General features: G+C 35.1%; 13 protein-coding genes and 1 pseudogene across 22 annotated transcripts; 6 read left to right on the top strand and 8 right to left on the bottom strand.

Annotated features, from left to right (window-relative positions):
• Positions 1 to 6,457: 6,457 nt before the first annotated feature.
• LOC133875271 (serine/threonine-protein phosphatase PP-X isozyme 2) lies at positions 6,458 to 14,458 on the top strand. The gene is made up of 8 exons (XM_062313344.1): positions 6,458 to 6,728; positions 9,967 to 10,119; positions 11,262 to 11,324; positions 11,431 to 11,516; positions 12,752 to 12,827; positions 12,899 to 13,167; positions 13,247 to 13,325; positions 13,905 to 14,458. The coding sequence occupies exons 1-8, from the start codon at positions 6,588 to 6,590 to the stop codon at positions 13,953 to 13,955; spliced, it is 918 nt and encodes a 305-aa protein (XP_062169328.1). The 5' UTR covers positions 6,458 to 6,587; the 3' UTR covers positions 13,956 to 14,458.
• A 917-nt stretch (positions 14,459 to 15,375) lies between these two features.
• Positions 15,376 to 20,002, top strand: LOC133874672 (putative BPI/LBP family protein At1g04970). 3 transcript variants are annotated; one of them, XM_062312547.1, is made up of 6 exons: positions 15,378 to 16,111; positions 16,528 to 16,667; positions 17,460 to 17,811; positions 18,144 to 18,392; positions 18,703 to 18,828; positions 19,659 to 19,846. In XM_062312547.1, the coding sequence occupies exons 1-6, from the start codon at positions 15,704 to 15,706 to the stop codon at positions 19,698 to 19,700; spliced, it is 1,317 nt and encodes a 438-aa protein (XP_062168531.1). In that variant the 5' UTR covers positions 15,378 to 15,703; the 3' UTR covers positions 19,701 to 19,846. The 3 variants fall into 3 exon arrangements, with proteins under 3 accessions (XP_062168532.1, XP_062168531.1, XP_062168530.1); XM_062312546.1 differs by having other exon boundaries at positions 15,380 to 16,111; positions 19,655 to 20,002; XM_062312548.1 differs by lacking the exon at positions 19,659 to 19,846 and having other exon boundaries at positions 15,376 to 16,111; positions 18,144 to 18,426.
• A 2,204-nt stretch (positions 20,003 to 22,206) lies between these two features.
• On the top strand, positions 22,207 to 30,345 carry LOC133875096 (uncharacterized). Of its 5 annotated transcripts, XM_062313097.1 has the most exons (9): positions 22,207 to 22,360; positions 22,499 to 22,964; positions 24,371 to 24,752; positions 25,271 to 26,715; positions 26,954 to 27,067; positions 27,374 to 27,528; positions 28,521 to 28,659; positions 28,747 to 28,877; positions 30,137 to 30,345. In XM_062313097.1, exons 2-8 carry the CDS (start codon positions 22,563 to 22,565, stop codon positions 28,768 to 28,770), a joined length of 2,661 nt encoding a protein of 886 aa, XP_062169081.1. In that variant the 5' UTR covers positions 22,207 to 22,360; positions 22,499 to 22,562; the 3' UTR covers positions 28,771 to 28,877; positions 30,137 to 30,345. The 5 variants fall into 5 exon arrangements, with proteins under 5 accessions (XP_062169081.1, XP_062169080.1, XP_062169082.1 ...); XM_062313096.1 differs by having other exon boundaries at positions 22,248 to 22,964; XM_062313098.1 differs by lacking the exon at positions 28,521 to 28,659 and having other exon boundaries at positions 22,250 to 22,964.
• Positions 30,346 to 37,386: 7,041 nt separating this feature from the next.
• Positions 37,387 to 41,873, top strand: LOC133876462 (indole-3-acetate O-methyltransferase 1). Its single transcript, XM_062314739.1, has 4 exons — positions 37,387 to 37,538; positions 37,855 to 38,271; positions 39,509 to 39,784; positions 41,233 to 41,873. Exons 1-4 carry the CDS (start codon positions 37,428 to 37,430, stop codon positions 41,584 to 41,586), a joined length of 1,158 nt encoding a protein of 385 aa, XP_062170723.1. The 5' UTR covers positions 37,387 to 37,427; the 3' UTR covers positions 41,587 to 41,873.
• A 2,575-nt stretch (positions 41,874 to 44,448) lies between these two features.
• LOC133875273 (protein HOMOLOG OF MAMMALIAN LYST-INTERACTING PROTEIN 5) lies at positions 44,449 to 49,222 on the bottom strand. The gene is made up of 6 exons (XM_062313346.1): positions 49,004 to 49,222; positions 48,807 to 48,907; positions 47,686 to 47,795; positions 46,783 to 46,858; positions 46,463 to 46,603; positions 44,449 to 45,518 (listed from the first exon to the last, which is right to left on the bottom strand). Exons 1-6 carry the CDS (start codon positions 49,095 to 49,097, stop codon positions 44,649 to 44,651), a joined length of 1,392 nt encoding a protein of 463 aa, XP_062169330.1. The 5' UTR covers positions 49,098 to 49,222; the 3' UTR covers positions 44,449 to 44,648.
• Positions 49,223 to 51,269: 2,047 nt separating this feature from the next.
• LOC133875264 (65-kDa microtubule-associated protein 1-like) lies at positions 51,270 to 57,176 on the bottom strand. The gene is made up of 11 exons (XM_062313334.1): positions 57,020 to 57,176; positions 55,977 to 56,032; positions 55,766 to 55,860; positions 55,463 to 55,666; positions 55,059 to 55,316; positions 54,732 to 54,947; positions 53,878 to 54,033; positions 53,477 to 53,788; positions 52,641 to 52,728; positions 51,921 to 52,069; positions 51,270 to 51,787 (listed from the first exon to the last, which is right to left on the bottom strand). Exons 3-11 carry the CDS (start codon positions 55,835 to 55,837, stop codon positions 51,485 to 51,487), a joined length of 1,758 nt encoding a protein of 585 aa, XP_062169318.1. The 5' UTR covers positions 55,838 to 55,860; positions 55,977 to 56,032; positions 57,020 to 57,176; the 3' UTR covers positions 51,270 to 51,484.
• Positions 57,177 to 67,968: 10,792 nt separating this feature from the next.
• On the top strand, positions 67,969 to 71,224 carry LOC133875223 (uncharacterized). 2 transcript variants are annotated; one of them, XM_062313269.1, is made up of 3 exons: positions 67,969 to 68,355; positions 68,978 to 69,113; positions 70,830 to 71,224. In XM_062313269.1, exons 1-3 carry the CDS (start codon positions 68,089 to 68,091, stop codon positions 70,880 to 70,882), a joined length of 456 nt encoding a protein of 151 aa, XP_062169253.1. In that variant the 5' UTR covers positions 67,969 to 68,088; the 3' UTR covers positions 70,883 to 71,224. The 2 variants fall into 2 exon arrangements, with proteins under 2 accessions (XP_062169253.1, XP_062169252.1); XM_062313268.1 differs by having other exon boundaries at positions 67,977 to 68,355; positions 68,978 to 69,100.
• Positions 71,225 to 71,924: 700 nt separating this feature from the next.
• On the bottom strand, positions 71,925 to 75,325 carry LOC133875222 (grpE protein homolog 2, mitochondrial). 2 transcript variants are annotated; one of them, XM_062313267.1, is made up of 6 exons: positions 75,002 to 75,323; positions 73,607 to 73,823; positions 73,326 to 73,513; positions 73,017 to 73,184; positions 72,536 to 72,664; positions 71,925 to 72,217 (listed from the first exon to the last, which is right to left on the bottom strand). In XM_062313267.1, exons 1-6 carry the CDS (start codon positions 75,143 to 75,145, stop codon positions 72,128 to 72,130), a joined length of 936 nt encoding a protein of 311 aa, XP_062169251.1. In that variant the 5' UTR covers positions 75,146 to 75,323; the 3' UTR covers positions 71,925 to 72,127. The 2 variants fall into 2 exon arrangements, with proteins under 2 accessions (XP_062169251.1, XP_062169250.1); XM_062313266.1 differs by having other exon boundaries at positions 73,326 to 73,823; positions 75,002 to 75,325.
• A 1,380-nt stretch (positions 75,326 to 76,705) lies between these two features.
• LOC133875329 (mitochondrial pyruvate carrier 4-like) lies at positions 76,706 to 79,120 on the bottom strand. Of its 2 annotated transcripts, none has more exons than XM_062313430.1 (5): positions 78,963 to 79,120; positions 78,364 to 78,462; positions 78,201 to 78,253; positions 77,198 to 77,277; positions 76,706 to 76,968 (listed from the first exon to the last, which is right to left on the bottom strand). In XM_062313430.1, the coding sequence occupies exons 1-5, from the start codon at positions 79,015 to 79,017 to the stop codon at positions 76,920 to 76,922; spliced, it is 336 nt and encodes a 111-aa protein (XP_062169414.1). In that variant the 5' UTR covers positions 79,018 to 79,120; the 3' UTR covers positions 76,706 to 76,919. The 2 variants fall into 2 exon arrangements, with proteins under 2 accessions (XP_062169414.1, XP_062169413.1); XM_062313429.1 differs by having other exon boundaries at positions 77,232 to 77,277.
• A 255-nt stretch (positions 79,121 to 79,375) lies between these two features.
• LOC133875330 (mitochondrial pyruvate carrier 4-like) lies at positions 79,376 to 82,431 on the bottom strand (annotated as a pseudogene).
• A 3,167-nt stretch (positions 82,432 to 85,598) lies between these two features.
• LOC133875472 (GDSL esterase/lipase At4g26790) lies at positions 85,599 to 87,966 on the top strand. Its single transcript, XM_062313618.1, has 3 exons — positions 85,599 to 86,021; positions 86,254 to 86,740; positions 87,713 to 87,966. Exons 1-3 carry the CDS (start codon positions 85,614 to 85,616, stop codon positions 87,910 to 87,912), a joined length of 1,095 nt encoding a protein of 364 aa, XP_062169602.1. The 5' UTR covers positions 85,599 to 85,613; the 3' UTR covers positions 87,913 to 87,966.
• A 432-nt stretch (positions 87,967 to 88,398) lies between these two features.
• On the bottom strand, positions 88,399 to 91,018 carry LOC133875859 (upstream activation factor subunit UAF30). The gene is made up of 3 exons (XM_062314110.1): positions 90,887 to 91,018; positions 89,483 to 89,677; positions 88,399 to 88,768 (listed from the first exon to the last, which is right to left on the bottom strand). The coding sequence occupies exons 2-3, from the start codon at positions 89,654 to 89,656 to the stop codon at positions 88,640 to 88,642; spliced, it is 303 nt and encodes a 100-aa protein (XP_062170094.1). The 5' UTR covers positions 89,657 to 89,677; positions 90,887 to 91,018; the 3' UTR covers positions 88,399 to 88,639.
• Positions 91,019 to 95,756: 4,738 nt separating this feature from the next.
• LOC133875716 (EH domain-containing protein 1) lies at positions 95,757 to 103,352 on the bottom strand. The gene is made up of 16 exons (XM_062313926.1): positions 103,111 to 103,352; positions 102,852 to 102,931; positions 101,738 to 101,806; positions 101,595 to 101,652; positions 101,376 to 101,431; positions 101,246 to 101,288; positions 101,102 to 101,163; positions 100,367 to 100,480; positions 100,080 to 100,182; positions 99,932 to 99,981; positions 97,420 to 97,548; positions 97,083 to 97,334; positions 96,894 to 96,973; positions 96,649 to 96,775; positions 96,289 to 96,432; positions 95,757 to 96,197 (listed from the first exon to the last, which is right to left on the bottom strand). Exons 1-16 carry the CDS (start codon positions 103,193 to 103,195, stop codon positions 96,012 to 96,014), a joined length of 1,638 nt encoding a protein of 545 aa, XP_062169910.1. The 5' UTR covers positions 103,196 to 103,352; the 3' UTR covers positions 95,757 to 96,011.
• A 1,783-nt stretch (positions 103,353 to 105,135) lies between these two features.
• On the bottom strand, positions 105,136 to 107,737 carry LOC133875777 (uncharacterized). Its single transcript, XM_062314010.1, has 4 exons — positions 107,188 to 107,737; positions 105,975 to 106,424; positions 105,559 to 105,877; positions 105,136 to 105,440 (listed from the first exon to the last, which is right to left on the bottom strand). Exons 1-4 carry the CDS (start codon positions 107,587 to 107,589, stop codon positions 105,304 to 105,306), a joined length of 1,308 nt encoding a protein of 435 aa, XP_062169994.1. The 5' UTR covers positions 107,590 to 107,737; the 3' UTR covers positions 105,136 to 105,303.
• Positions 107,738 to 121,790: the final 14,053 nt, after the last annotated feature.

Genomic DNA, 121,790 nt, shown 5'->3' with positions numbered 1-121,790 from the left:
GTGATGATATCATATTTCGTATGTTTACGTTCATTCTGGCTTGCATATTACTTCAAAAATAAGAAGAAAATTATTTGAATAGCATCAGCCCATAGTTAACAAGGAAACATTTGACAGTCAAGTCAATATTTTTGTCTCAATGATTAAAAAAAAAAATTGTTTTATTTGAAATTAGACCAAAACCAAATCCTTAAAATACTACCATACTTGTATAGGATTGAGAAGAAATGGCTAGCACTATGACTTGTTTAAACAAAATACAATTTGAGCAAATAGTCACTAGTGATGACATAATGGGCTCATAAGATCTGTTCTTATTGTGGACCATCCAAATAAATGGAAACGCATATACAATGATAAATCACTAGCTGTTAAAATAATGCGTGCTCATTGCTTGAGTGGCGAGTATTAGCTGCTTTTTAATCACTATATATTTAGCTTTAGAAAAATGATATATTTATATCTTCTATATATTTTTTGTACAATTACATACAATCAAGTTTCAAATATATTATTGAATTTGTGAGGTTCATGGAGTCCCATAAATCTAAAAGCAGATTTAAAAATGAGAAGTACAAAAAATGTATAGGAAATGTAAAAATATCACTTCTCTTAGTTTTAGGTGTAGACGTATAGTCTTGTAAATTAGTCTGCGAGAAAACTTTCATTTGTCACTTTTGATTTTTCATATTATTGTAATTATAATTATAAACTTTTAAAAAAATAAATTTAGTTTATCTATCTTTTTTTTTTTTTCTTTTTTTTCTTTTTTTCTCAATTTCACATGTATGTTATAATTTTTCGTTAAATCATGTTAAAATTCACAAAATATTCATTTTTTTTTATATAAAAAAAAGGTCGAAGATTCGGACATATGTATTTTTACAAATTTCGTTAAATTCTGACTAACGCTTAAATCATTGTAATTTTTTTTACTTTTTATTTTTCTATTTTTACCTAAAAAGAGGAGGGGTTTTTTAGGATTTTTGACACCATCCGATATGATTTATCAGAAAATTATATCATAGAATGATTTTTTTTTTTTAAAAAATGAATACACTAAATTAATAATTAAAATTTATGAGTATATAAAAATGATGAAAGATCGTATATAATAAGTGAAAGTTTTTCCTTAATCTATTAATAGCATCATATTTACAGTTCATGTTGCACTATCATCCGCGTAATTAGCTGAAAGAAAATAAATAATTTGTAGGTTTTAATTATCGATCCTTTTTTTTTTTTTGGTAAACAGTAATTAAGATGTGAATATGCGGTGTGAATCTCCTCATCGGTTAATAAATTTGTCAACCACATATGATCACCTTCCTAATTATGCTTTAAATTCGTCCATTAAGTATGTGGTGTACTCATTTTATATTTTTTCTGGATCTGTTTATTAAGAGATATGTTATTTGTACAACGATGCTGATATGTCCAGTATTATTTTTTTTTTTAATTTGAAAATATTGAACACATCAACGTTGTTGCGTAATTGTTGTGCAAAATTGTTGCGTAGCTAACATATCTCGTTTGTTAATGTGTCTGAAAGATGTTTTTTGTTTTTGGTTTGAAGAAATTTTCTAATATGACATAAATGTGAAAAAAAAATTCGTGTTTTTATGAGTATTTAATGTTTTTATTTTCAACATATAAAACAAAGGGAATCTTCATAAAATTCCCTTGAATTTCTACTTTTTTTGAAATGATCTTCTTAAAATTCAAAAACTTTCAATTTCACTAATTGAACTTCTAATTTGATGCAATTAATGCGCCCCTCCTTTCGTTAAAAAAGGTTTAGCATTAAATCGAACAGCAAAAGATGTGAAATGACCTTTATTTCCATGAAACTTTTATAAAATTCACCCTTAATTTCAAATTATTATTATTATTATTTTTTTTAAAAAAAAAAGTTTTATATATATATAAAGGGGTAAATTTGTGACCCACGAGTACCCAACTTCTTTTAAAAAAAAATGAGGGTATTTTCGTCATTTTAAAGGGTTCCTTTAGGATTAAACGCCAAATATTAACGGAGAGGGAAACATTGTATCAAATTAAAAATTTGATGAGTAAAATTGAGAGTTTTTTTTTTAAAATTATAAGGAGTCATTTCCAAATAAGAGAAATGTATGACAAGAACTGCTTTCTTTTTTCGCTCATTGTTTAGTTTTAGTGTAAAATCTTTGATCAATAATAGTAATTAATATTAATATTAATGCTCTACCGACAAAGTCGATCTTTGATGAATAAATGTTAAAACCAAAAGTGAATTGAATGGTTAAGTGTTGGAGGCAACATTGATATGATCCTGCCACCACCAACTCAACCGGCCACCTCTCCTCTTCTCTTCCATCCCATCCCATCTAATTACTTCCTTTACTTGAAATGAGACGGAGGAGAGCCAAAAGCATTTTGGTTCGAATGGATTCACCCCACTCTGGAATAGGCGGTTTTGGGAATAGATTCACACCACAGTTCAATGTCTAATAATAGAAATAATATCATAGATTCCCCTCTAATAATATCACAGAGAAAACCCAGAAGCTATTTCTACCCCCAACATCTAAAATTACTGATTCGTAAATTAGAGCATGAGAACAACCATGATTAAACACTACAAATTGCATAATTCTCAACCAATCAGTGCAATGACATTGAACGGCCAATCTCGATCGAAACCCTAAAAATTTGAAACAGAATCACATGTACAATACTACAAAAACGACAAATTTTAGGCTAACGCAGCTCGTGAGTGAGTAAATCATGCGGGAAATACATGATGGTGACGGAATGAGGTTTGGGATCAAATGGAATTGAAAGGGAATTAGAATAATAGAAATACCAGTTGGGGAAAACGAATCCAAGGTGAGAGATAATTGAATTTGATGGTGATCACTGATTGAAACGAAGTACTCGGAAGGTGTTGAATTTGGAATGGGATGCGACGTACGGCTCCACAACCGCCTCCGTTGTCCTCTACAAACTATATAATATAAAACCAAGTTGGAACAATTCTTTAACACGATGTTGTTTTCTAATCCCTTCTCTAGTGGTGGTACTATATTTTTGTCGGCACGGAGCCACAATAAATCTTTCAATTTTCTTTTTAACCAATTTCTCGATTATATCCGGTGGAATAAATCTCTTATCTTGAATTTCAACTATATCATGATCTATTGAGCTGTCGTATTAACATTTTTTATAATAGTTATAAGATAAAAAATATAATTTTTAATATTACAATACTATATACCACATTAATATCTCACGAGTGTAGAGAAAATAGTAATTGTAATTTTCTTAGAGCATCTCCTGTTAAAATCAAAAATCAAAAATAATAATTTTCAAACCCATTTCACATTAGTGGACCTGACGTATTTTAAGGTTTTTTTTTTAAGTGACTTACATGAAAAACTACTTTTAAAACACGTAATATCAATCAATTAGTATAAAATAGGTGTGTGTGTCTATATATATATATATATATATATATATATATATATATATATATATATATATATATATATATATATATATATATATATATATATCTCCAATGAGGGTTAAACCCTACCACATCAACATAATAGATAAATGTAGAAAAGATGTGTGGTATATATAGCATTACTTTTCTTTTTAATCTCTTTATTATTTTAACAATTTTTTTTTTTTTAAGTAATGCTAGAAAGTATAAATCATAAACTATGTTTACGTGACAATGCCAATGTGCCTTTGATTTTTTTTGTTTTTAAGAAAAAAAAAACAAACAATGACCGACATAGGGGCTAATTATTACTACCAAATTGAAAGAGTGAGATAAAAAAAAAATAAAAAAGAAGAAAGAGGAGGTAAAAGTCTACTGTTATTTTTTCCCAGAGAAAAAAAGCTAGCATTATTAAATTATGATCCTCTCAAATTATTTGTCCGAATTCGAGAAAATTCGAGCAGATAATTGTAAAAGACCACTTATGAGACCCATTGATCAAATAAAAATGAGAAAAATATTATTGCACAACAATATTCAATAACTTGTGCACAACACAAGACACATGAGGTATGATTCATGTGAGTGAGACTCACCACATGGGTCTTACCCCATAGAGAAATAATCCCTACACTTATTTTTCACAACAGCCCCACAACAAGCTGATGTGACTGGTAATATTTTATTATTTTTTTACAAAAAGAAAAGAAAATAAAACAAAAAAAATAATAAAATATTACCAACCACGTCAGCTTGTTGTGGGGCTGTTGTGAAAAATGAGTGTAGGGATCTCTGTTTGTTTATTTTCTTGAAAATATGTTTGGTAATTAACCTGGAAATTAAATTTAAAAATAAAAAAACTAGGAACCAGGGTTAGGTATATGTGGTTTTAAAATTAAAAAAGAAAAAAGTACTTATTTAGTCATTGGGATTTGCAGTCGTATCAATCCCTTGGATATATATTTGTCTGAAATGGTCCCTGTTGTTGGCTGATTTTGAAGGCTGTCAAAAATTTCGGTTTAAAAGGCTATTCGTACTTTTCGGTAAATACATAGGTAATTTGCATCTTTTTTCTTCTTCTTCTTATTATTATTTTATTTATTTTATTATTTTTCTAAGCAAAAAGGTAATGGGCACCAATCAAGACAGGCTTAGAGGGCCTGAAAAAAATGGAGTTTCAATCTCTCTAACCCCACCAAAGGCATAATTAATCAAGAAACTTGTGACTCGAATTGACAATGTCAAGTGCTAATTAGTCCTTAATTTTTTTTGCATTATCTCGTCGGCTTAGCGAAATAAAAGTAGGATAAAAATGTAATTTTAGCAATTACTCAGTATGTAATATACCCTATAATAATATGTCAAGAAACTTTGTCAATTAGATTATATTATAAATTCCATAGCTTTCATCATCTCATACAAACGGTGTCTAGAGTAGACAACATATTTTACTCTAATAAAAATCAAATTCAATATGCATATTAATCATATGTGAGTTTTGGGTGTTGAAGAATATGCAAAATACATGGACTTTAAATAGTTTAGGCTAACAGCCCAACACCATATCAAACATTAAACTTACAAATATATTTTTAATTGATAAATTATAAATGCACTCAACTTGTTTTAAGCCTACTTCAATCATATAATTTGTGCACGCCAATTATGTCTGGCTTTTACCGATTTGATCTCTCTCTCTCTCTCTGGCCTCCATTAGGGGCAGAACTGCGTTGCTTTGGAGGGCTCATGTCCCTCCAAAAATTTAAAATTGCCCATAAATTTTATTTATTTATTTAAAAATTTTGTTCCCCGCCCTTAAATGTATGGTTCCGCCCTCATCTTCATGATATTATTTTTTATATTTTCTTTCTCGATTGCAAATCAAGTAAAATTATTGGAAAGGATCATTCTGAACTTATGAACTTCCCTAGAAACTTGAATTATATTTAAAAATCATATCAGAAACATGTCACACCTTCAATAGTTAAAGGAATATAAACTCAATCTTGTTTTTGCCATCTCAACCACATATCTCATGCAGTAGCCATCATCATCGTTCTTACTTCGTAGTCATCCATCATCACTATTATTGTTATTGTCAACTATTGTTATTCATGGAGATAGGAGAAACCAGACAATTTTGTAGGGGCTCGAAGTTCAAACTATTAGAAACCTCTTATCTTGTTTAATATTTTTGTTCTTTTTAAGAAAATGTTAATATTACTATATATATATAAATATTTTAACAATCTCTATCTCTCCATGCAAAAGATAGCCTCTTTGAAGCTTGCCGCCACGCTTATTGCTCGTTGTCATCTCAACAATATTATGCTCGCCGCTCACCAAGTTTGCCACCGGAGAGAAAAGAGGGCGGGTATTATGTGAATAAAACAATATTTAGAGAAGCCCATTTTTTTTTTTTTTTTTTTACCCTGAGGATAAATAACTTGATGTTAGGTAATTTTGGGGGTCCTATCAAAATTTTAGATAAAAATGACAAATGAATTAGCTGAATACAAATGCTGTTTAACTCTTTTTCTTTAGGACCCCACTATTTTAGCCCTCATTCCATGAAAGAATAGGGCAACATAAAAAGACAAATGAAAGCAATGATGCTCATTTGATTGGTGCAACAAAAGTGCTTATGTGTAGTATAACAAGACAATGGAGTAAGAAAAAATCTCTCTCACTCACTTCGTAGACCAATCCTCTTTTTCCTTTTTTTTTTTATTTTTTATTTTATTTATTCATATTATTTTGTATTTGAATTTGTGTTTGCATACAGCCCGCCAGCCCGGCATGCTTATGAAAGCAAAGAATAATTAGCATTATAAAACGCCAAAACGGGCTAGAAACCAAAAGGCACTATAATAAAAAATGTTAAAATGAAATTATACAAAAATAAAGGGGCACCATTGCAAAAACTCCGAGAACACAATCGAGGCCACATAAAGGAAGCGAACCACAGTAGTATATTACTAAAAAAGTTGCAGATTCAGGGAGAGAGAGAGAGAGAGAGAGAGAGAGAGAGGGCCAAAGGCCAAACCGGCGTGCTCTCTAGGTCTGAGGAAGAAGAGGGTTCAGCGTGTGTGAGAGAGAGATGTCAGACCTAGACAGGCAAATAGAGCAGCTGAAGAAGTGCGAGCCTCTCAAGGAGTCGGAGGTGAAGGCCCTCTGCCTCAAAGCCATGGAAATCCTCGTCGAAGAGAGTAACGTTCAAAGGGTAGACGCCCCCGTCACAGTAAGTCCTCTCTCTCTCCATATATATGTATAGATAGAGCTTGTGTTGTTTTGATTTAGTGAGAATGCTAAGGATTATGGGGTTGGATTTCTGGGTTTGTATGATTTTTGAGTTGTGGTTTTGATTTGGCTGTGGATTCCAATGTTGGATTTGGTTTTGGCAAGTGGGTTGTCTCTACTTTTTTCATGTTGCTGAAATGTGACCTAAAATTGAAGGAAGATTCTTGTTGTAGTGTTAGATTTTGAAAAGTTGCTAAAATAGTTGGATTTAATCCATGTAATTGTTATTTATTGGAGAAATCAACTTGGTTGGAGATACTTGTAGGGTTTAGGATTTTGAGCAAAAATTTGAACATATGGCAATAATTTTGTGCATGTAAGCTTTGTTAGAGAGGCTTATGATTGGGAGGTAGATGTCTCCGCCTCTTTTTTTTCTTTTTTTAATTTGTTGTACTCAGTTAGAGCAAGACGGGAAGGTGAAGACAAGCTTTGGTGAATTCCTTCTAAAAAAGGGTTGCTCTTATTCTATAAGATTCTTGTTTGTAATGTTGGCATTTCTTTTCCTTGGAAGAGTTTTGACAGACCATGGTTCCATTTAGAGCGAATTTTTTTGCTTAGTTGGCGGCCCTAGGAAAGATTCTTACTATGGACAACCTTAGAGCATTAACAGTTGACACTATAAATTTAGGGAAAATCTCAAAAAAATTACAAAAACTCACCTACAGCAGCTTCCCTACATATTCCCATAGATTATTATAATCCTAAAAAAACACTCACACGCTCTCTCCTTTATCCTCTCACGTCTCCCAAATCCCAATCCCTTTCTTCTTCCTCCCTCAGAACTCCCATCTCCCTCTTCCCTTCACCATTCTCACCTCCTGCAAGGCTGCAACATTCCATCAAATGCAACCACCGAAGAAACACAAACCCATCTACAACACCTCCAATATCTTTCTACCAGCTGGCCATCAATCCAAAATCACCAAACAAATTCTCAACTTTCATTGCCAGCCTCAACTTTCAATTTCTGGCCATCCAGCCAACCAATTTCCACAACAGCCAAATACCCATAAATCAACCTAGTAAATCTAGAGATTACCTCATCGAAGGAGACCCAGGGCTTAGAAGCCATCAGAGGTGGCTTAGACCCGGAGCAATCTCTTTGATCACAAAAAATGTGTTAAAGCTCTTTGATTAAGGGGCTCACTAAACTATCGAGAAATGGCTTTTGGCCTAGGATCTCTTTCACCAACACCCACAGTGTCGGTCAACCCACCGACGTCCTCTCCCCCTCTTTGTCAGTTCTCTGCATCTCTCTCTCTCTCTCTCTCTCTCCCTCCCCCTCAGACTCTCCCGAGCTCTCTCTGAAAGAAAAAATTAAAAATAATATTTTAATGTTATAGGAAAAGATAATGGGTAGCTATTGTGGAGTGTATTTGTTCAAAGAAACAAAAAGTAGTTTTGTTCCATATATTTAAGGGAAATTGTTGGGTAGCTCCTGGGAATGCTTTTAGGAAGAGGCATATCATTGTGGTTGATTGGTGTTGTGTGTGCAAGAGGGATGAGGAGTCCCTGGACCATCTTCCTCTTCATTGTGAGGTAGCTTGTGCATTATGCGTGCATTTTTTAGTTGTTTTGGGCTTTCTTGGGTTATGCCTAGAAGAGTAGCTGATTCGTATGCTTGTTGGTGGACGGGTGGTAGCTCTCAAAGTGTTGTTGTGTGAAAAATGGTGCCTTATTGTCTTTTGTGGTGTATCTGGAGGGAACGGAGTGTTAGACGAACGCAATGTTAGATGTTTCGAGGACTGTGAGAGGACATTGGTGGAGCTTGTCCTTATTTTTTAATACTCTGTATGCTTGGATTGATGCGTTTTTAGCTCATTTTGTGCTTAGCTTTCATTATTTCCTTAATTCTCTTTTCTTCTTCTAGTTAAGCGTTTCTATTGTATACTTCTCATGTACCCGAGTTGCGCCTTTCGCTTTTTAATGATATTTCGATTACTTATCAAAAAATATTTTGGGCATGAATGGTATTTTTTTTTTTTTTTGAATTCATGTCATAATGACAAGAGTATTTTGTTTCTGTTTTTGTGGTCTTTCAAGTTTTTAATGTTCGGTTAAACTGAGCTTTATAGGAATGGAAGGTCTAAACTTGCTTTGGTAATTACTCTACCCAGTTTTAAGTTTTTCTTTGTGAATTAGGCAGTCTGTTTTGTTAGATTCCTGGTCGGTGATGGATTCCAGTTTAATCAACATAAGAGAGCTTTGCAGGATTCATTGCTGCATCAAGTGTTAGTCTTTGACTTACCAAAGAATGAAGCTCCTTTTACAGGGTCATAATAACATGACAAAATGTAAGAAATTTGTAAGGCCTTTGTGTGTGTGGTGGGGGGGGGGGGGGGGGGGGGTGCTGGGGGCTGTTAGAAGGCTCTTTTGGTTGTGAGGTGCTGAAACTGACCATACAGGTTAGCCTTTCCATTTATCTGGTTGGGATTCAGGTCTAACCTAATTAAAATTTTATTACCTCAAAACTTTGCCCAACCATTTATTTGCAATAAATTTTGAATTGCATAATTTGGGTGCTGCTCTTTATGAGATCTTGTAGATCTCCTAGATGTGGCAAATTAAGAGACAGCTCTTCTGCGGTGATTGTGACACTGATGAGAACCTGGAAGTTCCTATTCTTTTATGGAACCAAAACAGGCACAGTAGATGATATCATAGAAGGTGGGAATCTATATGTTAGTGCTCCTGCATCATTCTTGCTCTTTATAAATTAAGCAATGTCTGGTGGCTAAGCCCCCTAATCAGATTCCACTATGAGGATAAGTTTCTGTTGTCATGACGCATTGATTTGGCAGACTACTGCACTATCGGCTATATCTTGCTCATCTGAAATGGGAGGCAAGGAAAGAGTACAGTGCCAAAGTGTCTAGTATTTAAGCCTCGTTGATGTTGCTTTTGTAGTTTGTTAGTAATGCAAATCTGTATCACTTGCAAATGCTGTTTTTCTTTAACCATCATTTGATTCCCCCTTTTACTTATTTCTTCTATATTTAGATGTACTAGGAAGGGGTAGGGAGGATGAGCAAATCTGGAGTGGAAGTAGGGAATCCAGAATTTATCGTATATGTTTAAATATATTCCATTGGTCAATATACATTTAGACATATTCCATTGGTTAAAATCATGATTGTGATTCAGGCTGACTGATGTCAGTTGAATATCTTTTTTGATAGATATGTGGCGACATCCATGGGCAATTCTATGACATGAAAGAGCTTTTCAAAGTAGGAGGTGATTGCCCAAAGACCAACTACTTGTTTCTTGGAGATTTTGTTGACAGAGGATTTTATTCTGTGGAGACATTTCTGCTCCTATTGGCCCTGAAGGTAATAATTTTTCAATATCCTATTTTTGAAATTAAGTGAGAGCTTGTGTCAAACGTAGTCAGCCTTTGCAGGTTGTTGCATTTTCTATTTATATTCCTCAGATTTTCTTTTTCCTTTCCTTAGACCTTGTCTTCCATCCATTTCATTAGGAGGTTCTCATAGAAATGACACTTCTGTGGCTTCTAAAACATAGTCCTCTCTGTGAAAAGTCCTTAGTGGAATGTTTATTTTCAGTAGATTGTCATTCATCTCAAGATTTACTTTGGACCACCACATTGCATAATTGAACCAATAAGGTGTTTTAAGGCCTATCTTTGTCCGTCGACCTTTGTGATCGCAGGTATGTGCTACCACTGTAAGGCTTTGCGTTTAACTGATGGGAAGTTGGCTTGGTGTTAACTCCCGAAAATGTGCTTGATGTTTTAAGAAAACTACCCCGAATTTTAAACAATCTGACTCTTGAGAAAATGTATGACATAAAACGGAGGAAGAGGAGCAGCAGCAGGTGAAGAAACACTCCTCGTGAACTTGGAAGGGTCAAACAGATGTTCTAAAATACTGGAATGCTTGCTAAACCAGCAGTCATAAAGCTTTGGGTACAGAAGTTTTCAAACAAAATCCTATATAAGAATAAACTCACTGTTGTGTCACAAATTAACTTCAGAGTCATTTCTAATTAAAGGCACTTTGTTGACTCAAAGTTGACCTTAAAAATAATATTAACTGCTCAAAGAGAACCCTCCCCATATGAAATTCCTATCTACTGTTCCTAGTAGGTCCCAGATATAGCAATACAGCAGGGTACCAAAACTAACCAATAGAGGCTCTTTGTGAAATATCAAAGATTTATATCATCATTTGAATATTCTCACATCAAGTAAATGTTCACAATTGCATTTTCTTTGTGGGACCTGTTGAACTGGTTGTGCAGTCAAAGTGACCGTCTGTCATCAAACTTTTTCTTGAATTCGTTGAGTGTGGAATGTGCATCTTGATTTGCAAATTGCCAACGTCAGATTGCAAATATCAATAGACTACACAATTATAATCTTTTCACCTAGTCTTTTGATGTATTGTTGATATATATATATATATTTTGTCATTTCTAATTATTAAGTTTTTCATCTAATAAATTCAATCAGGTGAGGTATCCAGATCGGATAACTCTCATTAGAGGGAACCATGAGAGCCGTCAGATCACACAGGTTAAGTCTCTTTAAGTGGTATATCTGTTTCAACTTTCTATGCTCTTAGAATATTTCTTTTCTGTTTATGTGATCAGAGCATTTACCATTTATCTGTTCTATTCAGGTATATGGATTCTACGACGAGTGTCTACGTAAATATGGCTCTGTGAATGTTTGGAGATATTGCACTGATATATTTGATTACTTAAGGTTTGGCCATATCCTTTAAAACCACAATACACTTGTCTCTTGGAATGTAAGAATGATGTAGTGATAGGCAGGGGATGTTAGGATAGAGATTGGGATTTACTACAATTAGGCTGCCTGAATTTTAATGAAATTTGGGCCACTCAAGTGGAGATTGTGGGGCTCATTTGCGTCGGACAGGTGGGTTCTGCACCCTAGGCTGCCCAGAGCAGATGGGCTCCACAACCTTCTGTAAAATTCAGGCAGCGCAAGTGTAGTGGGGTCCCTATCCTTAGGACAAGGTGCAAAGTTAAGATTCTTGTGGTAGTTGCCCTAATCATCCTTCCCTTTTTTGGATGGTCAGAAATTATGTATAAATTTCATATAGTTTGATGGTTGGGATCATCAGATCAATTATGTATAAAGTTCATATAGCTGTGCGGCCATCTCTCTATTATTATTATTATTATTATTATTATTATTATTATTACTATTATTATTATTATTTTTATATTTTAATAAATAACAATTTAGCCTTCATACTTGAAAAAATAAGTATGTACTTCCTCAAAATATTTCTGTTAAATTTTCTAAAAAAATGTTTTGTGTTTTATTTTTTGAAAAGTGTTTTTTGTTTTTGTGGGCTAGCTGGGTTGTTCCTCGGTATACTTCATGTGTACTTAGGGCGTTTTACGCTTTTTTTAATAAAATCTTCTTACTTTATCAAAAAAAAAAAGTGTTTTGTTGATTAAACATTGTTTTGTGTTTTGTTGTTTGAAAAGTGTTTCATTTGGTAACTTGTTTACAAAAAGTGTATTTTTATGTTTGAAAAGAAAAAGACTTTTCAAACACGCTGCCAAACTAGCCCTTATTACCCAACTTGCAGGTGCCCTGGATTTTAATTTTGCTATATTAGGGTGCATTTGGAAGCAAGTACCAAAGTTTCATTGTTTCCTTTTGATTGCCATTTTCCACTTTCACAAGTTCAAGATACTGTATAGTTGACGCAATTCTTAAGATAAGCAGATATGACCCACTTTACTGTGTGAAAGTAAGCAGAGCCTTTTAGGTGACATGCAGTAACAGTATTATACTTGTGCCTTAATTTATTTTTTAAAGTTGAATTGACCATCAAATATTACCCTAGGGGCCAAATAAAGTCTTTCTCCAATTCAGTTGCTTCCAACACAGCCTAGATTTAGGTACTTTTGTTATGTCTTTCCATTGCTGCTTCTAAATTTTGACTGTGTTTGTTACAGTCTATCAGCTCTCATTGAGAACAGAATTTTCAGTGTCCATGGAGGCCTCTCTCCTGCCATATCAACATTGGATCAGGTCAGAGAACCCATCCTGAATATGTATATATTCTTTGAAGATTTATATACTAATAATGTTCTATTTGCCAGATACGAACAATCGATCGGAAGCAAGAAGTACCTCATGATGGTGCTATGTGTGACCTCCTGTGGTCTGATCCTGAAGATATTGTTGATGGTTGGGGTTTGAGTCCCCGTGGTGCTGGCTTTCTATTTGGTGGCAGTGTTGTTACTACTTTTAACCATACAAACAACATTGACTACATATGTCGTGCCCATCAGTTGGTAATGGAAGGATATAAATGGATGTTCAATCACCAGATAGTTACGGTGTGGTCAGCACCAAATTACTGTTACAGGTAAATTAGAAATTTAGGTTTGTCTCCTTTGCTTAGTTCTTGTATTTATGGTTGGTTTCATTCTTGGATGTGTTTGCAGATGCGGTAATGTAGCTGCAATCCTTGAGCTAGATGAGAATCTGAATAAGCAGTTTCGTGTGTTTGATGCTGCTCCACAGGTTTGTACATATAATACACTTGCAATTCATTACCAGATAAAAATAGGTGTTTTTTCTTGTCTAGTACAAATGGCTGCGTACACTTTTATTTAAGTTTATCACATTGCTAGTCTGAGTTATACCCTCTTGATGATGGACATTGAGCCAGTGTAAATATATGGCTTTATTTACTAAAAGAACTTATTTGATCTTTTAGTTTTAATTTATTACTTTGTTTGGTAAGGTTTGTACCTGATATATGTAATCCCTTACCATCTGAGCCATGAGCAATGAACAAGAGGCATAGTACCAATATATGACTAGAATGGTTCTAGTCTCCCCAAGGATGGGGATGCACTTCTAGTTGATCTGGTTTCTGCAATCCTGTGATTCAGACTATAGGTTATATGACCTGCCATCAGTGCGTACTCCATGTGAACTGTTTTCAGTTTTATACAAACAGATGACTGAAAGGCATGATCTCTGTGTATGGCCCACGGGAAGAGATGTTTCATGCTGTACTTCAACATTATAAAATACTTCTTGATTGAATTCACTCTTGTATTCTGTGCTACACTGAAAGATTAAAATGATACGCAGGAATCAAGAGCGGCGCCGGCCAAGAAACCTGCACCAGATTACTTTTTATGAGACCAATTTGGTAAAGTTATACTATTTATCATCCAATATGCTTGCATTGATAAACAAGAAGATATACAGTCGAATGGAGGAGATGATCTTATGTAATACCAAAGGAAACTGCACATTGGCTGCTTAATGATCGGTTTCCCCAAATGACGAGCGAGCGGTCTACTTTTCTGTTCGTGATTGGTTTGGATTATTGGGTTTCCATTTCTTGTTAGCCTGCTTTTCTTTCATCTTCGATGTTTGCTTGTAACTGTAGTGTCCATTACATAGTCTATGCGAATCATCAAATATAGAAGCCCTATCCACCTTGTTCATTTGGTAGCAGAGGGGCAGGGGGTCTTGAAAAGGGATGAAGCTTTGGTTCCATCTACAGGAGTATGAAAAGTAGTGGATTAGGAACAATGGGTAGGTAACTGTTCAGAACAACATCATGGAAAAAGACATTCATGTTGGGTTTTGTTTGTCCTCTTGACAATAAACATTCTTTACTATTATCTTCTCTCATATGATCCACTTGTAGAACCCTGTGCTTTCTCTCATGTTGTATTATATATACTGGTAATCAGGATCTCAAACCATAACCGAAGGATCATCAGGTGAAGGTGACAGTGTATCTGAATGATTGTCTTCACCATGGTCCATATCCTCTCTATAATATATATATATTTTTTTAATCAGCGAAGAAAATCAGGTCGGGTTGTCTTTTGCAAGTAGCACATCATTTACTCCAGTAATGAAAATAACAAAGGAAAAAGAAAATAGAAAGAAAGGAGGGTTATGTGAAATGTTTATAAATATAGTCTTTGATGTTATAGACCTGATTGGCCATGGCACCTTCTACATTGACAATTTCCTTGGAGCTATCATGCATATATAGACTCCTAGAGTTCGTTGTTTTAGATTATGTTTGGCTTCGTGATTTTGTAGGCCTTGTTTGGGAGTACGTTCAAAAAAGTAGTAATTTAAAAATGTAAAAAAAAAAAAAAAAATTTACTTTTGCACTGCAGACAATGGGGCGTGTTTAAAAAAATAAAAAATAAACACAATTTTAAATGTCGAATTGTAATTTTATTAAACGTGTAACTACATTTTTAAAAATTACGTTATTTTTTCAAACCGTTAAACCAAGTAAACGTCCAAGATGGTCTTTCGTCGCGAAAGAAAACTATGAAAAAATAATTTAAAAGCCCACCATCCAATAAAAATAATTAGAAATTTATCATCCTAGCCTTGAATCGTAAAATTTCCAATAATTCCCATCAAAACATAATAATAAAATGTAAGAGGTACAAGTTAAAACAATCCGAGAATATTTTCAAATATATGTATCTACTATTGAAAATTCTCCTTTTTATGCGAATCGTAGGCATGGATGCTTGTCTTTGGCAACTAGGAGAGACCACGCGCCCCTTAAGAACCTGAGGTGGATACGCGTGGGCCTTGTTCTTAGTCGCCAAGATATCTTTTACAGAGTCCCGTGTCCATTGTTTACTCAAATTAATGAAGAAAATTCCAAAGCCTCAACCAACTAACTTCTTTTACATAAACTCTTCATTCTGTTGCTTTCGGAGTTTCATCTCAAGAAGATCTGGAAAACATGGTGTTTTTAGCTCTTCTTTTAAGCACTATGCCGTAAGCTTCTTCTTAAAGCTCACGTTTTTTCATTCAAAAACTCAGAATCAAGATGTTGTTTGTACTACTTTGAACACCTTCTGAGTTCAGATGGTTTGTGCTATACCTCCTCAAAATTAATGGCACCCACTATTTTGTTCATTGTTTTATCACTTCTGTTCACTCTTACAAGCACCCATATTCAATCCAATGAGGAAGGCTTCATTTCTGTGCAAATATCCAACAAGGGTCTTGATTTTGCCAAGGATGTGCTGATAGACAAGGCCGTTTCCTCTATTGTTCCACTTCAACTGCCTGACATTGAAAAATCTGTGAAAATACCAGTTGTTGGCAAAGTTCATATTCTTCTTTCAAATATTACAATTTACCATGTTGATGTTGCTTCCTCGTATATTCATACCGGAGAGACAGGTATTGTCTTAGTTGCTTCAGGTGCCACTGCAAATTTGAGCATGGCTTGGCAGTATTCTTACCGCACTTGGTTGGTTCCAATTGCAATTACGGATGACGGGGGCGCATCTGTTCAGGTATAAAGCCAAGCCCTTTTATTTTGCTACGGCTCTGTTTACTGGTAAATGATAAATATATTGCTGAATTGTGGAAATATAGCCATTTTCTTTTGGTCTGCCTTTGTCATATTGTTTGCAGTCTATTTTAGCTATACTTGACATAAGAGCCATTGACCTCAAAAGGTGAGGGCATATTGTTACGAAGTAAATATCTTGGTTCAAAAGATACCATTGTTGTGTCATATAACAGAAATCTCAAACAAGCACATTTGACAATCAAGACTTAGGTGGATAGGCCAAATATATTGAAAATTTTCTGTTTAGTGGCTGATATAGGGTGACAATTGTCAGAATACTCTGTTCCTAGCAAAAGTGTTCAGAGATTTTCTCTCTTGAACTTTACTTTCTCATTAAGTACTTCTGTTTCTATCAAGGTTGAAGGTATGGAAGTGGGGCTAACTGCAGCTCTCAAGAACCAAGATGGAAATCTTAAGCTCTCGGTGCTGGAATGTGGATGCCATGTGAAAGATATCTCAATAAAGTTGGATGGTGGAGCATCTTGGCTTTATCAAGTGTAAGCAATCCTCCTAAATAATTCAAGTCCTCTTGATAAACGGTTTGTACCCTCTATATGTTCTAGTCGAGAAGGTATCATTTTTATCTGTGGCGTGAGATTGCCACTTTCCTTGAAATCTCTTATGACTGTATATGGTGCTACATTCCCAGTATGGTGAAGTGCCCCATTGCCATATTCTAGTGATTCAATTCACCAGTCTTGGAATTCAGATTTGCTTCTCTTCTTTGGTCAACATTATTTTTCCTTTTCAATTATTTGTTATGATCCCCATCAGATTATTTTTGATTGCGTGGGGAGTTTGATTGTAGATTGTAGGAATAGTGTTAGAAGCTTCCTCTTTCCCTCCTCTTATTCAGTTTTAACCTACCATTACCCATGATTCTATCCCAGCAGACAAGATTTCGTTTACATTTTAGCAACTTATCAGCATTCATGCGATTCCCTAGCCTGTTCCATCTGTAGTAAAATTGCCAAATTAGCAAACTCTCTACATCAAGAAATCTCCACCATATATTATAGGCCTTTACAATAAGTAAAGAGCTCACTTTTAGGTCTTAAGGAAGCTCAAGGTCAACATCTCATATAAGTAGAGATCCCTTCCCACTTCAATCATACTAACTTTAAAAGACATCAGTTGATTGATAATACACTTAACTTTTTATTTGTTGATGATGTATTCATCTCTAATTCTCTATTATTCTCTCTGACTCTGCATTCCATGGTCTTAATGAATCTTACTAATTGAAGAATGAACTACTTATGCACTTAATTCCTTTACTTTTATTCCAGGGTAGTTAATGCTTTTGAAGGAAAAATATCATCTGCAGTTGAAGATGCCATTTCCAAGAAAATCAGAGAAGGGATAATAAAGCTCGACTCCTTATTGCAATCTCTTCCAAAAGAATTCCCAGTATATGGCACTGCTGTTTTAAATGTTACTTTTGTGGACAATCCTGTGTTGAGTAATTCTTCCATTGAATTTGACATTAATGGCCTAGTCACAGCAAAGGATGCTGTTCTAGTTTCAAACTATAACCATAAAGGATGGGAGGATACTTTTTTCTGCAGTGGTCCAGCTAAGATGATCCAGATCTCATTACAACAAGATGTTTTTAATTCTGTATCATTAGTTTACTTTGATGTAAGTTCTTTCAATGTCAACTCTTTGTTTTCCACATTATTATTCAAGTGCATTTAAAAGGATCCTTTTTCTTGTGTAATTAGTTTCAGTATGGTGTTTTAAAATTATCAAGCTTTACGCTAGGTGGTGCATTTTTGACATTGTCAAGATGGGACCTACTAACTGGCTGGCTCTGGCTTTGTCTTAGTATGCTGAATTGAAACGGAGTGAGGACTCAGGAATGGAACTGTTTTCTGAGCACTAACTCACCTTGGACATGCCTGAGTTGCACACTTGTATTTTCTGTAATGCAATTGAAGTTGGACACTGAACTAATGCTTTTTTTTTGTCAGGCAGATTATATGCACTGGATTGTTGACAAAATACCAGATCAGTCCCTTTTGAACACAGCTGGATGGAGATACATTGTTCCTCAACTGTACAAGCAGTACCCAGATGATGACATGAATCTTAATATATCTGTATCTTCTCCACCAATCATTAAAGTTGCAAAGGATGTCATTGGCGCCATTATTAACTTAGATGTGACAATTGATGTTGTGGACGCTGGTGAAGTTATACCTGTTGCTTGCATCTCTTTGGTACACTTGATTGAAACATCTGTCTGTAGAAGCTGTAAATTTTTATGCACTACGTTTTCCTTACTCTTTACTAAATTATTTCTTCACTCATTTTCTAAGTTTTTAACTATATGACAAGTTGAAGTAATCATGTTATAATATTTGTGTGAACTGTTGCGAAATCTAATGAATGAATCTTGATATGGCCGCCAGTATTTTTTCCACATCAAGTTCATACAGGAACAAAATTTCACATATTGTATGAAAGTTTACAGTTGGAAGTATCAGTTTGTTCTTCATGAGGATCAGTAGGTGCTATTTGTTGGTGCAGGATATAAGTACTTCAGGTTCTGCAGTAATCTTGAGGAATAATCTAGCTGGTAGAGTGAGATTGAAGGACTTCACTGCATATTTGAAATGGAGTGAGATTGGTGACCTGCACATACATCTTCTTCAGGTTAGTGTCATTTCTGTGTCAGTTTGGAGCTACTCATTGATGTCTGGAAATTGAATGGAACTGAAAAACGACCAAAGTTTTTCTTAACAATATTCTGAAATACTTCTAAGGGTTCTCTTATAGATTTTGTTTTATCATTTCATTGAGCTATACTTCCTCATGGTGGCCTCGAAACTTTGACTAACTATGTTAGAATATTAATTAAATGATTAAATCAATCATTTCTTATGAGCATAAGTTTTTGGGAGGAGTGATGATTTATCATAGTATTAGAGCAAAGGTCCAGAATTTAAACTTTGTCTCCGTTATTTATCCCTCATTTCAATTAAATATTTCACGTATTGAATCTCACTTATTAAGGGAAAATTTGAGCCTACACGTGAGAGTAAGTGTTAGAATATTAATTAAATGATTAAATCAATAATTTCCTATCAATTTAAGCTTTTAGGATAAGTAGTGTTTAAACAAATTATATCAAACAATGTACATGTCCAGGGGTGATGGACATGGTGTTCTAACCCAACAAGCTAAAAGATGGCTGCGTAGTTCTGAATCTCCTCTAGTCTTAGTTGCTCGGTCAATAATAATCAATTGCGTGCATATCTGCGCCTATCGCCTATTTTCTGGATTACGTTTTGTGAAACTTTGGCTTTCTTAGAAATTATATTGTAAATGATATCATTTGTCAAACGAAGTGTGATATAAAAAACTGTATTCTAGGCAACAATCACTCTTGTTTCTCTTGTTTATTGCATTCTCTTGATAGAATAAAGAAACATTACTTTCTGGAGTGACTATGAATCTCATGAAGTGTTGATCTCTGCAGCCAGTACTGTCAACTGTCCTCAAAACCGTATTCTTGCCATACGTGAACTTACACCTGATGAAAGGATTTCCTCTGCCTCTCCCTCATGGTTTTACACTTCAGAAAGCTGAAATTGTCTGCACAGATTCAAGGGTTATAGTTTTCAGCGATCTGGCCTTCACAGAACAATACCATCTTACCCAGCACCAACTTCACTGCAACTAAGTACTTGAATATCATGTAAACAAAGTATACACTTCTATGCTGTGCATATAAATTTAGAATTTTTTTTTTTTAAATGAATATAAATTTAGAAGTGTACATGTAATGTTTGCTCAAAAACTAAATAAGATTTCTGTTGGGTGGTTAGTTTTGTGATCCATATTGCTTGAATGACAGCTTCCACAAAAGTGCAACCGAAGGAGGTAAAAGTTTTCTTTGTTTGATAACATTTTTTTCTTCTCCCTTTTTTTTTTTTTTTTTTTAAAAAAAAAAAAAAATATTATAAACCAGGTGGAAGCAAGAATTTTAGTGTTGGGGGAGGGGAACTAAAAAAAAAATATTTGGAGGGGGAATTAATTTTTGAGGGTCTACCTCATAAAAAATATATATCTCCAATACATATATAAATTTTTGGAGGGTTGCAGCCCCCCAAAGCTATAAGCTAGCTGCACCCTTGTTAACAACCAACCCAAAACTCAAAATTATATCACATGAGAATAGTTAAAAAAAAGAAAAGAAAAATGTGCATTGTAAAAATATTTAGAAACATAGCATAATATTGCTAGCTACAAGCCTACTAGGCCAGGGTTTGTGTTAGGGCCATGCGCCATCTCTATCTCTAAATGTTTTCCTAAATCAACTATAGGCTTCCAATTAAGCTTCTAGCTCAAGTCCAAGAATGGGCCTCTGATCCATTTCCATCCTAGTTGGTGTAAATTTCGAATTGTGATTTCTAACAATTTGTGTTGGTCAGCAATTGTCAAGACAATCCATATAAAATTCACTTGTTTAAATAAATTTTGGATTGTTCGGTCATCTATCCAGGCACGTGGGTTACTGCCCCAATTGCTATAGATCATAATCCCCAAAATGCAAGGAAATCAATAACTAGCCACTCTACGTGACACCATATATACTATTAAAAACAAAAATTTAAACATTTTAGCTAACACAATTTGGGCAATAAAGTGCTCGAAATCCCAATCCCCAAGCCATTTTGACCGCTTGTGGCTTAATCATCTTCATTTCATTTGAAATAAAAAATAACTATTTTATAAAATTTATATTAGATTTTTCATATTTAATAGTGCATATGTTGTCACATAGGAAAGACGTGACACTATATGCACCGTACCGTTGAAGCCAACAAAACAAAATTATAGACATTTGAGGAATTATACTCCAAACAATAAGGGTTGGTTGTACTGAAAACTATACGTTATATTGTTTTTTTCTATAGCAAGCGAAAATTGATGACATTTTAGTAATTATAGTATTAGAACAAGTCTTGAAGTGTCCAAGCAATTTACGTGTTCGATGGGAGAGCTCCGACCCACGTTGTTTCTTCTTTTCAATAAAATAATAAAAATACTATATATTATATTTTTTATTTTATAATTGTCAAATAATATTGATATGACACTCTAAATTAATTATAATTATTTTTTTATTTGACAGTAATTAATTTAAGAGTTAGATGAGAGTACCAATTCAGTTTTGTTGAATGAATATTGAATAGAAGTATAGTTTTTAACATTTTTCATAATAATAATAATAATAATAATGTTTTGTCTTATAAAACTTATTTTATATAATCAACTTAAAAAACGTTAATTTTAAAAGAAGCAAAATATCAAAAAACAAAATTTGCGGCCGTATTCATTTTTTAATTTTTTTTAATAAAAAAATATAATTATAATTTTCTAGTCCTTTCAATTATATATGAGATGAAAGTGAAACAATGAATAAAGATCTCGATTTACAAAGGACATAAATTTTCTTTAATTCAGTTTATAATATTGTCAAGCGAGAAGCACACGATTTTTTAATAAATTAATTAAAAAATAATGTACTTCTCATATATTAAGGAACGCATGCAAGTTTTATTGATTTCGTTGGAAGAAATTTATGTCTATTTAAATAATATAAATTTTCTCCAAACTAGATTCGAGAAATTTCCTTAAACTTAATATCTAAAAAAGCATATGAAAAGTAAATATTAAAAAAACATTTAGTTTAGATATTGTAAAAAAAAAAAAAAAAAACTACAACACAATAGTTCAGATTTAATTTTACTCTCTTTCTGATAAAAAATTTGAAATTAAATCTGTACCGGACCTAAGCCAAATTTTTTAAAAAACACAAATTTCTCATATGCTAAGAAGGAGAAATGATTAAAGGAAAATTTTTGCCCTAATTTAAATTTATAAAAATAAAAATTAGGGTGCCAATGTCAAAAGATAGAAAGTTGAAAACAATTGGCTCCCAGCCAGGCCCTCGCACGTTAGAACCCGGTTTTGAAACCCGAACCCGTTTTATATACAAATAACGCTCTCGCTTTCTCTCTCTCTCTCTCTCTCTCTCTCAAAATCGCTCTGCTCCGCCACCCAAACCCCTGCCCTTTCTCTCTCACAAAACTCACCCCCCCCCCACACACACACACTATTATCACTAACCCAACACACAAATCTCTCTTTCTCTCTCCCTAAATTACCCGCCAAAAAGGTGCGTCTCTAATTAACTCACCCTAATTTAAACCACAAATTCAAAATCCCCCCTAAACCCCTATTTCCCTCTCACTCCTCTCTCTCTCCCTTCTCTCTCGGCTCTCGGATGTCTAACCAAGGCTCTATCTCGGTGCAGGTCCTATACAAGCAATTCACCGGAGCGGCGTCGTTGGCCTCTAGGGGTTTTCTCTTGTGAACGAATGGATCCGACGGCTGGGGTCGAGCCAATGGAGCTGACCGAACCGTCGAACGGAGGGGACGAGGACTTGGGGGCCCGGACGAGCAAGAGGGCCAAGATTGGGCCTGGGCCGGGGCGGGACCTGAAGAGAGTGGCGGAAATCGTGCTGGTGCTGTCGGCGATGGCGAGGATGCGAGGCGGGGGGAAGAGCCCGACGGATGCGGAGGTGGAGCTGATGGCGGAGGCCAGGGCCAAGCTGGCAGAGGCCTGCGCGGCCCTGGCGCCCAAGGACGTGGTGGGCCGGGAGGCCATTGGGGCGGTGATCGAGGATTTGGGCCTCAATGGCAAGCTCAAGGATCAGCGGCTAGGGTTTCGGACTCCCAAGTTGACGATCAAGGAGAAGTTCGATAATGCAAAGAGGAAGGTTAGGGTTCTGATTTAGATTTGAATTGTGTAATATGCCATGTGTTAGAATTAAATTTTTGACAAGTATGTGTTATAAATAAATTCACTAAGTTAGATTTGAATTGGTGTTATATGATATGTGTTGGAATTAAATTCACTAAACTTGAGCGTTTGAGATAAGTCTAATTTATTATGATATGGTAATAGTTGTGGTTTACATACTGAGGGAGAGTCTGGACCCACATGTAAATGGGAGTGTTAGAATATTCTAAATTGAGTAAATTCATTATTTACTATCAGTTCAAGCTTCTGAGTTTAAGTGAATATTTATCACGATGTTTGGTTTGATTTTTGTTGGAATTGGTGTCAGTAATGTTGATTATGCAATTGGGTTATATTTTTTGGTGGTTAGCTGATAGAAACCGACCAGAATGTGGGTTCTGTTACGCCCCGTTCGTGAGAGTTGAAGCAGAGGATGTGGCAAGGGAAATTGAGAGCATGATGGATTTTGGGTTGTTCTTTGTTTTGTAACTGTTAGTGGGCTGTTAGTGGTAGTGGTACAAGTCTCTAGTAACTGTTGTTCTATGTGTTGTATAACCAGTTTCATGCTCATCGAGCAAGGTGTGAAGAAAGTTTATGTATTTGTACTGATGTTTGACTCCCACCCGAAGTAGAGCCTTTTTATCCATTGTCTACTGTGTTCAGTGCGGTAGAGTAATTTCGTTCCCATCATTAGAGAATGTGTTGGAGGATATGGTATTGAGGTTTTGAATCTTAGGTTTCTATGTTAGATTTTTAGAATTTTGAATCTTCGTGTTAGTTTCATCAATTAGTAACCTTAGAAAATGTGAAAAATTCTTAAAACTTGGCTTGCTTGGTTAGAGGATCTTGGACTTGGTGATAAACCCAAGAATGAGTATATAGAGAAAGTTGGTGAAAGTGGTAGTTTGAGCCTGACTTATGTTGAAGAGAGTTACCGTCATTCAGATGGGTTGTGATTTTCTATGGAATTATGTCATGCAACCACAGTGTCCTAAGAGTATACTGGCCTCGTTTGACAATGCTTGTTGGGGAAGCTTTTTGCTTTTTTGTGCAAAAGCATTAACAAAAAATCCAAACACAAAACACTCAAAACAACTTTCACATTTATGTCACATCAGAACACTTTTTCAACAAAAAAAGCAAAAAACACCATCTAAAAAGGTTTATCAAAAGAACCCACACTCCGTCTATTAGTCTTCTAGTCTATGTTTATTCTCTGTCTTTGATATTGAATTGCAAACACCAAGTTAGATGCTCTAAATTATCAAACTTTTTTCTAGGATTTAGTGTTTAATGTGCCAAATGATTAATTTATTCTCTCATATATGAGTTAATATACAGCAGAAAATGATGGATTGATGTAATGCTTCTTTATTCTCCTAGATGGATGAGTCGAAGAATTTTGCTGCACATACTGCTGCATATACTTCTCACCCTGTGCAACCAAGCTCTAGTACGTCAGCTGAAATCAGTGGGGCATTGCACACTGTGCGTACTTTTCCATCAGATAAACCAAGTAATCTGCCAATTTCTTCTGGTGGCGTCCCAGCTTCTTCACCTTTAGGTCATGCTTCTGCAGCAACTTCTACATCCCTACAATATCAATTGCCGAACAACGAAGTTAGACCAGGTATGGTTTCTAGAGGATTGCCTAGCGGTCATTTAGGAAGAGATTCTTCTTCCTTATCATTGCCTAAAGTTGAAAGAGCACAGTTCAAATTGGATGGAGGATCAAATGGGTCTTCTTATGCATCACAATTACAAGGTAATGTTCCCCTCTTATGATAATTGATGAGAGAGATATTCTGTTTTCAAAATAATCTTAAGATTTTTGAATCTTTTATGTTTGTTGTTTTATACAAAACTGAAAAAAGTATCAACCAGAAAAAGCTTAGATGGCCTGCCTGGAGAATTCTAGCACACATAATAGACTGACCAAGGGCATTCTCCTTGCTATAACCTAATGCTTGACTGGAATTGTGTTTATATAAATTATATTCACTTGAAAGCTATTTTTTGCTACTTCGGAGAATAATGTTTTGACCTTTGTTGGTATAGTTAGTTGGGCAATTGCGCTTGCTCCATTACTATCAACCTCTTTTTATTTTGCGCTGGGGGTAGGGTGGTTGGGGGAGGTGAAGTCACCGTGGTAACTTTTAATTTATATTGTGGCCATTTTCTCTTCTTAGCTTACAGTTTGCTGCAACTAACCTGATGGCTCTTTCCAGTTGCTTAAGCTATGAATGTTATTAGAATTTATTCTTCATATATTTCTGTTTGCAGCAAATTCTTCTGCAAACCACCCACTGGTGAATGCTCCTACATGGTCTGTACAAACCCAATCTGCCTCAACAGCTAAAAGTGGGCAAGAAAATAAGGTGCCAAATCATAGTTCTGCCAAGGCTGAGGGAGCTGTTGATATAAGTATGTCACGAGTTGCTACTCAAGGAGCGAGAGATCAGAGCTTTAGGCCATTTGTGACTCAAACAGCATCTGGAAATTTGCCAAATATACAGCAGCCGCTGCAGGGTGTGGGCTTTGTCCAAGCCCCTTCACTTGGTAATAATCACAATGAAATTGCTAAACTTGTTCAGAAGTTATTACAACCACAGCGTCCTGATCATCCTAAGTGGAATCCTCCGTCAAGGGATTACATGAATAAGGCTTTAACTTGCCAATTGTGCCAGCTTACCATCAGTGAGGTGGATAATGTTCTTCTTTGTGATGCTTGCGAGAAAGGATATCACTTAAAGTGTCTGCAGCCTAATCAAAAGGGAATTCCTCGAGGTGAGTGGCACTGCATGAGGTGCTTGACTTTGACCCAAGGGAAACCTTTGCCCCCTAAATATGGTCGTGTCATGAGAAGTAGTACAAATCAACCAAGTTTGTCTCCCGAGATGGCTATGAAGGTGTCATCTTCAGAGAAGAAAGTGGTAACTTTAGATCCAATGGTCAATCAGTCGAAGATGACAGCAAATGGAAGCTCTGCTCTACAAAGTTCCACACATGCTAGTAGTGCAGGCACCAATCATGTTGAGTCAGCATCGGATGTAAAGATTCCATATACAAGAGAAACTCAAGGGAATAGCAGCATATCAAGCAGTAAAATTATGGATGACAAAACGTTTTTTGGACCTTCCCCTAATATCCCATCAAAACCCTTGGGGGAAGCTGGTTATTCTCCTCCTGTTGGCTCATCAAGTGTAAAGTCTGCTCAAAACCTTAAAGATTGTGAGTTATCAACGCGTGAAGAGAGATCTTTTGAACAAAAGACACAGTCTCCTGCTAAAGTATCTGAAACAGTAAGTAGTAAGTCTAATCATTGCCAACCCTCGCACAACTTGCAAGTTGTTGACTGGAGAGACCTGCCTAAATGTGCTGAGGTTCCAGCAAAGAATTGTGATGACAATGACCTTGGTGTGAAAGATCCTGAAAAATCTCAGATAAGAGAAAATCTTGACTGTACTTCAGGATCTGATACTAAGCAAGATGACCAACTTGTTGCTCAGGAAAATCCTTCTGGGGGCTTTCAAACTTGTACAGGAAGTGAACGGTCTGGGTTTTCTTCGCATGGCTTGCGTGGTGTTGAATGGATTGGCAACGTTATCCAAGTTTTAGATGGGAAATCGTTCTACCAGTCTTGTAGAGTTAATGGAGTAATGTATAAACTGCAGGATCACGCTCTTTTTCCTTCCAACCATGGCGAATTGTTACCCTCGAAGCTTCAGGCAAGCAAATAATCAGGCACTCTATGATAGTTGTAGCTTTAATGCTTGTGCACCTACACCCGTGAGATCACTAGATTTGGTTTTGTATATTCTATGAGCTCTTTCTCTTGGTCACAACTCGTTTTTGAATTGTAGATCTTTCCTCTTCGGCAATTGCTAATCATTTGTTTCATCTTTTAAAAACATTTATTTACCAGGGGTTATAATATGAAGTCATGAATTTTGTTTTTGATTGCAGTCCATGTGGGAGGACAGCAAAACTGGGTCAAAGTGGGTTATTGTCACAAGGTGCTATTTTCCTGGCGACTTGCCTGAGAATGTTGGGCGCCCATGTACCCCTGAGAGCAATGAGGTGAACAGTTTTCTGTATACAAGATTTTTTTTTTCTTTCTTAATATCAACATGAAAAATCTGTGGTTGGTTATATAGCTGACTAGTTGATTGACCTCTTGACATTTTGGTCGTGCGGATTCATTCATGATCACAGCCACGTAGAACTTGATTAAAAGTAGCATGCACCACTGTGATTGCATTCAGTGTAGTGTGTTATGTTAGTTAATTGAGATTCTGCCCTTCCCCCTTCTTGAATTGACATATGAATGGATGGTATATGCAAAAAATCATATCAAGTCCATATGAACTAGTTGCTCTGTTGTAGGTCTATGAATCAAATCATGAAAGCACAATAATGGCTGGTTTGATCCAAGGCCCATGCGAAGTTTTGCCTCCTGGCAAGTTTAGTGAAGAAAGTGAAAGACGGAGTCAGGCAGGACCCAGTGAAAGTATTGGTTTACAGCCAGTTTTCCTTTGCAAGTATGTCTCATCATTTCATACTTTCCAATCAATTGCTTCATTACTTCTTGCAGTTGTGTTTTAAAGGAAAAGTATAGAGAATATTTCTTTTTACATGGTTCTAGGTGTGCGTACATGCATGGAAATCTGACTAACCATAGTTGGTGAAAATGTGTTATTTGACATGTATCAGTAATCTTGATATATGCTATGGATACTTCTAAGACTTTAGATTTTAATGATTTTGTTTTGTGCTCACTGTTTCATGCTTATTGTCTTATGGAAAGGGAAGAGAATGAGAGGAAATAGTATAAATAACTACCTATGTAAGTTTAGTAGAATAAGGATAAATAATAGTAGGATGACACCCCATCAATTTTGATGGGTCCTCACCCACTTTTTTATATATTTGTGGGTTTTGTAACAGTTTTGGCTATTTAATAGATTAAGAGGGAACAAAACTCAAATTATAAAGTAAATGGCTCTTTTTATAAAAAAAACATGAACCTTATTTTTTGGTTTATACATGCTATGCTAATCACCTTTCAATTATAAATAAAGATATAAATCATTTTACTCATTACTTTAAGAAAAAGTTGGATGCTGTCCACTTTTTAGTCTGTAGATTTATTTGAACAATTTGGATCAATAAATTATCTCACTATCAAGTGTGAAAATGGATGATACTCCATCAAACTAGATGGAGTGCCACCATACCATAGCTTGTGGCATTCGAAAGTTTTGCTGAAATAATTAAAAACTTGGAAGAATGAGATAACATCTTACTCAGATGGTTTTCTTGTTACATATTTCTAAAGAGGATTTTATTTTTTCTTCCAAAGGCTAGGTTGTAATAATTTTACAAACCAACACCTCTCTTGCATAATTGAATCTGAACAGGGTGAGATGGGCCAGAGTAGGTGGTACCTATCCCGACCTAAACCCACATTGGGGCAGGTGTTTAATTCCAAATAAACTCTATCCTGAATAAGTTTATAATCAAGTTCCATTAGGGGCGGGGCAGGGAAGGGCCCAATTGAATCTGCTCCATTGCAATACTATGACACAGTGGGTGCCGCTCTGGATGTGCCTTGTGTGCAAATCCTACAGTGCTGCATGAAGACAATCCAGTGCTTGTTTATTAGTGTTATGGTAATAAATATTAACCAATATGTATTGTTATTTGTCAAAGCAGAGAATGACTTGGTTGATATTGGATCTTCTTTAATGGGAGAATAGTTTTTTTTGCAGATGGTTCTATGATGAATTTAAAGGACTTTTTCAACCTGTTTCCAGTTAATCTGGTCATGCACATACATTGGTGATTGATTTCATTTTCATTGCACCTTTTTGGTGCTCTCTTTTATCAGGTATTTGATATGTGTTCGTCTAACTGTTGCTTTATTTATTTCTGACCCTGTTACTTGTGTTGAATATCTTGTCATTGAGAGCATCGGACGTGTAAACATTAGCTGTATAAACTGCTTGTTTTTTGGCACAATAATATTCTTCTGTATATATAAGTATATAATGTTTTGTGGGAAAATTTTCAGAAAATGATAATTACGGATGTGGCTTTTTGATTGATTGAATCGGTGCATGATGTGAATGATTGAGTCAACAGAGAATTGTCAACAAAGAATACTCTTTTCACTTTTACATGAGAACATGGAGATAATTTATTCTGATTCATTTGACCTTGAGTACAGAAAGTGAGAGGGAGAGTTCCGTCTCGGGTGGGGGGAGGACCTGCAAACAGAGTAGGTTAAATAATTGTTTTAGTAATCTTTTATGGGCTGAAGTTTTCCCAATAATTTTTCAAACTTTATAGGCTGAACCTAAAACTATGCTGCACATAACATGTTTTAGTAATTTACTAGGTTAGTATGCATTTTTTGGATATGCTGGCTACTGTGAAATTAGTTGATATTGTTTGCTGGACTTATGATTTTGTTATCTATAGAAATAATGACCAATCAACGTTCCCACCTAATTGAGTACTCATTTCATTAGATTATTGTCCCCTTGCATTTGACACTTTCCTCTTTTGTGTTTATTAAGAATCAAGAGGGCGTGGTTGGGACCTCTTTTTGTTGGGTAATAAGATGAGGAACCTTTTCAGTCTCTCTCTCTAGGAGATGATGAATCTGATAAAGTTCAAACAAATAAAGGCAACAAATAAAAATTGTAATTTGGTTACATACGTATGCTATCGCATATTCTGGCTTCTCTATAGATGTTGTAGAAGACTGTTTCGGCTAGAAAAAAAGAATCAAGATTGAGATCAATGGCCATCACACACACACACACAGTGTCTTGGTTTTATTCATCCTGGAGAGGCATGAAGCATAGTTTTCAAATGGAAAACTGTACTACCCCCTTCTTATCTTTCTCACAGAAGAGGAGAATAATTCGATAATGAATGTTTGTTCAATAATAAATGTTGAAGTTTACATCTAATATTGCAATATATATATGAGATGTTTCATATTTTTCAGTTAGTTGTCATTGTAGAAATCTTAGGTGTGAACCTCATATTTAAATATTTTATAGTTCATATTGCTCTTCCCTTAGCAAGTATGTATATGGGTGGAGGGGGATCTCTGATGAATTATTTGTGTCAGTACAGGTAGTTTATAGCAGATGTGGAATTCAGAGAATTGACGGTTGAGGAAGTTCCAATATTCATTTCTTGTACAATATTTAGCTGTAATCTTAGTTTGTATTAGTTATCTTCCAATAGCAATTCAAATTGTAATTTTTGTTGCCCTCTTTGGTGCTTCATGCCCCACTATTACATTATCACACCCCCATCAATTATAGAATGAATTTCTGCAATATCTCTTTTGACTTTTTGAATTATTGAATCATTGATTCCATTTTTCAAAAGAACCCATTTTCTTGGCGTAAGAAAATTCTATGGTGTTGACAAAAAGGAGTACTGTATATGTTCTTTTGCCCTTTTATTCTAATCTGTTGCGTCACGGATGAGTCTACTCATCTCGATTGAATTCCTGGTGAATTCATTGTATCCACTTTTCTTTTCTTTTTCTTTTTTTTCTTTTTCTTTTTTTTTTTTTAAAAAAAAAATCAAATCAAATTTTAAGGCACAATTGGGGTTGTACAGTCTCTCTCTCTCAAGTCTTTGAACTACGTATACAATGGCTAAATATTGAGCCGAAAGAAAAGAACATGAATGAACAATTGAAGTATTACCCACAAAAAAAAGAAAAAGAAAAGAAAAGAAGAGAGTAATTGGTGGAATAAGATCTTCATTCCTTAAGTGAAATAGAAATGATTTATTTTATTGTCTAGATTAGATTTTATAAATCTAATAATTTATATTTTGCCATCGTTTAAAACTTTTAAAATGATGTGGCATCATATATTCTTTTGGATGCAACGAAAACGAAACAAATCTTGACTATGAAATTAGCATTCTTCATTTTACTTGAAATGGAGAGGATCATATTCCAATTTGCTAGAATGTTAAAATATATGTTTTTCATATTGGATTGATAGAATCTTCCATATTAGAATTTATCATTTAGATTTAACTGTAAACAAATATCTAAGACTTTATTCTCTTATCTTATTTGTATCATCTCCACCTACCATATTTTTCCCATAAATAAGGGATATTTTTATTGTAAATTAATCAAGTAAATAAGAGTACAATGTAATTTTTAAGGAGCTCTTTCCTAATAGTAAACGTAGGCCTTTTAAGACTAAACCACTCCAAATCTTCACGTCTCTTTTATTATCTTTGCTTCTGCTAATATTCCATTCTTTGATATTTTACATAAATTTCTACAGTGAGGATATTAATTATTAATATTGTTTAGATCTTTGCTTTAGGCACAAGAGGAGAAAAAATGAAATTGCTTGATGATCCATTGCCTGCCCGTGATTCATTAATAGTTCGAAATCCTAAATTTCATGCAGCCCTACGATTCCCAAAACCGTTGAATAAAGTACCTATTTATGGGTATAGGCTTACAACTCTTCCAAGTTTTATGGTTGCTTAAGAAGGGTCCATTCCCATTAATTCCTTTGGTCTTATTATTATTTGTCCCCCCCACTCTCTTTCTCTCTCTCTAGATCCGGATTCTAAGTAATTTGTTGGCCAGATTATCAGCCTGTAAGGGTCACTTGTCTCAACATGTGGGCGGGCAATCTGAGGCCTGCTTGAGCAGGTGAGCCCTATAAAAATTCTCTCATATTTGCTGTCTTTAATTGCTAACAATTAATCCAAACGTACAGTAAAATCATTGGAATCTCGTATTACACCAACAACATTTTTATTGGGTTGCCACCGTGTTGACATGATAAATTAGATGGCATGTGGAACATGGAAAATTGCCTCATTTTCATCCATGCATGCTGTTTTGACACTCATTTGTAGGAAAAACCAGGTACAGGGAGGGATACGAAAATCTCCAGTACCCCTTAACCAATCAACGTGACAAAGACCCATTTCTAGCCTAGGGGTTAAACTGCTTATATATATATATAGAGAGAGAGAGAGAGAGGCTATAACCTAGTAAATATTTCTTTATGAAAATCTATAAAGTAGACCTAGCTAGCTATCTTGGTTGTGACAAAAACCAGAACTTCTTTCATTTTGCCTGGTAAATTTAGTACCAAACCATTACTGCTTTTAATGTATTGTAGGTAAGCTGTCCCTCTTCAGGCTTGCAAAAACCTTGCTTGGATGAGGTTTTCAAATTTTGACATGCATATTCAAATGATCTTCTTTTTGAGGCCAGAAATCTGGTCTAGTAATAAGTAAACATATATACCAACCCATAACATATACAAAGACCTCATCTCTAGCTATGCATATATATACTAGTCTGAAAAAAGAGGGAGTACATATTGGTAAAGAAATTAACTTCCATTTTTTTTTTAATAGATGAGAAAGAAGATACAAGTAACAAGAAAGAAAAACAATTATAAAGGAGGGTCCTTACTACTATCAAGGGGAACATCTAGCAAGGAAAAGGGGGAATGAGAATGCTTCTAGAAAATCTTGATCATAGAGCAACCTTCTAGCTAGTTAGGTTAAAATTAAGGAACAAACTTCTAGTTTGCTAGACGGGTTTTTGATTGGGTTCAATAAACACGTTCAGTACCACAATGCTAATATGTCAAATCCACAATGCTAATACACTTTATTCCGCTTTGTTGATGTGACATTACTAATCAACCATTGATTTTCTGTTCTTTTCTTTGAAACAAGATTAATTAGCAGTATTGTCACATTAGCAAAGTTGAATAAAAATGTGGTGTATAACAATATTCAATCCAAAATGGTTGCATGATGAAGTTCAAAAACCAATTAAAAGGAATGATCATTATGATATATATACCGTATGCACTAGAATTACTTTTGTCTTAGTTTAACACTAAGAACCTCTAATGATCGACATGCATATATACCACATTTTTTCCCCCCACAATATTATGTTAATGTGACAGTCCCAATTAATTATTAATTTTTTTTAATTATTATTAAAATTAATCTAATGGTTGATTGAAACTACTACGTAAACATTATAAGAAAAAAAATATGGTGTATATATATAACATTACTCATAAACAGGCCGTCCAATCTCTTCCCATGGAGAGAAGGAAGAAAAGAAACCGCCCATAAAATATTCATTCTATATTTTAAAGACCTTTGTGAGGCCCTTGACCCTGATCAAAATCTAGATGCATGGGGGCCATAATGAGCAGTAGAAAAACCTCATGAGTCAAGAATCGTGAAGCAATAGCATTGAAAAAGGAATATAACCACACCTCTTTTGACCATTCCACCATCTCTTTAGCTACCACAACAAACTTTTGCCACCCCATCTTTGTTCAAAAAGCTAAAAAACTAAAGGATATTATATCGTCAATCTCCTCGATACTTTACTATATAAAATTGCACAACCGCCTATTCAACGGCAATTATAGATTTCAAGTAGGGGCAACCAATACATATATATATAAGTATTCAAAGCCGTCGGGATATAGATCTATAGTGATTTTACTGTATGGATTGCTAATAATTCAAACAATTAGCAAATGTGAAAGATCGATCTAATACGAGCTAGGCTCACCTATCCAAATAAGTGGTAATTAAGTTGCTCGTTCATCCATCTGTTCGCACGGATGAAGCAAAAAACTATTATGGACAAGGGTTAATTAAGGGTTAAAATTTTTTCGTTCTTAGGAATTGATCAGGGGTAATGGCCTTCCTCCGGCTCTACCCATTCGAACAAATAGACTTTATAGAGATTCTCTTATATTTACCGTCGAAATTACTAGCCATCCGAATAAAAAATTGCTGAAAATTCGGACCGGATCTACCCTAAAGAAGAGGGTACGTACGTAGTTACTTTACATCTTTGCATGGATTAATTAAGATACAAGCAAAACCCTAGCTATATGTTGTAGGTTAGTTAGGACGTTATAAAGTTAAAGGTAAGATAGAAGAAATAGTTGAGCCTCGTTTCACGTGAATCAGCGAATATCACGGCGTTGTAGACTTTTAGAGAGAGACGTCGTCGCTAAAGAAAAGTTAATTTGAGGGTAAAAAATGCCAAAATGGAGAACAAGATTCCGGGTTTTTAGATTATAAAGGAAAAGAAACAAGCTAGAGTCACAGTGCGTGCTCAATAGTTTGCTCAAAATGGTACATGTCTTTCACTCTCCCGCCGTTACCGTTTCAACTTTCAACGACGTCGTCGACTAGCTTCATCATCATTAATTTGGTGACGATATCCTTAATTAAATTGCAATTATCATAATTTTTATATTGTTTCTTTTCCTTTTTCCCTATTATTTAATCGATCTCCTTAATTCAAATTGGGTTGTAGCAAATTTCTTCGATCTAGTCTTTTGTACAACGTGGATGTGATTCCGATATGTATTTTTAATAGTATTAATAGATGTAATTAACATTAATAGACTGGGTGGAAGAATTTTTTAGTTAATTAGTTTATAATTAAATGACTTTGTAGTAAAAGTTGTAGTACTTTTAGGCCTACTCTTTTCAACAAGTCTCTATAAGGTAATATGAGGAGCAAATTAAGTAGGATTTTGGATGTTTGTTTAAATTAGGTTCATTAATTAATTAAGTTTTAGAACTTGAGCTTGAAAAATTGATTTATTTCGTTAAAATGCTAACTAGCTAGTTAAACGTTACTATCATTCTAGAATGAGGAGCATCATAAGGCAAGCAAGTCCTCTTGGAAAGCCTCTCAAAATAAATAAATAAATAATCCTCAAGAAAAGAAAAAAGAAAATATATATATATATATATTAAATAAAATTCGGGGCTCTGTTTGTTAAATTTTTGTTATGTCTTTTATTTTTTTATTTTTAAAACAAAAATATTAACAAGTAACATAAAATATTCTTAAAAAAATAAAAACAATTTCCATATTTATATCACATAAAAAAAAGAAAAGAAAAAGAGACACTCATTTTGGGAGGAATTAAACCCTTTAGTAAACGTGGGATTTAAAAATGATTTTGCAGTGTTAGTGGCGTGGACGCGCCGATAAAGGCTCGTGGGGGTGGCTTCCAAATGTTTGCTTTACTACCAACATCAATCCAACAAAGACTACAAGTCTAATTAGTAGTTAAAAAAGTGTTAGGTACAAACTGAACCTTGATTTCTGGGGTGATGGTTTAATTAGTCAGGGAATAATTAATCATCATTTGGCTTTTAATAGATCTCTCTTTGATCCCAATTATCTCGTAAAAGGCTTCTTTAATCTTTATGCTGATCATCCATAAACTCCAACTTTAAAACATTTTAAAATGAGTAATGCCAGAAACTTACATTTTTATTTCATTTTTTTAATTTAATGTGATAATGTCAATTACGTACCCATTGAATCAGCCGACTAATTATTAATTGAGATAAAGAAATGATATTTACACAATACACTTACATGGGTCCCACCCCATGCGAGTGTGTTGTGTAAGAATCACAACCGTACCCATTGAGATATAATACATTGTCATCCCAAGATACAATTCTTGACCACATTTGTCCACGTGACAACTATACTTTTACTTTTTATTTTATTTTTTTAGAAAAAAAAAAAAAAAAAAAAAAAAACCCTAAAACTAGCTAGGGGACTTCTTTGCCACATGTGCAAGGTGGTCAAGAGTTGTGTCTTAGAGTAACAAAAAGGAAAATGCTTTTTCTACATCACATTACCATACATGATCAATCCTACACCAAGACATATAGGGTATGAGACCCATGCATGTGGGTCCTATATACATAAGTCTCAGACCCAATGTGTCTTGGTGTAAGATTGATATAAGGTAATGTGATGTAGGAATAACACATCCCGGCAAAAAATCATATCTCTTACTAACTAGCACTGCAATGTCAACATGTGCCAAAAATAAAATAAAATAAAATTGCTAGACCTACAATTCTTTTACAATTCTTTTAGAACTTATCGAAACGTATGTAGCTTTAAAAAAAGTAGATAATTATCATGCCTCTTTCCGTTCATCAATTTTGTAAGTTTGTTTAATTAGGGTGGTATTCATGTTGTGGTGGAGGCTTATTAGTCAATAATTCACTCTATACGTACTAATTTATATATATATGGAGGCAAGACTATATAACATACAATATAATCCAGACACACTTAAGTCCAATAATGGTGTCAAGTGGCAGCCGTTCTCAAGCTTATCATGTGTGTCTGGGCTGCTTGTTTCCGTAATTGGAAGCTACTTCTGGTGCTAGCTTTATGGCATGGGGGTACCAGTCTCTTCCTTTATTTTTATTTTTTTTTGAAGTTCCTTTAGTTGGCACCTCTCATTGATTTGTTGCTCTTTTGTTTTTTTCCTACCTATTTCAATTATTGTAGCATGGTTCTTGGAAAAAAGTAAATATGATTGATAATTTTGGTTTTACCGCAACCAATTAACCATGCATTAATAAAAGGGTTTGTAAAGAAACGAAAAAAATACCGTTCCAATCCTTGAGGTTTGACCTTTTATCAAATTACTTTTGAGTTTAAAATTGATCATTATATAAAGTTCAATCTGTTATCAAATCACTCCCTCCGTTTCACTTTCATTAATTTTTTTTTTTTGACAAATTGCCCACCACGGGCGTCATAACCAATGGTATCGCAACACGTGTAAAATGAATGTAACATTGATCATTAAAGATATATATGCCTCATCAACAATAGTGATAAATGTGCTTTTAAATCTTCTAACACGTACCTTTATCAGATCGAGCAATTAATTGAGCCGTATCGATTAGGACCGCTCACAATTGGAGAGGACACCGGTTCTAGACACAATAATGAACCTTTTTAGAAATTTTGGCATCAAAAAGAAAAGTTTTTTTTTTTTTCCCTTCATATTTGACATGTATATGTACTTTAATTAGTCGGATTTGGGTGACGTAAGTCGTTGGCCGGGGGCAAGGTTCGTCCGATGGAGTTTGGTTAGAGATTTCAACGCACAACATCGATGAAAATCCGGCGTCAATCTTGGGCCTCCTTTAACTTGTTAGCATGTGAGGCCCATATTAAGGGGGTGAGCCTCTTTTTTACTTTGTTGGAGGTTTATATTTATGTAGTAAAAGACAACTGAATCAGTTTGATCCTCGAATACTACCAACTAGTGGACAATTACCCTGTACAAACCATGCAATTAATTACTATTAATTAACTAACTAATTTAAGGAATTAGTTAAATTAGATAAGATATAGCTAACTCAAGGATCCTAACCAGAGTACAAACACAACCTTCTTCCTTAGTCCGTCCTCGATCTCTAGCTCTATATATATTCCACTCCTGCAAGCCTCCTTTTCCAACCCCCCCCCCCCCCCCCCCCCCCCCCCCCCCAACAGCCATAAAGACACAGACTTACAGCAACAACATATATGGCTCCAAAAGGAGACAATGTTGTGGTTTCTAACATGAAGCTTGAGAGGATGCTTAGCATGAAAGGAGGCAAAGGAGAAGCTAGTTATGCCAACAATTCCCAAGCCCAGGTTTCTCCTCCAATCTATATATATAAATATATAGTTGTTTTTTTCACGTCAATATATATATTTCTTTTAATTTATAACACTGGCCTCCTTCAATATCTCTCTATCAGATCTACCGATCTCTATCTGATTGTGGTTTAGTGATCAGAGAAAAATGAAAAATACCATAAAAATATTATATATATGACTGTAAAAATATGGTCATGAATACATATATATATAAAATATGTATATATGTGTAAAAATTAATATGTTCAGAGTCTATCATATTATATATATATATATGTTTGAGAGCTTGTTGATGTCCATGCATGCGCAGGCTCTACATGCTCGATCCATGCTTCATCTTCTTGAAGAAACCCTAGATGGGGTCCAGCTAAACTCCCCGGAGGTCCCGTTCGTGGTGGTGGACCTCGGATGCTCGTGTGGCAGTAACACCATCTACATCGTTGACGTGATGATCAAGCACATGATCAAGCGCTACGAGGCCTTGGGTTACGAGCCGCCGGAGTTCTCTGCTTTCTTCTCCGACCTCCCTAGTAATGACTTCAACACCCTCTTCCAGCTCCTCCCTCCCCTAGCCATTCACGGCAGTAGCATGGAGGAGTGCCTGGCAGCCAACAATCACAGACCTTACTTTGCCGCTGGGGTTCCCGGATCCTTCTACCGGAGACTTTTTCCGGCTAGGTCTATTGATGTCTTCCACTCCGCATTTTCCCTCCATTGGCTATCTCAGGTACGTAATTAATTAATTGTTGCAGTATAATACTACGTACCTACGTGGGTACGTACAATATTATAATTTGGTTCAAAGGATAATATCTATGCAGGCCTAGCTAATATCATAGCCCTAAAGATAGAAGATCTTAGCCGTTAGATGATCTACTACTGCCGGCTTTTAGAATTAAGGTCAAAAAGTTGGTGCAACAAGCTAAGTTAATAAATTTATATATCTTCTTTACTGTTGAAATGAAGTACTGCAGCTGTTTCCAAAAAGGAAATGACATGTTCTGAAATTTGATCCAATAAAAGAAGACAAACAATAAAATGCTAGCTTCTAACTTTAATAAACCACTGTTCATAATATGATTGTGCCTCAACATTTTTTAATTTATTTGAAGGATTTTGATATAGCTTTGTTTGTTAACCTCGCGTGATGTTTTTGGTTTGAAAAAGTATTTTTGACGTAACGTAAAGATGAAAAATTGTTAATGAAATTTTTTTTAAAAAAAAAAAAAGATTAGAAGGCAAAAAATTTAACAAGCAAAGACATGATAATTATGTTACTCTTTCTTAAAGATTTCGAGCTTCTATATATGCATGGGTTGAAAGAATATTATCAGAAGTGTGTTTGAGAGGGGGTTAAAAACTGATCAAGGAGAATATTAGGGCTACTTAGCAACAGTTAGCTGTTGAGATGAACGAGTTAATTAAATTCCATACATTTGAGTCACCCCAAAAAAAGCAAAGTCATGCACATCTTGGAGTTCTTCAAGCAATTAATTAAGCTTGATAATTAATTAAGCTTACCGTAATTAGGAGTGTAAGTGATAGAGTTACTAGCTAGTAGGGCGGCTGCGCTCCATCCTTCAAGGTATGAGGACCAACTAATTAAAGGGAGAAGAAGAAAAGGAAACTTGTTTGTCTTTTGTCGTAGGTGGAGCAGCCTATATTACTTCAGTCGGCTCGATCAACGACTAAATGATAACTAGCTAGAGTACACTTTTTGGGCAATTTTATGGACTTTGAATTTAATGTAACAGAATTAATAAATTAAGGTTGAGAATACTAATTAAATGATTAGACTAATTATTTTTATATGTTAATTAAGCTTTTGAGATAGATTAATGCTGCGAACCATTACTCTTTGAGATAAGTTGTACGTAATTTAGTATGATATTATCAGAGTAAAAGTTTTGAATTTGAACTTTACCTTAATCATTCATCTCTCATTTAAATTATATATTCCACAGGTGCCAGAGAGCGTGCTAGACAAGAGATCAACGGCTTATAACAAAGGGAGGGTGTTCATCCACGGTGCAAGTGAGAGCACAGCAAACGCATACAAAAAACGGTTCCAAGCTGATTTGGCAGGATTCTTGAGATCAAGATCACAGGAGATGAAGAGAGGTGGGTCGATGTTTCTTGTTTGCTTAGGGAGGACCTCGGTGGACCCCGCAGACCAAGGTGGGGCCGGGCTCCTCTTTGGGACCCACTTTCAGGATGCTTGGGATGATCTTGTCCAAGAGGTAATCATACCATAAAAACATCCCAGTAACATACATGCAAAAGGAGAAATTATTAGCTGCTGTTGGTTTACAGGGGGGCTTGTTATGAATTTGAATTTATCCTCTGGTTATGATTAAACCACATCAAATTCTAGCCGTCCGATACCCTCCCAAAACTGGATCTTGCCATCCATTTTTTTCAAAAACCATGTCGGCAGAATAATTACTGTTGGCAAGTGGGCTGGCTTAATCATATCTTATAGCAAGACAATTAGGACATTGGATCCATCGGATCATTGTTGATCAGAGAATTTATTAATGACTTATTAAGGGACCAACATGTCTGTGAAACAAAGTGAGTGCATGTACCTTTGATCCTGTCCCTTAATCAACTGCTCTAATCAGGAGAGTACAGTGATTATCATTAGGTTTTGATGATTTTTGTCGTCTGTCAGTTTTACAGTAAATCACAGAAAGATGTATGACAAGGAGAAGATCTTTAGCACATATCAGTTAGGCCTGCCAATGTACTTGTCCTTGGGGGGAGCTAGCTTTAGAATATCATTAAGTGGGCTAAGCTCGATTATAACTTGAATTTGGACCTATAAACATTAATTTCCCAGCTAGGCCCAGGAAGTACCAAGTAGAATTTGATGCAGATATATTTTCTTCTGATATGGATGTCGATTTGTTCCAAAAGCAAATAATAATAATAATAATAATAATAAAATTTTTAAAATTCAGTCTATTAAACTGACATTTATTTTTTAGAATATGCGATTTTTATATGCATTTTTAAAAATACACGTGAGAATTAAAAGTAAAATTACATGCTTTAAAGATATGCGTCATTTTAATAAATTAATTTTTTTTTTTTTCAATTCAAATTATTGGAAAACTTTCTTCAAAAGCTATTGGTGAATTTGGTCAAACCTCTCCAATATGTTCATTCCAAAAATGCTCTTATTGTTGATAGTAAAACCTCTTGAATTCTAATAAAGGTTAGAAATCAAATCTCACCTTCATTGAGGAGGATGGGGAGGCTTCATAGACATGGAAGTCCCACTTGTGATGAACTAAAATATAAAATACTTTCTTTCAACACTCGAAAAGGTTGGCCACCCTTCAAGAAACCAAAGTAGACTACTTTAGGTTGGTTTTTTTTTTTTTTTAATGAATAATGTTATTATCCATACCTATTTTATATCGATTGACGTGACGTATTTTAAGTGATTTTTTTTTTTTAAGTTATTGACTTGAAAAATGACTTAAAACATGTTACGTTAACTAGTGTAAAATAAGTTTGAAGAGTACCATTTTATTGTTAAATCAACCGTTATTTCAAAAGTTGAAGTTAATAAGGAATGGTAATTAAGTTTAATTATTCAATTAATATTTTAATTTCCTCGTTAGTTGAGAATTTATATTTAACACGATTTTGATTTTATTGCATGGCTTCTAAATGATAGGGCCTCATCAACAGCGAGAAACGTGACAACTTCAACATTCCGGTGTATGCACCAAGCCTACAAGACTTCAAAGAGGTGGTAGAGGCCGATGGCTCCTTCGCCATTAACAAGCTAGAGGTCTTCAAAGGAGGTAGCCCTCTTGTGGTTAACCAGCCGGACGATGAAGCCGAGGTTGGTCGAGCTCTAGCCAACAGCTGCCGGAGTGTCTCCGGCGTCCTAGTCGATGCACACATCGGCGACCGGCTTAGCGAGGAGCTATTTTTGAGAGTGGAGCGCCGAGCCACTAGCCATGCTAAAGAGATGCTAGAGCAGCTACAATTCTTTCACATAGTGGCATCCCTTTCTTTTGGGTAGAGCAAATCAGAAAAAGAGAGGGGAAAAGACTTTTCTTTCTCCCTTTGGGGGTGTGCCATTCTATTGCGTAGACTATAGAGTTCACACACACAAAAGTGAGAGTAGGAGAAGGCTTTTTGATCATCACTTTCTTTTTTTCCTTTTCTTTTTTTCTTTTTTCTCTTTCTCTCTTTTGTGTGTTTCTGTGGTGTTACTGTAGTGACCTCTATACTTGATGGCTTATGTGACTTTGTGTTCCCTTGAATCCAAACGAAGTAAATGAAGCTAGTAAACCTATTTCAACTCCTCTCTCTCTCTCTTTTGTGTTTCTGTGGTGCTACCGCAGTGACCTTTCCACTTGATGGCTTTTGTGACCTTGTGTTCCCTAGAATCCAAACTAAGCTAGTAAACCTATAATTTCATCCTGCTTTCTTTAACTCATTATTATATGTCTGTGCTGTATGAATGAAGGGCTTACTTCTTTACCTAACAAGTTGCGAAATGCCATTTGAATTCAACTTTTATTTTACTTTAATCCATTTTTCAATACATAGGGCCATATAGGGGGGGGGGGGGGGGGGGGGGGGTGGTGGGGTCGGGGCTAGGAAATGGTAGTTGTTTCGGTTACTACATAACTTTGTACTCCTTCACTAATCCCCAAAAAAAAAAAAAAAAACAATTGTTAATTTTCAAAAGTATTCATCTATTGTCCATTTTTCTTTTTCAACCTCGGGGATGACAACTTTTGACATTATGTAGCCTGATATGAATCCAAACAAGATTAGTAGATTCGGGTTTATAGGTCTTACTCATTTAATTAAATGTTTTGGATTAAGATTGATAATTATAGTTTTATACCCATGTCTCGACATAACTCAAAAATGACACGCGACATTTAGAGTTGGCAATTTTGACACGAAATGTGAACACGACACAAACCCAATACAAAATTAGCGAGTTATGGTTGATAGGCATGACTCATACAGAGCTCCAATTCACTGAAATGGAGAAATACTGATAAGAAATAAAGAAACCTGAAAGATATACCGACACATAACATTCTACCATGAAAGATACAGAAGGTTTTGCAAAGGTTTACACCATTATGAAATCCACAATCCGATCGATGTGGGTCAACAACTAGAAAGCAAATTAAGATTGTAATCAAGTACATGAGAAAAAGTATTACAAACTTCTCTAACTCTTCAAAATACTCTCTTCTGGTGAAGAGAATCTAATGATATCAGCCTCTTCAGGTAGTCTAAATCTCACACTTTTCTTTACCTTTCCACTTTGGCTTCTGCTTAATGAAGAAACACCCATTTCTCTTCTATCAATCTCTTCAACTTTCAATAGCCGTTCCATACTGTCCCTCGGGAAAGAGTAATCTTCATCTCCTCCAGAAAAGGCTGGATAAATCCTGTCAAAAAACTGTTTAAGAACATGGTATTCATGGCCTCCATTTTTGCATTCATGAGCATAGCCTGGTGAAGCACTAAGGCACTCCTCTAGAGTCAGCTCCTTCACCATTTTCGTCTGCTCTTGCTGCTGCTGCTGCTGCTCTTTTGCTTGCGCCTGCCTCTTCTTCTTCTTGTTCTTCGTCCATAAGCACTTTGGCTTCATAAACTCAACAATCGATGTTTGAGAAAGAGAAAAACAGAGGTCTAATCTCATCCCTTTTTCTCAGATATAACCATTAATTTATCATCAGTGAAAGATTTGGAGTGCTAACAGCGTGCGTATATAATGGGCTATATAGGATATATACTTGACGGGATTTGCAAGGAAGAATAGCTTAGTTATTACTCCAAGTAGGGGGTTAAGAGTAAAATGAACCAATAATATAAATTGTGTTATAGATGAGAACAGGATCGCTTGGCTTTTCCACATTTTCACACCAGAACAAATTTTATCTTGTAGTTGTGGCGATGTACGCAACAGAAGCCTAGCAAACGAGGTTACTTCATACAAAAACAAGAAAGACTAAATCTTTTAATATCAAGGACAAAACAAGATAGAAAATGGTTAGGGGTAATTACAATGGTTAGTTAACGGAAAGATTAATAGTAAAGATTAATAGTAGAAACTACATTTTTATCCTACAAATATTTCTAAATAGTTACGGACAATTCCAACTAATCTTTGTTTACAAAAAATGGGGAGTTGATTAAGATAACCGCATCAACATTATGAAATAAAAATGTAATTTCTAATGTTACTCATAAATAATAATGCTAAAAACTTCATTTTTATCAAATAACCATGAGATAGAAATGCAAGACGCTGTAGGATAAAAATTTAGTTCCAACATAACTGCCTCCTGCATCATTCTTCTCAGTTCTGACGGCTTTTTCCATGACAATCCGACACCAAACTTTATGACAGTCCAGAAGCACTGTTCGAAGGCACCGTTTGGTAACCATTTATGGAGAAAGAATTATCGTTGAATAGTAATAAAAAGTGAGTAACATGATATAAAAAGTGAAATAAATAAATGTCTTGAAGTCGACGTTTTTTTTGGAAAAATAAAAAGGCAGGGGAGTGGAGGGGAGATGGTTACCGAGCGTGCCTTCCGTTCTTATCCACACCGTATAATACTTGACCCTCAGCTGGAAGATCATTGCCTCTGCTGCATTACTATTATGACCACTTTTTCCATGACACAATCCGACACTACCGACTTTTTGAGGCAGTCCAGAAGCACTTTCTGCAGTTCTTATCCACACTGTATAATTTGAGCCTCGGCTGGAAGATCAATTGCCTCTGCGGCATTACTATTATGACCACTTTTTCCATGACACAATCCGACACCACAGACTTTTTTTGAGGCAGTCCAGAGGCATTGCTTTTCTTCAATTCTTATCCGACAACCACCACATAGACTTTTGACACAGTCCACAACATTGCCCTTCATGAGTTAATACACTATTGCTTACAATAATTTCATTCACGTTGTGTCAAGACATAAACAATAACCATTTCATTTATAAATCCGATGACATTTACAAATCAAACCGTGCAACATATAACAAACAAAAGATAGAACCACCTGTAGACTCCCCATTATGCGAGACATTGGAAACTCATTGACCAGCCGATGGATTTGTCAGCAGTTCAAGTGATTTCTTCAAGAAGTCTACAGCGACTGACACATCATCAAATGCCAGCGCCCCTACTGCAAATCTTGCAGCTTTGTGTGCCTCAGCAATTTTCTCAGGTGCGGGTTGATAGTTACTGTCATATTGGAATGTTTGAGCAGGAGGAGGGGACGGTTCTGAAACTCTCCCATTTGTGCTGGTTGAATGGTATGGGGCAGTTGATGAATAGTTTGTCACTGCAGGAGGAGCTGATTGGTGAGAGAGGGACGCATCAGAGCCCTGATAGTAAGAAGGATAGTGAGATGGAACTGCTGGGAGGCTGCTCTCTGTAAAACTGGGATAAGTTTGAAAATGAGGATAAGAGTAAGGGGAAGTTTCATGAGAAGAGTAATTAGAAGGCAAATGTTGTTGGGGTTGTTGAGGTTGTTGAGGTTCTTGTGGGTAGGATTGATAATTGTGTGGCTGAGAATAAGTAGGGCTTTCTGAGCTGTTTGTTGCAGGAGGAGGATGAAAATCGTGGGAAGGAAAACCGGAAGTAGGGTAAGAAGGAGGTGATGGTGAAACATATGCAGAATTCTGGTTGTCTTTATCATGGAACTGAACCGCTGGAGGAATGTTTGTAAAATGCTGGTTGTCTTTATCATGGAACTGAACCGCTGGAGGAATGTTTGTAAAATGCTGGTTGTCTTTATCATGGAACTGAACCGCTGGAGGAATGTTTGTAAAATGTTGGTTGTCTTTATCATGGACCTGAGGTGGAGGAATATGTGTAGAATGCTGGTTGTTTTGGAACTGAGGTGATAGATCAGATTCAGGTCCAGGACTGGAAACTGAAGTTTCACTTGGCCCAAGTTCCTGCAAGGATAACATAGGAAAAGATTCTTGAAATTGTTATACTTAAATGACTTTTAGCTAATGCAAGTGCGGATTAGATACTTCTACAGTAAAATCATTTATCACAAAATCAGTGAACTCTCTAAATATTAACTGCCTTATCACTATATTTTGTCTAACTATTAATTTAAAACAGTAAGAACTTCTGATTTATGAAAAATCAGGAGACTTTATCAAATTTCAGGTTTAATAGACTTGGTGGGTACAATGCGAGAACAACACGACTTTTTTAGAGTAAGCCTTTTAAACTGAAAGACACTTTCTACGGTAATTGAGATTGTTTATCATGGAAAAAGAAAAAAAAAAATATATATATATCTTTGCTACAAACAGCAACGCCTAACCTTCTTTAGCTTATTCATGAACAAACTAAGCTAAAATTCTTCAGTATATTATTTCATTGTCCACAATGGAATAAAAGGAGGAGAAAAGGAGTGGGAATGGTATTATATTAATGGTTGCTGTTAAGTATATGTTAGTCAACTCACATCACATATCCGGATCCCACTCAGCAGCCGCCACTACCACCTCAAACTCACGCATGGACAGCACACAAACCCCAGCAGCCCCCACACAAACCCTAGATCAATCAGCAGTGAATCAAGGCAACCTTCCCCAACAATCACACACTCGGATACTCTCTCCATATAAAACCTACAGCTAGCATTATTCTCTCGCTACTTTCCTCTTGTACCCCAACGGCTATATTGCCATATGTACTTTTCTATTAAGTTTACAGTTGCCCCACCCCCACAAAGAACTTACAGATGCATATGTCGACATGTGTCCTAGTATGAGTGTCTGTGCAGGTTTGTCACATGTCATGCTGATTCATTTGATAATTCTGATAATATCCCCTTCTTCTATTTTACAAGAGTAATCTACCGCTGAGTTTAGAACCGTACATATGCACCAGTAGCTGAATTTGATGGAACTGATAGATCATCATCACCAGCAGGTGGGCCGGGTATGGGCTTCCTTCCTTCTTTCAAAGCTTTCCTTATATCTGCTGCTTTCCAAGCTGCATACTTCTGCTTCTCCTCAAGCTGTAAAAGAGGGTCATCACTAGTAAACTACAAAAGCCTCTCATATGTTCCTCTATTGCAATTAAGAACAATATAAATGATGTGTCAATAGCCAAATCATTCAACTCCCTGAGACTTAGAAGCTTTTACATGGTAAATGAGGCATCAATATGCAATAAATACCATGATCCGAAACTCACATCAGGCGGAAGTACACCAAACTGGTTAACAATCTCAAAGAAAATGCTTGCAGCGTAAAATGTTTTTGCAGTAGTCCTGTAGCAAGTTGAAATAAAATGCCAAAATCAATTACAGAGAATATATATGAAAGGCCTTAGTATCATAAATGAAAACATTTTGCACATGGGATAAATGACCAAGGACATATCCACCACCCAATAGTTCTCAAATGTGTTAGCTCAGGAGACGGTGAATTCATAACATACCTTAATAGTCACAGAGAATTGGATTCATGATCCAACATATCATGTCCATCTAATGCATCTCATACCTCATTCACATGAAATTTTAAAATAAATTTCAATGCTCAAGCTTGTATAGAATCCAAAATTGTAACTAACCTTTAAGAAAGGAATTCAATACGTTCGAACAATTAATTAGGACAAGAAATGTCAAAGTTCAAGAAACATCGGTCATGTTCTTGCTTAAATAGTTCATATTGAGCCGTAGTTCAATAAATAAATAAACAAAAAGGTCCAAAGAATTTCAGAATTACAGCATTGCGAGGTAGTGGTTCTACAGTAAAGATTTCCAAAATATATTACAACAGACACAATAATCCCGTCCCATCACTCCACTCAATGTAGCACCATAAATAGTAAGTGCATGCACAAACTCTAAAAACTCATCATGCTATGCACATCAGGGCAAAGCCAATCTTTCTTTAGTTTTTTCCTATTAAACATAATGGCTCAAATGAACTGTTTCAAGGCAATTCACATTCCGTCAGTGCCTCACAACCAAAGGTGCAGACCTAAAAAAACTGGAGTCTCTAAGATTACAGTTAGAGGTTAGTCAAGAGGCATAGGCATTCAATGCCTTTTCACATGACAGTCATATATAAGAAACAAGATTTGACATACAAATCGGATCGTCCAGCACGGTCTTGCTTGTCTGCCTTCCCAAAGACATTTAAGGCAAATCCCTCCAGATATAAGTGGTCTTCAGGCCCCAACTTCAATGATTTCTTGTCCTGTAAATTTCCACTATCAGCTCACGTCGATAAGGTGAAAGATATAGAGACAACCCAAGCCATATAAATTTTTACAGATCTTCAAGTGACAAAAGTCCATGTTAACAGGTCAAATCTATTTGCTACAACAGCTAATTGGCAGTAGATTCCCCTCCCATTTCTACATGTAACATCTATTAGTTAAGTCTATTGCTACTATGAAACCCATACAAAATTCAAAAAGCAGCACTCCTAAAAATCATTAAGATATCTTTAAGAATTGACCTCGTAATGTCTAAGATATACAACCATCAAAGTTATTTTAAATCATGATTTCAACAATAAGTATTAGTCAAGGTCAAAATGAGACAGTATTCCAATATTTCTTTGGATGTTGGAACTAATTAGAATTTGGAAATTTGCCAATAATAATAAATAAATAAAAACTCAAAAATTCAATATCATTTGGAGCACCATGAGGTCCATGACAACTATACAAACATTAGGCGAACTTTAGTAGACATTCTAGTTACTATTAGCTCCCCTCAAACTACTTACTTCCACTCTGAAAGGTTCAAAATTTCTAACCCTCCATACCGAAACTATCAAGGAATTTATATACCTAATGAAACCCTTCCGTGCTTACAAAAATAGTTATTTCTTCCTTAGCCTGACATATAATAAGACTTGAACCTAAGACCTACACCAACCACTTCACTACGGAAGAAACCCGTAAACAATGTGAGGGCATTACAGGCAGCAGAAGCATAAATTGTTTCAGGCTTAAGCTGCAAAAGCGGATCCAAACAATCGTTTGTAGCACATTTAGGTCAGGCAACCGGAAAATTAACGCTCACGCGGAAGCCTCAGTACCAGTGCAATACAGCTTAGACTAAATTAACCAAGACGCACAGACGCACGCTTTTTTTATCAGCTTTTCTCAGCAACCAAACAGTCAAATGAAAATTATACCGATTCGCCAAAATCAAAATCGCCAATAAGAAAAATATTAGGGAAAACAAAGTAGAGGACCTTTTCGAGCTGGTTCATGAGGGAAACGAGGAGGGAATTGGTAGTCTTGGTGCGCTCGCTCTGGGGAATCCTCAACCCTCGCTCCATCGCATATAATCGACCTGATAACAGCAACAGATCATATCGGATTGAGGGACCCTACGGCGCCGTAATGGAAGGGACTAGGTTTTTAGAGTTCGTGGATTAGAGAGACTTACAGTAATAGGCAACGAGAGGCTCGTGCTTCTGCAACTCATCGGCTCGTTGGAGGTACGGCAAGAGGAGTTTCGCGGGCTCGTTCTCGCTCGCCATCGAATCGGAAACTACTCAGAGAGTTGAGGTGCAGAGAGACTATTGATTCTGAAATTGGTTTCTGCGTTGAGATTCTGAGATACGACGTCGTTTGCGGAGTCTTATTCTTCGACGCTAAGATTTATTGAAAGATTGGTCCCTTCTCTTTGAGAAATTCACCTCTGGAGCCTAAGGAAACGTACACGTCCCTCAACGTCCACGTCATAAAATTCCATTACGTACATTTCCACGTCATAAAGAACCATTTCCCATAAATAATTTCTTATAAATTGAGTGGTTGAAAAATTCTTTCAATTCAAAATTTTGAAGCTCATAAATAAAATAAATAATAATAAATAAATAAATAAAAAAAAAAAAAACTATAAAATTTTGAAGCGGCTCAACTCGATGACCTTGGGTCGGTCACTTGTTATAAATTAGAATAATTTATGGTAGTAGTTGTGGAAGAAACCTTTTATATGTGTGTGTGTGTGGTAGAAGAAACCTTAAAGATATATATGTTGGGAGGGGGACACTTTGGTTGTTGTCAAGGTGACAGCAGTTGGATGGACAACCCTTCAGGCACTCTGTAGGCTTTTTTTTTTTTTTTTTTTTTTAACAAATAGCACGTGCTATTTAACATCTAAATGCCAGAAGGCTACAAGGTAAGCAATGAGGGACATACCCCCCACACACTCTTAAGTCAGAAGGATCTGACTTAAAAAACAATTACATATGTAGAGTCTCAAATTTCACTAAAATTACAATCAGCTCCTAACAAAGAAAATTCTAGTAAAATTTGAGCCACACATAGGCAATTGTACCTAGTAACAAGAGAATACACAAACACAACTAGCAAAAAATTCAACCCAACACGTCAAAGGATAAACAATGTCTTCGCCGGAGACCGGCGCGTGTACAACACGCGCCTCCCCCGAATTCGCCAACCATCAGATCAGTCCCCCGGTGCCCGGCCACTGCCTTTGCCCGGCGAGAAAAACGCCGGAACGAGACCTCCACGCGCCCGACGAATAGAAAACTTTACTGGCGCATGACGATCACGTGCTGGTCACCAATGATCCCGACGACCAGAACAAACAGCAGCGGAACAAGACGACGCCGGTGAACCTAACTGAGTGGCGCGTGTCTCTAGAAAACCGATGGCTAAGCGTAGATCTAGCATCCAAAGAATAGACATATTAGGCACTAACGCCCTCCACCGATGAGACAAAAACGAAAACAGAGAGCACCCGCCGGACGCCTCGGGAAGAACCTCCTGCCAGAGAAGACGAGAAGAAAGAAAAAACCAAACACAAATAAGCACAAAACTCCATAGCCCGGAGGACTCGGAGAACCCAAACTCCACAGCCTAAATGGCTGGGAGAACAACACCCATCCCCATGGAAAACACCATGGGGAAACAAAAAGCACCAGGCCCCCTTCCCGGCAAACAACAGACTTCAAGCTTGGTTCAGACCACTAGAGTTTTCTCCAGAGAAGTAAAAGTGGCCGTAGTCTTTGTATTTTGGTTGCAAAAGTCGTGGGTTGCTCCAGGCACTGTAGGCTTGTTAAAAACTAAAGCCCACAGAGCAGGGAAGTCCATATAAATTTACACAATCAACATTTTACGAATCATGGTAAAAGGTGATTCTGTTTTCATTTTGGAAAAGTGTTTTAGAGAACAAAAACAATACATCATTTTTTTTTTCTGTTCTTTTTCTATAGAAAGGGTTTAACAAATTGTTTTCAAAAACAATTCTTGAAAATAGAAAATAGTGTCATTGGCAAGATACGATCTACAACAGATCCCTCCTCTTTTAAGCTGCTTGAATTTCAAATAAATTCAAATGGTCTAATAACAAAAAATCCCAATTCAAACCTCTCTTCAATCTTAGCAGTCACCAAATACTCTTAACACCAATCACATTTCTTTGCCAAACCACAAACTTAACACATGAAATAATTTAACTAATTGAAGGTATAATGAAAGATGAAGATTTGAACTCGGGACTTCTACTTTCTACTTTCGTGCTATGTTAAATTACCACTTTTAAGAATTTAAGCTGCACACACGCACAGTTAGTAAACTTCTCCCGACTCTCGAGCTCCTCCTTGGCCAGGAAAGTTGTGATTATTGCAAGATCAGAGCTCCCTTAAAGTAGGGACAAGGCAGGCTGTGATTTTTGCCAGATGAGAGCTCCCTCAAGATAGGGACAAGGAAGGTTGTGTATAAGCAACATTATTGGAAAAGCTTCGAAATGTTAATATCACACACAACACTACAAACAGTTCTATCTGCAACTTTACTCGCTGTTTCACAGACCATATTTCCTACAACGCAAACTAGTAGTAGTAACAATAGTAACATCACAGGGGTGTAAACCTACGTAGCTCTCTCTTATGACCAATCATGGTGAAGCTGGAACTGGGTCGGTACCAGAAACATGGGAGGCAGCATCATCTTTCGATATGGCTACATAGTTCACAGGGGCAACTGGTCTAGTATTATCCCTCTTTCCATCTTTCACTGCAGACCTGGCCCCATTTTGATGAGCATTAAGAGATAACCGTCTGCTAGGAGTTCCGTTGGCACCACCATTGGCACGAGGGCCAACTACCTTCTTTGTGCCGACAGGTCGAGCTGGGCTGGGCCTTGAACCAAAAATGGCTTCTTGTTCTGTGTTTTGCTGCTCATTGTACTTCTTCTGGTCCTACAAAGCGCAAAGGTGAAACAAAATTCAAATAGTAAATGTGAAACAAAATTATGCTCTCCAACTTTGGGCACATGCTTCAACCCATCTAATGATCGGAAATCATTCGATCACCCCGTCAATCAAAACTTACCCTCATCCTCCGTTTCTCATCTTCTCGTTCATGCCTAAGCATGGCATATTCGTCTAGCATGGCAAGAAGAGGAACACCGTCATAAGTAAATGATATGCCGCGATCTTCTTCCCATGCCCGAGTCTTGGCAACCAATGTGTCAACCAGTGCTGCACAGCCAGAAAAACCAATCAATTGGAAATTGAAGGCACATATGCATTCAAGCAGAGCTCATATTAGGATAAAGCTTGTTAGAGATTATGCCATCCATCAGTGGCTAAAGACAGTTCTTGGAGTCACTTTATTTTGGAAGTCCAAATAAAAATCTAGTTACCACCTCAAGGCAATCCACAAAAAATAATTTCACTTCCATCAGACCTGCCACCTGATCAACATTAAAGTTTATTTACACTCCAAAGTATTGGTTAGAAGATAGTAAATTCTCGTTCACGATCTAAATTTAGGGTCTGCTCTCTCCATTCAACTCATCTAAAAGCTTGTGACATCATGCTGCTAATGTAAAATGAGGGCTACAAATGCAAGCAGCAGCCAGCTCATAAGGAAGCCTATGATAGCAACAAATTGCTACATACATTAATGTCTAAAGCTTGTTCAGTAAAAGATCTGGATACATGGAGGCGCACAGACATCCATCAATGCATATCAACTTCTGCAAAATACAGAAACTTCAAGTTCAACTAAGCTGCTATAACTATGTTAGTCTTCTGGTTCTACACATACCTGGAATTTTGTTGACCAGAATGCGGGCTTTTTCTGCACGCTTGAGGTTTAAGTGTGCACCTCTGCTTGCATTGTACCTGTTTTCATCCTGTTTCAACAAGGATTAAAAGCACCCAAAGTCAGCAGTGAGAATAACATTCACATGGAAGTTCACGCCTGTAATATCTGCCGCTATTCGTATCATAATCTTCTGTCAGGATCACTTTTTGCTGGTCTCTAGTCAGTGTTAGATGGACGTGTTTCCTTACTAGGAAGTGGGGGATTACAAGTTTATATATTGTAACAAAGCAGGCAATTATTCAAATGGATCTAAGGGGTTCCAGAGAATATCTGAAAAACTAGAGTAAAGCTCTTAACTGAAGTGGTTAATCCAGCTCTAATCCAGCTCTTTAAGCACATTTGAGAAAAAGAGAGAAGCAATGTGAGTCTTCATTTACTTTGCAGAGTGGGGCACTGAAGATACCATAGTCAATTCTTTCCCAGTTTTTTTCTCTTTTAACCCTTCAACAACAAAATGAACTTCACATCTTATTTTCACTAATTCCACTATGTGTTCTCAACAACTAATTACTATGGAAGGAAAGGCAGACATGGGTAAGGGTATTTGGATGTGGAAATCAACACATCGAACCTAATTTTGAATTCATGTTAGTTGCACACATGCAAAGTCGTAATGACAAACTCCACCCTTGCACCCATAGGGCAATTGTACAAACATTTATTTCAATCTCACGGGGTTGAGTTGAAAGAGATGACAACAATATGGCAATATGACCCCATTTTTCCTCATCACAGTGGTCAAAACCATAGCATATCCATAGAAAGACTATACACACCCGATTGTAGTCGTCAAGCCAACTCTCCTCTTCACAGGCTGACATCCATTTCTCAACCTTGTCCAGTATATCTCTTCGGCTGAGAGCTTCTTCTTTTGCGTTTGCTATCTGATTATCCATGTCAGTGAGTAATTCAGTAGGTTCAACATTGCCAGAGTCAATAAGCGCCATAATTTTTTCCCTAGCAGCCTCCGGATCTATTTCTATATGAGCATGGGCAAATATCTCCTCAAGCTCTGCTTGCCTCTTAAAGGCAATTTCCTTCATCCTGCTTGCCTTCAGCTGATCAAGCCTTTCAACTTCCACCTCAGCCTTACAACATAACAAGAAAATATAAGTAAACAGAACCACCATCATTTATTCAATCTTACAGTTCCGTGAACTCGTCAGACTTTAAATACCTGCTCAATCAGATCCAGAGCAAGAGCCCCTGGAACAGTCACTTCATCCACTGAAGCAGATATGTTACAGGTAACATGGTCAAATAATCTCCTTTCTTCAATGGGGGTATCCATCAGATTCCACAGATCAATTAGCTGAGTGGCCAACTCTTGGAGCTGTGAAGGAGAGATACATACTAAAGTTACATCAATTTATTGGAATGCAAACAAACAAGCAAAAATTCAAAGCAACAATGCATACAAAAAGTGTCCAGGAGCCCGGAAAATAGGAGGCCAAAATAGAGAAGAAAATACACCAAAGAAACTGAATTGTGGCACCTCATTCAGAATAAGTATACAGACCCAGCACCTCCTATTGATATGAAACAAAATATACTTTAGATGGCTATACAAATGATATTTACAACTGCTGATTATATATTGTGTTTTAAATCCCTATGAGATGTGAAGCAACAATGAAACAACCACATGAAACCAAAGTTTTTATTTCTTGAACCGAAGGAAGATGTTCGAATTCTGCTACATCTCATGTGAAAAAATTGAACCTTCACATAAGTGTTATGTGAACATCTTCTAAATCACAATAAAAACTTCTCAGGGATGAATCCCCTGATAGAAAAAGGCATCATAATAGATTTTATGCTTACTTTTTATGCATAAAAAGTACAAATTTTTTATAGATAAGAACGAATTTTTTATCTGTCAGTGCAAAAATGTACTCTATATATATATATCCAAGTAAAGTTGACACGGTTTTCTATCTAGTAGCACATATGGCACATTACCAAGCAACCATGCTGTAAACCAAGGTTAAAAAATGTAGGGAACCAAAAGTCAAAAACTAAAGAAGTTACCTTGTGCAGCCTCTGTTTCTTGTCTTCTTTTAGTGCTAAGACTGTCTTAGCCAGTCTAGATAGAGTATCATTACTAATACTTTTGGATTGCACACTAGTAGTGTCATTTAAGCTTGGATGAACCTCGGTAACAGTACTGAAGAAGTCCATCCCAAGGACAGCACAAAGATCGTGCACAGTGCTCACAAAATCAAGGACCTTGTGCAACCTTTCACTCTGCCGGATAAAATAACCAATTAGCAATCACGAACCCAATGCAAGTATAGCCAATGTTATGGTCAAATCTGTCAGTAAGAGATGTATTGTTCATCAATATAAAAGTTTTACCTTCTCTTTTTGAAGTTCTTGAAGTTGGGCATGATATTCATCCAACTTTTTCAGGGATAGATCAGCCTCATCTACTGCAGGAGTCCCTGTCTGATCGTTAAAGTTCAAGTTCCCAGCGATTTCTCCACAAATCTTTTGAATCTGTGACTGAACATCAGAAAACTCCTCTACCCTCTCCTCTTTTTGTTTCCACAGCTGTTCAAGTGCCGGTGCTATGGCTGCAAGCTGTTCCTTGATTGTCCCTGAAGTCTTCTCAGGCTGTAATTAAACCAAAGAAATCCATGGGAAACCAGTTCATCTGTCAATGTACACTAAAACATAGTATTGAATGCATCCTCATAGCAGTTACTTTCACTTCCTAAAATACTTTAGACAATGTAGGGATAAATTCAGTAATTGCTCACAATTCCAACAAAACTTTTTTCTCCAAGGGCTGATAAAAGAGTGGAAAGTTCAAGTTTGGCATCTGACAAGGCCTGAAGAAGCTGTGCCCTGGACTTTGCAGCCTGCTCAACCTTCCTCTTGTATACATCCAAGCAGTCCTGCTCTAACTGAAGAAGCATCTTGTCCCGTTGCTCATCACTTTCCCCAACCTCATCCCATATTTCCTGCAGCAGATAATGCAATAATTTAGAAGACAATATGCATAGACCATACATATGAGCAGTAAACACAGGCTGGCAGTCCAAATAAGAAAGATAATCTACCTGCAGTTTCTGCAGTAAAGAACCACATGTTGTTTCTCCAAGAAGGGGATTTTGTGCATCAGTCACCGCCATTCACGTCAACACCACAACCTAACCTGCATTACAGAGAGTGTAAGGTACATAAAGCCATCCCATGCTCTTTCTGGCAGGATCAAGACATCTTATCCAGAGTACACAAAAGCAGAAGGAACATAAAACCAAATCTTTATACCTTATTGACGAGCGAGGAAGACCACTTGAGTGATCAAGTAAAACATGCAAACCTGTCTGCATCAATCGTAAAAATAGATAAATCATCAGTAGAAATGCTCAAGAATAATAGTAAGTAGAGAATGATACAATAAAGGAGCCATGAGAAACTCTAAAAGACCCACAACAAGATTTTGGTCTTCATTTCATCCAACACACTTGTTCAACATTAGAAATCATAAAATCATTTGCCAACTAATTCTCAACATCATTTCTTAAACCCCTATGAAGTTCGATACCTAAATAAAGCTTCCAGCACAGAACATAAAAGTCACATCTCATTAGTGAGAGCATGTGAAAAAAGAACGCGAAACCAAAATTCTGAATCTTGAACATTACATTAATCGGGAGCCAAGAAAACAAAAACCTCCCTTCAACTGACAGCTTAAGATTTTCATATTGAGAAGTGTCATAAAACATAAACCAAAGAATGAAAAGTTCAATTGTATCCTACCAAAATTTTCCCATCAACCAAACAGAGCATTAGTTCAGTCCCCTCAAACCCACAAATGATTCATTCTTTCACTTTTTATCAGCAACCAAACAAACGTGGCATCTACTCAGACCCCACTAATAACCAAATCAATTCACTAAATCCAAAACTACAGACCCCATTAACCAAGAAACAAGCTTCGAGAACAAGATCTCAAGCTCAAGCAAAGCTACAAATCCCTACATCACAATCACTAAGAATTCACTTCAAATCCAAGCCTTTACAACACAAACCCACATTTTCAACACCACCCCCCCAAAAAAAAAACTATCATCAACCACTAACTATAAAATCCTACATTTAACACAATCAAAACTAGAGCTTTTTCCCAGAACAGCCAGATCTCTCCCTGTTCTGGATCAAGACAACCATAAGGTCCATAACCCAGAAACCAAACAGCACTTATAAAAGAAGATTTCAGAGTCTCAGAGTGGCACGGAGATAGCTACATTAGTGACCAAAGAATTTAACAAAAAGATAGAGTTGAGAGTTGAGCAGAGAAAAATGCTTACCCAAGACCGTCCTTGGAGCTTGGGCTTTTGGGGTTTGTGGTCTCAGATCTAAGCGACCTTGCCTCAGTGTTTGTGAGAAGACGGAGAGAGAGTGAAGGTTAGACTTAGAAGTCACCAAAGAAAAGAAAGAAAGTGAGAGAGAGTCCGCGCAGAGGTAAATGGACGGACGAGCTGGGGCCCTCTTATGCTATGTCTGATTGTCCAGAAAATCTATTCTGAAAATGCCCCGTGTTTCCCGCGTTATTTACGAATATGACACTGGGAGAGAGTGACTTTTGTGCAGTTGCTGGTTTGACCCTTTGACTGGCGCATGGTTATTTACGAACCAACGAGTAATTCTATTCGGTAACTACTCGTACAACTTAATAATGTACATTAAAAAAATTAACCCCTTCAATTAGTATCAGTAAAAAAAAAAAAGTAAATACATATATTTACTGTCTAGTCATTTTAATTGTATAACATTTATAAAAATTGAGTTCGAGAAATTTCCTACAATTCAGTTTATAAAAATGTCATTTATCTCTTAATCGTATAAAATCACATAATTTTTTAAGATGAGTATTAAAAGGGCACATGCTCTAAGGAGACGTGACAGTATTATATACTGGGGCAGCGAAAATTCCTCTAATCCATTTTATAGGAAATTTTTTATACATTTGTAAATTTAAATTGTTAGATTAAGCAATGGGTAATTGTAACACCGTAGTCTCGTATCGACAGAATAAATATAAATAGTGCTCATAAAGTGGACGGATTATAATTTCACATTGATTCCTCCAATATTATATGTTGGTTTGGTGTATGGCAAAAGAAGAGAGAGATATGATATTAAAAGGAAGGAAGCACCAAGAATAAGATTGATTTCTAAAAACCCTCATGATTGAGGTTCTCAAATTCAGCAACTGTACAAGCATTGATTTGTGGAATTGTGGGGCTTATCTACCAAAGAGTGAAGCAGTCCGCTGATTTGAGACCAGTGGACGAAACAATGGCGCCTTAGGGCCCATGCCCGAGAAAGACTGACCAGGCTGGACACATTTTTGTGGGACCCCAAGTGTAGGGCAGGGAAAATGGGTTAAAAGGCCTACATAAAGTTTTACTTGGGTAGAACTTTTAATGGGCTTCTTTTCTTTCTTTCTTTCTTTTTTTTTTTTTTTTTTATGAAACAAAATTTTCGTTTAAAATGGGTTTAAAAAAAAAAAATCAATTTATAGGTGTATTTTTTATAAAACATGTGAGAATTTTATAAAGAATGTGATTCTCACATGCATTTTTAAAAATGTATGTGAGAATTACATGTATTTTGAATATATGTTAGCTTAATAGACTGGGTTATAAAAAATAAAAAAAATTAAAAAAAAAATCATCAAATTCAATTAAAAGGAAAACTTTATCGTTGTTTAATTAGGTGAGGAGCAGATTAAGTTGCTCTTTGGTAGCTCAAGAGCTTTGATAATAAACTTTGATACAATGAGTTTGGGCCATTTTTCAACCCATGTAATTGTTATTGTACTTGCATGTCCTTCTTGTTAGAACAAAGCTTTTCATCAAATTGATTCAGATTTTTTTTTTTTTTTTTTTTTAAAGATTTGGCTTAGGTGCTTCAACGGTTCAGATTTGATTTTACTGTCTCTTTCTTTTATGTAAAAAAAAATAAAATAGAATTAAATATAGGCCATTAAAAAAATTGTAGTAAGCATATAAGCCAAATCTTTATTTAAATTGGGTTAAAGAAAATTATTGTAATTTATTATATTAAGTTGATATACATTTTTAAAATTGGATGTGAGAATCGCAGTTCTGTTAATCATATTAAAAATTCATGTAAAAATTTTATATTCTAAAGACATGTCAATTTAATAGACTGAATTTAAAAACTTTGTCTAGTTATGATTTTCTCACCCTAGATTCTTAGACCAAGAGGTATTTGATGTACCATATAATAAGCTCTTCTAGAAATTGACCTATTCAGTCTGTTAATCGGCCCAAACAGACTCATTCTTGATAAATCCTCATAAGCTAGCCGAATCCAACCTGATAAAAACTGGCGGGTGCATAAGAAATGAACTGAGGATGTATTTACTATATCCTAGCCACTGCTACCTAGATCATTGACGTTCCTTTATTATCAGGGGCTTAAGAATGTGTATCTAACAAAATGAGGGCTAAAAAATCAAATCAATTAGCTCCAATGAAACACTTTGTGATTAACTTTTCTTCTCTTTACAAGTAGTATTGGTTAAAGATTTAGTGTCCTATCAACTTATTCTTTAAAACCAAAAATACATATACCATAAGTTTCCCCCCAAAGTGCTTCCAAATAAAAACATATTAAAATCAAGATGGAAGTGGTATTTGTGTAATAAATTCAAGAACTAAGGGCATATGCTTGGTGACTAGAAAGGAGCAATAAAACATTCAAAAATAATTTTCTGAAAATAAATAAATAAATAGAAAGTATGGGTGCATGTAAAAGCAAAATGAGATTTGTGGGGACAAAAGTCTTTGTCACGACTTAGGTGTCATCACGAATCAAATAGGTCTCTATCCAAATGCATCGCATGCAAAGCTTTTTGATATTTTTAGAGCTTTTAAAAGTAATTAGTTTTGTTTGAACCTTTTTCCACTCACAATCAATAATCATAATTGGGTGTTACCTTGTCTATATTATTAGATAATTATATTACCTAGTTAGGATAGCCATCATTAACACTTGCTAAATAGTTAGAATTTACATAAGAAGAAAAACATTTTCTCTTTAGATACACAGGAAGACATATATAAAAAGAGTAATATTAGAAGTACTAAATCTTTTATTAATGCTATGTTTGTTTCGGCGTAAAATGATTTCTGGAAAATAGTTTCGGTATTTTTCGGTGTTTGGTAGGGACGAAAATAATGGTCAACCGAAAAATGATTTCCGTTTGACAAAAAATGCTTAATAAATTTCGGAAAATGATTTACGCTTTTTAAAAGCGTAAATCATTTTTCGTAGATAGTAGATGCAGTCGACTCTCTTTTAAACAACGCAGTCGACCTTTACGTTCAAGCAGTTGTCTATTGCCGAATTTCGACAAGTCAAATTCCGACTCCAGTCGGTGCTGGAATTCGACAAATTAAGCCGGAATCCGGCAACGTTCGGGGATACCATGCCAGATTCCGGCCAGACTGGCCGGATCTCCGGCCAAAACTTCGGATCATCGCCCGTCTAGCCGAGATCCTGGTCGGACCCCCGGCATCTGGCCGGATTCGGCCAGAACAGCCGAATATCCGGCCAGCTGGCCGGAAACTGGCCAGGACGGCCGGCTTCCGGTCAAATGGTCGGGATTCGACCGTTTTGTACCGGGATCCGGCAAAAATGGCCGGATTCCGGCAACTTTTGCCGGAATTTATATATGTCAAATAGAAAAAAAAAAAAAAAAAAAAAATATATATATATATATATATATATATATATATATATATATATATATATATATATATATATATATATATATATATTATTTTTTATTTTGTGAATAAAATTTAATTTTTTTAAATTAATATTATTAAATTAAAATATAAAAAATATTTGTAATTTTCCGTACGCACCAAACACCAAAAAATGATTTCGACGAAAAATATTTTTCTGAAAAATGACTTTCCTGAAACTATTTTACGACGGAAACCATTTTACACCGAAACAAACGGAGCATAAGAGATAAATACTAAGATGATGTGGAGCTTATTCATTTGAGATGATTAAAACAATTAATAAAAAAAAAAATCTACGAGTACCAATGAATAAGCTTTACATAATTTTAGTATCCATTTCTAAGTAAAAAATTTATGCTCCGTTTGTTTTGACGTAAAATGATTTCCGTTGTAAAATGGTTTTAGGGAAGTCATTTTTCTGAAAAATATTTTTCGCCGAAAACATTTTTCAAAAAAACATTTTTCGGTGTTTGGTGCGTACAGAAAATCACAAATATTTTTTTATATTTTTATTCAATCATATTAACCTATAAAAATCAATTTTTATTCAAAACATATAAATATTAATGTAAAATAATATAAAAATCACTGGAGACAAGATTCTGTCACTGACCGACAGGATTTCGATCACTTTTACCGGATTCTAGCTATAAGATAAAGGCCAGAATCTGGACAGTCTCATCAAAATTTGGGTTGGCCGGATTCCGGCCAAAACTGTTGGAATCCGGCCTAGAACAGTCGGAAACTGCCAGAACCATCGGAATCCGGCCGTTCTGGCCAGATCCTGCCGGCAGTTTTGGCCTGGCTATTATGGCCAAATCCAGTCGTTCTGGCCAGATTCCGGTGACATTGACCTAAGGTTGTCGGATTTTGATACCGGCAAGATTTCGGTGATGGTCGACTGCTTTAACGTGAAGGTTGACTGTGACGTTTAGAAGTGGTCGAATGCGTCTGGCGTCTTCGAAAAATTATTTACGTTTTTAAAAAGTGTAAATCATTTTCCTTAAAAGCGTAAATCATTTTCCGAAATTTACAAAGCAGTTTTGGTCAAACAAAAATCATTTTTCGGTTTACTATTATTTTCACCCTTATCAAATACTGAAAAATACCGAAATAAATCATTTTACGCCGAAACAAACGAAGCATTAGTACCTCTAGTATTAATTTGATAGCATTGCGTCTATTCTTTTATTAAAAAAGCTAATAAATTTGAATATGAAAATATCTAAGTGATTAGGCGAATGGCATCATGTGTTCTAGTTTTTTTTCTTTTTTTGAAATAAAGATATAATACTTTTATTATTCAATCAGATAAATATAACAAATTGTTCAAACAAAACAATTTCATTGATACAGTCAAGAATTTCTTCTAACCAAGCTTGATCTATTATATGTGTTCGAGATTTATCCGTGCATTAGTGCATTTTAATTCTAAGGCCAATTACGTGTACCAGTTTATCATCGCTATTGGTTTTTTATAGAAAATAGATAATGAAATTAAAAAATATTTATTGGTCGATTTGTACCTTGGGTCTTTTTATTTATTTATTTATTTTATTATTATTATTAAATTCAAATGAAAAAAAAAAAAAAGAATACCTTGCCACCTGGGGGTCCGTTTAACTAGCTTTTTAGAGTTCCTTTATTGCACAAGCATCACTCCACCAACCAACAAAGAGTATGAAAGCTAGTTACCAATAAAAATGAAACTGTACTTACAAAAAAATAAAAAATAAATTAAACTATACATATTATTGATTGAATTAGGTAAAATGAATATTGTTAATATTAAATTTTATAGATGTAATGATATATATTACTATGTCATTTTGAATTTTAAATAACATAATATTATATATACCCGTTAAATATAACAAAATAAAATCATAATTTTAGAATAAATGCCAAGTGAAATAGAGAATAATTTATTTATTTTTAATGAGAAATGCTATTTTCTATTCTTTTGTATTTCTTCTATAACTTTTCACTAATGTGACATTGTCAATATATTATTAGAATTTTTCTTTTTTACCTTAGATGGATCTAAATGTAAATTGACACTTTTATGCCAACAAAAAAAATAAAAATAAAAAATAAAAAGAAAGAAAGAAAGAAAAGAGATAGAAAAAAAATATCTCATTTTTTTATTGATCAGTTCTTTGTCTGTGAATTATTTAAAGTAAAAATCTCAATGGAGTTTAAAATGGGGAGGGGGCTTACTAGACATATCCTATTATTAGTACCTATCAATAATATATTGATAGGTACTTATAATAGGATATGAGTGGGTATTATTCAATTTATTCTATTCCCAGTCCCTGTTTGACTAGTGATTGACTCCACGTGGATGGGATTTAACAGGTGATCATGTTGTGTCCGAAAATCGAGAACCAGTAGACCAATTAATAGGAACAATTTTGTAGGCCTTGCTTCATATATATATATATAATATATAGATAAAGCTTTGTAGGCCTTGCTTCATGTGAGGTAGACAGGAATGTATTGGAGTTGTTTGGGTGCATTGAATCAGCCAAAACCCTCACATGCTCTGTGGACCGTCACATCCTTCCATGGTTGCCTTCGTGCCAGCGAATACAGATTCCAGTAATTAAGACGGTAGATATAAATAAAGTATTTGTGGAGTTTATTTGTTTGAATAAAGAGTGGGTATGTTAAGACTTGCTCCAATAGATGAAAATAAAGGAAGAGAAACACGTAAAATTAAGATGGTTCGATTTATGACTTATATTTATACTTGAAAGCTTTTTATTGACTACATATTTGATTGTATATCAAACTCTCTTTTTTACTTCTACATTAACAATAATAAATATAATTTATCATCTTGTAATTCTTATCTCTTGAGTGTTTGTAACTCTTATAACTTTGTACCTTGAATTATTGTAACTCTTGTTTTCATAAGAGACTAAAAAATAGGAAAAAGAGTCTCAAATTCTTTAATATTTGAATTATGAAGGTATGGAACATTCAATAACGTAATTTGATTGGAAAAAATTACAAATACCAATTTTATTTTTATTTTTTTTTTTAATTTTAATTTTATTTTTTTTTATATATATGTTATGATGATAAGTGTAACACATTGGTTAAGTATAATTTTGATTATGCATATAAAAATTCTTAGGCTCCATCTTTTTGCAAGTCGATTTTGAAGGGTATGTTATACCATATATATATATATATATAAACTATCATAAGGTCTAGAAGTCGGGTTGCGGAGCATAATAATATGTTGTGATTTAAGTATCAAATATCGATTAAAAGTAATTTTAATCATGTATATATAAGCTCTCGATTCCTCGAACATTTTTCCCTTACAAGTCAATTCTCAAAAATGAATTTTACTCTTTAAGTTTGTATCATATTCTTGTTCTTTTTTTTTTTTTTTGATAATTGAATAAAAAAATGGTTACAGGGAATGATCATTCTCACTCCTGATTCGAGAGGAAGATAGAATGGACGATCTTATAAACAAAAAGGGATGAACTCCTCAACATGGGTGAAATAGTCAATTTCCTCCCTAAACAAGAGGAGTGGTACTACTACACAAGGCCATTTAATCACAGTCGTCCGAGACTCTTTAATTAATGATATATTCGGTTAATTAGTTTAATGTGCCTTTCTATAACTAATTATTACTTTCGATCAGCTGCCAAGTTGGCCATGAAAATTGATATCCATTACAGTTTTCACTAAATACCCATGAAAAATGTAGGTGGTAGAGGGTCTCATTCATAAAGCTTGTGGCTTCTATTAATTGATCGAATGTGTTGCAAGCTTGATACTGAACCTCATGTTTGCTTATTTATGCACTCTAGCTGGTTATTATATGGACATATCTATGTGCTTTAACAGGGAGATTTTAAATTGACCATATTAATTATACATGTTTGAGTGTAAAAAAATCGAGTCCCGAGTAATTAATATAACATAGTTGGACTCAAACTCATAGTTGGTGACGTAACCTCAACACCAGGGGCGGAACTACTCTTTGGCTTGGCCCCCCAAGCCAAAGAGTTTCCAAAAAAAAAAAAAAAAATCTGAAAAAAAAATTAAATTAAATTAAATTTTATCCCTTATTTTTTTTATTTTCTTAGTTTTGGCCCCCCCAAAGTTTTTTTTCTCAATTTGGCCCCCCCAATGTTTGAAACCTGGCTCCGCCCCTGCTCAACACATTATGTTATGATCTTACTTAGTACTCCCTCTCACAAAAGTGTATGGTACCGGCTAATTCAATTATAAATAATGACCTATATATTGTAAACAATCAAGTTAATGAGCACAAAGTAGTCATTTGAGCTTTACCATGCAGACGTAGGTAATAAATCGAATTAAACCACGTAAATTCTGTCTATTTTATCTCTTTCTTGCTTTCGCTATTATTCTGCTTTTATTCTATTTTAGATTTACACACAAATCTCAACATTGTAAATGGCTTATAAGATTAATAACGCTTCCGTTTGATGAAGAGTACAGTGATGCTGTGAGTCTCAAATTTATAAAACTTAAAATTTTAGATTGAATAACACCTTGATATGTTATCTTTCCAATGTATTAATCTTCCCAATAGAAAGGTAGGGAACACCAACAAGCCCATATATATATATATATATATATATATATATATATATATATATATATATATATAGTACATATACCAATCAAAGAAGCCAAGCAAAAGCTCCAAATTAAAAGCCACGAGACACGCTGACTCTCAAGCACTTCCTAAAGTTGTGTTTGCTATTATTTATATATTTTCGTTTTATTTATTTATTTATTTATTGTCTAAAAGAAAAAAGAAGATTAAGTGACTAATTTTGCCCTCGTAAGCACCATGTGGAATCCCATTTGCAACCCCCAAATTAACGAGCGTATCATATCATATGTATGCAGCGTATGCGGACCAAAAACATGCATTAAAAGTGGCAACAAAAGATGTTATCACAGAAAAGTAGGCTATAAAATTTGTTTTTTTGTGTGCTTTGGCAAAGCTTAAAAGTTGAAATCTTGTAATTATACAAATTTTTGTCACTTCCTAGGTTTCAAGACACGAGCAAGCACCATGATGTTTTATTTGAAACTTTTTTTTTTTTTTTTTTTTTTTTTTGGAGCCATGATGATAGCTTTCCATAATAAAGTTGTAGGCCATCAAATTATTATTATTTTGCCTAAGTTGTGTGCCAATAATTTGTTAAAAATTATTTAATGAAAATTTAAGTTTCATTCAATTTCAATATTTCAACTTTCACTATATTTTTTTAATTACACTTTATTCCACACCCAAGGGCTATGCGTTTTTTTTATGTGCTTTATAAGTATTTGTTTTACTCTTATATTAAATTGATTTTTGAGTACACACATGCTAGTTGCGTCATTCAAGCACGCATGTCATGTAGTTGCTTTGATGCTTTAGGCGCACTTAGCACGTGTGCATCGTCGCATACGAGACATGAGCTTATTATTTATGTGAGAATTTATTTTATTTTTTAAATGTGAATAACTGTTATTCTAATGGTCATATTTTTTTAAAATATTTAACTGTTTTTTCAACAATCAAAAAACTGTTTCTGTAATTTATAAAATACATTTTTCTGCATATTTTATTGTATCTTTTTTTCTTCTCTTCTTCTTCTTCTTCTTCTCATTTGTTACAGAATTTCTTATTTAGAATCGTGTTCATAATTTTGCAATCTGCACATTACATCGAGTCAGTATTGTATTAGGAGGATAAAATTGTTGCATTCCATTGAAAAACTTATTGTATAAGTGAGAGGTAATATTTGTCTAAGAGACAGATTAATATTCGTTATATTGTCCAAAAGTTAAATGATTTTTCATACAATTTTTATTTTTTTCTCTCATTAATTTATGTAGTTACCATATCTTTATTTATAACATAATTTTGTTTTTTTGATGAATTAAGAAACTTCATAGAACTAGCTCAACATTACATAGAGTCTCTTCGGTAAAGACCGAAACTGCATTCCCTAGCCTAGGAAACAACTCAATAAATAATTAACATGATAGATACGACAAATTTTATTATAATTCTCTTACAAATTTACATAATAATTTTATGAAAATGAGTGTCACATCACATAGATGGTCATGTAACATTTATTTTTAATAGTATAACATAAATTATCATGTCAATTTATAATAAATTTGTAATAATAATAATAAAAAAAGCTATCGTACTTCCTTGTTTAACCAAACCGTTTGCATTAGGTCTTTGTTATGGGCTTCTCACGGCTTGGCCTCATGTCGACCCAAAGCTCCAAAATGAAACTACCCATGTCTCTGTTTTTTTGTTTGATTATTTGTTAATTTCCTTTGACCTTGAATTGCTAGAGAACTGTGCAACAGCAAAAGACAAAACCAGATAATGCGATCATTCATTCTTATCTTTCATACCAAGTAAAGTTCACTCTTGTGCACTCCAAGTTATACTTTGGCCTTCTCCTTCGTCAAGTTCAATTAAAGGTAATTTTGGTGTTACTATTAGGGTGCAATTCAACGGTTGCAGTTGTTACTATCTTTAATTTTTCGGGTTTTATTATCATGGCTGCTTCTCAAGAGTAGTTTTCTTTGGATATTCTTCTTGGTGAAGTTTCAGCAGCTTTGCTTGCAACTCGGTTAATTGCTTTTTGTGGGGTTTGATAATTTCGCTTGAAGGAAATACCCTTATGGTCGTCTTAGCCATCAATAGTCCAATTCCTTCCTTTTTTTTTTTTTTTTTTTTTTTTTTTTTTTTTTTTTTTTTCGAACTTTTCAAATATTTTATTAGATATTAGTATAGTTTGTCATCCTTTCATAGCTGGAGTGCTATGAAAGTGTCTCGTAGTGTCAATTTTAGAGCACATACTTTAACAAAACGGGCTGCTATCAATCATATTTTTGATAACATTTTCACGGATTTCTCCATTCTCTTTTCTATATGGATCTACGTAACTATTTTCCTTATTTAAATAGAGAGAAAAAAAAAAAGTGATTGAAAAACTTGGGTCAATGCCCAAAAGCTCAATGGTTAATGAAAAAATTTACACAATTAACTGGGAATGCCACACTTCAATAAAGATTATTTTTGGTCATATATCAGCTAAAAGAGCATGTAAAAATCACACTAATAAATGTTAATTTAATAGACTGACTTAAAAAATTAAGTAATTCCATTTATTACCCGTCACCCTCCCATTTGATCGAATAGAAAAATATTAAATAATATAATTTTATCAAATATTTATTTAATAAAATTAACATCACACTCTCAATTAATCATTAAATTAATTATTATCAAAAAAAAATTTATAATTATTTAATTTAAAGTGTCACGTCAATATTTTGTTAATGCACCCTATCAAGTTGACATTGAGGCTGCAATCCTTTAAGTTAATGTTAAAAGCGACGGTAGCAACGGCGTCGTATTGTTTTCTCGATTTTTTTAATCGTGCGTTCCATTTAACAGTACCGTTGTCTCACCGGGCGATTTTTAGTACTGCACACAGTGTTAACGACCACAAACACAAACCACACACACAGCCGGAGCGTCAGACTGTCCGGGGGGTCCGACGATGGAGGGAGTCGGGTCGAGGCTGGGCCGGGCATCGTCCCGGTACGGCCCAGCCGCCGCGGTGTTCAGCGGCCCAGTGAGGAAGTGGAAGAAGAGGTGGGTCCACGTGCCGCAATCCTACCACAGCTCCCATCCCCAATCCAACGGCGGGAGTAGCTCTCGCCTCCTCCTCTGCCGGTGGACCCCCACCTCTTCCAGCACAGTCACCGATTCCGGCTCGGCTGTCTCCGCTGAAGAGCCGCCGAAACGCAAGTTCCGCTACACTCCTGTAAGTACATATACGTGTATGCATGTACTATTTGTGAATATATGAGGTTTCTGGGAATTATTGGGTTTTGGAGGTGTTTTTGTTTGAAAAAAGTTGTGGGTTTTGTTTTGGTTTGAGCTGGTTTGTGTTGTGGTTGCCACTTTCTAGGGTTTTGGTTTTGGACATGTTGTACGACGTAGTATTTGAGCTGATGTTCTGTTCTAGGCTAATGTTTTTTTACTTGGTTTTGAGTTATAGAGATGGATTTACATATGTGTTTTTTGTTTTTGGCTATAAAGTTTCAATCTTTTAGTAATTCTTCAATTTGTGTGTTCTGTGAAATTGTAAGAGCTTAGTTGAATTAACTTGGTCTTGAAGGTTCTTACAAAAAGTGTAAGAAATTTCGACTAATGCTATGGTTTCCATGCAACTGAACCCTGACTGCTTTTTTTTTTTTTTCTCCTAAATAACCTTTGGTTGATAATTTCTAGCAAAACAACTAAGGCTTGAGTGCTTTTTTTAGTTAATAAGTTCTAGCAACCGCATTATTCAATTGCGAATTCTTACACTAGAAAATAAAATTTTATTTATTTATTTTTAATTATGAGCCAGAGTTAATCAATAATCACTGGTAATTGTGCAGATTGCTGTGCTAGAAGAACAGAAAAAGGCAGGCATCAAAAAGTCCGAAGATGAAGCTAACATGAGTTGGACCAACCAATCTATGAAGCCGAACATTGATGAAGTTTTGAATAAAGGAACTCAGGTGATGTTGTTAGGTCTGACTTAAGTTTTGTCTCACTCTAAATTCTTGTGTTCTTTCTATTCGACAATTTTGTTCTTGTCATCTTTGGAAGTTGGAAGTAATTTTCTATCAAAGCTAATTAAGTATAATGAAATAATAATGAAGTATGGTTTGGTCCTTGGATTTGCTCATTAAGAGTTCATCTGCTTATGCCTTTTTAACAATTTTATTATGCTATATTTGTTTGTGCATATTTTGGTGAAAAGTGAACAAAATGATAAAAAAATATAATCATTTATTATTTGAATTGTCACAAGCTACTGAGCTATGTTGAATTGGTAAAAGGTTAGAAATGTAAGATTCTAACACAATCACATAGCATGGGATTCATCAAGTTAGATATTGGGATTTCTGCTTGCCAATGTATGGAATATTAGTTTAGATTATAGTACATGCAATGAATTACATAATAATAATATGATTTCGTTGTGTTCCTAGGATTTTATGCAGGCAGAACATATTTCATGATCAACGGTAGATCATAGTTGACAGAACTCTTGCTATTATGAACTGAATTTAGGGAAAGTGTACCACATTCATAAATGTAAGGTGGTCAAGCTCCTAAATAGGAGCCGGTGAATGTTTGCATCATACTTAACAACTTCAAGTGTTTGATAACTGTTAGACAAATGAGAAAAATTTATTGAGTAAACTTTTATAATTAATCATTCTTGATATAGCAATTTAGGGACTGCGGGATAACTTTCAGGGTGGTGGTTTTACAATTTTGGCTGTGTAGATTAGAAATATGTAGGATCCAATTAGTATGCGATCATATGCAACACAGAGCTATACAAATAGCTAAGAAACAATCCGAGTACATAGTGTCTCTAGGTTGGTTTGAATATATTATACTATCTCGTTTGAGGTTGTGCTGATGTAATTGTGTTGTAATTAGTGCATCAGTGCGACTAATGATGGAATGGTGTCTAGCCCTTGACGTCTGGAGGGACTGTGTTCCATGAAGTGATTTAAAATGCATTTTATTGCTAGTTGTAGCGTGGAAAAGTACTTTAAGATATCATAGATATATTTTCAGTTATCTGTTGTCTCCAGAACAGACCAATATGCCAATGAATTAATATGAGGGATCATAGATGCTGTTTTCTGAAGTTGAGGCCACTCATCTAGCAATTTCTGCTCACAAATATGTGGAATTGTAGTCTTGATTGATTAAATGGATTTCCAGTAGCCATTCCACATTGCAGGGATAAAATTGTTACTTCTTGTACCTGGCCATAGATTTTATTATGCATCGTTGCTGAAGTTAATGTCTACATGGTAGTGAACTGCTAGATGTTTGAAGATGTAGTGATCAATTATGCCCACAACCAAGATTCATCATCCCACAACATGTCAATTTCCTTGACTCCTTTGTATAGATCTCACCACTATATTTCTCTAGGCAATGGTCAAGTTGTTTGAGCTTTTTCCATGAGAAGATTGTTAGGGTAAAATGTTTTTAGTGTATCATTTTTGGTTCACATATAGAAGCATGTACGCAGATATTCAGCACCAGTATCGTGAAGGTGGGAAATTCTTCTTATCCCTCACCTTCTTTCTAAGCAAGTAGGATGATTTGGGGGGACATTTTGCTAATTTTAATGGAAAATTCAGGAAAGATAACTCGAGACAAATTAAATAAGTTTGTCTTATGCAGGAATCTGACAAGAATCAATTTGGCTTGCAGGATTCAAATGTAAGTTGTTTGGATTTGGGTTTGTGCTTGAAAGGCCACGATGACAACCTTGATTCTGTTGGCCAGAACACAGAGAATCAGATGAAGAGTGCCAGCATTGATGTTGAGTTCCTTCTGAAGACAAACTGACTTTAAAAAAAAAAAAAAAAAAAATGCTTCTGCAATAAGATGAAGTCAGCATTTGGCAACCTTGTGGACATTGCATATCGTACAATCATGTAATTAAGTCGTAGGCTGGTTTCTAGGGAAATGGCTTTGACCATTTTAGTGCCTGTATATGATGTTCACCTCTGTAGCTAACAAAGACTCCTGCAATGTAGTACCCAGAAAAGAGCTACATAACCCCGTTCTGCTATGGCTGTCAATCTGATGCTCTGTTGTCTGGAGATGAATCGTCGTTGATATTACATTAGAATAGCTTGCGTTGGTAGATTTTGGAAGTTTGATGGATACTATCCGAAACCCACAAAAAGAAAAAAAGAAAAAAAAAAAAAAGAAGAGTTGGATGAATGTGCACCAAATACAAGTGTTTATTGTTCGATGTTTCAAAAAGTACTCTTAATTTTGTGTTCGAATTGTATTTTGATGTTTTTATTCTAAAGAAAACAAAAGACGAAAAGAATTTTATCAAGGGGAGCCAGAAAATTTAACAAACTAACATAATACTCACAAATCAAATGTGATTCCTCCTCGGGATAATTTCTCAATAACGTTAAAAATTATATTTTTATCTTATAATTATTTTACAATATTAACGTGACAATTTCAACCGATCCTTACATAAAATTAATCCAAAAGTTAGGTCAGACTGCTACATTATAATAATTGTGGAATAAAAAGTAATTTCTAACCTTACTCGTTTATATATATTGAAAAAAGCATTACTCATACCTTATATATATATGAGAAATTTGAGAAACTTTCTCAAACCTAATTTAGAGGAAAACATTATCCATATTTATGTATAAGTTTTTCGTTCTTCTTGGGGGATAAGTATATTTTTCTTTCTCTTTTTCTTTTTCTTTTTTTAAAAAAAAAAAATGAAAAAGAAAAAAGAAAAAAGAAAAAAAAAACGCTACTTCAATATAAGAAATGCCAAATATTGAGACGTCCATGTAAAAAAAACTTTTTTTAAACAAAAAATTGAGTGGTTCAAGTAAGTGCTAAAAGAAAAAGGGAGAACATTATACTTAATCCTTCACTCAATCATGCGTCAAAATTTTATGATGATACGCGGTAAAAACTACACCGAGTCATTTCTTCAAGCTTGAGAGCCCTAGTCAGCTGCACTAATCCTCAGCCGTATCTGGGGGTGGAGGACACTCTGTTACACCCACTTCAGCCGGTCGAATAACTCTATCATAAAGCACGTATCCCGACTGCAATACAAACACAATTAAGGTTTTTAATTATGCACTTAATATTGCATAACTATATAGGCCATCTAATAACCCTTGGAAACTATTAGACTACAACAGTTTAGCCACTCCTAACAGAAACAAAGTCTTAATTGCATATAGATCAAGATGAAAAAAGTTATTCATTTTAGAATGTCCACATGCCCCTCCAAAAAACTTAAACCTCAGCATCTCTATGCATCCAAGATTAAAATAATTGGTATCAGTTATAAGTTAGAACCATAACTCCTCATCCTGCAAAGAATACATGAAGAACAATTGGATTACTGAAATTGGTACCTTAAGAACTACAGCAACAGTGTCTGGAGGCTTGGAATTATCTGGTATTTTGAAAACCGCATTATGCCTATGTGGATCAAACGGCTCATTTGTTGGATCAAATTTTTCAACTCCAAATTTTCTAAACACCTGAAAGCAAAAGCATTCATATAAGCCTCATGGCAATAGAATTAACTTATAATATATCTTGCTAAATCAGATAATACCAATTTTCCAAGCACAACTAATACCTATGAGCTTAAAATTCAATTTGTTGCTGCAAACCATATTTTCACAAACACTTAATTAAAGCATTAGAAAAAATAAATATCAGATTGTCCTGCTTTTTTCTTTCTTTCTTTCTTCTTTTTTTTTTCCCTCAAATTTGTGACATGTAAGGTATTAAACATAAGATTGAATTATATGAGAACTACAAATTCCCGTGCAATCATGAGCTGTATGGCCGAGTGTGACTGTTTGGCAACACCTAGAGAAATCTTACCTCCACAAGTTGTTTCTCAGTCATTTCAACACCTTCCAGAAGTGTTTTTAACAGTGGTGCAGCTCCAGAAGAGTCTTTAGATGTATCAATTTTCGCAAAACTTTCTTTGACAACCGAAGAAGCTCTTCCCAAGTTGTCTGCAACATCCAGTAAACTCTTCGCAAAATTCTGCAACATTATCTCCAAGCATGTCAGTGTTAAACTATCAAAGAAAATAGAAAAAAAATTATATAATGAACCTAAATATAAAGAGAAAGTAAATAGTAAGTGGAGAAAAAAAAGGAGAATAAATAAAAAATAAATGGAGACCTGTATGGCAAATTTTTTTGAGTTCTCTGCTTCGCGTCTCGTCCTGTCCACGACATTCTCAATCTCTGCATAGCTACGGACAACCTTATCTTGCAACTTCTCAATCTCTTTGTGCTTCAATTTCAGAAGTTCTTCCTTCTCTGCCACTAGTACAGCCAAATCATCCATGGAAAGCTCACCCTCGCTCTCTGAATCAGAATCAGAAAATGCAGTTCGTTTAGTACTTTTTCTCGTCCTTTTGACAGACTCAGACATAGTAGATTGGGATTCCGAAATAGGACCTGATTCATTCATCTGATCATCAGCTTTGCTCTGTCCAGAACCTGAATCTTTAGCTTGATTGGGCTCTGCGTTCGTAGAAGCACCATTATTCTCTACAGTACTCCCTTGTTCCTTGTCAGTAGGCTCAGGGGAGGCAGATGAAGAAACTCCAAATCTTTGAAAGATGGAAGAGTGGGGTGCTGAATGATGTAAGAAAGACACCTGACTTAAAACCAACTGGAACATAAAAAGAAGACACGTGACTCAATGAGAATTACATTGCAATTTTTTTTGAAATAATATTTTTTTTTTAAAAACAAAATCTTTGCAGAAAAAGTGGATATAATTAAAAATAACAAAAAAACTCAATCAAATTACGCATAATAGAAATAAAATACAAAGCACTAGCCTGAAAGGTTGTCAAAATCCCTTCAAATGTTCAGAAATGTCAAAAAGGATAAGCATATTCAACCGAATATGATAGATTTCCTCCCACACAGCCGTGTCATGTGACCAAAAAGGATTTTTTTTTTTTGGGGGGGGGGGGGGGGGGGGGGAGGAGAGGGGATCATAAAAAAGAATAAAGACATGCAATGAGACCCTCAACAAACAACTCCTTATGACCACGTTATTCTGAGGTAAATATAGATGCAACAGATGTATTAATTCAAATCAATGCATCAAATTTTTTTATATATATATTACAGCATAAATTAATCTGACATTCAGCCAATTTTAGCAAAAAAAAAATTAGCTTTTACAAATTCCTCAATCATATGCTTGAAACATATTGCTATCATGAGCACAACGAACTGTTTCAAACACTATCAAGTGTTTCCAACTCAATGGGAGGTTGTGAACGCACTTTTAGCCATTCAAAAGGTTGGGAAATTGCAAAATTCAAAATCCAAAGCATTTTCATAACATAAAGAAACGAAATAGCAGCTTACCAAAATGTAAACCCAAACATCTATAAATGCTCAAACTTGATAAAACACAGGCACTTTTGAAATGATCCAAAAGTATGAACCTTTTTAATGCGAAAACCCAAAAAACCTTAAATTTCAATCTAATTAGTACTAAAAAAAGCTACCATTAAAACTCAGACCAGTGGACTTCTTTGCTACCAAAAGAAAACTTTAAAGCAATATAAACCTAAACAAAACCCAAAAATCCAATCACCAAGAACCTGTAAAAGCTTCCCTCCAATTGCTTAGACTTTGGTCTACACCAAGCATAAAAACCCAAATTTCAAACAACAATACATACCATTAAAAACGACTTCAGTGAACAGGAAAATCAGTTCTGAATCCAAAAGAGAATTCCTATTGGCTTCATTTACAGAAATCCCTAAAACCCTAGCAAAACCCTAGTCCGCAATTAACCACAAAAACCGCGGTCGTTTCGATGCGTACCACGTTCGGAGATTCACAAACAGGGGAGTGGAACTGATTGGAGAGGATCGGCAACTTTTGCTGTTGGGGAACCGAGACGAGGAGCAGGGAGCTCCGTGGCACGACGCGCCTCGGCACTCGCGACAAAACCCTGGAGACCAACATGGCTGCGAGACGATGAGTCAGAGGAAGGGCCAAAATCGGAAATGAAAAAAGGTTTCTAGGGAGAGAGATCAGAGATTGCTGGGTGGGGTTTTATTGTGAGGGAAAGACAGCAAGTTGGAGAGAAAATAGACAGTAGTCAGTGCTTGGGGAGAAAGAAAACTGTGCGATTGGAAAATCTTGTGGCGTTTTTACTTTCTCGGTGGTATTTATTTGGTGACTATTTTGCCCTTCTGTAGCTGTTTTACCACGGTGTCGTTTCGTTTGTATTGTTTGAACAATTTTTTTTTGGCCAGGGAAAGTTGAAAGGTTATTGTCGTCCAGTTATGTTTCCGAGTTGTCTTTTTTTTTTTTGGGGGGGGGGGGGGGGTTTTAGAAGCCTCCAGAAGACTTCTAGAACCTCAAGTCTTGATAATTTTTTCGATAGTAATTAATTGGTCAATCATATAAAAATTTTAATTATTTTTTCGGGAGTTTTTTTTTTTTTTTTTTTCAAAGACTACTAGAAGTCTAGAACTTCAAGTCTTGATAATGTTTTCGACGGTAATTAATTGGTCAATCATATAAAAATTTTAATTATTTTTTCGGCAGTTTTTTTTTTTTCAAAGAGAAGACTAGAACCTCAAGTCTTGATAATGTAGATTGATTTTTTTTTTTTCCTAATTAATGAGTAAAAAATGAATTACAAGCGAGGATCTTTTATACTTTTGTTCTGAACATAAGAGAGAATGAGAGATCTTATGAGAATGCTTCCAAATGCAATGTGAGAAGTGACCCATTTTGCTAACGCATGTGCACGATAATTTATACATCTAAACACTTTCAGAGCATTCTAACTATGAAAGGAAGATAGAACTAAGTTAATGACTAATATAACCAGGAGAACGTCATTGATCATAAACTTAAATTTTTCAAGCCATTGATCGACTTTTACATCGACTTAATTCTTAATTCAAACTTAAACCTTATAACCCAAAAACCATGTTTTGAGACATGAATTTCTATCTTATAAAAAAGAAAAACAAGAATAAAGAAAAAAGAAGAAGAGATATGAATTTCCAAACACAAATAAAACCTAATCACATTTATATACTTAGCAATCTTATATGACGTCTCTTATGCCAGAAAGAGATTATCTGCCATGGGATACATGCACCACTATTGATGATGAGTGAGAAAATAAATAGCTTGAGGTTTTCATTGAAGCCTTAAGGTCTGTTGGAGTTTTTGATTTAAAAAGTACGAGTTTAAAATAACGATTTAAAAATGTTTGATTTGAAAATATAATTTTTAAAAACCCAATTAAGCATTTGATAAAATCACAATTTATCCTTTAAAATTGTGCGTTTTCAAAAAAATACGCATTTGCTTTCGATTTGAAACGCTGTTTTTTTACGTTTTTAAAATGCAATCCCGAACGATCTATTTTCTACGATTTGATTTAAAATCGCATTTTTTATCAACGAAATCACAACGCCAAACATACCCTTAATATAATATACTGAAACCTATAAGTCTGAATTCAATCACTTGTGACATCCATTCAAGATGATTACTCAATCCTATCAAAAACCACTGTAAATTTAACTAGGCATCTTCAACGATTATTATTTCTGCCATCCCAAGGAAGCACTCATCAATTAACAGCTAGCTAAGAGTTACTAGAACTCCAATAAAACGTACAAATTCCTTGAGAATGTCATCAAATTCAGTTGATATACAAAATGTGTTACATTAAGCTAGCCAGATCGATGTAGTTCCCGAGAGACTTTTGTCATCACTCTTTTCCCTCATCAGCTGCTTTAGTCTCTGAAAAGTGATCATATCTGCAGAAAAGAAGAACAGGTCATCAAAACCGTAGATATAAATCATCAAATTCTCTTTATATTTCAAATGATCATATATTTTAACCATTATGATATATTTTATACACTCAACATGCAACTTGTAAGAGAAAACCAGACTCAAAAAGCTAGTTCTATTATCCTTGGAATATTAAGAGTAGATGAAGTTGCTAAATCATGCATGGAAATTGACGTATGAATACTACTTAACTCGAACTTAATCTTGCGTGTTAGTTGATACAAGCCTGTCCCAGCCATTGCAATACTATTGCCGAAAAGATTCCAGTTTTTCTGCAATATATCAGAGAGCAGTATTAAGGGAAACAAAATAGAAAGAAAAGTTGTGTACGTTCAGCAGCATAAGCATCAGAATATAAGTACCATTATATATGTTCCCAATTAAACATGTTAAGTACCATCGTATTCAAGATAAAATGGAGCTGCATGCAGAAACTTGTACTAATATGATGAGTAACTTTTATCACACACCCATGTATGTTGAGTGTTGAGTCTCTTTTGGTATGTAGTACCATTGATGATTGATTCAAAAGCTTTAGGACGGTCGGATATTGATTTAATTAAACCTTTAATTAGGGGCGAAATTAGGATTTTTTAGATGAGGGGGACAAAAATAAAAATAAAAGATTTTTAGGGTAAAAATTTAATTTTGGGGGTTCAATTTGTAAACCTCCAAAGCTAGTGGCAGTTCTGCCCTTGCCCTTAACTCTTATGATCGTAATATTCGATCACATTTGCGAATTCAACATCCATGATGACCCACTTTATCGATATTGACCAAATAGTAGCCATTTTTCTTTAATTGGCGGCTACACTCACCTATCAAATTCAATTACTTAATACTATGTTCATACGTAAGATCAAGACATTTTAATTTAGCCTATAAGTCGTCCCTCCATAACTCAAACCCGTGGTGAGTCATTCCGACAATTTAATTATACACGATAAGAAAAAAACATATGTTTGTCACATAGTTAAAGGACATATAACAATTTTATAGGCTGGATTGGAGGAAATTCTTTCAACCCAAATTAGAGGAAATTTCTGTCCTTAATTAAATGAATCAAAGCTTTTAATTAGGCTAAACAAGTGAAGAGAGTATTGAAATATTAGTTAAAGGTTTCACAATTCTAATAGAATCTTTACAAACATTAATCTGCGTTTGAAACTACTATATATCTTTAAGGTAACCATACCGGAGTTACCGCCATGCTGTAGCGTGACCAAATAATTCCAGTGCATAAAACCGCTGCACAGGAGGTGTGATATAGCATCAAGATAATGAAATGGCACAAAAGGACTGGACCTAAATCAGTCAATCCAAGCATATTGATTTAAGATTATAGGGTGCATATATACCTACTTGTTGAGGACAAGAGAGGCTTTCAGGTGGCTTTGAGAAGTCAGCAATGTTTGCCATGCTGATGCCCCATTTAGCAGTTGGAGCCCAAAAGAAAACTGCAGCAATTGTTATGAGATCGATGTTCTTAATTAAGATTAATGTATTAACATAATTACAACCATTATATTTAGTTTCTGATTGATGATTGTGATGAAGAGCTTGTTAATTAGGTCCCTTTGAAAATGGTGAATTCTTCTGTGAGGGTGTTGATCTCATAAGAGATGGCCTGTTGAGAGAGCCTTCAAGATGCAGTTGTTATGAAAATGGAAAATAAAACAAGCAAAAGAACGAAAAATTCAAATCACTTAGATAAAATGGTTTGTCCACCATTAGATATTTGATTATTTGCACCATTTAAACAAAACCCAGTAGCCAAAATGCAACACTTTCGTCTGATTTTGATACTGCAAAATGATTTTAAGGAATTGGATCTAATTAAAATCTAACAATACTATCATTTAAATCATCAGGAAGGAAATGTTGACTGAATGTATGAACACAACTGCAGAAAACACGACAGAGAAAAAAATATGAAGAAAGAAAAGAGGCAACAAACCCGTTTTGGGGCCAGCCGGGTGGTTCCAGAGAGCTTTGAGCTTGGAACTTGCCATATGGAGGGGTGATCAATCTCTCTGCCTTCTGTGTGGCTCTTCGGGACTTTTGAAGAACAGAGTAAGGTTGACTTTACAACTGAGTTATTTGGAATTAAGGTGTTCGATACTTTATTCTCGTGGAATCATAATTGAACAAAGCTGTCGCGCATGGACGGTTGCGTATAGCATTACTTTATTCTCGAAGTGTCATCTTTGGTTGATAAATTTAATCAAAATGGCATACCCACAAAGATGTTCAAAACTCAGTGTCTTCCTACGCCACTATAATCCACAATCCAACCTTTTAAAAAAGAAAAAACTTAGATAAGGAAAAAGGAAGCACTTTGAAAAAGCAAGGCAAAAACTTCAGAGACAATTCAATTCAACCCCCCAAGAAAGCATACAATTGAAAGAGAAAAGACAAGTTTGAAACGCTATACATAGAACAGGACATCTTCAACATCCAATCATTGACTATTTTTCTGTCATGCTCGCCCAACTGAAACACTACAAAGTACAAACTAAAAATAACGGCTAAGAATGACCAGAGCTACAACAAAACAAATGCTCCCTCGAGAATGTAACATGAAAAGGAGGTAAAAATATACAAATGGTGACACTAAACTAATTTCATGTAGGTCCTGAAAGATTTTTGTCATCAATCTCTTTCAACAGCTGCTTCCATCTCAGAAAAGTAATCGTGCCTGAAAATTTTTGAGAAGATTATTAAAGCACAGAAATGAGTTTTTAACACTGAAAAAACTGCAACTTCAGTGGCTGTAGCAAGCTTCTTTCTGTTTCAAACCAGAGCTAAGCCAGGGCAGCTGGGTGGCCAGGCACAGGCTCAGGCCTCAATATTAAAATATTGTTTTGGGCTGAATTCCAACTCACTTCATTTTGCGTGTTAGCTGATACAAGCCCGTGCCAGCCATTGCCACATTAACACTGAAAAGATTCCAGTTCTTCTGCAATATCAAGGAAGTTTAACGACTAATTCAGAATCAACTACAAGCCGTAGGCCAGAGAAAATTTAGATTTTGCAAGGCAAATTTGATGAGAACAACTAAGAACATGTCTTCAGTAGCATAAGAACCACAATGCAATGATTCATATCTACGTGTTAGTTAACACGACTTTGCTTCCAATCTCCAAGGCAAAAGCACCACTGTCTGAGTTATTATAATTGCAAGCATCATTCCTCCTTCTTAATTTTTCTTTAAGACGTCTTCGAAACATGAAAATGACTTTGAGGATGATTTTCAATACAAAATGAAACTGCAGGAACCTGTATAAAAAAAACATGTCCACTGGCTGTAACATTTCCCTATTGCAGAGTTCTCTCTAACTAAGATGATAAGATGAACCACTTTTATCCCAGTACTACAAAAAATGATGAGAATAATCCATTTTTTATTCGCAGTTCCTTCCATCCTTCTACATAGACTTGGGCTTCAAGGTCCTCATATAACTTGTAGACAAAATCCTAGGTCTCATTTAAAAGCTTGAATTCTAGCAATCACACCCCCAGAGGGTAAGATGTTAATTCAAAAGTGGTAAGTGTATGTGCGTATGTACATATATCTTGAGCATCCAATATCTATTAAAATGCACCCTAAAATGTTTAAATCAATCAATCCATCCTACAAGGCCGTAAAGTACTATGCCTACAACCAATAGACATTAGGACAAATGTTTAATGAAACTCAAACAGAAGTTTCTTAAAAAAATAGCTATTAGGCATAGAAAGCTTGGGGGAAAAGTGACAGATTTTCTGTGCCAATATTATGGTGAATGGGAAAGTGGAATATTAAATTATATTGGAAGGAGATACATTTCATGCTTATTTAGCGCATCTCACTGAAGCATAAACACAATCAACGAGGAAACCAGCTTCAAACAAGCTTATATTATTATGTTGCAGAACTAGAATACAAAAAAGTTCAACAGTTACAAAAGATTCTCTGCAAAAATCAATTAGCTTTGAGTTTATTATCTCCAAGTGGAAAGCAATCACACCGGAATAATCACCAAACTGTAGCGTGACCAAATAAGCCCAGTGCATGTCACCGCTGCGTAAAAATTGAGGTTCATATAACATCAATTCAATGATAAGGCAGAAAAACACTTGGAGAAAAACTAGATTCTTTACCAAAAATTGACATTAGAAATCATTCAATCCAAGAATAGTAACTTTAAATGTATAAGGTGCATACCCATTTGCTGAGGATAAGAAATCATTTCAGGTGGCTTTGAGAAGTCAGCAAAGTTTGCTATGCTGATGATCCATTTTGAAGTTGGAGCCCAAAAGTGAACTACAATTATGAGATACACTCAAGAGTATGTTCTAACAAAAATTATAAGCCATACAGAGTCAGCAGCTCAACATTAGTCAACAAGATCAAATAGGCAACTCAAAGATAACAGTTTGGAGAAGGCTTTGGTGAATGTTTAATAAAAAACTGACACTTTTTACAAAGTAACAATAGCTTTGGAATATTTCAAAACTTTTGCCTATCTCTCCATCAAGTGCAGTATTTGTTAAACTATTCATTAAATAATTAAAATTATTTTTTCCTATCAATCTCAAGCTTTTGAGATAAGTGATGATTTAACATGATATCAGAGCAGAGGTTCTGAATTCGAACCATGTCTTATTCATTTACCTTCCATTTTAATTAACTATTCCATGTGTTCGACCACACATATTAAAAGGAAGTTTGAGTCCACACATGAGGAGGGGTGTTAAAATATTCATTAAATGATTAAATTTATCATTCTTATCAAGCTCAAGCTTTTGGGATTAGTGTTGATTTACCAGTATCATGGTTCGGTCCTTACCAACACTATCCACTGTCAGAAATTACTTGAAAGACAGAACAAGAAATACTTATCGACGGAGATAATTCTTCATGTAAAAGAAAAAAATACTTTGATTTGCAGAATAATGCAGTTTTATCCGCCTAAAGAATGCAGAAAGATAAATACCCACAATGACCTGAAAGAGATCTGTTATCCAGACAATTCAAAGCAAAATTACATTTTCCTAGTATTATTCTGCAACAGAGTACTGATTGGAAGTAAATTCCTACACAGAAACTATGAAACACGAGCATCACATTCAAACTCTCTCCCTCTGTTCTTGTCTCAGTCCAAATAAGTCTACCGAACTTAACACTAAAAATGGCTCCATTCCACAACCATTGCTTACCAGATACTAGATTACAACATTTTACCCGAATTCAAATCATACAAGTTGAATTAACAAATAGAACATAGTTATAAAAGCAAAAATAATAATAATAATAATAATAATAATAATAATAATAATAATAGTAGTATGATTCAAGACTAAACATGAGAAGATGAGGAGGGAACAAACTGGTTTTGGGGCCAGCCGGGTGGTTCCAGAGCCTGGAGCTTAGAAGCTGCCATGGGAGATAGGTCTCTCGGCCTTTCCTGGCTCAGTTATTTGGAGAAGTAGAACAGAGAGAACGGTGCTTCAAGAAGAGTGTGGCACTCTGTAGTCTATAGACTCTATACCATGTATTTGCGGGACCCATGAGTGGCAATGCTGCCAATATGGCCCACTTAACATATTACTAATTTATTTTATTTTTAAAAAATAACAATTTATCCTCTCAAATTGTTAGTCATTTTACAAGTAGTCTCACGAACTGCCAACGCTTGAACTCTGACCCCTCAAACTACTAAAAAGTTTTAAAAAGGTCAATTTTGTCGAAATATTCCTATAATACCTGTCACTTGTCATTTTTTAGTTAAAAATAAAGTTAAAAATAAAAAAAAAACTAAAATACTAAAAAAAACTATTTTTTTTCCCGCCACCCCCGGCCCTAGGGGGTGGCTCGCAGGCCACCCCAAACACCCATTTAATTTTCCTTTTTTTAAAAAAATTGTAATTTTTTCTTTTAGTTTTTTAATTTTTTAATTTTTTAATTTTTTAATTTTTTTTAATTGAAAAATGATATGTGACAGGAATATTATAGGTAGATTTTATCAAAATATGCATTTTTAAAACTTTTTGGTAGTTTGGAGGGTCAGAGTTCAAACGTTGGCAGTTCGTGGGGCTACTTGCAAAACGACTAGCAGTTTAAGAGACTAAATTATAATTTTCTTTTTTCTTTTAAAAAATATTTTTGTATTTTTCTTATCAAATATTTTGGGGTCAATTATAGTTTGAAATAAAGACACGAGTCCACGACCAAACAAATGAGTTGAAATAAAACTTGGGCCAACGCAAAATTGATTTAACAAATTGGCGGAGAGCTTGGATCATTAGCGGAGAAGATGGTTACGAATGAGAAAATTTTCTTAGGTCAAATCCCGAATTATAACTAAAATCTATTAATTAAATCCAAAAACCTCTTTATTCAGGAATGAATTACCACTTGATTCTATAGTCTGATGATATATGTGCGATATGTTTTGTTAAAACAATGGTGCCTTTATCCCTAATTACACAAGCTTGCAAAAGAGGTAGAAGGTTAGAGAAGTTCGTCGAAGGCTCGGCGGAATCACTTTCAATGTCTAAGTCAGTATGAGGAAGGAGGAGGAGGAAAGGTAATTCTAGCAAAGTAAAAATAAGAAAAAATTATGCGTACATGAGAAATTAATGAATCTTTCTTCTTTATATAGATCCACTGTTCTCACTTTTTTTCGGTGGGCTCTGGGGATTCTCGCCTAAACTTGGGAAAGATTATTTGACATAGCTAAGCGATTACCTGACACAAAGAGGAGTGAATCGTGTGCAATACAACTTACGGTCTAGGTGCTTTTCGGTCATGGGGTAAGCTACCTCCCAAGCTAGGGTGATGGGTCTTTTGTTGGGCTGTTGGAGTCGAGCTTATTTGATTGGCTTTAACAGGACTCTGAACCTTTTGGCAGAGGTGGTTTAACTGTCGTTGGGCTTGAGGAGCCTTGGTAGACAAGCCTTAGAGGCCATTTAGTGGTTAGGTACACCAGTAGTCCCCCAATTTTTTCGGGTGACTTAATTATGAGTCGATTCCATAAGAATTTTGGCGAGTAGGTGAGCTCTTTAACAAGTAAGCCTTAAGAGCCCTGTAGAGGCCGGGAACACCATGTTTAACATACTTAATCCTTGAACCTTAGTTTAGTCTTACAAAATTCAAAGCACATTTTGCAATATGCATGTCTGATCAATCATCTGAAAGGTATGCATTAGCACTAAACAATGAAATCTCAAACCCAATTCTTTGAGCAAAAAAATTTCCGAAAATTTATTCAATCTAACTTATTAAATTGACATACGTCATTAAAGTATATGATTTCTTAACGGATTTAATAAACACATGACATATGTCGTTTGCAATTATTAAACAATTTAAAATGCACGTAAAAGTGTACAGGTGGGTCACATTAAAACTGTGAGTCGTGGCTCAATGACACGCCAAAATCAATAACTCTCCGTGCGTGAAACAAGTGCTAATCAACAAGAAACTGTCTCTTTCACTGCTGGAAGCACAAGCAATTTCACTGCTTTGAAAGCATTTTTAATTGAAAAATGTCTTAACTAGACTAGTTTTGTAGAGTTCTTATTTAGCATTGATTGCTCACTGTAACTGACATCTCACAAGACTCATAAAGGTGTTTAACTGGATTGTAAGTTGTGATTGTTAATAGATCAGAAGACTTGCTTAAGCTCATAGCCAGCCAAAAAGACGTTACTTGGAAGCAAAATTAATGAAGAAATTAGAATCCCTAGGCTTCCTACTTGGTATTTGCATTGTTTCTTTATGATAAGAGTGGCCGATGGAATTTAAGACTACTTATTTCAATAAGTTGTAACGTGTCGTGTCAGGGATGAGGAGTTTGACACGATTAATTAAATGGGTCGTGTTCGTGTCGACCCATATAGTTGTATACTCATAACTCGACACAACATAAACCATGAATCCGAATTGCCACACCCACTATTGAAGGGTGTTTAAGGCCTGTCTATCAAATAGATTTTGAAGTTCAATGCATTTAATTGATGTATTTACGTGAGTAAACCTATCTAGAATTTGAATTACAAATATATAAAACAGAATTATTATCAATCTATATTTGAAAATACAGAATCCTATCTCTATATACTATCTATTTGTTAGGATTTTGTTATCTGAGTAGTTTGAAGGAAGTGGACTGTGAGAGGTGTTCTACACTAGAGAGACTTCTTTTGAATTTGGTCGTGATACTGAATTTGCACGTGTAGGTAAGGAGGTGGCAGTGTTATCGTTTACATACTCTATAGTCTATATAAATAAGAGCCTCTAGCACCATTAATTTCAAACCAATATGAGAAGTACTTGTATTTCAAGAAACCCGTCCTACCATCTTTCTTCATCATCATCATTATCAAGAATGTCAAGATGAACTGGTAAAAGTGGGTTAATGTTGCCAATTACTTAAAAGAGCAATTCCTCAGATTTGTTCAGCCAACTCTCCTCCAATTGCATGCCACTGCAGAGAGCAATTAGGAGTCTCAACCACCTTCACCAGCATCAATTTATTTTTAACTTCTCCTCCCATTCCCCACTCAAACTCATTCCTACCAACTTTACTAACCGCCTCCTGGCTTGTTATACTATAAACCAATGAATCAGGACCAAACCCAAAGGGAAAAAGATTCAATGAAGATGGCATTTAAGGCCATTCATTGGTTCCTCTTAGCTCATCTCCTAGTGCAAATAGCAGAGATAAATGCAAGAGTTCCAGCGATTATTGTGTTTGGAGACTCTTCTGTGGATTCAGGGAACAACAACCAGATCTCTACATTGCTGAAGAGTAATTTCGGGCCTTATGGTAGAGATTTCATTGGTGGTCAGGCCACTGGAAGGTTTTCCAATGGCCGGATTCCAACAGACTTCATTTCTGAAGCTTTTGGGATCAAGCCAACAATACCTGCATATTTGGATCCAACATGTGATATCAAAGATTTTGCTACTGGAGTTTGCTTTGCTTCCGCCGGAACAGGTTACGATAATGCTACTTCTGACGTGCTAGTAAGTCTAATTCCAACCTTGGTAAAAGCATAATATAGACAGAACTCAGACAGATAATTGCAGTTTTACTTATCAAAAAAAATTTTCAGTAATTCAGTTGCATTTCAAGTTCTAATCATTTTGATCAACAATATAGACTAACTTCAGTTACAGACTTAAAAGATGATAGGGGCAAGTTTCAGAGTGAGTTATTTATGGTTAGCTAGAGACTTATTTTCTGTATTACTTGCAGTCCGTAATACCTCTGTGGGAGGAATTGGAGCACTACAAGGAATACCAGAAGGACCTGAGAGGATATCTTGGCGACGAGAAAGCTAACGAGGTTCTGGGTGAAGCGCTCTACCTGATAAGCATAGGAACCAACGATTACCTAGAGAACTACTATCTACTTTCAGAAAGATCATCAGAATTTTCCATTGAGGAGTACCAGAATTTTCTAGCAGGTATTGCAGGAAATTTCATCACAGAGCTCTACAATCTTGGAGCTCGCAAGATATCCCTAGGCGGGGTTCCTCCGATGGGGTGTTTACCATTGGAGAGAACCACAAACATCTTGTTTGGGAGTGACTGTGTAGAGGAATACAACAATGTGGCCAAAGATTTTAATGAAAAGTTGAAGGGATTGACTGCAAATCTGAACGAGTTAACTGGAATCCGCCTGGTGTTTGCAAACCCATATGATGTTCTCTTCGAAATGATTCAGAGTCCAGAATTCTTTGGTAAGCCTTTTGCTATGATATTCCTACAATCTGCATTGGTGTTACATTGCATGGTATGAATTGCACAAGGTCCAGCAATATAATCCCAGGCTCATTGATTACCATAAGGGATGCCCTATAAGTGACTTGTCCACTAATATAATCGGCTTTGACGATCCAAAATGAAGCAATCATATGGTTAGGTGTGATTTAGTTCTCGCATGCACCAGAGTTAGGGGTGCTAATTCGTGTTCACGTGTTGGATTTGAGTCATGTCGAGGTATAGGTATAAAACTATATAAGTCAATTCTAACTCGACCCATTTAATTAAATGGGTCAAACCTCAAATCCTAACCCACTAATTCTGTATTAAGTTCGTGTCGAGTTCATGAGTCGCGTAAAAATTGGTAGCCCTAAATGTTGCGTGTCAAAGCATAAGTATAGGACTATATTGGTCAACCATAATCTGACCCATTTAATTAAATGGGTCAAACCCCTCAACCCTAATTCGCTAATTTCGTATTGGCTTCATGTCGGATTCGTGAGCCATGTCAAAAATTGCAAACCTTAACCAGTTCCACCTTTTGGCATAAAATCTTCTTCCATCCATTATTTTCAGCCATTCAATTGTAGTAGTTTTTGAGCTTTCTGCCAAACTACTAAAACTAGATTCTTCTTTTTTGGTGACCCAACAAAACTAGATACAAATAGTACATATGAACAGGGATCACGAAACCATGCATACACACTTAGCAAAGGCAACCATTTTTTTTTTTTCTTTTTTTTTCCATCTTGTTATTTAAATATTTGATTTTCTCTCAATGTGCATTGCCAGGTGAATTTTCTGGTATTGATTTTATGATTTAGATTGTGCACTAATCATGGAGGGACAGGGAGCGGAATCCTTGTCCAGCTTGCTTAAGTTCCTAACCACATTACTAATGTTTTGTATACATAAGATCCAATTATAAGTAATATAATTCCTCATTACAGGATTCGAAGAAGCAGCAAGAGCTTGTTGTGGAACCGGATTGTTCGAGATGAGTTACTTATGTAATAACATAGACCCATTCACATGTTCAGATGCAAGTAAATATGTATTTTGGGATTCCTTCCACCCCACAGAGAAGGCAAATGGTATCATTGCTGATCATGTGATGAAAAATAGTCTAGCTCAGTTTCTAGGTGACTAGAGGGTATAATGAATCATGTGCATATAATAGGATTAATCTTATTGATTCGCAGTACATTGCTCTTTCTCAGTTGTTATAGTTTTTATTGATGACAACTTCATATCAAATGAAACGATTCAAACATATTCGAAATTGAAATTTTGTTTACATCACCTGAGATTCTTCCCGAACTTCACTAGGAGCACACTAATTTTATTTAAAAAAAAAAAAAAAAGGTCATATATAACGTAATAGGCAGACGGATTGGATGCCAATTGAGAAGGTCATCCCTTGAGATACGTATGAGAGAAGTTTTACAAGATACTCTATTAAACCAATTGCAGAACCATTCTATGAAATAAATAAGATGGAGAGAGGGTTTAACATATTTACCAAACATGAAGAATCTCTCATCCTTGGTGACAAAATACGTTTAAGAAAAGCAAACATTTTTATATCACTAAAGCAATTTTCAATAACTTCCCTCATCAATATGGAGATAGTATATAAACAAATACAACAATAACAACTAAAATTATCAGTTTAATTCTGCAGATGAATAACTAAGATAAAAGCTAGTTCAAAGCCAGCCGCAAAGTCAAATGTCCAAATACTCAAAAATGAATTTGGTACAACATGGAGCAGCTAAAAACTAAAAAAAAATAAATAAAAAAATAAAAAAATCCTTGAGCAAGGAAATATATTCGGTGAAGAAGGAACATAGGCGCCTTAACCTCAATTGCTCAACTTACTTTGGCTCTTTGGGAAAATGCAATTTGATCAATGCAGGAAGTTCGGCTAGCTCAACCTGAGGCTTGCCCATCAGAATTCTCCTCAGATTTTCATCACAATTGACCACATTTTTGTCGTTTGGATCCTTAACAATTAAAGACACCCCATATTTCTTGTCAGGGTCGAGGAAGTACATATATATCCATTAACATCAACATAAATGTTGCAAACTAGAACCAGTGCAATCATAATAAGGCAAAGAGAGCACCAATTGCATTTGCTTCTTCAGTTGCCCATGATATGACCAATTGTAAATCTTTAGGACTGAGATAATTCTAACGAAAAAGAAACAAACCCCTGCTTCCAATGGAAGGATTCACCTCTTATAACTGAGGTGCTTCTAGTGGCAAGCGAGTGCACACGCGCGTGCACGCACACCCACACCGTAATAAATTGCCAAAAGTGATGCATATGAATTGGCAAAATTGTGAAGAGAGTTGATCTAGGAGATCATACAAATTCGTCTCTCATTCAAAATCATCCTTCATTTTTTGAAAAAATTCCTTAAGTTCTCTTAGATTGATATTGACAAATCATCAAAGATTTAATTCTTCGCTAATCATATAAAGTATAAAGAATGATATCAGATGATAGGCATATGAGAGATCATAGATCAACTTGGACAAATCTCCTCAAATCAAAATAAATATGATTCACTAAACCTAAATAAGTTGATATAGGAACATCCCTTCCTTCAGAGGAAAGTTTTTTTTTTTTTTTTTTTTTTCATTTTCTTTTGAAAAAGAAAAAAATCACTATCATTAGAAAAATGTTGGAACAAAAAAGGAGTGGTAAGAACCTGCAGATTATTGGTTTTGATGTAGGACCAGACCCGCATAAAACAGCCTAGACGAGAAATCTGAGACTGACCCACAAACTCTCTGAGTGTTGAAGGAAGATTTACAAGGTCAATCAAGTTGGCAAGCTTCTTTGGGTTATCTGTAATGGCCTTCTTCATGCGCTGCGGCAGCATTGTTATCGCTCTATTTTCGACCTACAATCACAAACCGACAAGTTGTTACTTGAATAGTTGAATACCATTTATTCTTTCTGTGCTCAAATTTTAACGCAAATAAATAACCCTTGTTTGGGGACAAACACCTTTGGAGTCAGAAGTTAAACTTCTTTTTCCCATTTGATACTAACCCACTTATGCACTTGCGCAAACACTAACACAAATCACTTGGTTAAACACAACTGCAACTCCTCTAGGTTTTCTTAAATTCTTTCTGATGTTTTCATTTTACCTTGGGTTAATGCCAAGCAAACTGAGCTAGGTTTATTAGCAAAAATATACATAATAAGGTACAAGCCCATGCACCTCAAGAACCATAGTATTGCCTTCAGATTAAAACTCATTCGATTGAAGAAAGATCCCATACAAACTATTTCAAAAATGAATTCCCCAACTCTCCACCATCCATTGTACCCCTCACATTGCTAGTAAATCAACTACAAGACCCCATCCTAGCATCAATTTCCGTCTTGCAGAATGTCACATTTATATCACTGAAATAATTCGGTGCTACATAAAATTGACTACCAAAATTATCACTCAGAACATGTTGCAACATTGTTTTAAGCCAATTCAAATGGTATATCATATGCAATACCCTAATCAACTAGAATGTATCGCCTGCGTGCAACACCGCGAGTTGGGTGCAGCACTCAATCAAGAGGTCAGCCCAATCTCTAGCCTTACCTTTCATTTCTGATACAAATACTTCCGTAACCATTAGTATGACCCAGTTCAAAAAGTGTCAAACTTATAGCACAAAATGAGCTAGTAACACAAGATTCACTGTTTGATCACTGAGAAACCAGCACGAACTACAGAAGGAAAACTAACTTCACTAATCCTTGTTCAATTATGTGACTGAGATTTATATATCTTTTCCTTTTCATGGGAAGTGGAAAGTGGGAACCAAACAGACTTTAAGGGAACTTTAATCAAACATCTTGCATGCAAAAATTCCATGAACTCCTAGTTCAAAATATTAAAAAGGAGAAAAAAGAAAAAGAAAAAAAAGAGGTTCTGGGTTTTGACTATAACCATCAAACTATCAAAGTAATAATTTATAGATGAAAGGGGAGAAAATACATATTCTGTATGCAAAAGCTGAATCAAACATTCAAAGCAATCACATATGAAAGAGATTCAACAATTTCAAGTAAGCCAATCTAGGAGAGAGGAAAAGCTTACCTAAATAGAGAGAAACCTCGACCGCAGGTGAGGTTAATAGTTGCAGTTTGTGGAGCTGGAGTTCTTACACTTCGACATGGAAGGAAGGAAAAGCAGACTTCAATAGTTTAGGAAATTTGGTCTTAATTGGGCCTGTACGTTTGAGCCCAACGTTGAATCACATAATTTTACTTTATTTTATTTTTTTCTTTCACCTCTTATAATTAATAATTTTATGCCAAAATTTATGTTTATTTCTTTGAAAATCATTGCAACACCCACCTTTTTGATGCCTTAATTCTCTACTCTATTTCAAGTGAAATCGATAATATATATTTTATAATTCAGATTTTATTTTATTATATTTAATAATATATATAATACCGCGTTATTTGAAAATTTTAAATAACGTGTCTGGCAATATATATGGTTAATTACCACATTGTTTATATTTATGCTTGTGTGAGATTACATTGGTTATCAATAGTTCAAAACAAAGTTATCTACGACAACAAATACGTACAATGAGTCCTACTATACGTACATCAACTATCTTTGGATAACTTATAAGAGGAATGCTATCCAAAGATAGTAATTTTGATAACTTATGACTATCTTTGGATAATTTTTTTGATTAAAAAATTGCATCTATGATATTCAAAAGGACATAAATGTAATTTTTTAATTACATCTATGCCATTCCAGGAGAACACTAGGAGATGTTCTAGCATTTCTCAACTTACAATTATCTAATTGAGTTTGAAATATTGCACAAAACTTGAGCTAATCCTTTAAATTATATCTTTACATTTAATTTATATCTCTGTTTTTTCAATTAAAATTTAAAATCCATACAATTAACTTAACCAAGGCTAAACAAAATTCAAAATTCAATTGTAGTAATACTAGAAGTCACTCTTGTGTCATTCTAAAAATGATGTGGTTTTTAAAATTATCATTGAGATTGTGATTGATAATCACTATTGAATTTTGATCGAGTGATGATTTTTAAAAAGCACATCATTTTTGTAAGGACACAAGAGTAACAAAAGTGTGACTTCTAAAATTATTTTGGTTGCTCTATTTTATTTTGGGAACTTTTCCTCTAATTTTCATAGCACTTTAGAAAAGAGATGAAATAAATTCTAAAAATATCATCATTGTGATTGAATCTTGAAGTCCATTGCAATTTTGTCTTCATAATTTTCCCATTTCAATTTATATTTTTCCAATAGACAATAATCCATAAAGCTAGCTTCTACAAAAATCAATAGACAAGCCTAGCTAATATTTATACACAACACTACAATGCCAAAATAGCTCCAAGTTATAATCTTCATGGACTTTTGGAACATAAATACTTGAGGTTGATGATATATATATATATATATATATATATATGATTAGGGTTACAAACTCGCTCAATTATTATCTTAATAGAAGTGAAAGATATTAATGATGTTAATAGAAGAGTTTGTGTTTGCGGTTTCAAAAAGTGCGATTGAAAAATAGTGATTTTAAAATGAGTAATTTGAAAAATCAATTTTCGTAAATTATAATTTGGCCATTAAAATAGTGCGTTTTTAAAAATGCACCCCTTACCTGTGATTTCAAACTGCAATTTTTTTAAAACAAACTTCCAAACGATACATTTTATGCTATTTTGATTTAGAATCGCACTTTAATTTAAACCTGCGAAATATCACTCTAAAACACATACTACCAAATAGTCAAGAAATATCATTAATCAATATTCAAGTAGCATTTGATCCATACACATAATGTTTTTGAGTATAGTGTTCAGAATGTGGCTTACACATGAAACTATATATTTAAGGTTGCTGCTCATGCATGAGAAAAACCACACCACAAAACCGACAAACGATAACTATATATAATATAACTTATCTAACTAGTAACTACTATGATCCAACAATTCGTCGAACTCTTCAATTGATCTTTGTCTCTCAAGCTTCAACCTTTCATAAAAGTTCCTGATAAATCTTTCGGATTCGGCATTCACACCATGAAGTATCAGCGTCTCGGAATATCCCGGTGTCCCAACAATAGTACCATAATCGTCATTTTCGTCCTCATCATCAGCCAAATTACCATCATCATCATAATCATGAGAACCATTCACATCTTGCCAATCGTCATCGATGTGGCCCTCGATCTTCTCGTTACCAGCTGGGCGTTGCTGCTGCCGCTGCGGCGGTGGTGCAGTCACGGGAGCAGTACTTTTAGCGGCCTCCGGTATTTCCTTGTGAACATACCTGTCATTCACTGAGACAGGCTGATCTTGCAAAAGCTCACCACTACCATAGACGTGATGGTGGTGGTGAAAGTAGACGTGATGGTGGTGGTGGTGGTGGCATCGATTATTTGAAAGAAGGTGTTGGGTGGTTTTTATAAAGCCTTTGGGTTTCCTAAGACGGCCAAGTACTTTCGATTGGAGAGTGGAAGTGAAGCCCTTCCACGTCTTCTTAAAGTATGGAAGCTCTTCTTCAATGGTTAATCTATCCATCAACCAAAACGTTAGAGATTTTCTGGTTTAGCCTCTCTCTCTCTCTCTCTCTCTCTCTCTCACTCACACACACACACACAGAGGAAGGAGATGGCTCAATAGCTAGGAAAATTAGGGTTCTTGTATGAAACTTTCTTCCTTTAAGAAAAAATGAGCAACAAAAATAAATAAATAAGATAATTAAACTGTGGTAGATAGGCATAAATGGTTCAATATATACGTTCATGAATGGAAATGATCATTTCTGTGAACCTAAGAATATAATCAATATAATTATGGTAATATATATTTCCCTTGATATGAGCATGGGACATTTTTTTAACAAAAAGAAAAATAATTTATAAATACGTTCTTAATTTATAATTTATAAATCATACTAATGGGAAGAAAGAAGCAAAATATAAAAGATTTTTTAAAGTGCAATATATATACCAAATTTTTATCCCATAAACATACCCAATACTGATATGGTAGTCATTAGCCCACCATTGGATTTTTTTATTATTTATTTTAACAAGGAGAATTACTCCATCAGCATTGTGGAATAAAAATATATTTTATATAACCTTACTTATTTTTATGGATTTGTCTTAATTAGGTGCTGTATTTTTTCAATGATCAATATCTAGTTTTAAGTGTTTTATAAAAAAAAGAGGAAAAATAAATTTATATCTTAACCTTAAAAAAAATTACAACACTTAAATGTTGTAGTTTTTTTATAGCACTTAAGTGTTTTTATATCTTTATATTCATATCACCCTCATAGAAGTGGTACAGAGGAATATAGGCATAGAGCAAGAAAAAGAAATATGGAAATTTTGAGTGAATTGTTTTATAGTATAAATCAATGGAAGAATAGGGTCAATCATTAACTGTTGAAAAGCTTGCAAATATTCGCAATTATTATCACATCAATCTCGCGTAACCTTTCCAAAGTGACCTTTCTATGTTGAGGGCAAGTGCGGGAAACTCATCGAGAAAAAAGGTGTAAAATCTGACAATAAAAATAATCAGATTTACCGCATCGGAGATTTGGACCCAAATTTTTACTACCACGTCGAGGAGTAATAATGCTATAAATTATATTTTTATTTTTTCAAATTGACGTATCTCTTAAAATTATTATTGGATTTGGAATATGTAACGACTTACCCCAACGACACAATATTGTCTTTTTTTAACTCATTTGAACCAGACTTCATAGAAGGTCACTAATCTTGATACTTCTCTCGCAGAAACGCGCTTAACTGCAGAGTTTTGATAGGTTCATAGCCATTAAGGCCTTAAAACGCGTTGTATCAAGAAGTATGCGAATATACATATAAGCACACATTTATTCTTTATTCTTATAACTAGGCGATGTGCGACCTCACATGATGGATCACTATTGAATTTTGATATAATAGTGATTTTAGAAGCCACACCAACTTTGAGACGATAAAAAAAATGATAAAAAAAAAAATAGTCCTTAACATTACTCTATCAAGAAGCGTGCACTTAAGAGTAAGTACTTAAAGTGGATGTAATATTTCTCTAATAGTAATGACACAAAGTGTGCAAATAACAATACTCTTTCTCTTAATTAACCCAATCATCTCACTTAAAAATAAATAAATAAATAATTCAACCATGTCCATATATGTCAAGACAATAAATTAAACCCAACTTTTTGATGCCCCGGGCTTGGGTTTCAAGGTGTTCGGACAGGTTCTCGAACAGTCTAAAGTGCATAGCACATTTATCTGAGCACCTCGGGATCTGAGGTTCCCTTTCTCGTTTCATGTCCAAATTCCATATATATTAGGTAGATTAAATAAATGTAATAAAAAAAAATAAAAAAAAAATAAAAAAAAAAACGATTTAAATCACATTCAAGTGTATAAATGTTTCAGGACTTTAATTCGGTTGTGTTTCCCGCCACTATCCTCTTTGGACAATTACATAATAAAGATTTGAAGTAATAAATCGAGTTAACTTCATGAAATTTTTTATTCATATGGAATCCACGTCTTGATGCAGGACAAGTTACCTGAGGTTATATGCAGAAATGTTTTTTCTTTTCTTTTTCCTTTATTTTCTGAGCAAGTTATCTGGAGGAATGAAACTAATGGGGGACCAGGCAGATCCTTTGTAGCCAGCAAGTTTTTTTGCTTGATTCTTAAGCTAGAATTTTGTCTGGAACAAAGAGCCATTTTATTCAATGTTGGGACAGGCCAAGGGATTACAATTTTCTTCTTCATTAATAAAAAAAAATTCTTCTTCACTAAAGGCAAGTCAAATTGAAAACAACTTTTATAAATTTAAAATCGCTATTTTCTAAACGGCATGTTTGTTTTGGTACCACAGAATGAAAAAAACCCTAGATAAAAATGAAGATAGAACACTCTTTTGTCGGACACTCCAAGAATATATACATAGTAATGTATAAAAGAAATGCTGATCTTAATGAAATTTGTTATACTTAAAACAACAGTTTATTAAATAAATTACCGCAGGGAAGGCTGATAAAATTTTCTGTATCAATGGAGGAGTTTGAGACTGGAGAACTCAATAATTGATCTGAGGTTGAAAATTTAGGTGCTTGTACTCTGCAAGGATGTAAGGCAGCTGCCATCCTCCCTAATCGTAGGGATTTCTAAAATTCTTCAAGAGATCTGGTATATCATAACCCAGCATGTCATCAACAGATTGTATCATTTTGGGCTTCAACTTCTCGAACTTATCAATATTGTAACCACTCAAGATCTCCCTGAAGTGCTCAACATTCGGGAAGTCCCCAGGAGGTAAGTGGAACTCCCTTTGGACCTGGTTTAACAGAATTGAGGTACATACAGCATTACATAAAACAAGATAACACTAAGTTTTAAGCAGAGGAGTCAGAGCAGAGAGTTGAAACCTTTCCAAATTCATCTGCCAAATTGTCAATCAGCCTCTGCTGAGCTTTAGCTTTTCCCATCATAGCAGGCATCTCCTTTTTAAGATGACTAATAATGTAAGCATGTATCTTGGCAGCTCGGGCGCGTTTTACAAATTCATTGATCTGCCAGATATAAAAACCATCAGAAAACAGGTAACTTCAAGGAAATGACTAGAGTCCTACCCTAGTTGATCAAAAGATAAGCATATAATTACTCTGCTACCGCACCGTAACTTAAAATATGACACTTTCTATAGATGCAATTTTCTTACCCATGCACTGTATGAGCACTACTGAACGCATTTAATGAAACCACGAGACATGGATAAAGTAACTCACTCTACGGTCACAAGCTTTCTTTGGTATATCTTTTAGATCAGCAAGAAGGTCCTCCTGTTCTTTTTCAAAAAGTTCTTTCCCAATTGGACCAGTAGCAGCCTCATTTACAGGTTTGTCATTGAATGAGCTGCCAAAGTAATGAGAAATGTCAACTATGCATAGTGAGATCATGATGAAAGTTAGTAGATCTCTGGTAGAACAATAAAGACTTTACCAAGTTAGATACCAAAAATTATAGAACATACCCAATATAGACACGCATAACCTCAGGAGTGTTTAGAACTTTCCCAAGTGACCACATTAACGCTCCATAAACCCGCATCAGCTGCAAGGTAGGGACATGAGAAGCAGGTTAAGTTGCTACCCACCAAATATGCAGAGGATAATTACATAAAATATGGATAGAGACTTCACTTGGCAACAAAAACCCTTACTTGTTGGGTATCAACTTGGTCTGCCTTGTTTAAAACCACTCGAATCTTATCGTCATGACCCCGTAAAGATGATATTACTCTCCTGAACTCATCACTAACATCAAGTTTGTGAGGATCAAAGAGAAGTAGAATGAGGTCACACTTCGCAGCAAACCATGATGTTACGCCTGTAAAATCATAAGCTCTTTGTGTTCGTTGCTTTTCTCCAGACAGAACACCAGGAGTATCCACAAAAGTGATGTGCTCCAGCAGCTTCCAACATAAAAAAGAGTAAGTGTCAGTTGCATAAAAGGACAAGCCAGACGATCTTCATTGAGATTCTAGAAAAATAACTCACCGAATGTGGCATTTGAGAACACTCAAATTTTGACAAAAAAGCAGTTCCAAAAGTTGTCAAACCACTGTATGGCATGTCAGCTTGAACGGCAATGGTGTTCCCAGGGATACTTCTTTCATCGGGTCCAGACTGCATAGAAGCAAACTTAGCTAGCAAAAATACTATTGCAAATAAGATTTCACAAGATAAGTAGCAAAAACATATGGTGCATATAGAATGCTAAAGTGACAAGTATGATGGCTAACCAGACTCAAGATAATAAGATAACCATTCCAAAAATAAGAAGGATTATGAACTAATAAAAAAAGTCGGTTTGTTTACGTTTTTTATTTTTTATTTTTTTCCTCCTCTACAATATCAACTTCTGTAGTAATGAAGGGTACAAAACAGAAGCCAAAATGGTAAGTCAAAGTCTTTAATAAATATCTCCAACTTCTAGGCCTCATAATAGAAGAGGTGCTAAGAGACGTAAGATATGCACTTACTGCTAAAAAAGTGCAAAATTCTTTCCCATTTTTCTGTAATATGATATTCGGTGTAGTTCTTTTCCTTATCATTCACTTTTTTTTTAGTCATGAACGTTTAGAACAGGAACTATAAGTATTAATTTTCAAAGATATCAAATTTGTCATTGTCACTTTAGCATCCTTAGAATAAATCTCATGAACATTTAGGCACATCAACAAATTTGTCAATAAAATTGGTCATTCTAAGGATATCAACGATGTAAGGATGCCAGCATCTCTGGACTAAATGGCATATCATACCCCATAAACAATGGGTGGAGAGTGAGGTCACGGGGTTTAGTCCCTTATGGGTGGTGTGTAAATTGTGCTTACCTATCCAAAAACAAAAATACACGCTTTGTCAACTTAATGACTAATATCCCGAAAGATCAACTAAAACGTCCAAGTATTCCTCACAAAAGGATTATTGTGTAAAATGTATCAACATGTTGAACTATGAACCACAAAGAAAACGTTCATATACAAACAATTACAGTCATTAATTTTGGCATTCCATAAAATCAACTTGCTCAAGGAAAAAAAAGACTGAGGGCCTATATAGTACAGAATAGGAGTACACTAAAAATAAATTACTCTTATCTAGTCGCAATATTCAACCTGCCTTCAAGCATTTGTAATAATAATTACTTTTTCTTTTTATTCTGACCAGTGCAGCAGTAACATCAAGATATGGATGTTCGACACTCCCTAAAAATAATCAGATTACCAATGAAAAGGAGAAAAAATATTAGGAAAATCGCTGCAGAATAGTTGCTGGTTTGCTGCAGATTGCAGTTGGATCTTTGTTTGATGCAGAATGGTTACTGCAGGATTGGTTCTGAGTTCTATGGTCTTGTGCTTTGAGTCATTTGCTGTTCAGACTTGTGTGGATGATTTGCTGGAATTTTGTGAAGTGCTTCTCTGTTGAGGGGCTTGAGTTGGGATAGATATATGCTGGTTTGAGTTGGCTGGTGTATTTAGCTAGAGGTTGCTCTGGCTGATAGTTGGATGGTTGCTGAAGACTATAAGGTGGCTATATTTTGCTGCAGAACGTTGATGCAGTTTTGGTTTGAACTTTATGGTCTTGTGTGATGAGATTCTTTGTTGGTTATAAATATAGTGTCAGTTTGTAATTGATACTTTCCTGTTACAGCAAGGTTGAGGGATTTAGTGGGTGTTGATAATTGGCTTGTGTAGGTGGTGTATAGTCTGGAAGTTCCTTACTGTACAGTTTAGTGTTTAGGAAACTTGTTTTGTTTCCTTGAGTTTTCTAGCTAAAAAGAGCTAGAGCTAGAGTGCATTGTACTTTCCATTGATATTCATCACACACACACAGTTTAGTGTTTACGAAACTTGTTTTGTTTCCTTGAGTTTTCTAGCTAAAAAGAGCTAGAGCTATAGTGCATTGTAGTTTCCATTGATACTCATCACACACACACACACAATTACAATGCACTCTAGAGCTAGAGTGAGCGCATTGTACTTTCCATTGATATTCATCACACACACACACACACACACACTCTAGAGCTAGAGCTAGAGCGCATTGTACTTTCCATTGATATTCATCACACACACACACTCTCTCTAGAGCTAGAGCTAGAGCTAGAGCACATTGTACTTTCCATTGATATTCATCACACACACACACACACACTCTCTAGAGCTAGAGCTAGAGCGCATTGTACTTTCCATTGATATTCATCATACGCACACACACAAGGTTGAGGGATTTAGTGGGATTTAGTGGGTGTTGATAATTGGCTTGTGTAGGTGGTATAGAGTCTGGAAGTTCCTTACTGCACAGTTTAGTGTTTAGGAAACTTGTTTTGTTTCCTTGAGTTTTCTAGCGCTAAAAAGAGCTAGAGTGCATTGTACTTTCCATTGACACACACACTGACTTGCTTTGAGAATAATGTGGAATCATGAAAAAATAAATTATTTAAAGGTAAATAACTTAAGACTACATTGTGTAATAACACAAAAGGAGATGGTTTTGCAGATACCATTACGACAACAAATCTGTCTGTTGTAGGTTCAGGTCCAATGTGAGCTCCTGTTAACAGTGATATGAGATAATCAATAAAACATATAAATAAATTTTAATCAAAAGCGTTCTTGCATGCTCGTGGGCACACACAAAGGATAACTTGCCTGGATAACTACTTTTGAGCAGATGCTTAATGAATGTCGTTTTCCCAGTGGAATATTGACCCAAAAGCATAACCATTGGTTTGGCATCAAAATCACTATTTGTCTGCACAACAGTTCAACAGTAATTAATAAGCTTATTGTCCATCATCATCTGTGTTCTACAAAATGACATCAACATTACTATGAAAGAAAATTGTCCATATCTAACAAAATATGAAACTGAATTAACTTATAGTTGAGCATTTTATGGGCGGAAGTATCAAAAGCAAAATGCATTGTTCACTCACCAGAACTGGGGATACAAAATCATTAAAGCGATATGCAACTTCTAATGGCTTCAGCTTCTGAATGTACAGTCTCTTCAAGCCATCAACTATTGACGTAACAGAGGAAAGAGGTACCTAGGAACATACCCAAAAAAAATCAGGGAAAAAAACCGACATGTGAATGCAGATATGACAACAAATATACCAAAGAACGTGTGGGGAAAAGGTTAAAAAAAGGGCAAGATAGGACCATATAGAATTAGAATTACAGCTGCAGAATATCATTGGAAGAAGTTCAAATGTTTGCTGAAAGTAAAATGAAGTAGTGAAATATGCATATTCTTGTTTCTATTACATACTCCATTTGCAGATTTCCCTATCCCCTAGAAGAAAGAAAATGCCCTCCTCCTCACCCCACCCAACAAGAAAGAATGAAATATGTACGGCAGACAAACAACACACCATTAAGAAAGCAGGGTTAAGCAAAAGAAAGGCTGTTATTTTAAGCATAAGCAACATTATCATTAGAAGGCAGTATTGCTTATTTTATACCTGTCAGACGTCTCCCAAAATACCACTTAAAAGATGTTACCCGAGATTAAGAAAAGAAATACTAAAATACAACCAAAAGGTAATACAACAAGTTAAATGCAGAATGACTCCATCAGGATGCAGGAGTATATTTATCCTTGGAATAAAAGCACATGAGTGACTCACAGAAGCAATTAGTTACCAACTTGTAAGCACAAAATATACCTTCTTTGATGATTTTGATGAAAACCAATTAGCTGAAGGTGATATCTGCACTTGAGAACTACCTGCATCACTGCAAATCAGTGAATTTACAAAAAAAACAAAAACACCTATCAGCATTCTTATCTATAATGAGAAACGTCTTACCATTGGTATCAAGTTCACTTGTCTTCTCTTTACGCTTCTTCTTCTGAGTGAATGACATAAACAAGTAAGAACTTGCCTAAAAGGAAATTAATGGAGTGGAGAATAAAGGCAATAAAAATAGAATACATACTGCTATCAGTGCATCCAAACCCTCTATAACAGGAGGTTTCAAATTGTCCAAGTCAACTGCAATACATGAAGCCATTTCAACTTTTAAGCTCAATGACAACGCAACACAGGTACTTCAAAGCAAAATAACCAGACATTACACCCATAAATACTTGCTGACTTAAACATGAGGCTCAGCCAATCCATGCTACGGTGACAAACTTAAATATAAACATCTTACCATCACTACTCAAGAGATCATGTGTTATTGCATGACCAGCTTGTGCCAGAGATACTAGCTGCATGTTAAGTAGAAAGAATGGATCAGGTCCTGAGGAATGAATGATATTAGGGTTTATGTCATTCAGGTGTACGAATTACAACCTGCATAGCAGCGATAAACTCCTTGAAACCAAGGTATCCCTGTCTCTTCGAATCTGCAATTGCCCACACCTGTAAATTAAATTAAATTGGATAAATAAAAAGATCAGAAGAACAAGAACAAAAAGTAAAGAAATAATAAATAATTGAAAACTCTATTCAACATAATCATAAGCCAATTAGTATGGGAAGACTTCTTGAAAGAACAAAGGAAAGCAATCAAACAAGAAGGTAGTAAATGATATGTCCAAACCATGAAGCCTGAGATAGAAGTGAAAGAAACATTCGCAGGTTCACTAAATCTATAGTTTAAGAGATTCCAGCAACGATGTATGACTAATGTAATTAACAAATCTCTTTCAAGCGAGTCCATAATCAAATAATGGAGGTTCTACCACCCCATAAAAGTAAGAATATTAAGGCAAAGCTCTAAAGCCAAGTATCGATTAAGCAAAAATTTATATAAAATAGAAAATAAATTAGAAAGTGACACCTTCGAGGGGGTTTGCCCTCCAAACAATCACTTTGAGGGCGACTCGCCTCTATGAGAAATTAGGAATTTTATTCAGCAATGAAAAGCCCTATGGGATCTACATCTTTATATTGGGCTCAAAACCTTAATTCACAAAGGAACCAGAAGCGAAAAGGAAATAAAAACAAGACTCCTCAAATGTTGTTACTAGACAATTGGCCCAAACCAAATGGAAAAACCATATTCCCAAGAAAATAAATAATATAAGGTTGCAAAAAATTGTGGCATCATATAAAGTACTCAAAGCGAAACAAAAGAACAGGAGCTTTTGTCTGCTATCTACTATCTAGGTCATATAGTACCGCGTCTTAACTACTCTTAAGATTAACTTAGGCTCCTCCACTATGAATCATAAGAATTCTTTTAATGATTTGTCCAACTGATATTTAATTAGGCCATCTTTATCCTTTTTCTCACATTGTTTAGAAATGACATACTTTTTTTTTCTTTTTTCTTTTTCTGAGCAAAACTTATTACTTGGCACAATTAGAAAAATGAAAGCACTTGCATAACCAATTTTAACTCAACACCAACTTTATCATTCAAAATATAAACTACTAATGAAGAAAGACAAGGAAATCAAACCTGCTTGAGATCTTGCCTGGACAAATTCGACATGGCGAAGAACTTTGTAGCATCATTCCCTGTAATGCGCCCATCGCCATCTGAACAAAACGCACCGTCCAAACATAAACAACCCGCATAAAGAGTTAAAACTATAACTTGCAATCTTTAAACAAAAAAAAAAAAAAATGCTAAATTAATACCAAAAAATAGCATTTATTTCTTCAATTTTCTCGGAAACCAAATGGAGGTTTGGAGATTGAATTAAGTGAGAATATACCTGCATCAGCGTAACTGAACCATTCCTGATAGATCTTCTGGTGCTCTATGGAGCACGAAGTGATTGGAATGGAAGCAATCTCCATTATAGTTAGAATATCAGATGAAGCGAGATCTTCTTCAACATGGAAAAACCACGCTCTCTGGATTCTCTGCTTCGGTTTCGAGATATTTTCTGGGGAAGAGAGAATTGAGACTTGACAGAGACTTCTTTCTACTTACGGATGTAGCGCGATCGTGACAACGGGGTTAATGAATACGTCGTCGTTTTACAATCTTGAGTTGGCAGTGGAGGATTGTTTCGGAGTAGTCGCACGACGGCGTTTCGGCGGCAGATAGTCAGATAGAGTCATTATAATTTAAGGTGTGAAGTTTGGCTTTACTGTCACGCGCCAAATAGAGAAAGTGTAGGCTGTGGTTGCGCCTAGTTTTAGTGGGAAACCAACAAACCAACACGGCATCGGGGTTCTTTGATTTGGGTGCACACGAGAAAACCGTAAGGTTGATAATTTTTTATATTTTTTATAAAATTAGTATAAATTTAATATAAAATTAATGATTTAGAATTGAAAAGCTTATTTAATTAATAATTTAATTAGATTGATCGGATTATAATTAATTTATATAATATTATATTATTATTTTTATATATTCGAATCTACTACGTGAACACAAAGTATTGCTCCATAGCAAAAAAAAAAAAAAAAAAAAAAAAAAAGTGTGACATATGGTGATTGAAATTTTCTATCGAGAAACTTGTGATTAAATCTTAGAACATCCGGCGGTTGAAAATTTGAGATTTATGAGATTAGTCGGTCTTCTTTTATTTTGTCAAACAATAAAGCAAAAACATTTTTCCTCCTTTTTTTTCAACTTTTATGAAGGTGAAAAAAATCAGATTGTAAGATGTGCATAATTTTAAATATGACACGTATGGGGGAAATAATAATTGTGATTTAGAACATGACTTTAATTTATTACTATTTTTTCATCACGGAGGATATCACAAGTGTTGTTCGTTTCAATTTCTAGAATTTTATTAATTTAAAATATATGGGTTTTCAATTATTTTTTGATTTTTTATTTACTTAAATATATATAAAGGTAATTTTTACGTGAGAATTTAATAATTTCTTTTTCTTAATTTCAGTCGGAAAATCTAATTTTTTTGTCTCTCTAAATGCACTTTTCTTATTTTTTTGTATATGTCCATTGAAACATTGAATTTGTTGTTGACCTCTAAATTTTCACCTCACTCTTAATTTCATTGAGTTAACATGACGGTATTCATTTGTCTTTGATTTGTTTGTAACAATGACTAATTTAAGGATTGATAAGTACTATCACATCAACCAGTTAGATGGAAGTGAAATGATAATGTTGTTTATTGCATTATTTTGATTTTTTTTTTAAGAGTAATTTTAAAAATCTTTTTTTTTTTTAATTTTTTTTTTATTTTTTTTTATCTCACAATGCTTACATATAGATGGTTGTCTAAAGTGCAAAACTGAAATCATTATTAATTCATGTATATTTAACTTGAACAATTTAATGAAAATTTTAAATTTAACATACTACTTCGGGCCTATTTGAAATTGCGTTATAGAGCTTAAAAGTACTTTTAATACCTAAAATGTTAGGTCAAACAAAAAATTGATATGTAAAAAGTTTCGTAAATACTTTTTTGGGTTTTTTTTTTTTTTTTTTTTTTTTTTTTTTTTTTTTTTTTTTTTTTTTACTTTGAACCCTATTTGTCAACCAATTCCAAACATTCTATTGGCTTACGGCCGGCACCAATTTTGATATCAAAAATAAAAAAAAGAAACCTAAATTTTATTTTATTTTATGTTACATTAATCACTTCTCGTTACTATTTAAAAACAAAACTCACATAAAAACCTTTTACCAAACGCACCCTATTCTCTTAGGGGTTTCTTCACTCGAAATGGATCTAATTAGGGGTTTTATAGTTTTTATAATAATAATAATAATAATAATAATAATATCAACAAGAAAAGAGAAACAATAAACAAAAATTATAACTTTAATTAAAAATGACAAAATCAGAACTACAAGAAACTCGGGGATTCAGAGAGCAAATCACAAAAAAGAAGGTACAATGAAACGAAAAAGAATAAACAAGGAAAAAAAAAAATTAACAGAAAATTTCTAATATATCGGTAGATCTGTTTTCTCACGAAATGCCAATGGTTTTCCCAAGCAACCAGAGAACCAAAGAAAACTCAATACCAAAAATGGTGTGGATTGTACCGCGGTCCAACGTGAACCCGTAAACCGTAATCCCTGCTCTATTATTCTCAAAGTAAGTCACTGAGAAAGAAAAATAAAATAAAAATCAGATCAGATTAATGCGCTTAAAAATATATAAATATACACGCTGAAAATTAAATGCATGAAATTACGAATCATCTGATTCTCCGTTGCTTACCGAGAGCTTGTCTCTTCTGAAAGGATATGGTACTATACGCATACGACGGGATCAACTTTGTGTTATCTAAGTCATCTTCCTCATCACCAGCTTCATCGCCGTCCGATCCTTCCTCGGAGTCGTGACCCACAGGAAACACCCGTTCATGGTCTATCGGGGCTCTTGGAGTCTCACCATCGTTTGGCGCCTCAAAAGAATCTAATGTTGCGCAAACGTGCCACTTGGCAGCCAGGCATGTGACTGATTGTGCCCTGTGTGTGATCTTCGTGGCACTCCTCAATAATATCAAGAGCCCTGTAAGAAGAGTTATGGAGCATAGCTGCACCGAAACAATCAAACCATTACACGTGTTAGGACCTGATTGGAGGGATCATTCTAAATTAGAGAATAGTATACGTGGCATAAGAAGGCGTTACCGCAAGTTCTCCAGCTTTGTATATATTAAGTTCCGCGTCGTTTTTGGTTGTGATGAGCAGCGAAGCGAATTGGCTCCCTGTGACAAGGATCAGGGACCACAGTATGAACGCGCGGTAGCGATGGCTTATGATCCGTAGATGCCTCCTGATCCTAAGGTGCTCATACAACACGGACCCCACATCGGAATCCACCTGGAAGACTGATGCAAAGTCCTGCAGCCGTAAGATCTGGAGGTGGCAGATCAAACGGAAGAGAACGCACACCAGGAAAATAACAGTCGTGCGATAGAGCCACGAGCACAGCTCCATTATACATGCTACTGCGTCGCTCACGTAAACATTGCCCAGAAAGGGAATTTGTGAGGCCCCAGACGCGTACCACCATATCTTGTACGCACTCTCTGCCACGAAGCAGGGGACGACAAAGACGGAGAGAAGTTTCAGCGATCTCTGCGCAGAGTAATGAGAATTTAATTTGATGAGGGCAATCTCCCTGATTTTAGGGAGGTGAAAGCGGCAATCGCTCAAAGAACTAATGGATAAACAATCTGATCAAGAAGATAAAGATGGGTAACTAAATTAATACCATATTTAAAACTCTATTAAGATGGGTAACTAAATTGGAAATAGTTCAATATCATTCAAAATTATTACTAAACAACTTTTTTTTCTTTTCTTTTCTTTTTTTAACTCAAAAAAAATTCAAATCTCATTTTACAATTATTTCACATCAATCACTTCTCATTTTTATTCAAACAAAAAATTAAAAATAAAACTCTTGTCTTCAAGCGAAAGAAAACTATTTTATAATTCAAATTAAATTTTACAATATTTAACAATATAAAATCTAAAATAATGTGCATATCGACCGTTAAATGCTCTTAAATCTAATTTCAACCGTAAGTTAAAAAGGGAGTGGATCATGTTTCATGCAGGAAAGGAATGTCGTTGTAATGAAGCCCTTTTCATTGATGACCCATGCATCAAATAGGTTTCTTTCATTTTCTTTTTGAAGAAAAAAACTTTTGTGGTTGGGAAGTAAGGAACCTTCCAGCCTATACGGTTGCAGCACGAATATGAGTTCGGCTGATCAAGGTCAAACTTGTGTAATATTAATTTGGACCATCATAATTAAATGAAAAAAATAAAAAAATCACTCGGGAAATTAAAATCTAGTGGAACTAATTGCAGAGAGATGGGAGGGGGAACTCACATTGAGTTGTCCCGTGTATCCATTTCGGACCGTCTCGCTCTCATCAAAGAGTTTATCGAAGAACAAGAACCTCCGAAGACCGTACTTCCTAACGAACCTGGAGAGGCAGACGAACGACAGCGTGGCGACGCTGCTGAGCGAGAGCTGAACGACGCCGTCGTAGGGCCTGGAGTGCTTGCTGTCGCAGGTGGAGCAGGCCAGCAGGAAATGCGACACCACGGGTACCAGGATCGCGAAGAGCACGAACATGGACCAGGAGAGACACGCCGTCCACACGTTCGATTGGTCCACGCACATCCACCGTAGATACGATCTGAAGCTCTGTAACTCGTCCTGCGGGTGCGACACGCACCGCGCGAACTTGTTGCTTCGGTTTATCAAACTCTCCCTTTCGTCTCCCATAATTTCCTCTCTCTTTTTTCCCCCTTTTTTTTTTGGATGTGTTTGAATTTTCAGAGAGATAAAATTCTCAAAATTCCTGGGTATTTTTTTGTTTGTTTGAAGCTGTTTTGGGAGTTAAAAGTGCGTTAACAGACAGGGGTGCAGAGAAAAATTGGGAGCTGTAACGAAGTGTACACAATACTCTCTTAAATTGGGAAGATCTACCAATCACGGATCTGTAACACCACGTGTCCTGATCTGGACCGTGAGATAAAGTGCCCAATCACAACCGTCTAATATGGACACGAATCATGGTGTCGTCAAGCTGTTAGTTTTAGCTTGTCCTCCATGTTAGTCACGGCTTTGATTGATTAGTTAGACTAATAAAAAAAAAGAGTATACTAATTATCACTCAACTGGTGGTGGTGGTGGAACCATATGGGCACGTGTACGTTCGGATTGCCTTCCACGAAGATGGGACAACCTGTGATTGACACACGGGATGGGATTCCATACAACCTCCTCGTACTTTATTCTTTGTCGTTTTGGGTTTTCTAATGTAAGTAAAAGCAGGGGTTTGTCCTGATGTCCAAGTTCGCACTTCTTCTGGCTCATTCTGATGAAGATTATAGTAGTAGGTGAAAAATAAATTAAGGGATGGCGTTAGGTGGTTACATGTAAGATAGGGATTGAATGCATATGCATGAGATTCACTGAGATTTTATTTATGAGAAATGATTCTTACACTTATTTCTCACAACAGTCCCACAACAAGTTGACGTGGTTGGTAATATTTTATTATTTTTTTGTTTTCTTTGTTTTCTTTTTGTAAAAAAATAATAAAATATTACCAACCACATCAGCTTGTTGTAGGGCTGTTGTGAGAAATAAGTGTAGGGATCATTTCTCTTTATTTATTTATTATGGAAAAAAAAATCTTTGAGTATGACAACAATTTATCACTCAAATATTATTAAATTTACTATTGTTAGAGACAGTGACTCATATTCTAAAAAGAAAGTAATATTGTCATTTGTCTCTAGTATAAAGGCCACATGGGTGAAAAATAGACAGTATTTATAAGTTATAGGAAAAATTGTATTATTGGTTCGTATGGTTGATCTAAATTATAAATTATTCCCTATCGTATCAAAATTAATTTAGAGATTTTTGTAGTTGACCTAATTTACAAATTACTCATTGGAGTCAAATTTCGTTAAAAATTTTGACAGATTCCATTAGGCGCCTCACCATCACCAATAAGATAGCGATACATGTTATAAAAAAGTATAAATATATTAAAAATATAAATAAATAAAACTTTAAAAATTATTTTAAAAAAAATTAGAAAAAAGAAAGGGATGGCTGCCGGTTGGGTTGCCGGCTGGAACTTAGCATTCTCAAGATTTAAATACCCCTAGCATTTTCAATTTTTTTTTTTTTAAAAAAAAAGAATTAATTGGTCACAATTAGGATAAGGGAATGAGAAATTCGAACTAGTGACCTCTGATTTATGAAGCATGGTCTTGAGCCGATTGAGTTACTCACTGGGTTTAGCATTTTCAAAATTTAAATACCTCATTTCAATCACCGTTTGAAGTTTTTGATATCATACCACACTCGTTTTAGATTTAGCGCATGAGGTAATAATATATCCTCATAATTGAAGATTTGAATTCTGGTAGCTCTTGTTATGAAATGCTGGTCATCTGCATCTACGTCAGTCCCTTTCATGAAACTAATTTGTTTGATCTTATGTTCAAAGTTGTTGATCAGTACTCTTATGATGGCCTCTCTTGTGAACTGTAGCTACACAATTGTTTCAACTGGAGGGCCTGCGTCAGCTTTAGAAAGTGCCGGGGTGTCTGTTACTAAAGTGCATGGAACAGCTTACCTGTTTTCCGGAAATGGTGAGTATCTGTTTGAGCTAAATTTCTAGCTTTTCAATTTTCGAAATACCAGTCTTTGTACTAACGATGTTGTTAATTACTATGTTCTTTAGGATATGATTATTCACAAAGGAAAATTATTGTAGAATAGCTAATCAATCTAGGGGCTCTGATGTGTTTTATATGGAGTTACTATGTGTTGTGCAGCTTTCGAGCTCTCTCGATCTGGATCTTAATTGTGCAATTTCATTGTTATTCTCATATCTTCAAAAAGTAAGATTATGTGGATTTTCATTAATAATAGGTGGCATTACTGAGTATAACTGTGTATGGTGAATCATAAGTAATGCTACCTATTATTAATTCTTCATTATTATGTTCATATATACCATTTACTCCTCAAATAAATATATTTAGATTTTGCCTACCTCTTCTTCTTTTGATCTTCCACTTGTGACAAGAGTGAACTTTATCATGAATGAATTGATAGAGAAGAAGGAATTTCATGTTGAAGAATTTTCACAAAATTGATTCTTTAGATTCTCTTTTACAGCTCGATGGCCGTGTAAAAACTCTACAGTACCCGAACATACATGGTGGTATATATTCTTGCTAGAAGGGATCAAAAGCATCACATGGAAGCCCTCATGCAATAAACATGGAATTGGTTAGTTTAGATGTGAAACCCTTTACTATGCCTTTACCTTTTTTTTGCATGATGTTTTACTGTGTAATTTGCTAACTAGTTACTTGACTAAGCTCTTCCACAGGTACATTTGATGCTGTCGTAGTGAATCTGTAACCCTTCTACGATAAAGTTACTTCCAGCTGGAGGAATTGAGTTTCAGGATGGAATTGAAAATATAGATATTGGTGGACCTTCAATGATCAGAGCTGCTGCAAAAAGGTTGTTTGTCTGAATTACTACTCTCATGACGTGTTATTGGCAAGATAATTATCGGGATTAATTATAGGGGTTTTCTCTGTGGGCTTGGCATGCATAGGTGCATCATGATTTATGCATAGTTCTTGCCAGCAACCTAATATTAGCTAACTTGTTTTCTTGTGTTTTAAACTGTCTCATTTGTGTCCATTTTTATCACCAAAACTGTTAAGAAAATGAAGGTTATTCATCTGGCTTATGTTGAGCCACAAATATTGCCTCTGGCTAAGGTCATAAATTGGACGTGGCTTGATTTGTGAGCAACACCAAGAGTGACTGCACAAGCCCAGCTATTTCAAATGCTGCATTTGCCTAGCTTCTAAAAGCTTAAAAAACTAGTCATGCCTTATGCAATTAATGCAGCCTACTGTTGAATTGATTAAGCAACGGTGTCAATTCGAGTTGTAATTAAGTTATGGAGATTTGATGGGGTAATAGTTTCTAACATTTTAAAGAATTTCTCAGTCCTTTGCTTTTAGCCAAGAGCCCATATGCTGCTTTTAAGCAAGAACAAACACAACATACTGTTAACAAACACAACAGTAGGCTTGCTTGGAAGGCATTTCAACATGTTGCTTCTTATGATTCTGCAGTTTCTGAGTGGCTTTGGAAGCAAACTGCAGGAGGTTCGTCTTCTTTTTCCTCTTTTGATTAGCAATTTTTTTTTTTTCACAAAAAAGAGAGAGAGAGAGAGAGAAAAGAAATTCAAATGCTCGATCAGCTTGAACATTAGGTGCCCCTAGTGGCCTAGTTCCTAAAGCACGCTAAAACTTGCTCCACCACAAGGAAGAGACAACTAAAAGATAAACCTTTCACAACTAGAGAGGTTAGCTAGGTTTCCTAAAAGGAACACAATATGCACTACCTAAACAAAAGATATGTCCCAAAGTAACAGAGATGCCATTAGGTAATGGCTGCTCAGACATGCTCAAAATGCTCTCACATCCTGCGCGCAGGGTGAGATGAACATGCTAGAGAAGTTTCTTGAGTGCTTTCCCAGCCTGCCACATCCTTTTTTAGTGTCATTGAAACTAGGGATGGAACCAAGATTTTTGATATGGGGGGACAATTTGTTTTTTATTATATTTTATTCTTTTTATTGGGGAGACGAACTTACATAAATACAAAAGCATATAGATATATAAAATCTTTATATATTTAATTGGGTTTGTGCATATTGATATTAAATAAAAGCATTGAAGTCTTACATTTAATTTCATGGAATCACAAACATACAGTTGTATAAACAACTAGCAGCAAAATAGCTTAGGAAAAAAAAAAAAAAAACCTAATAAAAGAAACTAAACATAATCTATAGGGTCCAATAAAAACAATACTTATGATCGTAGACTATTTTTTATAACAATTCCTTAAAGCACCAAATAACAATGTTATGAGTCGAGCTAAATAATTGTGAAATTACAAATGATTAAACCATTTAATTTGTGATGCCAAAATAAATATTGTGAATCCAAATGATTGCAGAATAACCACTCAAAAAATTAATTGTTGGTTAGAAGTCACTTAGAATAACCACTCAAAGAACCCAAACCATTTAACTTTTTCTTTCGCATCTACAGAGTCCTAACCCAAATTGAATTTCTAGTTAGAAGCTAACTAGAATATGGAAGGAAATTAAATGAATGGGGTATTTTAGATTTTTTGTGTTAAAAGATGGGGCAAAACTAAAAAAAAAAAATTAAGTTAAAAGGGAACACAAATAATATTTTGGGGGGAAAAAAGTATCATTTTATGCTCCGTTTGTTTCGACGTAAAATGGTTTCTGTCGTAAATATTTTCGACGAAATTAATTTCATAAAAAATTATTTTCTTGAAAATATTTTTCGGCGTTTGGTTCGCACGAAAAAATTACGGAAAGGGAAAATGCAGCTATCGCCGTAATCCGGCAACGGCGACTGGCCGTTGCCGGATTCCGGCGAGCATGTGTTGGCTGGATCCGGCCAAAATGGCAAGATTCCGGCAGGACTCCTCCGGGTCCTGTCGGATCCAGCCGGATCCGGTCAGATCATGTGACGTCCCACATAGCCTGGGAATGGGGATGTGCTTATATGTATAAATGCACCCTATATGACACAACGCGTTTTAAAACCGTGATGGCCATGAACCGATCAGAACTCCGCAATTAAGCGTGCTGCTGCGAGAGTAATCCCAGGATGGGTGACCTCCTGGGAAGTCTGGTATGGGGAGCCAAAAGCGGACAATATTGTGTCATTGGGGGTGGGTCGTTACAAATGGTATCAGAGCCATTGCCCAGCCTGAGATGGTAGGAGCGTGCACAAGCCCAAGAGGGTTGCCGGCGGGCACTCGCTGGGATGCCAAGAATGGGGTGATCCCATGAGGGTCGCCAGCGAGGACGCTAGGTCCTAAGGGGGGGTAATTGTGACGTCCCACATCGCCTGGGAATGAGGATGTGCTTATATGTATAAATGCACCCTATATGACACAACGCGTTTTAAAGCCGTGATGGCCATGAACCGATCAGAACTCCGCAATTAAGTGTGCTGCTGCGAGAGCAATCCCAGGATGGGTGGCCTCCTGAGAAGTCTAGTATGAGGAGCCAAAAGCGGACAATATTGTGTCATTGAGGGTGGGTCGTTACAGATCAGGCCGGATTCCTGCCATTTTGGCCAGATCTGGCCGGATACGGTCAGATCAGGCCGGATCTCGGCCAGTTTCTAACTATGGCCGGATTCCGGCCAGATTCTGCAGGAATCTGGTCCGCTGGCATTATTTTGGCGCCTGGATGATGCTGGATTCCGGTGCCGCATGGTTTCGGACGACTGACTATTGCCGGATTCGGGCAGTCAGATATCAAACGTGCGTGCAATGATAAAGAATATAATTTCGGAAAACGATTTACGGTTTTTAAAACCATAAATCGTTTTCCAAAAATTAAAGAAGCTTTTACGTCAAACAGAAAATGGTTTTCGTTGACCATTATTTTCGCCCCTATCAAACACAGTAAAATACCGAAATTATTTTTCAGAAATCATTTTACGCCAAAACAAACGGAGCATTGGAAGGACAAAATTATTAACTAGGTATATTTAAGGATATTTTTAAACATTTTGAGGGACATTCGTACCCCTACCCCATGCGTGTGTTTGCCCCTATTTGAAAGTAGCTGCATGTGACCTTCATCATTGATCGTTAGACTGAGCAATTCGGAATAATTCTAAATAATTAACATGTCTGCATTTGAGAAAAGCGAACGATAAAGCAAAAGATCATTAATTAGTGTAGTTGATATATATATATATATATATATATATGTTAATTTCCTTCCACGTCCTATTACGGATAGGTTAGACTGCATCTTGGTTGAGCATAGTGCCTTATAAATGACTCTCCTAATACTGGTTGGGATGATGTAATTGAAAGAGGGGTGAGGGATTGGAAGGGCAAAGATTTGAAGGCAGTGATGGCTAGGCTATGTTTGAGTGCTTCAGTACTCTATGCCATATGGAAGGAATTAAAAAAAAAAAAAAAAAAAAAAAAAAAAAAAAAAAAAAAAAAAAAAAAAAGTACAAATTTATTGTATTAAGATGTAATCGGTCTTCCAATTGAAAAAATAAACATATATTTGAAAATAATAGAATGATTTATGCGTTACGAACAAAGACTTGAGCAGTCAAGAGTCTAATATATTTTTGGCATTGCATATATAATTACGGCTCGAACAAAGATTTCATCTAAATTGGGGATGGAATTGAAGAACTTTTTTCAACCCAATTTATAAAATATTAAAAATGTCATGCGTTTATTTGTATGTGAGATGATTATGCAATTTTAATTGCAAAGACAAAATTAAAAGTTTTTTTTTTTCTAAAAAAAAAAAAAATGTGCTTTTCACATATTATTATTTAAAAATATATGTACATTTCACATGCAAATAAACACGTGACATTTTTTTAGGTTGGATTGGAGGAAGTTGTACGTTCCTCAAACTCAGATCGGAGAAAAATTGTCCTAACACAAATCTTGTTTTATTTAACGGAAGTTATTGATTAAAATTCTCCTTCCTCACTTCACATTACACACTCATAATAATAACAAAAATAAAAAGATTTGTGGAGGCATTACGGAGGCGTGCTTGGATAATTGATTGAATTCATAAACTAAATTCAACTTTATATTTTGTTTTCTTTTTTACTAACACACAGCAACATTAATCAAAGAAAAACACAATAAAATGAAATTGAGAGAGAGAAGAAAGGTTAAAGATAGCCTCAGAACTAGGCTATATTTTGCTCTTATTTAGTTTATTGAGGATATTTACAATACAAACAATCCTTATTTATAAGGAAATATACTCTAACATATATAGGAGCACGAATTCACAACTCAACATGCAATAAAATAGTGAAAACATGTATTATATATTTGATAAATGTTTGGTTTTATTTTCTTGTCCATCTCCGTACAAGAGATATGCAAATTTACCATCGAATCAGTAGGACCTCGTACATATACGTAAGTTCTACGTATTTAATTGCGGATTTACAAAAGAAATGTGCAAGAGATGAACAATATTAAAATGACATCAAACACGCCTCATTTGGAGATCGAATGCATCACCCTTATATTAATTCCCTTCCCATTTCTGATCCTCCGGCCAAGAATGTCATACCTTGACGCGACCTTTTCCATTTTTACACAAAATGCATTTAACTTCTGAACACAAATTTCCTACTATGTCCTTGCAATTATCGGGCGTCTCACCTCCATTTATGCATGAGGCGTAGTACTTTTTGTAGCAATTCCCGTCCACTTCCCATTTAATGGCTTCTCCAACCTCGAAGGATGCCAGCAAAACAATCATGGCGACAAGAAGCAACATTGCCGAAACCACCTTGGCTGAAGTCGAACCCATTTAATTAATTTCTTAAATTGCCTTTTTGTTTTAGTTTATATGTACTGGCAGCCAGAACTGCCTTAAATATATAGGCTTTGTCGATTGCTGGAAAGGGAGATTGATTTCTTCTGTTACACGAATTGAAGGAACCTGACCAAGTCAAGGAACCAGACCAATTCAAAGTCAAAGATTGCATCAGATTAAGATAACATGATCATGTCAAGTTTATTTAATTGTATTTTGGAATTCGGTAATTAACAAACTTACCTGAAAATGAGTTCTGTTTGTTTGTTTGTTTGTAATTCACATGTATGTCGTGTGTATATATATGCATGATTGATTATAAATAGAACAGATGGAGGACTAAGTCCTCGATCAGTGTGGCATTGCAAACATATCATCAGTGTTTATTATAGTAATGAGGTTTGTTGGAAGTTAATATGAACATGAAGTGAAGGGGTAATTCCTTTTGGGTCATTAACAATATTTAGCTATATCTGTTTTTCTAGAAATGTTCCTATTTTTTAAGTGTTCTAGAAATGTTCCTAATTAACGCTTTTGGATCGACAGTTTTTTCTTTTTAATTTGTTGAATGCCCGCAAACACGAGAAAATTGTCATTTCATTTTTTTGGGAGAATTTTGCTCCCTTTTAAAATTGTCATTTCAAATGAAATTGATAGAATCCATCTATGCAAACACGTCTATAATGTCATATAAGATTTTTCATTTTGTTAAGGTGTTGATTAAATGATTCAATTTTATTCTTTCTGTCAGCTTAAACTTTTAAGACAAATATGGTATCAAAGCCAAATGGAGTTATGAGCTCAAACATTGATTTCATCATTTATCTCAAATTTCAATTAAATATGACACATGTTGGGTTTCACCCTTAAAAGAGAGCTGGAGCACACACATAATTAAGGAGAATTGTTAAAATGTTGATTAAATAATTAAATTTACCTCTTCCTACCAACTTTAAGCTTTTGTTGGATGCAAATTTCAAGATGATGATGTAGGCACCAAGTTGCCACAAACATAACAAACAATGAGCCATGCCAAGGACGGAACCCTATAGCAGACTTACCAAGACAATAACCTTCTTCAGTAATCAACTAAGTTTTGGGCGATATTTAAACAATTCAATTCCCCACGCTGATCCCCATCAAGAACAACGTGAGAGCATTCAACTTATTGAATAGGGTTCTATGGTAGGCCTGCAATCCATGGATGCTCCTTGGGGGGCTCGGGCCATGGCCCCCAAAATTTTCCTTGAAATAGTTTTCTATATTTATTTTTTGATTTTTTTTAATTAATCAAATGCATCCATATTCATTTTTTAAAATTTTAGGTATAAGTCTACGTCTTTGTCTTAAATTGTTCAACTCGGAGAAGAATTTCCTGGGGAATTTATTCATAGGTGTTGGGCCTAGTGGCCTGAATACCCATCTCATCAACCAATTGACTTAAATATAGCCACAAAGTGTCACATCGGATCTCATCTCATAGTACATCAATATGATCAGTCCCAGCGATCCCAACAGGAAGTGATATTTTGCCAGAGTCTCGGGACCTAGAGAATGCAGCAACAGGAAAGTCTTCAAAACAGTGCACACCGCATGGCTAGTGGCTACAGTAAATCAGCTATATATAAAAGGCCGTGAATACACATAAATTGAAAGGGAACTTCAAGCCAGACGTAATAGCGATTATTTTACCGGCTATTCAGTAAGTAATTTGTAAGGAAGAAAATAATAAAAAAAATTTCAAAACACATAGGCAATCTCTGAACTTCAATGAAAATATCAATAATCAGTAGTACAGGAAAACGCTCACAAGCCTGGTTAATATAACTGAAAATTCGACCTTTAGTAGGGTTTTACCAAAAATAGTAAAATCCTAATAACCCTAATAAAACGAAATACAGAATAAAATAAGTAGGCTGCCAAAAATCTGGCCCTAATCAGGCTCAGAATCATCTCCTAAACAATAAATGAAAAGTTACCATAAATGAAAAAAAATATCTAAAATTAAGTTTTTTGAAGGGAAAACAATGGACTTTGGGCTCAAAACGAGGCGCATCAAGTATAGCTCGGTGGCCACGACGTGCGCACCGAAGAGAAATTTCTGAATTGGAGTCAGATGCACGAATCGAACACTCGTAGCCAAAGTTATGGCCAAAATACTGTCGCGCACTTGAAAATTGCCTCAATTAGGTCATATTACGATTTCTTGTCAATTTTGCGTTGATCTGCCCGTTCCAGGTAATTCAGCGCTATCAATGTGCAATTTGACATCTCAGCATCGTTTGACTCGGATCCCCTTGAATCAGAACTTTTCATCTCCATCTCTTGATCAAACTCTACCTTATACTCCTCTACCTATTCTTCGTGGTTATGCATGCCAACTTAAAACATTAGAGTTATCTCCCATCGGACTGCTCTAGCAACCTCATATATATATATATATATATATATATATATATATATATATATATATATATATTTACCTTTTCTCTTCTTTACAAGTAACTCGGATCGCTACCTCAACTCACCATCAACTGTTCAAACAATAGGTTTTCTCACATTGCGCGCGTCACGATCAATTGCCCAAGGTAGGACCCATTTGGATATCAGCCCAGCTCTTTCATATCCGGCGTAGTCTTCAAAATATACAAATATTGGTAAAACCCCAGAGAGGCCAAGTCCAACCTTGGGCAGCGTCCTACTTTCAAGGGATGTTTTACAAAGATACCAAAATATACAAAGATGCAATATGACACGTATGAAGTTTTCTGCTTAATTATATATAATTGATTACAGTAATCATCCAACACTAAATTCGATCGATCTTTATTTTCCGAATTGCAATAGCCATAGTATCGATCCGTTTCTTTAATTTCTTTCTTTCTCTAATATTATTAGATTCTTATGATTGATTCTGCTATTTTAGAAAGCCGAAACGATCTATATGCCGGACTAAAATCATAAATTTAAAAGCTCTCATTAGAATTAAGGTTGATAATTTTTTACGCGATCCGAAAATTCGACTCAACTCAAATTTAGAATGAAATTAATGAGTTAAAATTGAAGAGTCTAACATGTTTAATTAAATAGGTCAAGGTATGATTGACCTAAGCAACCACGTACATGTACGCAGGGGCAAGGCCCCCCCCCCCCCCCCCCCCCCCCCCCCACACCAAAAAAAAAAAAAAAAATTGCAAAAGCTAGCCTTTGCCCTTGCATGTACGTAGGACATTTAATTCACAAATACCTTCTTCAATGCTTTTCTCCAAATTTTTATATCGACCTTATATATATCAAACTAATGTGTAAGGATCGATCAGATTATCAATCCTTCGATCAATCATATACTAATGCGTAAGGATAATACAAAATTCAAAGAGTTTGATCGATATATTAGACTAATACACTAGGATCGATCAGACGTTTGATCAAACCTTGAATTATGTCAAGTTCGTTCGATCGATCCTAAATAAGATCATGGTTTATTCAATCTTACAATGATTGGACTAATGCATTAGTATCGATGGGATGCTCGATTAAACCTTTAATTAATCGTGTTAAGTTCTATTGATCATTCGATTGGATCACGATCAATCGGATTAATCTTATAATGATCGATCGAACTAATACACAAGCATAAATAATATAAAATTCATATAGTTCGATTGATCAAACTAATGCACTATAATAAATAGGATGTTCGATCAAACCTTCAATTGTGTCAAGTTTGATCGATCAAACTGATGCGTGAAGATCGATCGAATTGATCTTATCATTTTTTATTTAGTAATTCATAAGATTAGAAAATAGAAAAAAAAAAAAAAAAAAAAATTACTAATAATATGAAAATCATTAATTTTTGTAGAGTTTTTTTTTTTTTTTTTGACACGCCTTATTTATTTATTTTTTTTTGTATATATTTATATTTATTTCCTATTTTCTTCATTTTTATATTTTTGTATAAGAAATATGACCATGTGGCAGGTTTTGATTGGTTTGACATGAAATTCCGTTTATGATACAAAATAAAACCTAGCTATAAAAAAATAAAGTCGTTAAAAACCCAAAGATTAAAATGGCATTTAACCCAAAAATTAAAAATTAAAAACTAAAAAAATAGAAAAAATTTACTAATAATATAAAAAAGAAGTACTTTTCTTCTATAGTTTTCAATTTTTTTTTTTTAAAAAAAGTTTAATAGGTTTATATGATTTTTATCTTTTTGGTTATACAAGGTCATTAGTGTCGACCCTAGAGCCAACGCTAATGACATATTATCAGTGTCGACCCCTGCAAGTCGACGTTGATAACCTATTATCAACGTCGACTTTTAGGTTGAAGCTGATACTTTTCAATTTTTTCATTTTTTTTTTTATACAGTCATTAGCGTTGACCCCAAAGTCGACACTAATGACCTATTATCAGCGTCGACACGTTTAAGTCGACGTTAATAACCTATGATCAGTGTCAACTTTTTAGTTGACATTGATACTTTTCAATTTTTTCAAAAAAAAATTTTAATTTGTTTATACAGGGTCGTTGGCGTCGTCCTAGGAGTCGACGCTAATGACCTATTATTAGCATCGACACGTATAAGTCGACGTTGATAATTATTTATGAGTGTCGGCCAAAGAATTAATGATGAGTTGTGGTACTCACTACCCAAGCTATAGAGTTGTTATTATAAAGTATGCTCTGTTTGCTTGACTAGAACGGAGTCCGCCTATTTCCAGACTAAAGATAACACTTATATTGGATACCCAGTAAGACCTTCAAAGATCTTATATAATAAGTCAGTAATTTATTAGTAAGTTTGTAAGTCAAAGCCCTACTCCCCACTAGTGGATGCTAATACTTAAATAACTCTGCTATTTCTCAAAGTCGACACTAACATACAGTGACTTTTTTTGGACAATTAACGTTGACTATGGGGTCGACGCTGATAGTGTCGCTCCTAATGGGCGAATTTCTTGTAGTGATATTTCATATTAAAAATGTTTTATAATAAGAAAAAAAATTACAAAAAAATATTGTTTTAATCAAACCTAAAGAACGGCGCTGAAGCATGAGCCATGTGTGCATCATTTCGTTCGCCAAAATTCCCCCTGATACGTACTTTGCGCGCATTCAACATGTCTACATCTCATTTAGAAGTAGTAGATAGTACTAGTGCACACTCTGATGCGAGAGTTCTTACTTAAAAGTACAAGTTTTTACAACATGTCTATATATTATTTGAGCAACTAATTCCCAAGATTATCGATCTCTGAGTGATGCGAGGGGTATTACAACTTTTTGTTAAAAGTTATTTTTAATTATAAACTGATTTGGCAGTACATAATCGATGAAATGATTAATTAAGCAGAAAATTATCAATTATCAATTTAATTAATAAATAGTTGGCTTGTCAACCTTACACTCGTACTTAATTTACCAAATCAATTTATATGAAACTTGTAGTTAGATCCCATATATATATAATCCTTTTGTGCATGCATGCAGTGATCACGCAGATTTGGAGAAGAATGCATGCATGATCACCCTTCCCATTTCTGATCCAGCCTCCTAGCTAGCTGCTCATGGCTTATATTTACAGAAAAGGCATTTAAAAGTAGAGCATAATTGTTGTACTAAGTCCTCGCAAACCTCGGGCTTGTCAGTGCATGTTTGGATGTACCTTTCGTAGCAACGCTGGTCCACTACCCATTTGATAATTTTACGAGCTTCTCCAACCTGGAAGGATGCAACCAAAAGGGTCATGGTGATCAAAAGCAATGCCGCAACCTTGCTTGAGGATGAGGCCATTTTCTTGCTTGCTTTGTTTAGTAGAGAGATCGAGTGCCTAGCTTAAATGGGGTTTTAATATTTGTCAATTGCAGTGAAAGGGAGATGCATGTAATGAGGTTTTTATAATATCGATCGGCCAATAGCCAATTGGATATTGGAACAGTTGAAGTGAAGGGGTAATTGTTTTTGTGGCTTTTGTGGTGAAGAGCCAAATGTGGAGAAGCCACTCCATGGCGTTATGTCTCAAACACACAATTCCTCACCTACACTAAACAACCCTAAAACCTCACTTTTACGCGTTGGGCCTTCTTTTTCACATGCGAATATCAACCTTTTCGATCCATCTCCTGCATGTCATCAACTGCAATTAATCCTATTCTGTTATATATATATATATCAAGAAAAGATGATCTATTCATATATATATATATATATATATATATATATATATGAAGAATGTTAGAGCTCTTTTTAATGTTCTTTTAGTGTCATTTTATACTGACATGGCACCCTATATTTTTTTTTTAATAAAAACAGAAAAAAGAAAACAAACTATAGTTTTTCTTGAATGAGGTCTAGTATTTCTCTTCATATATATATATATATATATATATATCAACTAATCCAGATCCTATATGCATGTTATGTTGATCACTTCTACTGATTTTGTAACTTCATAACAATATATATATATATATATATA

Source organism: Alnus glutinosa, chromosome 8, assembly GCF_958979055.1.
Source record: "Alnus glutinosa chromosome 8, dhAlnGlut1.1, whole genome shotgun sequence".
NCBI lineage: Eukaryota > Viridiplantae > Streptophyta > Magnoliopsida > Fagales > Betulaceae > Alnus > Alnus glutinosa.
The sequence above is the reverse complement of the archived record's forward strand: the minus strand, read 5'-3'. Positions and strand labels throughout refer to the sequence as shown.

Excerpts from the sequence above, each read along its gene's own strand:
- LOC133875271 (XM_062313344.1), top strand. The coding sequence starts at position 6,588 with ATGTCAGACCTAGACAGGCAAATAGAGCAGCTGAAGAAGTGCGAGCCT. Across the intron at positions 6,729-9,966 it reads GGGTAGACGCCCCCGTCACA|ATATGTGGCGACATCCATGG; the intron begins GTAAGTCCTCTC and ends CTTTTTTGATAG. Across the intron at positions 13,326-13,904 it reads TGTTTGATGCTGCTCCACAG|GAATCAAGAGCGGCGCCGGC; the intron begins GTTTGTACATAT and ends AATGATACGCAG.
- LOC133874672 (XM_062312546.1), top strand. The coding sequence starts at position 15,704 with ATGGCACCCACTATTTTGTTCATTGTTTTATCACTTCTGTTCACTCTT. Across the intron at positions 16,668-17,459 it reads GCATCTTGGCTTTATCAAGT|GGTAGTTAATGCTTTTGAAG; the intron begins GTAAGCAATCCT and ends CTTTTATTCCAG. Across the intron at positions 18,393-18,702 it reads CTGTTGCTTGCATCTCTTTG|GATATAAGTACTTCAGGTTC; the intron begins GTACACTTGATT and ends TTGTTGGTGCAG.
- LOC133875096 (XM_062313097.1), top strand. The coding sequence starts at position 22,563 with ATGGATCCGACGGCTGGGGTCGAGCCAATGGAGCTGACCGAACCGTCG. Across the intron at positions 22,965-24,370 it reads TCGATAATGCAAAGAGGAAG|ATGGATGAGTCGAAGAATTT; the intron begins GTTAGGGTTCTG and ends TTATTCTCCTAG. Across the intron at positions 27,068-27,373 it reads GTACCCCTGAGAGCAATGAG|GTCTATGAATCAAATCATGA; the intron begins GTGAACAGTTTT and ends GCTCTGTTGTAG.
- LOC133876462 (XM_062314739.1), top strand. The coding sequence starts at position 37,428 with ATGGCTCCAAAAGGAGACAATGTTGTGGTTTCTAACATGAAGCTTGAG. Across the intron at positions 38,272-39,508 it reads CCCTCCATTGGCTATCTCAG|GTGCCAGAGAGCGTGCTAGA; the intron begins GTACGTAATTAA and ends TATATTCCACAG. Across the intron at positions 39,785-41,232 it reads GGGATGATCTTGTCCAAGAG|GGCCTCATCAACAGCGAGAA; the intron begins GTAATCATACCA and ends TCTAAATGATAG.
- LOC133875273 (XM_062313346.1), bottom strand. The coding sequence starts at position 49,097 with ATGGCGAGCGAGAACGAGCCCGCGAAACTCCTCTTGCCGTACCTCCAA. Across the intron at positions 48,908-49,003 it reads GCCTCTCGTTGCCTATTACT|GTCGATTATATGCGATGGAG; the intron begins GTAAGTCTCTCT and ends TGCTGTTATCAG. Across the intron at positions 45,519-46,462 it reads ATTCAGCTACTGGTGCATAT|GAACTTGGGCCAAGTGAAAC; the intron begins GTACGGTTCTAA and ends TTATCCTTGCAG.
- LOC133875264 (XM_062313334.1), bottom strand. The coding sequence starts at position 55,837 with ATGGCGGTGACTGATGCACAAAATCCCCTTCTTGGAGAAACAACATGT. Across the intron at positions 55,317-55,462 it reads AAAAAAGTTTTGTTGGAATT|CCTGAGAAGACTTCAGGGAC; the intron begins GTGAGCAATTAC and ends GTTTAATTACAG. Across the intron at positions 51,788-51,920 it reads ATGAGAAACGGAGGATGAGG|GACCAGAAGAAGTACAATGA; the intron begins GTAAGTTTTGAT and ends TGCGCTTTGTAG.
- LOC133875223 (XM_062313268.1), top strand. The coding sequence starts at position 68,089 with ATGGAGGGAGTCGGGTCGAGGCTGGGCCGGGCATCGTCCCGGTACGGC. Across the intron at positions 68,356-68,977 it reads GCAAGTTCCGCTACACTCCT|ATTGCTGTGCTAGAAGAACA; the intron begins GTAAGTACATAT and ends GTAATTGTGCAG. Across the intron at positions 69,101-70,829 it reads TTTTGAATAAAGGAACTCAG|GATTCAAATGTAAGTTGTTT; the intron begins GTGATGTTGTTA and ends TTTGGCTTGCAG.
- LOC133875222 (XM_062313266.1), bottom strand. The coding sequence starts at position 75,145 with ATGTTGGTCTCCAGGGTTTTGTCGCGAGTGCCGAGGCGCGTCGTGCCA. Across the intron at positions 73,185-73,325 it reads CAAAAAAATTTGCCATACAG|AATTTTGCGAAGAGTTTACT; the intron begins GTCTCCATTTAT and ends ATAATGTTGCAG. Across the intron at positions 72,218-72,535 it reads CTGTTGCTGTAGTTCTTAAG|TCGGGATACGTGCTTTATGA; the intron begins GTACCAATTTCA and ends TTTGTATTGCAG.
- LOC133875329 (XM_062313429.1), bottom strand. The coding sequence starts at position 79,017 with ATGGCAAGTTCCAAGCTCAAAGCTCTCTGGAACCACCCGGCTGGCCCC. Across the intron at positions 78,254-78,363 it reads CTCTTGTCCTCAACAAGTAG|CGGTTTTATGCACTGGAATT; the intron begins GTATATATGCAC and ends CCTCCTGTGCAG. Across the intron at positions 77,278-78,200 it reads ACAGCATGGCGGTAACTCCG|AAAAACTGGAATCTTTTCGG; the intron begins GTATGGTTACCT and ends GATATATTGCAG.
- LOC133875472 (XM_062313618.1), top strand. The coding sequence starts at position 85,614 with ATGAATCAGGACCAAACCCAAAGGGAAAAAGATTCAATGAAGATGGCA. Across the intron at positions 86,022-86,253 it reads ATGCTACTTCTGACGTGCTA|TCCGTAATACCTCTGTGGGA; the intron begins GTAAGTCTAATT and ends TATTACTTGCAG. Across the intron at positions 86,741-87,712 it reads TCAGAGTCCAGAATTCTTTG|GATTCGAAGAAGCAGCAAGA; the intron begins GTAAGCCTTTTG and ends TCCTCATTACAG.
- LOC133875859 (XM_062314110.1), bottom strand. The coding sequence starts at position 89,656 with ATGCTGCCGCAGCGCATGAAGAAGGCCATTACAGATAACCCAAAGAAG. Across the intron at positions 88,769-89,482 it reads TCAAAACCAATAATCTGCAG|GATCCAAACGACAAAAATGT; the intron begins GTTCTTACCACT and ends TTAATTGTTAAG.
- LOC133875716 (XM_062313926.1), bottom strand. The coding sequence starts at position 103,195 with ATGGAGATTGCTTCCATTCCAATCACTTCGTGCTCCATAGAGCACCAG. Across the intron at positions 101,432-101,594 it reads TGATCTCTTGAGTAGTGATG|TTGACTTGGACAATTTGAAA; the intron begins GTAAGATGTTTA and ends CATGTATTGCAG. Across the intron at positions 96,198-96,288 it reads TGGCAGATGAATTTGGAAAG|GTCCAAAGGGAGTTCCACTT; the intron begins GTTTCAACTCTC and ends CTGTTAAACCAG.
- LOC133875777 (XM_062314010.1), bottom strand. The coding sequence starts at position 107,589 with ATGGGAGACGAAAGGGAGAGTTTGATAAACCGAAGCAACAAGTTCGCG. Across the intron at positions 106,425-107,187 it reads GATACACGGGACAACTCAAT|AGATCGCTGAAACTTCTCTC; the intron begins GTGAGTTCCCCC and ends TACTCTGCGCAG. Across the intron at positions 105,878-105,974 it reads ACAAAGCTGGAGAACTTGCG|CTATGCTCCATAACTCTTCT; the intron begins GTAACGCCTTCT and ends GTTTCGGTGCAG.